General features: G+C 46.1%; 1 protein-coding gene and 2 long non-coding RNA genes across 7 annotated transcripts; 1 reads left to right on the top strand and 2 right to left on the bottom strand.

Moving 5' to 3' along the window:
• Positions 1-37,557: 37,557 nt before the first annotated feature.
• Positions 37,558-49,157, bottom strand: LOC147577347 (uncharacterized). Of its 2 annotated transcripts, XR_015240190.1 has the most exons (3): positions 48,647-49,157; positions 39,960-40,078; positions 37,558-39,496 (listed from the first exon to the last, which is right to left on the bottom strand). It is a non-coding gene; the product is annotated as an uncharacterized LOC147577347 (long non-coding RNA). The 2 variants fall into 2 exon arrangements; XR_015240189.1 differs by lacking the exon at positions 48,647-49,157 and having other exon boundaries at positions 39,960-47,487.
• Positions 49,158-70,774: 21,617 nt separating this feature from the next.
• BCL6 (BCL6 transcription repressor) lies at positions 70,775-122,990 on the top strand. Of its 4 annotated transcripts, none has more exons than XM_086674966.1 (10): positions 70,775-70,949; positions 110,084-110,122; positions 110,969-111,140; positions 113,356-113,577; positions 115,241-116,212; positions 116,751-116,935; positions 118,363-118,530; positions 119,420-119,550; positions 119,668-119,805; positions 121,766-122,990. In XM_086674966.1, the coding sequence occupies exons 3-10, from the start codon at positions 110,980-110,982 to the stop codon at positions 121,907-121,909; spliced, it is 2,121 nt and encodes a 706-aa protein (XP_086531092.1). In that variant the 5' UTR covers positions 70,775-70,949; positions 110,084-110,122; positions 110,969-110,979; the 3' UTR covers positions 121,910-122,990. The 4 variants fall into 4 exon arrangements, with proteins under 4 accessions (XP_086531092.1, XP_086531089.1, XP_086531091.1 ...); XM_086674963.1 differs by lacking the exon at positions 70,775-70,949 and adding an exon at positions 99,264-99,405; XM_086674965.1 differs by lacking the exon at positions 70,775-70,949 and adding an exon at positions 104,739-107,421.
• LOC147577346 (uncharacterized) lies at positions 71,947-100,481 on the bottom strand. The gene is made up of 2 exons (XR_015240191.1): positions 98,740-100,481; positions 71,947-74,915 (listed from the first exon to the last, which is right to left on the bottom strand). It is a non-coding gene; the product is annotated as an uncharacterized LOC147577346 (long non-coding RNA).
• Positions 122,991-144,179: the final 21,189 nt, after the last annotated feature.

Below are 144,179 nucleotides of genomic sequence, written 5' to 3'. Positions count from 1 at the left end.
GGCAAAGTCTCCTCCCAGGAAACCAAGCCCTCAAGGTCACCTTCCCTTGGCTCTTATTTGTTCATTCATTCAACACTCACCACTCATTAAGAGCCTGATCTATCTTAGAGATTGTGCTTGGAGCATGGGATGGGGGTGAAGAGAATGCAGACGTCAGTATGACGTGGCCTCTGTCACCCAGAAGCTCGCTGTCTACTGGACATACAGGCAAATATCATAGTCTGCTGTGATGATGGATGGGGCTCTGACTTAGGTCGGAATGAAGTTCCAGAGGCCTCAGAAGAGGGTGTGACCAACTTCCTGTGAGTCTCTAGGAACAAGTGACCGAGGAGGTGACATTTGACTTATAAACTGACGGATGTGTAAGGTTTCTCCAGACAAGTGAGAGGAAACAGGGCATTCTAGGCAGAGGAGTAGCACATTCAAAAACAGGCGAAGGAACACAAGAGTTCATGGAGACTGAAGTCGGCACTGTGCTGAGGGTCAGTGGGGATGGAGGGGAGATCGTTGAATAAGTTGGTTGGGCAAGACTGGGAATGTTCTTAACAAGATGCCAAGGAGTGTGGCCTGTCCAATCACGAGCTCTGGGCAGAACAGAGATGTGAGCCGGCCCATGTGTTGGTGGTAGCAACTCTGGCCCAAGCACCTTCCTGCCCGGGATCCACACTCTCAGATTTCATCTCAGCAGCCTTCAGTTCTCTCCTCAGCCGGGAAGTAAGGCAGTTTCGGCCCCAAGCTCTTGACTTCCACTTGGATGACCGACTCCAGGGAGCCAAGATTCTCCCTCCCACATCTCGGCGGGCCATCCACATCAGGAGGGACAGTGGAGGGGTTAGGCAAAGAGCATTGCCTTCAGTCCTGGTTTTGAACCTTGGCTCTACCCCTTATCAGCTCTTTTATCTTGAGCAAGTGACTTCCCTCTCCCAAAGCCTCAGTTTGCCCTTTGTAAAATGGGCTTGAAGGGTAATAATGCCTCGCTCATTGGGCTTCCTCACAGTAGCACCTGGAAGTGCTTCACCACTTGTGTCCACTGTGGCCCCGCCCCGCTGGCGTTTCCTAGCCCTGTCACCTAATACACCCACGGGACTCTCAACAGCACCGCCCCGAGGCCCAGGCAAGAGGGCGCCTGGCTTTTCCTTTCAGGATGGACACCCATGCATACCATAAACATGAGAACAAAGAAGTCTGAAAAAGAAAACATGGGCCCTTCCATCATTCAGGATCTGGTACTCAGACAGGCACGGCAAGACCTGTCACCCAAAACAGCCACTCTCGTGACAAACGCCATTTAGGCCCCTAGGTCTTCCAATCTTCTGCCCTATGTCCTTGAAACAGAAGGCAACTGTGTCTGGATGCCATACAGGTTTGGGGATGTTCCTCCACCGACAGCGCAGTTGGGTCCTGCTTTGGAGAGCAGGGAGGACTTAGGTTAAGAGAAATGAAACAATTAATTACCTTGTAAAATCCTTCCTCGCAGATAGTGTGAGTAGAATAGATTCTTGATAAGAAAGCAGTGCTTAGTGTTCATTTGCTTGCTTCTCATTGTGGTCTAGGTCATGACTCTGTAGGTAGTGCTCAGTTAGCATGGATTTCCAACTGCTGTAATGGTGGCTGAGGCTATTTTGCAAAATTAAACCATTCATATCACTCCTCAATTTGTATATGTGTAGACTGAGATACAATCTATATGACAAGGGCGAGACAGACACATTTTCAACTAAGTAGGCATTAAAAGCTGGTGTAAAATAGTTTAATTTTTCAAAGAAATAAGATTTAATTAATGTTTTCAAAAGTAAATTAAAAAATCAGCTTTAGGGGAGCCTGGGTGGCTCAGTCGGTTGAGCGGCCAACTTCGGCTCAGGTCATGACCTCGCAGTCTGTGAGTTCGAGCCCCGCCTAGGGATCTGTGCTGACAGCTCAGAGCCTGGAGCCTGCTTCGGATTCTGTGTCTCCCTCTCTCTCTGCCCTTCCCCCGCTCATGCTCCTTCTCTCTCTCTCTGTCAAAAATAAATAAACATAAATAAATAAATAAATAAATAATCAGCTTTACTTAAATAATTTTTTATCTAAAGTGTTGGTACCTTACAACTTATTTGTAGCTTCTTTTTACATTTTAATTAATAATTTTTGACATTTAAGATATTTTGTAAGACATATTTTTGAATATGTATATAGAAAGTATTTTTAATTGTTAAATTTTTTACATTTACTTTTATTTATATTTTTAATGAAAATATATTCAAATTTTATACACTTTGAATGCAAACGAACAGTTTGTTTTATAATTCCTTAGATCAGCACTCTCCAGTGGAACTTCCTGCTATGATGGAAATATTCCACGTATGCTGTGTAAATGGTAGTCACTAGATGCATGTGGCTATTGAGCATGTGAAATGTGGCTCGTGCAACTGAGGAATTTTAACACTAATTTTATTTTTATTAAATTTTCATTGATTTAATGTTTTTATTTATTTTTGAGACAGAGAGAGACAGAGCATGAATGGGGGAGGGGCAGAGAGAGAGGGAGACACAGAATCGGAAGCAGGCTCCAGGCTCTGAGCCATCAGCCCAGAGCTCGACGCGGAGCTCGAACCCAGGGACCGCGAGATCGTGACCTGAGCTGAAGTTGGACGCTTAACCGACTGAGCCACCCAGGCGCCCCAAATTTTCATTGATTTAAATTTAAATATCCACATGTGGCTGGTGGCTTTTAATTTGGACAGCACATTTTTAGGTCATTGAAAATGAAAATAAATCTAGGTGATAAAAGAAAAAAAAGGCACAGGAAGATCTAAGAAAATAAGAAAGTTTGAAGAGAAAGAGAAATTAAGAGTGGTCTGCCTAATTCTTTAAGACAGAAACAGTAAAAGTGAACAAATTGACTCGCACACAGAAATGCCTGTGTATGATTATGTGAATTGCAAAGAAAAGCTGGAAAAACAACGATAAGGTACAACAAAGACTAAACAAATGCTTGAATGTTAGTATGAAGTTTTGAGAACTGTATTATTTTGCCAATTTTTAGCCAAACGTAATGATGCTTTTCATGGCACAAAATGGAGCAAAGTTTTCGGTAAAATTTCTAGATCTCATACAAATGATCTGGAATAGGTATTGTAATGTTCTGAACACGGAGACAGATAAAAAGTAACAAAATAGATTTGTATTATATGGGGTGGCAATTTCAAAATGAGACTATTAACTAAATGGGTAATAAATATGTAAAAAAACATGTGTAAAGTTTTAAAAAACAAATAATTTCCGGTAAGACTAGATTACTCCAGAGACATATTGAACAACTAACAATTATTATGTATGTCGCTGAACTACAACTAGATGGGAAAGTAAGGATGTTGAAATTAACGTCATTGGTTTTACGTGTCTCATGAAAAAGAACAGGTTCGGATTTAAGCAAAAAACTAAGAAAGTAATTTTCAGCACTTGGCATTTATTTAAAAGACTGTCACTTGTATGACTTCTTTAGACATATATAAATAAAATTAATTTGGAGGAAATAAAGTTAATTTTGAATTTAGCCCATCTCCTGTTATTTGGTGTGAATTATTCCTTGCTGTGAATACTGTTAGCAAACTATTACAACAAAACGGATCAACGTTTGACTTTTTTACCTTTAAAGGTGTATTTATCTAAAGAAAATGGCTTTTCTAAATTGAAAACTACTATGCCAATATGCAATATGAGTTATATTCCAATAAAATGTAGTAAAACCAGAGGAAGAAATTATGGGAGAGGATACATATATAAATAATCCCAAAAATATAAAATCCATTCTCTGTCTATAATAGATCAAGGTATGGTTTCTATTAAATAAAACTCACAATAAATTGAGCAACATAGTGCTATTTTCATTTTTTGCTATCATGTTCCAGCATTAAAAAAACACTGGAGAAAAACTTAAATACTGTGGGCACTAGAACTTTAAAGACCTGTGAAAATCGTGATGTGGATAAGAGAGATGTATAACAATTTTCTGTATAATATATGATCCATAACAATGCTTAAAAGCAGTATATAAAACTTACTGGTTCATTTCTAATCTAAGTATTGCTTTAATAATTTTATTAACTGTGCCAGTTGCTACCGTCTGAGGCAGGTGGGTGAATCGGATAATCTGGTGTTAAGTCCCCCAGGAAAGACCTGGAATTTCTTTCTGAGAACTAAAAAAACAGGATTCCTGAAAGATACGCATCCAAGTCTTTAAGGATGAGGAAGAAGAATTTTTGGTTTCATCATGGTGATTTGCCCCTTCTTGTTGACTTTGATGCTAAGAACCCAGACTGCTGATCATCTGTGAGCTCAAAGATGTCTGGGTCTTCCATTTGCTGAGATTCTTGGCAAGACTAACTCCCAGAACGAACTGACAAGGAGACCTACCTGGGAAAGACAGGTGGTGTCTGGGGTCTGGCAAACATCTGAAAACAAGACTAGAACTTTTCCTCACTTGGATTCCTTAAACACGGTCTCCCTGATTTGTAAGCTCTTACTCATTTTGAAGGGCATCAAATCTGCACATCGGAATCTTTCCACTCTTCAAACGCACGCATGAGGCATGTGATATGTGAGGGGCCTCGTGAGGTCTACCTCTCAGGGGAAAATTAGATCTATATCCATATCTGTCTCCGTCGCCATCTCCATATTCATATCCATAGCTACGTGTCCAACGTCTTTCTGATTTTTAAGTACGCAATTTCAAACTTGTTACCAGTGAAAGGCGTCTAAGCTGGACCCGTGTTTGACGACAAGGGAATGAAAAGGAGCAGTGTCTCATGTTTGGCTTCTCTGAAATGACTGCTGGGTCCGACACACCTTTTGTTAAGGTGTTTTTCTTTTAAGTATCTGATTAACATGATTTTTTTTTATATCATACAAAAACATAATACCATGATTATAGAAATAAAAAGCCACCCACAAGCTTACTATCTTTAAAATTGCCTATTTTCATTCTTTCCTTTCTTTTCCAAAAAAAAGCGTATTTTTTCACAGTGTTGGACACGCAGCACAAATATAATTTTGTGTTCTAGTCTTTTCCGTAAGCATCCCACAATGAACAATACCGGTGCAGTCTTTAGATTGACCTCTTTGGATGGCTTCAAAGTGTTACTTTAGTGAATGTATTGTCATTTATATCAGCATTCCAAAATTATTTTGGGACACTGACATTACTTTCAATTCACTTCTATTATTAATAATACCTCTTGGGCCACTTTTCTACTATCCCTTTTCCTAGTCTTGGATTATTTTCTTAAAATAAATCTCCAATAGTTGAGTTGTTGGGTCAAAAGGAATGGGAACTTGATGGAATTGTTGATTGCTACCCTCCTTTAATTTATTTATAATCACAATCTCCCTCCCTCATTTAAGCAAACTAACTTACTAGTTCACCAACTCACTAATTATCTAGTTCAGTGTCCCAGTTTCCTGGTTTGTTTCTGTTCACATGCAACTGGTTCACAGAGTCCCTTATATTTGTTCCTTCCTGACAATGAACCTCTGGTTCACACATCTTCTTTACACAAATAAGTTGCAGTGATAACTTTTTGCCCTGAAGCTTGATCGCTTCAGCCATCTATTGTCTGGCTTCAAGGAATTCCCCATCTGCAAAAGCGTCCATGAGACACAGTTTCAGTGATTGCGAAAGAAGCCTACTGATAAGTCAGGTAAAGACTGGGCTCCTGGCCATCTGTTCTTTCTATCTCTTAACAATTAGGTCTCTGCCAAGGCACCGTGGGCTCCACCACCAACTTGTCCCACCAGCTCTTGCCAAAGTGCAGGCAACCACGTGAACGTGGGCATGGGCACTTACCATACACCCACTCTGCCTTGAACTGGCCTAGATCCCACAAGGGACCCATTGGATACTCAGATGTAATCTTTACCCCCAAGAACTCTGTAGGCTGAGGAGATAAGATACATACGCTCTAAGAATATAGCTGAGAGTCTATGATTCTGTAGAGGTTCAGAAGCTATGGGTAACATCATAGGCTCTAAGCTGGGGCTGGAAGGACAGACAGACAGGAAGAGAAGAGGCAGAAAGGAGTAGAGAGGAGATTCAGTTTGGAGGCATTCATTTTTTCATCATTCGGTCAATAAAGCATCTACCTCATTCCAGGCTCTCGGCTAGGTTCTGGGCATCCACATTGGAGTTAGGCAGCATCCCAGTTCTTTAGGAGATCTCAGTCCTGTGGGAGAGACACTCACAAGAAGATCACCACAGTATGGTATAACGCATGCTATCACGGAGGAATTGACAAAGCGATTCAGTGGTCAGATCGGCCTGTAAAAGACAAAACGCCCCACAGAACAGAAAACTTCCCTCCAGACCAAAGGGATCTGGACTATTTTGTGAAGGTCACATGAGCAAAATGGGGAGGCAGCAGTGTAGAGTAGGAAGAAGACTGCTTTAGCCTAAAGACCTGGGTTTTTACCTGACTCTACTCCTACTTGGGATCTATGTGATTGTTATGATCAGGGTCCTCAAAGTCTCTGGGCCTCAGTTTTGTCACGTGTAAAATGAGGATCCGAATCCTTCCGCGGGAACTGCCAGGTGATTGAAAGAGAGAGGAGGTGATAAAGGGCCAAGTAAAAGAATTTATTATTACTGCTATCATCATCATCACCCTCATTGATATCATCGCATATGAAAGCGCTTTGGGAATTCTCTGGCCCAGCACACAGAGGCAAAGTTATTGGTGTGGTAACTAAATTATTCCCACAATTACCTGTTCCTGTCTCTGGGCTCTTGCTTACATCTGGAAACAAAAGGGCGTGGCTATGAATGAGCAGGCTTTATTCCTGCCACCCACCCCACTGTTTTTCTTCCTGTAGACCCCACCCTGCAAGGTCTCAGAATATTCACTTGCAAATGATTATTAGCATTTTTTTTTTCTTTAAGGAAGTTAAATCACGTAGCATACATGAAACCTCAGGATGTTTAAAGTGCACGGAGAGCTGGCCACAGGCCTAGGCTTCACCCATTCACCTAGGCATTACTGCGCGGGCCATTTATTTCACAATTTCTCCCAAGAAAGTGTGGCAATAGCTCGAGATGACAGAAGTGACAGATGAGTCAAGGAGAGAGGTTGACTCAAAGGGAACCATCTCAGCACCCCCTTAACTGGCATCCCTGAGCTCGCTGGCTTCCACAGAGATTTATACTTTTGTTTGGATATTGCTTTAAGGAGATTAAAGGATCTGTATTCCTGGAAGCCTCCTTCCCTGTTTCTTCCCTGGGGGCCCTTCAGACCATGCTCCAGTTCATTCCTTTGTAATGAGAACTCACATTCCTTGGGAATTTATCCTACGCCAGGAATTGTATTGTCTTTGACACTCATTTTCTTATTTATTCCTCATCACTACTGCACAGGTAGGGTGGTTAACCCTGCTCCACAGATGAGGAAACTGGGGCATAAAGAAAGTAAGATGAGCGATGGTGAGTCCAGGAATACCTAGCAGGACTGGACATAGGTTGTCGAACTCCAGAGCTCGTGCCTCTGACCATTCTGGAATTCTGCCTCCTTCAGGTAGGAAAGCCTGGAACCTGCATGTCACGTAGCAAGCTCAGTCACCTCAATTGTGAGTCAAAGCTGAGGCCTGGCTGAGGATAGGCTTCTGGTAAAGCAGGAGCTAGGAAGGAGTGGAAATTGGCTGATGGGTGTTCTAGGCAGACTTCTTTCTGTGCAGGCAGCCAGGCAAAGCCTGGCTCGGGGAACACGTCCTACATAGCTCCTGCTGGTGCTTTGGGGTGGTCCCTGGTGTACCTTAGCAGGGAAGAGAGAACAACATTTTTGGAAGAGGAAGAACCAAGTTGTTTAGTGACTCTCTTCAGATTCCACCTCCCCATATTCCTTGTGCAACACTTTTTTCCTTGAGCAAGTGTGATGAAGTTTATCATCCCAAACACAGCTCTGATCATACTTTCTACCATTATCAGAGAGCCTCCGATAATGGCCACAATCAGCAAACCTCCTAACTTTTTTTAAGTCCCACTTGTAAAAAAAGACTTGTTTGTGCATCCAAATGAATTTATAATATGTGTGCATGCATGTGTGTAAAACCATGCCAATATATTACGCACGTTACAAAAATAAAGCAAAACAGAAATTATAAAAGAGATAAATATAAAATAAAGAATACAATGTATGCTAATCTTTATAGCATCATCCTATCTTTTCTACCATCACAAGACATAATCAACACTCTAGGCAGAGTTCATCGTTAATAACAGTGACTGTGAACCCATATTTCAAGCACCCTTCCTGAGAATTTTCTTTCTTTCTTTTCTTTTTTTTTTTTTTTTTTGCCAACTGCCTGCTATATCTGATTAGGTCATCATTGGCTTTAACCCCTGAAATGTGGCCAGTGGGAAGCCAGAAATAGGACAAAAGTCAGCTTTGCCATTTTCTTGTCGTTTGCTTCATGCTTTGCAGGAATTTTTAAAAACCAGTTGTCCATTTTTTGTCAGGTTTTATTTAGTTACATCCAGGTAAGGAATCCATAAATGTCAGAAATCAGCTAAATGAAAACGGCAGTACTAACATCGTATGGACCCTCTGGGACACACAGAACGTGCTCCCATCCTTCGCAGTAACCCTAGTTAGAGATGTGACATGACTCAGATGATGTAGAGATTCAACAAGGGTCCCATAGTCAGTCTACATAGAAAATAGTAGGATTTTTGCACTTAGTTTATGCAAATAAAAGTAAATATAAATCCAGATTTCAGTATGATTTGCATATTCCCCTGAGAGCACACGCTCCTCTTTGGAAACCCCTCATCTTACCAAGATCAGATTTGTTGGCCTTCCAAAATTGGTGACCTACTCCAACCGTCACCCATCCGACCCATTCCTATGATTGCCCGCTCACTGGTCCGACCGCTGGCACTGGTCATCTTCCTCTGAAAACCTTCTTCCCCTGGGCATTTGTTCTGACTGTTCCCTCTGTTTGGAACGCCTTGCTTTCCACTACTATCTTTCAAATTTTACTCATCTATAGAGGCTCACCTTGACCTCCCTCTTCTGTGTGAAATAATAATGATATCAACTAACATTTCTTGACCTCCTACTCCATGCTGGACAATGTATTATCTCATTAACCTTCCCGGCAATCCCAGGAGATGAGTACTATTATGAGAAAGTTCAGAGACAGAGAACTGCTCGAGGCCACACAGCTAGGAAAGGAGGGAGCCAGAAGCCAGACCCATGAGGACTCCAGATTCCCACATTCTTTCACTGCATATATGTTTTAATTTCATTTTACTCGTTCAAACAGGTAAACCTTACATTACACCCTCACCTTCTTTTGACTCACGGGGAGATGGAATTAGCTGCTGCCTCTCCAAGTTTCCACAGCAGCTTGTTTACAAATATCATGCCATATATCACTGTTAAGTGGGCACACCTCTCATATCCCCTCGTATACTGTGAGCTCTTTGGACAAGAGCCACACTGGATCCTTCCCAGCACATAGCAGAGACAGTAAAAGTGGTCATTGAATGAATGGATGAATGGAAGAAAAAATGCATGGGTGGAAAACAAGCAAACAAAGGTCCTATGTTGGGTATGATTTCTTTAGACTGTAACTTGATATTCTCCTGAGGTACAAACTATAAAGGTATGTGAGTGTGGGTCTATAACACGATTACAAATATTTCAAAATGGAAGCCAAGACTCCTGTTTCCTAACATTTATAACAGCAGGTAAGAATTATGTTTTATTCTTTAATGCATGTTGACTGGAAGACAAAGACTTAAACTTGTCTTTAAGTAATCTAACTTTCCAAACCACTGAGTGTAGTGAAAGCTGTCACCTTACAAACTAGCACTTGATATCTTGGACAACTGGAAAAAAGACTTTTGAGCAGATCATTTTTAAAAATGTTTATTTGGGGCGCCTGGGTGGTGCAGTCGGTTAAGCGTCCGACTTCAGCCAGGTCACGATCTCGCAGTCCGTGAGTTCGAGCCCCGCGTCAGGCTCTGGGCTGATGGCTCAGAGCCTGGAGCCTGTTTCCGATTCTGTGTCTCCCTCTCTCTCTGCCCCTCCCCCGTTCATGCTCTGTCTCTCTCTGTCCTGAAAATAAATAAACGTTGAAAAAAAATTAAAATTAAATAAAAATGTTTATTTATTTATTTGGGAAGGGGGAGCAGGGGAGAGAAAGGGCAAGGAAGGAGCAGAGAGAGAAAGAGCGAGAGAATCCCAAGCAGGCTCCACACTGTCAGCGCAGAGCCCAACACGGGGCTTGATCTCACAAACTGTGAGATGATGACCTGAGCCGAGATTGAGATCAGACAACCGACCAAGCCACCCAGGAGCCCCTTGAACAGACCATTCTAAAGTTGACAATAGTTAATGAAGTTTACAGAAGGAACTTTAGCTCATTTAATCCTGAAAATAACATGTGCATGCACACACACGTACACACACATACACACTCCCCACAGTTTAGGAATTTTTCTTTCTCCCTTTTACTGAGTCCAAAGCTGAGACTTATAATGGTGAAGTGACATAGCCAAGCAGTGATAGAGCCCATACCCAAACGTAGGCTTTTGGACTCAAATCCCTTAATCTTTCCCTACTCTGCTCCTAAAACACAAAGCGAACCCTAGAATGTCAGACATTTGAGCTCTCAGAAACTCTTTGCCATGGGCATAGAATAAATCATCTCCTTTTCAGTGTTTTTTTGAAATGCTGTTCTGTGTAAGCCTCGGTCTTAGGACTGTGCATAGCAGGGAGGGACTAGTGGCTTCTAATCCCTAGATGACTAAACAGAAGCCCAGTCCATCTGTGATAAATATCGCTTCCAAGGGCCACAGGTGCACACGACAGAGCAAGCGCCTTTCTTTTCCGCCTCAGTGCAGAAATCATCATAGAAGCATTTCATCCTTCACTCGCTCAATTAATCCATCCTTCCTCTTTGAATTTTCTTATTAATGTTTGACTGTGTCCTTATGCAGAGAGGCAAGAAACGGCATTCTGACTGATAAGGTGCATAGCAAAATGGACCGGCTGCCACGTTCCCACTGGAGTCACGGATGTGAGGCTGGTTCCTGGTCCTGAAGGGGCTAGAAGAGGCAAAGGCAGACCCCAACACCTCAGTGCCACCTTTTCCACCTCCCCCGAACGCGGCGTCCACACGGCAACCGTGGGCTCCCTTAAAGGAAAGGCCGCTGAAGCCATCCTCAAGTACATCACGTATATGAAAAAGGTAGAAGGGGAGGTAGAAACTAGATTTCATTTGGGGCATCCCTAGAGGACAGGACTAGAGGGAAGGAGTGAAATAGAAAGCAACCGGCTTTCTGCTCGTCTTCCTAGCAGAGGTGGACAACAGAGAAATGGAATAGTATGCTTGGTGTTATAAGAAGCATTCAAGCAGAGGCTGCAGCATCCTTCCTTGAGAGTGGTGTAAACAGTGTATATTTAGAGAGTCAATGGTTTGGCTAGATCACTGCTAAAATACCCTCCAGCAACGGCATTTCGTGTTCCTCCAGATATTCCACACTTGAATGCCTTGGGAGATAGGTTCAGACAGAGCTCATCTGTTCCTTAATACTTGGCCACAGCACAACGCCTGCTGCCTGGTCACAAAGCATTTCATAGACAGCTGTTACCACCCCTATTTCAGAAGTGTGGTGAAAGGGGAATTCAGAGACAGGTGAGGGGCCTGCCCCCATGTGAGCAGGTCGGAAGAGGCCCCTAGCACCAAAGCTGCCCAGCGCCTGAGCCTACACACTTCTCAACTGCATCTTAACTCGGTGATTTGCAGCCACGTGCAATAATCCCACCACCCCTGGGAACACCTTTGTTTTTCCCTCCTAGGTTATAAAGTCAGACAGTCTCGATGTTTAAATCATCTTTGAAATTATGGCGTTTACAGGAAAGTAATGCTTCCTGCTGACTCTAATTGAAAACTAGAAAATGGAATGAGCCCCATGGAATCCTAGGGAATTCTGTCTGGACACAGGGGCAAATAGGGCAAAAGTCACAGCCACGTCCTCTGCCAGCTCGTCCCAAGGAAGCATGGGGCTGGTCTTTATAGAGGGAAAAGGTTGAGTTCCAGGATTGGGAAATGTAATACAGTTTGTGAAGGTTGCAGAGATTTAGGGCAACCAAAAACAGTGATGGTACAACTAGGAGTAATCCTTCCCTTGAAAGGTCTTTGCATTTCACAGAGGGGGAAACAGCTTGCCTTAGGAGAAAGCGCGGACCTAGCAGAAAGCCTGTGCCACCGCTGACTTGCTGTGTGATCTCGGGAGAATAAGCAACCTCTCTGAGTCTCACTTTCCTCACAAGGGTGACATTTTTGCCCAGGATGGATGGGAAGGACCAGATGAGATCATGGACACAAAGCACGTTGTATCTGGTAATACCGCACAAGCGGGAGATGCTAGGACGATCAGGCGCGTTTTCAGAAGCGAGTGGATGTTAGATTTATTCTCTATTTCCAGAAGCGGAAACCAAAGCACAGTGATGTGAAAGGGACAAGGGTCCTGTTCCATAGTGCTGGGACCAAGAGAAGAGGGCTCCCTGCGTTGAGAGGACTTCGGTGCCTGCCCACAGCGTGGTACTTTCTCTCCTCCTGAGAACAGCACCATTAGATAACAGCGCAGGGCAATGCCTCAGGCCACAGAGATTTCCTTCTGCCCGGCTACTCCAGGCACACACATCCTGGGATGGACCCAGGGAGACGGTCACTTTCATGTCAACTGGGGAACTCCAACGCGTACCTTTCTTCTCTCCACCTCTGCTGCGCATCCCCACTCCTCACTCCCTGCTGCTGGCATGATCTCCGCTACTGGGCAAAGCTCACGACCTTGGGTGGTACCTTACATCACAGGAATCATCTCTGGCCTCTCTCCAGTTCTCTGTCCTTAAAGACTGTCCCAGCCATCACCTACCCTTTACAACAGTCCATTCTCCCTTCTGCTTCTCTCCCAGTGCCGCCTCTTCGGTGAAGTTCTCTAATTCTGGGCCTCCTCCACAACCCCCCCAACCCCCCCCCACCCCCGCCGACCATCATCTTTACCCCAGAAAATGAAATAAAGAAATTCGAGTGACTCGTCTAGCCACATAGCAGGAGCGGAGAAGCAGAAAGTGCAGAAGCCGTCATAGAATGATGAGTATTTCTGCGGACTTCTTGACTGCTTCATGTGATCTGCTGAGCTTCATGAGAGGGAAGATAGAAACATCTGAGTGGTGCCGTATCGTCTCCGAAAGCAACCAGCGTGAAAATGGGGGATGACTTCTGCCCCCCCCCCCCCCCCCCCGCCACCCAAAACTCAGGGTGGATCCTGCCTCAGGTGCTCAAATGTGACTCTGCAGCTGGCTGGGCAGCCTTGGGACAGACGCCTATATTGTCAGGACCAGTGAGCTTCAGCCGTCCCTCCCGCACCTCAGTGCCACCCTCCCCAAGGCCTGGGTCCCCACTCCGCATCAGCCCCCTGGATACACGGCAGTGTTTACTGGAGGCACTGAGCAGGGAGCCAACGGGGCGCCTTCTCGGGACGCACAGCCCCCTGGCAGCACTGAGCTTAACAAACCCCAAATTCTGTACTCTTCAGCGGGCCACAGGCCTGCTAGACCAGTGTGCGTGATGAGGGAGAGTCAGGGGGAGAGTCAGAGGGAGGCTCTGATTTAATCCACTTTACATATTAGGTATCTGCCTGAGATTTCATTAGGAAAAACAAACAAACAAAACCAGGATCCGCTATAACTACAAACAAAAAATAGTGGACAACCTTGAAAGCCCCCACCGGTCTCACCCAGTGTTTCTCAGGCTGGAACGCACCTCAGATCTCCCGGAGGGCTGGATGAAACACATATGGCTGGGCCCCTCCGCAGGGTTGCTGACTCAGAATTTTGGGGTGAGGCTAATATTCTTTTGTATTTCTTTCTTTCTTTTTTTTTCTTTTACATTTATTTCTTTTTGAGAGACAGAGAGACAGAGCGTGAGCAGGGGAGGGGCAGAGAGAGAGGGAGACACAGAATCGGAAGCAGGCTCCAGGCTCCGAGCTCTCAGCACAGAGCCCGATGCGGGGCTCGAACCCATGAACTGTGAGATCATGACCTGAGCCAAAGTCGGATGCTTAACCGACTGAGCCACCCAGGTGCCCCTCTTTTGTATTTCTAATAAGCTCCCAGGGGACCCCAATTTTGCCATTATAGGGGATGAACCTTAAGAACCAGGGTCTAGCCCAAATCTCCCCTCAGAGCCAGGAAAGGAGATCCCTCCAAGGTGGCTTAGCAAGTTAGAGATGAGCTACAGTACAGCCTCTGTCTCTGACAGCGCCTTCCCCGCTGCTCACCCCCACACTGCCTCTTCCAGGGCTTGTCCAACACACCTGCTCTCACACAACAGGGCCCTGGGTAGAGAAGGCCGCTCTGACATGGGCTCTCAAGCAGCTTTACCCCTGGGACAGTGATCAAAGGGGAGCATTTCGAACTCAGAGCCCGTGCCCAGCCAGCCTGTGTCCCCAGTTTGGAAGTTGTATCATACCCCCAGCTCATCAGGATGCGAGCTCCCCCAGACTTCACCCGTTCGTGCCTTCAGTCTTCAGTGAGCCTTCCATGATCGCATTCCTTTATTCTTTCACCCAACGTAACCTTACTGAGAGCTTCTAGATGCTGGGCACTGTCTGAAATCCTGAGATCCAGAGACTTCTGAGAGACAGGCTCTTCCCTGCCCTCAAGGACTTCCCAGGGAGGAAAACTAAGCCTAATCGAGTCGTTACCTTGTGAAAGGCAAGAGGAGGGTGCCTCAGGTGAGTGAAGAAGAGGAATGGGGAGGGTTTCGTCAGGCAGGCAGGAAGATGTTAACAGACAAGGGACGTGGGGTAGAGAAGCCATGTTCAGGGTAAGAATAAAATAATAAGAAACACTTATTGAATATCCACTATACATCAATTGCTCGCCATACTTCTTTTATCCCCACAACCATGCCTACAAGAGGTGCCATTATTAAATTCTCACTTCCAGATCAGAAAGCTGAAGGCCTGAGAGGTTCTACAACTCATCCAAGGTCACAACTCCTTAAACTTAGGTTTTCTGACCCCAGAACCCAATCTCTTCGCTAGGGTGGAGACAGCTCAGGATCAAGAAATCGCGATAGTCTCCGACCTATTTATTCTCTCCATTTTACAGCCAGGGAAGCTGAGGCCTGGAGAGGACCATGACCCTGTCCCCTCTAGGAAGCAACAGAAGCTAGACCAGAAGGAGGAAGTCTTCCCCAGACCTCCATCATGCTCCTGTAGTCCTGCTTCCTGGGGCCAGAGCAGAGGCCTCGCAGCTGTGTTGGGTGCCAGATGGCATCTCAGTCACCAGGCTGGAGGGCGCCTGAGGACCCCGCGGTCAGCGCCAGGCTGGCAGCCCAACCCCCACATGGGCACGGTGGGCACAGGGCAGAGGGACTGAGTGAAGGCAGCACGTGCGGTGGAGAGGACAAGAATGCAGTGACTCACGCTCCCATTGTGGCATTGTTCTCAGCTGTCTGGGGGGTATCCCAGCCTGGAGGAGGCAGCTGCTGTCTTCACTTCAGGAGAGTCACTCTTGACCAGCAGCCGGCACAGTAAGCGCAGAGGAGAGTGAGATGTGGTATCTCCGGGAGGCACTGGGCACAAGAGATGCTGCCCGCTAGGGAGATAGAAAACGGCTCTCCTCTGGGCTCTGCTGTTGCCCTGTCCACCTCTGTGACTTTGAGCATGATCTCACCTGAACCTGATGAGCCTCACTCTTCTCATCTGTTTATGGGCTCCAGGTCTTGGAGATGGGCAGTTTGGCCAGTAGGCCAATGCATTAAAAAAAGAAAAAAAAAAAGAAAAAAGAAAGAGTTTTGCAGACCTGGAGAATTCTACACATGTGATTTAGTCTGTTTGGGCTTCCATAACGAAATACCACAGACTGGGTGACTTAAAAGGGACAAAATTGCATTTCTCACAGTTCTGGCAGCTGGGAAGTCCAAGACCAAGGCACCAGCATGGCTGCGTTCTGGTGAGAGCCCACTTTCTGGTCGACAGCTAATGGCCTTCTTGCTGTGTCCCCACATAGTGGAAGGCCCAGTGGATCTCTCTGGAGCCTCTTTTTTTTTTTTTTTTTTTTTTTTTTTCAACGTTTATTTATTTTTGGGACAGAGAGAGACAGAGCATGAACGGGGGAGGGGCAGAGAGAGAGGGAGACACAGAATCGGAAACAGGCTCCAGGCTCCGAGCCATCAGCCCAGAGCCTGACGCGGGGCTCGAACTCACGGACCGCGAGATCGTGACCTGGCTGAAGTCGGACGCTTAACCGACTGCGCCACCCAGGCGCCCCATCTGGAGCCTCTTTTGCAAGACCACTAAGCCAGTCATTGATGGGAGCTTCTCTCTCATGACCTAACCCCCTCCCAAAGGCCCCGCCTCCCAATGGCCTCACCTTGGGGGGTATGATTGCAACATATGAATTTTGGTACTGTTACCATTATTAATGGTAATATTGATATCATTGGGCGTTCTTACAGAAAACATGGTGGTAAAATGTTAACCTGTCTCCCTGAAGCGGATGTTTGAATCCTTTGCAAGATTGTGGTCGCCCTTTTATAAATTAGAAATGACTGCCAAATAAGATATTTTAAAAGAAAAGTCGCATCTTTGATTCAGCCAGGTTCGCCATGAGGCAGACATACTTCAGTGAACGAGAGAGGAAGATTTCTGCCTTCGCAGAGCTCATGTCCTTCCAGGAAGAAACAGATATTAAAGAATGCAAGAAACGTGAAGAGTGTCTTTGGAGTTAGAAGGTGTTATAAATCTAATGCGGAACCACATAGAGCGGCAGAAAGGAGGTAGATGTTTCAGGTTTGGGGTGAGGAAGAGGGACTTGAAGGTTGACATATCAGTGGTCGAAGAAGGGCTTCTTGAGAAGGTGAGCAGACCCGAAGCAGAGCCGGGGGTAAGGGAGCAGCTAGGTGAGAACAGTGTGCCAGAGAAGAGCAAGCGAGTTACTCTAGGAACAGCCTGGAGGCCAGGCACGGTGACCGGCAGGGGCCGGGGAGAGGGATAGGAGCAAGATCAGAGCCAGGTCCTGCCGGGCCTTGGACGCTATTTTGAGGACTGGAATTTCTCCCTGAGAGAAATGGACACCAAGGCAGGGATTTCAGCAGAGGAATAAAATGATTCCATGCACATTTCAAAAAGGTCATTCTCACCTTGGAGTTTCGAATATACTGAGAAGTTCAAGGGAAGAAGCTGAGGAGGCCAGGTAGAAGGCGATTGCAACAATTCAGGAAGGGATCGCGGCAAAGGGATTAGATCCTGGATATGTATTTTAACAGTGGAGCCAACACAGTTTCCGTAACCCAGATTCACGCTCCAAGTCTCCTTCCAGCCCTAAGATCCTCTGACTGCACTTGAATCCCAGCGTCACCTTCACAAACCACCGGGGTACTTTTTGATAGAAATGGAAATTCTCTGAATGGCTCTATTTCTTGACATGAATGTTAAGCCCACGTGGAAGCTGTGACTTCCATTCCGTGGCCCAAGGTTTCTGGCGGTGATGTTGACTCAGCCCTGTTCCATGCCCAAGTATAAATACAGCATGAAAGAAATGAGAAAGAAAAAGCTATCTTTCCCTCCATCAGTCCTGCCAAGCCCAGAGGCCATCTCACAGGGACAGTAGAGAGGCTAGAAGTATGGACAAAAGAGAAGAGGGTATACTCAGGGATACCTGAGGAAGAAGGTATACTCCCATATGAAGTGTTCCCCTGAGAACAAACTCCATTCGTGTCACTGTTTCTGACTAAGGCAAGTGTGTATGATCTATCCCCTGGACAATCCCTGTAACTGGCTACCTGGGCCCCCTGACCCAGCGATCCTCCCCTCAGCCTTCCCTCCACATTGCCACCAGAAATGCAGTTTCCTTGGGTGGCCCAGTCGGTGAGGCATTGGACTCTTGATTTCAGCTCAGATCATGATCTCAGGGTCCTAAGTTCCAGCCCCACACTGGGCCCTGGGCTGGGTGTGAAGTCTACGTAAACAACTGAACAAACAACCAAACAAAAACTCTTCCAAAAACAGACATGCAGTCCCCAAGCACAGCGAGGATGGCACTGTCTTGCTCTTGACCTGTTCTGGCACACAGGCCACAGCTTTCCGAAGGACTCTCCTCCTTAGAAAACCACCCCTGCTCTCCCAGATGCCCCAGTCAGTGATAGAGGACATCCGGTTGGGGCAGGAGACTGAATTCAATTTTGAGCCATGGCATTCTCTTGACCTCAATTCCACCTCGGCGGTGCAGCCTTCTTCACTTCCTGCCCTGATTGCTGTGCAGTGTTACCGTGGGCTGTTAAACAGCTGCCACCTTCCACCCCAGACCTGGATGCCATCCAAGGGCAGGTAAAAATATTCCTCCCTTCCCATAACTTGTCAGAGGAGCCTTCTGAAAGAAACATGGCCAGGAAGTAGACAGCACCACCATGGCCCATCACCAGATGGCCTGCCCCCCTCCCATCTCCCCCCCATCAGTGCCTTATTCTTTGAAACTGGGCACCCTGTTGGTTCTTCTCCCCTTAACTGCCCCTTTCAACACTTCTGTTTCAAAATCTGGGGCTGAGAGTTTTGGTCTGGAAGCATGGAGGGGCACAAAACATTTCAACGGGAGGGAACTCAAAAGTCACCTCTTTTTTCTAAGCCGTAAAACTCTCCCCCCTTTACCTGCCAAACACACCTGATCTCGATCCCCAACATATACAGTATATAAAGTCAAAGTGCCTTTGGTTGAAGAGGGGTGCGGGGGCCTAGTTTACTTGCCCCCCTGTCCCCCAACACTGTAAGCCCCTAATTTGTTCATTTTCATTTGAGAAATGATAGCTATTGAGGCCTAGAGGCTTATCCCAAATCCTCCAGTGACTCAAAAGAAGATTAGGACCTTGGTTCCTGGTGTTCAGCTCAGGAGGTTTACAAGGCTCAGACATTAGGTCATAGGTACAACGGGCTCCGTGCCTTGACTGCAGCGGTGGGAGAGCTGTGGCAGTGGCATGTGGGAGTCCCCCTACCAGCACCCAAGGCCAAGGGCACACACCTCTCAGCTCTGCTTTCAGTGAGTCCACGTTGAAAGCTTGAAACTGGCCATGGTGGGAAACTGGCAAATACTACAAATTAGGGTTTCCCCTTTCCCCGTGAGAACGGATTATTAGATACCACAGGCTGGGGCATACGTAGGCAGACTGGTCTACCAGGTACTGAAATAGGAGCTTCTTGTGGAATGTGACCCTTGCTTTTGAGTCTTTAAAGATTTCAGGCAATAGTCATGAAATGTGAACCCTCAAAGAGAACTTTGGGATGGTCTCATCCAGGGAAGTCGGACCTAAATGCCTAAACAACCAGTTGATAAAGTGAATGGGCCAAGCAGCTGGGTGAGAGGACACAGAGAATGATGAGGAATATGTAGCAAACAACCCAAAGGCATCCCAGTAACAACACCACCACCAACAACAAGAACAACATGTTAGTTTGCCAGACCTGCCATACCAACAGCTTGGACAACCTGTCCTGGCAGAGGTGCTTGTTTTGAGGGCTGTGAGGGAGGGATCTGCCCCAGGCCTCCCTCTTTGGCTTAGAGATGGTGATCTTCAAACTCACGCGGTGTTCTCCCCGTGTGGGTGTCTGTTTTATACAGACACCAGGCATATCGCATTGGAACCCACCCTAATGATATCATTTTAACTCGATTGTCTTCGTAAAGACCCCATCTCCAGATAAAGTCACGTCCTGAGATATAAAGGATTAGGACTTCAACATACAAGTTTGGGGGGAGGACACCATTCAGTCCTTAACACGCAAGCAGGACAAAAACAAACCTGAGAATCACATCTGACCTGCTAACCTCTCTGATTCTGGTCCATTTGCTAAATTTTGCAGATGTGGCAACTAAAATTCTAAGAGGGAAATAGGTGACTCTCCGAAGGTCATGGGGAGAGAATGGCAGAGGTAGGCCTTGCGATTCCTGCCGGGGCCAGTCTCTTCCACTTACCTGCCTCCTCTGACGGGAGGTTATTTTACCCGTGTGTGTGTGTGTGTGTGTGTGTGTGTGTGTGTGTGTGTAATTTCAGCACCCTTGGAGAGCTGGTAAGCAGCCTGAGGGTCTGGATGTATCTGGTGCCCCACTTCCAAATTCCCCATAGCCTAGAACATGGGTGAAACCCACAGCAGACACTCAGAGAATCCATGCTGAATGTTCTCCACCTCATACTCTGTCCTTAGCAGAGGTTCTAGGTGCTCCTGGGCTCAAGGCTAATTTCTAATCCTTGAACCATGGCTTGGCCTTACCCACTTGAAGGCCTTTGTCTTTCAGTAGTGCTTTCTTGCGACAGACCAACACAGTAAGCCTAGAGAGACCTGGACCAAGACTTTAGGGTCTTCCCACTCTGGTTGATAAGAACCGTGAGAGCAAGTCAGATAACGTGGTTCAAATCCTGGACCTGCTGGATCAAACATCTGCTACAGTGTGAGCACTTACCCTCTCCGAGCCTCATGTTTCTTCCCTGACAACTAGGGGCTAGTAACACTTAGCGCACTCAATTACTCATTCATTTGTCTTTCAACCAGGCAGTCTGTGTGGTAGGAAGCTCCCTATGCACTCACCTCATTGCAGTGAAAAAGTCATGGCCCCGGTCCTCTTACAGCTTACCCTTGAACGAGGAAAGCAGATCGCAGTCACTGTTGCAGTCTGTGGTCATGCATGAGAGAGCAAGTACTGGAGACTGAGGAAACGTGCCATGGGAAAACCTAGGCAGACTGGGGCCCAAGCTGAATCTCAAAGGGGAAGATGCATCCAGGTGAAGAGTGGGGTGAGAGGTAAGTGACACTGAGGGAGCAACAGGGATCCAGAAAAATGTGCGGGGCGTGGGGATTCCCATGTCCAAAGGCCTAGATGGGAGAGAGTATGTGGGTGAGAATTAAGGGGATAATGAGACCGTGTATATGGAAAATGCATCATGTAGCACCTGGCCCATAGTATATACTCAATAAATGTCACTTGCTTTTTTCTTTTAATAACACACCTATATATTTTCTTTCCTGAAATTCGAGACCAGAGATGTAAGCACATCGAGTTATAGGACTCTAAAGTTGCTGACGCCCGTGTTCTCTAGATCTAAAGTATTCTAAACAAGGCATAGTTATTTATTGGAAAAGCATGCATTTTATTTTTCAGATGCATGGGGGAAAATTGTTGTCAGTATATCCATGAGTGTGTGGGTTTTTTTGTTGCCACATGAAACAATCACTCTTCCTTTTCCGCGTGAGGAATTTACTACCTGCTGACTTGAGTGAACTCAAATGTTACTGTAGTTTCCGTAGTGTAGTGGTTATTGCGCTCGCCTCACACAAATGTTATTGTTTGTTCTATACCTTCTAATTATCTTCACACACCTCTCACTCTTTGATCCTTCTAGGCTGTTCACATCAGAATTCTCAGCCCTGGTGACTGGGCTGCAGAAGCTTTCTAAAGCATCAGACTGCAGGAAACCCACTCAGGTACTCTGTTAATGAAAACAAGAATGAGAACAACAACTTCCAGTGCCTCTGTGTTGTTCTTTGTCTTGGAATTTTTTTCGTAATGTATGTGCCTGCAGAAAATACATCCCTTCTTTTTTCATGGCAATGTTGGCTTATATTACACAAAACAATATTACCATCTTCCCTGCTTCACCATCTGGTAACAGGATACCAGTGTGAATAGAGAGGGGGTAGAGAAACCAAGAAAGAATTTGATAGGCATTTAGTATTTTTCCAAGATATTCACGTCCGCATTGAATGAATTCCTTCTTTCCTCCCTTCCTTCCTCCTTGCACCCCTTCTTTCTTTCCTTCTTTCCCTCCTTCCTTCCTTTCTTCCTTCCCTCCTTTTGCCTTCTTTCTTCCTTCCTTTCTTTGTAAGTAAACCATCTCAATGATCATTTCTATTTGCGCGGTACTTCGCCAATTATAATATGCATTGCCATTTTTTCCGCTCTACACTATTCTATCAAGAAAGTAGTTCTTATTTTTATCACCATTTTCACCTTGCAGTGACATAAACTTGTCCAAGGTTGCACAGGTTGTGTGTGACTGACTGAATCATCACTCCAAATTCTGGCTTCTATTTGCCAGCCTGGCTTTCTTCTCCCCTTATATCCACCCAGACGATCTCTGAGATCTCTTCTAGCTCTGACACTTGGTAGAAGAAAAGCTTTAGGAAGGTGAGACCTTGCCTGTGTGGTTCAACATTCTATCTCCATCACTTAGCACAGGGCCTGGAAAGTCCAAGGAGCTCAATAAACAATTTTTTGTAATTAAATTGAAGTCCATGCCCTATATCCCTTTTATAGCTTCAAGAGTTAATGCTGAAGTGATTACTTATTGAGTGATGCTAAGCTAAGCAGCTGGTGCCCAAGAAGGTGACAAACTAAACCCCGTGGGAGATGTAAGGGTATACAGAGTTACATATAGCTGGTGATGTGGGGGTTGGGAAGAGAAGAATGGTGGGACATCCCCTGGCTTCCAGTCCAGTGTCTTCCTTTCCCTAAAGACATCACTATAAGATACTGGAGCTCTGATGATTTCCTATAATTTGGTCTGAAAAATTCACTGGGTTTTTCCAGCCTGGTAGTACTTCCTCCTTAACTTTTTAGCTTCTCAAATTGGTAAGCATTGAATTTCGGTTACAAAATTAGTTGCTTATTGGTATGACACATTAAACTGATAATGTACCAATGAATAGTCTCATAATTTACACGGCGTTTTCACCAAACCACCCTTTTGGAGAGAAGGAAGGAAGATCGGTAGAGGTAAGTGCTTTTCCCAGTTCACACAACTAATAATTTGTAACACCAGATTCAGGCCTTCTAGCTCAATATGCTCATGGCATTCCATTATGGCACTTCCATTGTGACATTGGTACTGTCTACCAAACAATCCGTGAAAATGATGGGCTGTAGGGAATCAGGGAAACCTACCTGCTTCTACTCAGGATCTTTCCTGTATTCGCGATGAATTCCATGAACATAGCTCACTCTATACCAGGCCCCTCTTTTAATTCCTCCTTATTAGATCTGCAGTGGCCAGTGTTGGTTGTAGCAATGTCTGTGAATTCGTAGGGTAGAGTCACAGGACCTCTCTCCTGAGCACCATCCCTTCTTGTCACCTTTATGAGAATGTTCTCCAGACATGTACCCTCAGCATATAACAAATGAGCTCATCATATTTCCCCCAAAGTTTCTCCTTCTTCTATGGTCCTCAGCCCTGTTCATAACATGCTTTCCTGCCTAGATGCCCAAATTAGTAACCCAGAAGTCATCCTACACTCCTCTCCTTCACTTTCCTTTCTCCACCATCTAGTCCTTAAGACTAGAGGTTAATTCCTCCTCTGAAGACTTTCTTCAATCTGTATCTACTTCCTGATGGTAGTGCCACTTTTAAGTCCCCATCAGGTCCCGCTGGGTTTCTGCAACAGTCTCCCAACTGTTCCCTTCTACCCCTGTCTCTATAAAAGGAAGTGTGTGATGTCTGACTGTGCTCTATACTTCGTGAAAGGAAAAGGCCAGAGCCAATGTAAAACTCCCTATAACACTTTCCAGGAACAGACAGTGGACAATGCCATTGTGTGTTTGTCCTCCCGAGCCAACTTCCTCCCCATCTTGCTCTATTCACATTTCCTTCAAAGAAGGAACCACACTGCTGAACAACAGTTGGGCATTCTAAAGTAGGACTCTATGCCTGGTCAATAGAAAGTGGCATCTTGGCCTGGATCAGAGGAAAGATCACAGGCAACAGCCCCTAAAAGGAGGCAGACTTGACCTCAAAATATATTACACCTGCCTGCTGGGCTCCCCCCGGGGCGGCTCTCCACAAATGTGCCCCAAACATTTGCCTGCAACCTTCCAAGGGAGCTCACAGTCTGCTCTGAATCTGTGCTTTTGCTGCTCTGTCCACAATCTCCTGCCCTCCACGGAGCTACTCCACAGCAAGGGCCACATGAGGAGAGAGCACCCGACATGAAGCCAGAAGTCTCCTAGTGACCACGGCTAACTGCCTTCACTGCTTAGAGCCTATTTCCTCACCTGGTAAAGAAGGATAGAGAGCCTCACCAAACTGATGTCCTGAGTCACAGAGAGAATTAAGAATCACGTAACAAATTGAGGTCAATGTCTGAATGATGTGGGGGAGACACGGGTTGTGGAGTCAGAAGAACCAGGGTTTAGGTCCAAGCTATGCTGCTTAGTGTCTAATCTGGCCCTGGCCAGTATCTTCACCTGTTGAATGTAATCAATGATACATCCTTCATGCAGGGCTCATGCAGGGGAGACAACCCAGGAATCACAAAGCACAATACATATATATAGTGTGTTAATATTATTCTAGTGTATGTGGAATGCTTTCTAGAGTGTTATAGCAACCCAGGGTTGTCTTCGCAGCCTAGCTCTCGATCCTGTTCTTCAGAGGTGCTCGTTGGGAGTCTGCTGTCTGGGACTCCCTCACCTGCTGGGGAGAACACGCCACTGCAGGGTGTGTGTGTGTGTGTGTGTGTGTGTGTGTGTGAGACGCAGGGCTGGAAACTCCCAGTGGAAGAGATCCTGGCTTGTCTGGAGATGGCCTTTTGCTGTGGGTGGTCTGGTCAAAACAATAGTTAAGTATGAATCAGGCTCCAGCAATGGTGCGAGGACCACAAGACAAGGCAGATCCTTCCAGGGTGGGAGCACTTACAGAATGCCCAGGAGCATTTTGGTTGGGATTGCCTGTTTTTATGTGTGTTCAGCTGTGTGTCTCAGTGGTGTGTGTGTGTGTGTGTGTGCGTGCGTGCGTGCGTGTGTTTGAGATGAACAGACAATAGCAGCCTATCTATGACTTGTTCATTTTTCAGCCAAGTCAGCCATGCCTTCAATAGACGTAGGGAAGAGTAAGTCGTAGGAGCACTGTGCTGGCATCACAAAGCCCGGGCTTCACCTTGGCCCTGCTCTGTCTCTGGTAGGCGGGGCCTCAGTCACATCACTCTCTGAGCCTCAGCTTCCCTCCCTGGAGAGCGCCACCCACCTCACAGAAGTCTGCGCATGTCATGGCACAAGGAGCAGAAAGCCCTGTGTGAACGCAAGAGAGTCCCTGTCTTGCTCCCGGGGTGCTGCGAAAAAAACAGTTCCATTTCTTCTTCTTCTTTTTAATGTTTATTTTTGAGAGCAAGAGAGAGAAAGAGAGGGAGAGACAGAGACAGAGCATGAGTGAGGAAGGGGCAGAGAGAGAGAGGGAGACACAGAATCTGAAGCAGGTTCCAGGCTCCGAGCTGTCAGCACAGGCCCTGACGTGGGGCTTGAACTCAGGGACCCTGAGATCATGGCCTGAGCTGAAGTCAGACGCTTAACCCACTGAGCCACCTGGCGCCCCAAAAGGCTTCATTTCTGCTGTCATCGTGCTGACGGCACCTGCCACGAAAGACTTGTTTCCACAACTTCTGGGAACTGTGGTCTTCCGGGTCCTACTGGGGCTCACTGAGTATAAAAGGCATCATGACCAGGACTTTTCATTGTGTAGGGGGTCAAAAGTAAACAAGTAAGACACTGTGACCTAAAGGTAATTTAAAGAAAACTGTGATTTAAAATTGCTAGGATTATTAAAAAAAAAAAAAAAAAAGTAAAGAAATAAAAGAGTGCTAAGCTGGCAAGCTTAACCTAGCAATGAGAATAAACCAGAAGAAAGGGTGCTAGATTGAGCTCAGGAAGCCTATGTTTTTCCCCACTCTCCCCAATTTGGCCTGTAAGCTCCCTGACGACCCGATCGTATTTTGCTTATACTTGAATCTCACTGTGTCTGTCACATACTAGGAAGTTGTCTAAAAGTATGTACCGGTTGGCAGATTGGCATGATAATACATTCACAATATATATTGTGGGTTACCAAAGCAAGTAATATGAACAATGTATATATATGTTCAAAGGAAAAAAGCTGGAAAGATATTAACATTCTTATACTAACAGCATTATCTTTGCATGATGTGATTACAAGTTCCTTTAATTTTCTTTTTTTCTTTTTATATGATCCTTGCATGATGTGATTACAAGTTCCTTTAATTTTTTTTAATTTTTATTCCATAACTTGCTGCATATAACATGTACTGTTTGTATAATTTAAGAAGTTTAAAATGTGCATACAAATACATAACTATATTTTCAATATCTCCTTATGTTTTTTTTTTTTTTTTTTTTTAATCTCCTTTTAGGTAATCACAGTAAACTGCCAAACAGAGCTGGGGGACTAAAATGTTAATTCACATACAAAGAAAAATTTTGCAAAAATTGGCATCCAGAAGCAATAATGGAGGCTGGTTTTGTTCCCAGTGATGCGCAAAGCACAGTTCAGTGTGAAACACTAACACACTGCAGGAAGGAGGAAAGTCTTCATACCCCCTACCTGCTAATTCTGATCAAGTTGAAAACAACTCAAATACTCAAAATAGAGTCCCTGCTCACCGAACCACAGGATATATACACTTTGAATCATTACGGCGCTTTAAGGATATTTTATAGCTTTAAAATGTCAAGTAGGCACATTATAACATTTTATAGAAACATTTATATGAAAGGATGCTAAGTTGCCTATATATACTTACAATTCTGTGAAAACTCATTTTTGGAAGAAAGACCAAATTCAAACAATGTAACATAGAACTAGGTCAGTCCCTTATTTTATAGTGTTGCTTAGTTTCGTGATTTTTGTAAGAAATGAGTGGAAAACAGTGAATGACTACACACTAGTAATTAAAATAATTTCTAAATTTCCTTGGAATTCCAGAAAATTATAAGCAAAAAATAAGAGAGAGACAAATGTTCATATACTATGCTGTTGTTAGGAGTATAAATAGAACTGGGCGCCTGGGTGGCTCAGTCGGTTGAGCGTATGACTTTGGCTCAGGTCATGAGCTCACGGTTCACGAGTTCGAGCCCTGTGTTGGGCTCTGTGCTGACAGCTCAGAGCCTGGAGCCTGCTTCGTATTATGTGTCTCCCTCTCTCTCTGCCCCTCCCTGAATCATGCTCTGTCCCTCTCTCTCTCTCAAAAATAAATAAACATCTTAAGAACGGAATGTAAATAGTCCTGAGTTTCTTGAAGCATGAATTGGAAATATATATGTTAATACTTTTAAATTTTTTTCTAATGTTTATTTTTGAGAGAAAGAGAGAGTGCGAGCAGGGGAGGGCAGAGAGAGAGGAAAACACAGAATCCGAAGCAGGCTCCAGCCTCTGAGCTGTCAGCAAAGAGCCCTGACTCGGGGTCGAACCCACAAACCATGAGATCATGACCTGAACCCAAGTCCGATGCTTAACCGACTGAGCCACCTAGGAGCCCCATAAATTTTTAAAATGTCATTATCTTGGTTCTACCAATTCTATTTTAAGAATTTCATCTAGAAATAACAAGAGACCCGGAGACATTTACTCACCATTATTTGTGACGTGAAAGAAAAGAAGTTACAAAAATGTCCAACAGTAAGAAATGAGTTGAAGGGATATACCAGTAGAATGGAATAGTCAGGCAGCCATTCGAAACATCCCATGGAATTGTATTTAGTATTAAGCGAGGAAAAGCTTCACTAGAACACACAATTATTAGATTACCAAATAGAACATGCCATATAATTACATTGATCTTAAAAAGACCTTGAAGAATAAAAATCGAAACATTGACAAAGGTTGTTGGAATTATGGGTAGTTTTAATTCTCTTACATTTCTCTTAATGTCTAAATTTTCTATAATAAACATCTATTGATTTTAAGCTAATGACGGTTCAAAACACATAGCAGGCAAAATTGTGAGGCCAACTGTTCCTTTTCAGTTCAGTTGATGATACACATTTCAGCCACCATATGCAAATTGCTTTGACTCTGTCTGCAAACATAGTCTCTCCTCTCCTCCACCCCATACCCTACCATGATATATAGAAAAATTTCTCAGTGCGTTCCCAGTTCCTGGCACCAAATGCATGTGCACATGTGTGAGCTCACATACACGTACACACACCTGCGCATGCGCACACACACCAGGCCGGTAACACCTGGCGGGAGGAGCAGCACCCAGCCACCAGGAGGCCTCCTCCAGCCCCAGCCAGCCTCACTCTGTGCGGCCTTAGGCAGGGTACGCCCCTTCTTTGGGCCTCAGTTGCATCCAATAACGCAGTGAAATTGGCCTAGAATGTCGCTAGTGGCCCTCTATGTTGGTGGTATTTTATTATAGGGAAAACCGTTCCTGGAGGGGAAGATTTGTAAGGAAAAGGAAAATAAGTCTCCTTAGCAATCCTGTTCCCAACCTTTGGGCCTCTTTTCCTTTTTGGATTTGAAATGAAAAAGGAACTCTTGTGAGGCTCTGGTCTGAGGACTTGGGGATGTGGCAGCGGCTGTTTTGGAAGGCTAGCTCTCAGAAGAAATAGGGAGAATGAAGGGACTGTATGAGCATGTGCTAAAATGTCAGGAAGTTTAGGACATGACATGGGCTGGGCCTCAGGATCTGAGATCTAGCACGGCCTCAGGTTTGCACACTCTGAGTCTCTCGCTTTGGAATCCCACAGAGGACACACGGGGATGCTGTGGGGCTTCCGGGAGGAGGCGAAAGTCTGTGCAAGGACAGTGGGTGCTGTGCTGGGGTGGGAGCAGTGGGTCCCAGCGGACTCCCCTGCTTCCCTGCAGGGAAACATTGCTCTGGGTCTCTTCCGTGGTTGGCAAGTATTAGTTGAGAGGTAGAGACTCTATATTTTCAGAGCCTCAGTTTCCTCATCTGTGAAGTGAAAGTTTGGACTAGATACATTCAGAGGTCCTCTCCAAGTCTGGTCCTGACTAAAAGCCTGCATATCACAGACCCTTCTTGGGGTTTGGTTTATGCAGAATATGTACCCAGTGTTGACACTGGAACTAACGGTGCACTGATTGTCCTGTTTGCTCTTCTTGTGTGGACAGTGGGAGACTTCAAGTGGCACAAAGCTTCTAGACCCTTACCTGCCTTCCTTCTGTGTCCCAGAAGGGCAATATAGGCATTTGACAGAACTATTGTAGCAACCGGTTTTTGTTTCTTACCATTTCCCCACATATTTCAATTTATGTTCTCTTTCTTTCGTTCTTTCTTTATTTCTTCTTTTTCTCCTCCTCCCCCTCCTCCTCCTCCTTCTCCTTCTCCTTCTTCTCTTTTTAACTTTTTGGCGTGTCATACAGAAGATAGAGGCCCTAAGTTTCCCTGTATCTCTTCTGCACAGGGCACCAGGCAACACTCAATTTCATATTGAACGACGGAGGCTCCAAACCTGAGTTCTTATTCTAGTTTTATATCTGGAAATTGACAACCACCTTAAAAATCAAATATGAGCCCCAGTCCATGTTCACTACATATGAAAGGAGAGTTTTGAGGCCACATTTTATCGTTACATATAAAAAGTGAAGGGCTCAACACTCATTGTGTGCCTGGCATCTGTGGGGCAATTCTTCCCTGCTGCCGGGCTCAGCCCTCCGCTCAGGGAAACTCAGAGAGTAGAGGCGACTCCACCCTGGGCGAGGCATCTGTCCGGACGGGGGAGAAAAGCAGGCTTATCTGGTGGTGTAGTCCACTGCCGGGATTTACCGCTCCCAGAGAGCATGCCGGTGGCTTTCGGGTGATACGTACTTGGTATGTAATTAGGTCTCTTGTCCACTAACAAGACCTTGACTGTGGACCATTCATAATCTCATCTTCCAGTCCCAGAAGGATGGCATCCAAGGTACCGTAGGATCCTGGACGCCAAAGCTTCCATTTCCATCATCCTTCCGGCGACTTTGTAGCAAAGTCGTTTTCTCCTCAGATGAAGTAGGTAGATCATTCTTTCGTGTGTTTATTCTGGGGCCAGGGTTTGGTTTAGGATGGGAAATGTTTCTTGAAGAGCTTCCCGGGGTGGGGGGGACGGTAGGAGAGCTAGCTCTGGCCCAGACAGCCTGGTTTGGAGTCGTGGGTTTTCCTCTCCCTAGTTGGGAAAGCATAGGCAGCTCACTTCACTTTTCTGTCCCAGTCGTCTCGTCTATAAGATGGAAACAATGATAGCAACACTTACCTCCTTAGGTTGTTGTAGGGATTAAATGAGGGCTCGAAATAGTGCAAGGCACAAAGTAAGCACGTGATACATGTCAACTCTCCCCGTTAATGAGAGACAGACTTGTCAATCATTAAAGCACAGCCAAGTGTGTTGTATGCTTTAATAGAAGTGCCCAGCTGGGAAATGATTGATTCTGGGAGATTCACAGAAGAATCTTCATCAGTTAGGGCTCCATCAGAGAAGCAGAACCACTCCATGTGATACAGAATCGGGGATTTGTTTTCAGGGCTCCATCCTGCCAACTGGGGGGACTGGTTAGGCTAATCCGTCAATGTGAGGCTGTTGCTTCCCAGTTGATGCTGGACTTGGGGTCAGCAGGGCAGGCAGTAGGGAAAGAGAAATGGTCACGGAGTGGGGAAGGCAAGGACAGACTGCGACCTGCAAAGACAGACCAGAGCTCGTTTCTGCCTCTCACTGCTTCCGGGTGATGATGCTGACGGGCGGCAAGACAGACACACCAGCTGTCCCCATGTTGCCCCAGAGGTTGGGCCAGGGCTCAGAGGAGCTCCAGGGGGAGGTCTGGTGAGACCTGGAGATGCTGAGGGCGTAGCCGCTGCCCCGTCACAACAGGTGAGCCGGCAGATCAAGGACGACACGTGTGAGAATGCAGGGAACGGTGCCTCGTACCAACCCACCGAATATTAAAGCATGGTAGTTCCGCTTCTGTATTCCAAATGCTGTGCAAACGTCATCTGTGGCCGATGCCGCTATCGAACTATGCAGGGAAAGGAGGTCTGGGAAACACAGTCCCAGCTTACCTAAGTTGGCCCAGAGCAAATCCACCACAGCTCCACGGAGAAAGGGATGGAAGTGGGTCTGAAAGCGTTAGCGTCCGCAATGAAGGGAAAGGAGAAGGATATTCCAGAACCAAGAAATGATGTGCAGGTCAGGAAAAGGTCCCGCGTATAGGAGGTTCAGAGTGGCCGCAGCATAAGGTGCTCTTCTTATGGGGCCACAGAATCAACCCAACATCACCATAAGCCGTGGTAGCTGAGGAAGTGCAGATTTATCTATCCATTGGGCCATAATCCTTCTTTTAAACAAAGACCAACTTCTGTTGCTTCCAGGCTGACGTCTTTCCCACCACCAAGGCACTTAGCGGCAGTGAAAGGGGCATTAAGCCCGGAGCCAGGAGACTGTTAGTGCCCCAGCCCCCAGTACCCCACTCTCAATGCGGGGGCCTTGGGCAGTACTTTTTACCCTCTGGAAGTTCTTCTCTAAAAGCAGGGATTTGAACTGAAGTCATAACCAAATCTCTAGAGTCACATCAGACTTGAACGTTTTCTAGCCATTAGCAGGAGACAAAAGGGGAATGGCAGTTTTCATCCCTGTGAAAGCCAAAACAGAAAACACCAGGGCCCTGTGTCACATCACTTGGCTTTGATCTCTGGATCCTGGAAGCAGCCACAGGAAAATGCAGCCTCCCGTGGATATTCTTGAGGTCTAGACCTGGGCTGAGTTAGGTGTCCCGGGCCACGTTAAGGCTCAATTGCCTTTGTCTTGGTAGCACTGCCCTTGCACTGTGTCAGAAACATCCGCAGCTATCAATAAATAGTGGGTGAATGAATTTGTGACATCCGGTTCTGGTGGCTCCATAGGTTTCGCACTGGCCTATGGGCCACTTTCGGGAGACACTATATGGGCTCCCTCTCAGGGAAGGCTGAATCAGAAACGGGTTCCTCAAATCCACTCCATTTGTGCCCTGTATCCCTGGGAGGATCTGATTACAGGATTGAATAATGAGGGAGAGTGTCAGGACACTGCCTGTCTGAGGTAATGTGAATTCTAAGCAAAGAAACAGCTGCCCAGTCTTTAATTCTGTGAGTGTATTAATAAATACTTCTGACCGGACCATTTCTAGTCATAGGTATCCACTCTTTCCAAAATTTTTGAGGGACGTCAGATGAACGCCTCACAGTTTTGGCCTGTTCTCAAAGATGTTCAGAAGGTGGAGCCCAGGGAAGCTATGAGGTTGTTGAATATGTTGACTATGGTGAATATGTTCTTCGTGAAACGCGATAAAATCTTGGTATAGTTGGGGCGCCTGGGTGGCGCAGTCGGTTAAGCGTCCGACTTCAGCCAGGTCGCGATCTCGCGGTCCGTGAGTTCGAGCCCCGCATCGGGCTCTGGGCTGATGGCTCAGAGCCTGGAGCCTGTTTCTGATTCTGTGTCTCCCTCTCTCTCTGCCCCTTGCCCGTTCATGCTCTGTCTCTCTCTGTCCCAAAAATAAATAAACGTTGAAAAAAAAAAATTAAAAAAAAAAAAAAAAAAAAATCTTGGTATAGTTAATTCCCCTCTCTAATGGAAAACCAATTTTGCTAACAAATAACATGGCTGGGTTTTATGTTCACAACTTGGGAATTTGGGAAAATGCGGACTTTGGAATCGTCAAATCTGGGTTCTACTTCTTAACAGGTGTATATCAGGCAAGTTATTTCTTGCCCGAGCCTCAGCACCTTCTTCTGTAAAAGGGGCATGATAATACTGATTGCTTAAAGATCTTAAATAAGGCGGCATGCATAAATCATGGTAAGTGTTCAATAAATATTATTTATTTTCCTTACCAGGCCTCGCAAAATAAAATGATAAGTACATATTTCTGAGTTTTCCTTATGCTGTTTGTCTGCCATTAGTTTCTTTGTTGTGTTACGTGCTTGCCCTTGAAATCAGATAAGCGATGACGGGCATGAAGGGCTTGAGAAAAAAAACAAGTCATGGGAAAAAAAATAAAACCGAACTTATTATTATTATTTTTTTTTTTTTTTGCATACAAGTTGCAAAAAGATGCTATAATTCTGTTTCGGAGGCAGAACCCATGTATCCCTTACAGTTTGAGAATCCTGGGAATATGTCATTGTGACAGTCAGTTTCTGGCTTTCACAGGCATGAAATAGCTCCGAGCCTTGTTTTCTAGACCCATAGACCAGGAGAGATAAATGTTCTTAGAGGTCGTCCAGCAAAGCCCTTCCATGAATGGAGAAACTAAGACTCAGAAAGGGAAATGAGTTGCCCAAGATCTCTCACGTGGGTAGAGATAGTGTGAGGACTGGAATTTATGTCTTCTGATTCCTCATCCTGTAACAGCATGTTGCCTCAGAGCCTTTGCCGATTCACCCTGCAATCTTGGAAAATTCCCTTGTTTTCTGTGTACCAGTCTTTCCATGAAACAAAGATGGCAAGGATAACTCATGATCCATACCTTATAGGGATGCATATGAATTAGTCGGACCCAGGCTGCAATGAACGTTCAACTCCCTGGAGTTAGCACAACCCACCACTGGTTCACAAAAGACATGTGAGTGTTACAAAGGAAGTTGCTTTGTAGTTGTCGGACGGAGGGACGGTTGTAGTCCATTAATGTGCTGAGTGACCCCGGATAAGTCCTTTGCCTTCCCTCAGCTCCAGCCTACTCATCAGGTTCGGAGTGTCACCTCTTGCCCTCACAGTGTGACATTCCATCAGTTATTTCAATGTAGGACCCAATCGGAGGCTGACTGACTCTACTTTCGAATGACAGGGACCCACACCAACTTAGAATCACTAGCTAGAAAGTCAAAAGCAAAACAGCAATGAGAATGAAACTAAAGTAGAGAAGGCACATGGATTTCCTTTTAAGCATTGTGTTTCTGGTCTATAATCACAACTGTGCAAGGATACACTAAGTTCTCTTAACCTTGAATAAGATTGCCAATCAATGTTTCAGAAGTATCCGAGGTTTCCTGACTCCCTTCTTTCTCGGGGTAATCATCTTTCCACGGACTCAATCTATGGACATATATCATATATCGCCTATTGACAAGCAGTGATGAAAAGTCAGGGGAAGTAGACCCAGGCCAGGAGGAGGACCAGGTTCTTGTCTTTATTTCATCTCACTCGCTGTCAGGATGAAATACAGCATGGCGGAGAGCTCTGAGCCCTGGCAAGAGCTGGGGGCCTGTCACTTGCTGGCTTTGCAAGCCTCGGCCTTGTCCCACTCTGAGCCTCCGTGTTCTCCTCTGGAAGAGAAAGAGGTTGGGTCAGATGCTCTTTAAAGCTCATTTTAGGGCTAACATTCTACTGCTTGGCTTACTTGAGTCTTCAGAGAAGAGTCCTGGAACCAAGCATCCTTAACCAGGCTTTGCCTCACAGCCCAGAGACGCCCATGTCATCTTCTTCCAGGGCTCCAGCACAGAGACTGTGTTTAGTCCATTCATAACTGAAATCAGTTTCTTTGCAATGAGTATTTGCATTCCAATAATTTTTTAAAAGCTTACAATAAAGAAAGCCAAAGGCATTCCTTGAGAAGCTGCCATTAAAAATGCATTAATGGTGGGGGCGCCTGGGTGGCTCAGTTGGCTAAACGTCTGACTTCGGCTCAGGTCATGATCTCACAGTTCATGAGTTCAAGCCCCGAGTTGGACTCTGTGCTGACCGCTCAGAGCCTGGAGCCTGTTTCAGATTCTGCGTCTCCCCCTCTGTCTGCCAACTGGTGCTCTCTTGCTCTCTCTCTCTTTCTCAAAATAAATAAACATTAAGAAATTTTTTTTAATGCATTAATGGTAGGGTGAGAGTGGAGGGGGGTTGGAAGAAGAGGAGGGCTGGGCTTTCCCTTGAAATTCTGCTACGCACAAGAGGCCATAACTCTGATCCCCCGGAACTGCTGAATTCACAATACCTTGTGAATGACATTGCCTTTCTGTAACCTCAGTTGAATATGTTCCCGCAAGGAATCCTTCATGTGTGAAGACAGGCACAAGTTGATACATTCACATGGACTTCTTGTAAAAATAAGCCTAATGAGTTCACCCTGATTTTAGAAGGCTTGGGGATTCATCTATGGATGAAAGAGTTAACATTTCGCTGGCTTGAGCTTTGCAACAGGCAAGCCCCAGCGGAACCGTTTTGAGCAGCGGACATGCAAACAAAGATGGGCAAAGTTCTTCAGGCTCCGAAGCTTGTTTTGGAAAAGAACCGCAAAAGTTCGGATGGCTCTGCTGAATTTTATCTGATTAGTCAAGCTGAGGATGGGAGAACGCAGAGACACTTGTGGAACCAACCGAATGTGAGGTGCGTTCTTGCTTTGCCGTCGCTTCCTTTGCTTTTAGGCTTATGTGTGTTTTGAGGAGCAATCTAGTCCACATGTTATGTGTCCCTTACACTTGAATGCATGGAGGTACTGGTTGGTAAGAGAGTGGTCCAGATGGCCAGGTGGCTGCTACATAGCAGGGAAATCCTCGAAGCAGAAATGCATCCAAAAGTGGAGATCAGTCGTTGCCCCAAGTACGGGCAGAGAATGAGGCAGGAAAACAGGGGCTGTGGGGAGGACAGGCCAGGCGACAGGACAGGACGTAGTCCTATGACCCCCATATCGAGATTAGAGGGCGGTACAGAAAGCCCTGAGTTTGAAATTAGGAGACTGGGGCTTGAATCTCTTTAGCAACTGTAGCCTTAGTTTTCTCACATGTAAAATGGACATTTTGACCCAGAATTCCTATTCCCGGTGGTTGTGTTTACAAACGTTTATGGTTCTTTCTGTGTTTGGCACAAAATAGGCGCAAATAAATATTTACTATTTTTTTTATTGTTTAAGGGCAATGCAAATCCTAGTTCCTTTGTGTGTTCCCAAAACTGGTTCTCCCTGTCTGCCACCCACAAACCCTAATTGTCACCATCAGGGCAGCAAGAAGCACACGCTCTCTGGGAAACAATATAAACTGGCTCACGTATTTTTTTCACACCAAACAGCATGATTTCAAAACGCTCAAAAAAAAAAAAAAACAAAACACCCAGAGCCAAAGTAAATTCTCTCTCCGCACCTCCCCCCTGCTCCCCCCCCCACACACACACATGAACTTTTAAACCTTGGAAATCAGACAAGAGAGAGAGGGAAAAAAGAGAGAGGGAGAGAAAGCCCAGCCTCCCATTGCTTCACATTGTATATATATCGAGTTCACAAACACAAGGTGCACCGTCAGAAGGGCCTGGGGCAAAGTTTGTACTCTGCTTGAATTCTAACTTTTGTTTACCAAGGTAATAAACCGGTCCTCTGCTGCCCCAGGTGTAAAGCTATTATGAAAAGGCATATTTGTATTTCGCCCCACCTCAGATGTGCGGTATGTGGGGCATCCTGCGCCATAAGAGCAGCCTGGATTTATTTACGGAGAGAGGCGCCCAAGCACAGGAGGAGCGACGTCAGACTGGGCAAGGCCGCGTCCCAGCCAAGCCCCGGCCACCTAGCCTTCCTCCTTCTGGTCACCCACCCGCCCCTTCCTGCACCCGCGCTGGCACATAACCCAACCCGCAGGCGACCCTCCAGGGGCCTCTGCCATCTCTGGTTGGACAAGTTTTGTCTCTTCGGCATCTTGTCCTAGATTTTTCCGAGCAAACCTCTCCTGACACATTTTGTAGAGCCCAGCCAGATCGGAGTGGATGAACACAGCAGCTGCAGAAACTTCTTCCCCTTCCTTCGCCCTGGCTGTCACACCCCGATGGGTTATCTGTGGCCTGGGATGGCTGGGAGGAAACTTTCACCCAAATTTTCGACGGAGCTAAATGGCCTGGAACCCGCTGTAAATCGTCTACTGAAATCTTGGCACGGAAGGAGGAAAGGATGTATGGAAAAGGGCAGACTTAGAACGCCAAGGCCATTAGCCTGGGCAAGTGGGAGAGCTGCTGAGGGCTTGCTGGGGTGCCGTTGCCTCCAGGCACGTCTGGCCGACCACCCAGAAATTTGCAGGAAGACACAGAGCAGTGGCAGTGGCCCCCACTAAACGCAAGCTGTAGGGCACAGGCAATTCTCTTGGTCCTCGGTCCTTGGCTGGAACTGAGGGCCTCCCTTTTATCTTCCGGGACCTAACTCCACTTTCTTTGGACCTTTGGGCTCCTATATGTATCTCCTGAGCCCCTACTAAGTGCAGAGGATGCAGCCAGGGTCTAGCACCTGGAGTCAGGACTCCGTAACTATTTTGGAACAGTGAATTAATTCCAGCCTCCTCTCTTGAAAAAGCAAGATCTGGAGTAAGATAACGAACCCCTGTGAGCTCAGAGCGATTCATCTTCTGGAAAACGGGAATCATAAGTGTAATTTTTTTTTTTTTTGAGCTGGTATAAGGACCAAGTGGAGAGCCCTTTGTAAATGCTCAAGAGCTACATGAACGTTGGTAGCTACAGCAATGTTGAACTCCTCCTATGAGTCAAACTTCTAGACTGCGCTGTGCCAGTCATGTCTGCCTCACGTTGCCTAGAAACTCAAAGCAACACATAGCCATCTTGAGCATCTACTAAGGTTTAGGTCCAATGGAAGTCTTCAAAGGTATGGAGATAACATAAGACTTCCTTGTCCTCAGGGAACTTGGTGGGGAAGGAGTGAGGATAAGAAAAAGACACTGCACCCCTGAACCCAAAATTACCGAGTGTCTAAAATCCAGTCACTTAATAATAACTCTTGAGAACTATCGAGGGCCAATTATGGACCAGGCATTGAGAATTCTTATCACTGGAAATTGTTTCAGCTCAGGCAGGTTAATGTAATGACTCAGCCCCAAACACATTTATTTCTTGTTCTCTAACAGCGGCTACAACCCACAAGCGCAAGGTCCCAAGGTGAGACTTTCTGGCATGTGGAGAACAGAGCAAAGGCCAGTGCGGTGGGGATGCTGTGAGTGAAGGGGGGAACTGTAGAGAGTGAGAGCAGAGAAGTTAGGGAAGGGCCAGCTTATGGAGGGTCTCAGGAGCCAGGTAAAGAATTTGCATTTTAAACGATAATTATGCTTCGAGATTCGTGATGATCAATGCAGAAAGGAGGTGTCTTGGGCTTATTCATCTTCAAATCCATTAATTCACGGACTGCTCTTCCCCAGCTCCCCTCTGTACTACAGGAGGGCTGACCTCTGCATATCCCAAGGCCCTTCGCCGGCTAGCTTCTCTCTGGAAGCAGCCAACAGGAGGCCTGGACAGGAAATCAGAGGGCAGGAGAAAGGGAGAAAGCAAGGTATCTCTCTCTCTCCCTTTCTGCCTCAGGAGCATCTAAAGCAGGGCTCTATCCCGTCCAGCTCCTGCTGGATAGGTGCACGGTGATCCAGCTTCCACCTGGCAACCTTGACCTCTGCGCTCTGGTAATATGGCTTCTTCTCTATATCCCTCTAGCCCAGCCTAGTAGCAACCTCTGCTATTGCTAACAGCCGGACTGACTTTTTCACTTCTGCTATCACCTACATAGCCAGTGATCTGCATTGGATTCTCTGTGTTTAGAGTCTTACAGTGGCTTCAGTTTCCCTGCAGGACTCTGATGACGGATACACGGTACAAACCACATGCTGTGGGAATGTTCCTTTGGCATCTGGTACCAGGCCTGGCACATGGCAAGTCCACAGTGACTGTCTTGGTTTCCTATTGCTACGTAACAACACAAATATTACAGTTCTAGAGGTCGGAAGTCCGAATAGACCTCCCTGGGTTAACACCAAGGAAGTTCTAGGGAAGAATCCAGTTTCTTGTCATTTCCAGATTTTTCTGCCTGTATTCCTTGGTTCATGGCCCCTTACTGCATCTTCATAGGTGGCAGTTGGAAAATCGAGTCTTTCTCCTGATGTCACTCTTCTGGGTCTGACACGTCTGCCTCCCTCCTCCCCATTTGGAGACCTTTGCGATAATATGGTGGCCACCATATTGTGGATAGTCTATTTTTGAGACTACTGTGGAGAGTCTATTTTTTAAGGTCTGCTGATCAGCAAGATGTATTCCATCTGCGACTTTAGCCACCCCTCCCCACCCCCACCCCCCACCCCTTGCCATGTAATATAGCATAGTCACAGGGTCTGGGTATTAGGGTGATGGTGTCTTTGGGGAGTCATTACTCTGCCTGCTGCAGCGATTAAGCAAAGTCAGAGCATGGGGAGGGAGGTTATGGAGGCTCGCTAAAGGGGACAGAAGCTGGGTGCCTTAGACCTCACGCAGTGAGAACTTAAGGCCCACGCACTGAATTAAACACAGAGACCGCAGGGCTCCGGGGAGAACATTTGGGTCCTCTGGTTCAGAGGGCATCTCCAGAGATGCTTGAAGCGTGGCTCGTTGTTGGAAACCCCTCAGTGTGCTCTTGCCTGTCACGCTTGGGATGCGATGCTGGGACGCAGCCATTGTTCGTCTCTCACCCAGGATGGCACGTAGGTTTCTTGTTTTCCCAGAGAAAGGTTCATTTCGGAGAGGGGAGTGGGTGAAGGCAAACTGTTGGCTGCAGCACGTGAGGCCCAGCAGTTCCAATTCGGGGACAACTGGAGTTGATGCAGGCGTTCCATCCAAATGTAATCAAACGCCTCCTGTTGCCAGACGACGTGTTATTCAGTGGGGGGTTGGCGGGGGGCGTGTTGTGAATCGGAGATGCCTTCTGTAACTTTCTCAGATGGGTTCTGGGAGGAGAGGAAGGAGAGCAGAGAGAAATTCACTTCACTGGTAAATAAACTTCCAAACTGTAGCCCGATTCCTGAAAAACTCTGGAAACTGCCTACGGGGAAGAAGATCCACAATGAGGTGGTGGGCGTGCTTGCTCAGAGTGGGAGGATTTGTGACAACGTAAGCCCATGGGGCAGCACACAGCACCAGATCTCAAGGAAAATCCGGGGAGCCACTGCCCCACTCCCCTGCGTGTGGGGTGGGGAGGTGAGCTTGCAGGGGACAAAGTTTGGGTAAGTATAGAACGGCTTCCTCTATTTTGAGCTAGATTTTGTGGAAATGACTTTCTTTCAACTGCTTCACTGGAACTAGAATTCCCCCACCCACTCTTCCCACACCTCGAAGCCCAGCACCCTCGGGCAGAACAAAGTGTGAGGGAAGTCCTTGCCAGGTCTGGTCTGGGGAGGAGGAGAGGCCTACCTTTTGGGACGCGGGCCTGGCGTTCAACCCAACACACACAGACTCTGATTTCAAGTTCTCCGTTTTTTAGGCCACTGTGGGCTCCTGGCAACATCTCAGGAAATCTTTGGGACAGGGGCCTGTTGAAGGATCGTATCTCGGTTGAGTACCTCCAACCACATTTGTCAGCTAAGAATAGTCTTTGGGAAGAGTGGCACTATCTGCTTCCGGTTGTGTAACTGACATAGAGGCGGTAACATTTTATCATTTAGCAGCACAGACACGCTACATTAGGGGCATACTTCGTACTTACAGACAATTTTTGGTTTCTGAGGACCTCGAAGGATTGAGGACCGACTATTAACCCACCCAAAACAACTGTTCAGAGGTAGGCAGAGGACTCCTCGGGAAGGATCTATGAGGGACCTGGAAGAAAACGGTGGGCAGAAGGCAGGAGTAGGAGAGAGCCTTTTCACTCCCGGCTCTTTGTGACTTTTGAGCTTTGTACTTTCTGCGTGTGTTATTTATTCAAATAGAATAAATAAAACATACTGTGAGACACACAGGATCAGCCTGATCTCAGCTGTGTCAAATCAGACAGGTGCGAGAGAACTGTCATGAAATTTCATAGTACTGTGACTGTTTCTCTTCCCTGTACCTTTGGATCTTTTCTACATCTTCCTCAATGAACAGTAACAACAGGGTTTTTCAATGATTTCCACATGCCACCGCTACGCCACATTAATCTATGGATGGGCTCAAGCTGATAAGATAGGCGCCGCCCATATGCCTTTGCCATTTTCCATTGCTTTCCAGTTGGCCAGCGAGTGGGCTACGTTTCTAGGTCTGATTCGTGGATCCCTTGTTGTTCACTCGGTCGTAGCGAAACATCGTGAGCACATCACCCTTCGTGACGGCTGGGTTTCGGTTCAGGTAACCTCTCTGTTATCACTGTCATCTCTGCCGCCATTCAGCACCATCACCACTATCAGCCAGCTCTTCTCAGATCAGTGGAACAGGCATGCTTCAGCACTTGCAACCCTCGGCCATGTGCCATGGCGGGTGCGGAGGTGACACTGAGCTGTTTCCTCCCCCTAAGGTAGTCCGCCTGGGAAGAGAGAGTGTGTGTGGAGTTAGCTTTGATTGGAACCAGAACGTGGTGACGGCTTTGAGAGGCCCCGCGGTGCGTCCGACTGTGGGGCAGGAGAAGGAGGGAACGCGTTGCTGCAGGGGCGAAACGTGCCTTCGTTGTGTCCGTCCCTCTCTGGTCTTTACTGCAGTCTGCAGTGTGTCAGGTCCTCGCCTCGGTCCTTTTTCTTGCCTAGTGTGGCCCAGTGAGCTCCACAGTGCGATAGAGTTTTGAACAAAGTGCTATGCAGCTCGGAGGAAGCTGAGATGAACTCCGCTCTGGAGGCAGAATTTATAGAACAGCTAGCATTTGAGCAGACTCGAGGGACCGATGTCATTTAGGTAGCAGAGACACAAGGAGGAGCGACTTAATAGAAAGAATAGGGCAAAGGGGTGTGGGAATGCTGTGTGGGGGTGCACTTGTCCGAACCTTAGATTCCACATCTGCAACGGGAGATTGCAGCACGTCATGTAGCACGTCGAATGTACCGCTAGCATTTGCCCAGCACCCACTGGGTGCCCCCAGCCATGCAGCTAGCGGAGAGCAGAGGAGGAACACACACTCGGGGCTCAACAGGGAATGCCCTTAGCTGCTATTCTGCACCACCCTCAAAGGATGAAGAAGTGGTCCGTAAACCAAAGCGTTTACAAGCAGAGTTGTATCATCCCTTCCAACTTGGACCCTAGAGGTCTCTGATCCGAAATTCGAGATCATTTCTGAGGCAATTAGGCATCCTGGACAGCCATCGGCCTGTTGACCTGGCACTCTGGGTGCTTTGGGAGGATGCTGCTCTAGGCGTGAGCTTTCCCACAGCTGGAGAGGACCGTCAAACCCTGGACCAGGCGTGATCTGGCTTTGGCGAGACGCATTGGGAGGGCTGTCCGCTCTTGGCCTGATTGTGACCGGAGCTCCCGTTCTGAGGAACCAGCTACCGCTCAGAGGGCCCTCTTGGTCCTGAAGTTCTTAGTTGCTGAAGACACAAGTCACCTGGGCAAGATGCCTGGTAGCCTGGTTGAAGAAAGAACAAGCGTAGGCCCAGTTACTTCTGGGTATGTGAACGGCCAGATGGCGCATTCTCACCTGGGCCTGATAGCATGCTATCTTTTTTGAGAAGGTCTTTCATTTTTACCAGACAAATGCTAACTCATGGCCCGGTAGAAATCAAGCCTGGAAGCTCTGGCAGTATTCCTTGAGAATTGCTCTCCATTATTCGTTTTCACTACCGCTGTGGTGGTGCCTGCAAGGTTACCATTACTGCTTTGGACAGAAAAGTTACCCAGGAAGAAAGTGATTTTTCGGTGCTTCCTCAGTTAAAAAAACATCTTTAGAACGACATACATACTGGTCTTGTGCTTTTAGCCCACAGAGCTTTCACGTGCATTACGTTTAGTCCTCTGAGCCCCCTTTTCCGTGGTGTGGAGAGGTGGGGAGGTTAGTGGAAGATTCATAGAGGAGAGGTATCATTTCCTTGGAACCCATTAGGACACTGAGGCTCAGAGAAGTTAAGCAGTTTGTTGGAAGTCACACAGGCAGTCAGTGATAATGCAGAAACACAGATGCCAAGGTCCTGCTTCCAGACTACGCGCGCTTTTGACTTTCCTTAGGTCCCAGGGACACCCCATCCCTAGGTTCTTAGGAGCGAAGGGGCTCCTGGGTGGCTCAATCAGTTGAGCATCCACCTTGGGCTCAGGTCATGATCTCAGGGCTCGTGAGTTCGAGCCCCGCGTCGGGATCTGTGCTGACAGCTCAGAGCCTGGAGCCTGCACTCTGTTTCTCTCTCTTTCTCTCTCTCAAAATAATAAATAAACACTAATTTTTTTTTTTTTTTTAAGAAGTGGAGGGAGGCTCTGTGTCTGCTCTCCACACCCTCCCACTCCATCCCCAGCTACATTATTCTAAGGACTCCATCAGTTTGAGTTGGGAATGCAACTCAGGGGCTACGGTTCCCAACAGAGGATCATTTTGCCTGCAAGGAACGGTTGGCAGTGTCTGTAGACGTTTTGGGGTTGCCACTGCTGGGGAGAGGGAAGTGCATGCTATTGGCATCAGTGAGTAGAAATCAGAGACAATGCAGACCATCCTACAATGCACAGGACAGCCTCTATAGCAAAGAAGTATTAAGCCCCAAATGCTAACTGTGCCAAGGTCGGTAAGCCTTGGGTTAGAGTAAAGGCAAAAACCCTCAATTCCCAGATTCCCGAGTACATGGAGAACTTTCCAGAAATGTCTCCTTTTTAAAAAATTTTGTTAATGTTTATTTATTTTTGAGACAGACAGAGACAGAGCATGGATGGGGGAGGGGCAGAGAGAGACGGAGACACAGAACCCGAAGCGGGCTCCAGGCTCCGAGCTGTCAGCACAGAGCCCCACGCGGGGCTCGAACTCACGGACCGTGAGATCATGACCTGAGCCAAAGTCGGATGCTTAACCGACTGAGCCACCCAGGCGCCCCGAGAAATGTCTCCTTTTAAAAAACAACTCCAGGTGTTTGCATGTTTTTTCCTCCTACGATAATGAAGATCTGCCAAATATGTCAGAACTGAAAGAGGAAACTGAGGCCCAGACGGCCCAGGATCACCCAGCTACTATGCGGCGGAGAAGAAACAGGCTCGTCCGGCCCCAAGTCGAATGCATTTTCTACTTGATCATGCTAAATTCCCCACTCAGTCGCTCCACTTTAAGCCATTTTCTGACTCACTGATTCAACAAATGTTGTGATCTGAATGTGCTCACAGACACAGACCTGCCCACAGCTTATTCTAATAGAAAACAGTACAATGTGGGAAGAACCTCATAGACTCTGCCTCAGTTCCCTTTGTGTCTTCAGACCCAGGCCCCTTGCACAGCTGTTGGGTGGAGGGGCTTTTCCTCTCTCCTTAGGAGACAGAAGGTCAAAGCTGGAAACGAAACTGACATGCCACCCCAGGCGTCAGGTTTCCCTGCAGGAGGCACATTACTGAAAATACCTAAGTTTCTTGGAACTGAAACATTTTTTTCATATTTGATTTTTCATAGCTCGTTCTGTCGCTTTAATGTTTGTTTTTTACTCAGTCAGTCAGTGAAACTGGGTTGGTCAGTGAAATTTCTAGCGCCTGGAGGTTTCACTTTCAGGGTCTGAAAGCTTGGGTTTAGACTTCTCAAGCCTTCACAAAGGCCCTTAAGGTTTGCGGCATTCTAGCCAAGAGTGAGTGTCAAATGATATGAACACAGAACGCTTGGATAGTATTTATTGATACAAAATATTTGGTTAATTGATACAAAATATTAAACTGATACAAAATATGTATTCAATGCGTGTTCTGTATGAGACTCTGCCAAGGGCAGTAGAAGTATAGCCCCAAGCACGACGACCGGGACATTTCCTTCCCTCAGTTGCCTAAGTCTGGTGGGGGAAGTGAGTCCGTATGTAGCTCACATCTTTTCCCCTCAAACACCCTTTATTCACTTTTATCAGGGAGTTAACGCAAATCTTATTCTCTTACTAGAATGCTCTTACTTTTTTTTTTTTTTCTTTGTCAACCTTCTATTCAGTCTTCAAGGGCAGTATCAGATGCCAACTCATTAAAAAAAAAAAAAAAAAAGAGAGAGAGAACTCTCAGAAATCTCCCTAGGGAATCAGGATATGCTCGTTAAGTATACCTTCCACTTCTCCTTTAAATGGCTGTAAAACCCGTGGGCACTTATTGTGGCCCCTTGTAGAGAGGCAGTGTAGGCTGGTTGTTGTGAGGTGCCTGTGTCCAAATCTAAATTGTATTACGTACCTGCTGATGCCTTGGGCAGGTTACTCAGCATCTCTCTGAGCCCAGTTTCCTGGTCTGTTGTGAGGATGAAATGTCATAGAGCCTGTGCGGTACCCGGCATGTGACGACTGCTCAGTACAGAGTGAGCCTCAGTACAGTACGGTACAGGCTGTGTGATCTGTGCTACAAAGGATCCCAACACCCATGGGACGTGGGCACCTCTTCCCAGGAGCTCATAACGTAGGAAGTACCCAGGAAGGTTCACAAAAATCTCTGCAGAAGATGGGCCACCCATGCGTTAGAGCATTTGCTGTAAGGAATATTTGAAAGGTAAAAATTAATTCTGAATGAGTAGGCCTGATTCTCTGCAGGTTCTTGGAAAAAGCAGAATTTCAACTAGGCCTTAAGCAGAGGATAGGCGAATCCCTGGAGGCAGGGAAACAAAGGAGAGAAAGGGTATTGGGTATTCTCAGAAGAGGGACTGGCTTACCCAAAGGCAGTGAATGTGAAAGTACTGGGTGTGGTCATGCTACCGTGTGTCACAGAGAATATTCTAGAAGTCGGGTAGGAGGAAGGGGGTCTGGGATTGGGATGGGACCCAATATGGGCTGATTAGCAGAGTCAATTGGAAAGATAGATCCAGACCATAAAGGGCTTTAAATACCCAACATCAAGGTTTAGACTTCCCTCTGAAGGCAAAAGAGAGCCACCTAAGGTTTGTGACTTAGAAGGACTGCTTGAGTTGATTAGATCCCTGCCATCGGGAGCTCAGTCTGGTTAAGAAGAGAGAGTAGAGAACGAATGGTAAAAGGATTTGATGACTGGGATGCTAGAAGCAAAAAAAGTGCTGTGTGATGCATGGAAGAGGGAACAACTGGGAAGGAAGCCCTTACCAGAAGAAGCAAAGAAATCTAACCCTCTGAGCACTCCTCCACCATGGCAGCCAGGCATCATATTGTCCTCAACCTTTGATTTTGTCTGCCTTCCTCTCCTGATTGTGAGCTCCTTAAGGGTTCAGATACAGTGTCTACATTCAACAAACTTTCAAAAGATGTTGATTAAAATGAAAGATTGGAGATAACTATAAGCACAGAATGTAGAGTGGATTGGGAAGGAAGAGTCTGACGGCTGGGAAATCACTTAGGAAGTCTTGGAGAAGCTCAAGTGAGAGCTGGGGAGGCTGGAAGAGGATCAACGGAGCGGGCATGGAAAGAATGGGATGGTCCAGAGAGACACAGAGAAAGAATAAACACTTGGGACTGGTTGGAGGTGAAGTGGATGAGAGAGTAAGACGGTCAGAATTTATACAAGATATTGACTCCGGGTGCTTGGAAGGGGGATGATGCCACCAGTCTACCAACCCAAAGCAGAAGACTTGAATTTCATGGCCATAGCACAAGTAGGAATCAAGTAGGTATTTATGGAAAGGATGGATGGATGGATGGATGGATGGATGGATGGATGGATTGATGGGCCTTCAACACTAATTAGGGAATTATGGACTCCTTTATTACTGGAGCTAAAGGGGAGCTTACATATCATTCTATATATGAGTGAAATGAGGTAAGATGGGGGAAGTGACTGCTTTTGATCACATAGCTACTAGGTGATAAATTTAGGGCATGGAATTAAATCTCTGGATGCCTAGGCTAGTGTTCTTTCCAGTATGTTATATGGTTATTTTCTTCAATTCTTAAAAAGAATTTCAGAGGAAATGGTATGCATGAATATCATATACCACTTGTAATTTTTTTTTTAAACTAAAAGCTACATTGGAATTTCATTTCCGTTTCGCTGATTAAAATAGGAATTCTGAAAGTCATACATATTGATTGAAGAGTCCTCAGCTTTGGGGCCAAATCCTCCCAGTGGCTGTTACCTTCTATAATCCCATTTCCCCAGACATTGGTCTCTGGCCCATCCCAGATGCACAACTTGTAGCTTAAGAATGGGGAACATGCCTTGGTGAATGTCTGCAGCAGAGGGGCCATTTGGAGGGAAGGCTTGAGAATACCGTTATCTCTATGCAAAGGTGAAATGGACTTTTAGATAAATAGCCACATGGTGATTTAATCAACCAACATGAAGCATTGGCTCTAAAGCAAAGGGACTGGCTTCCTCAAACCACGCCCAAAACCAGTTCCGTTACTTTTCCCCACTTTGTATGTATTGAGTGCCTCATGCGTGCCTCCTTAGCCCACTAGCTGTCATGGTGGAAGAGATGATCGAAGAAGTTTAAGATATGATTCCTCCTTAAAGGGGCCGCATCCTAATTGAGGAGAGGAGACTCACATGGGAAAAAAAAAATCACATGGTAATTTATGGTGTAACAGTAAGTGCCTCTTTCTTGGTAACTTGCAGGCATTAAGCAACTAATAGAGTCTCAAACTCAGAAGTTTATCCCTTCAAATTCCCTTTAGGTATTTAAGTGTGACCACCGCATCCCGGCCCATAGGTGGTCACCATCTGACGTCAGAGAACGTACCTCTTGTCCTCCAGGGACAGTGTTATGGTGGACAATGAATCAGCTAATCACATTTCGTGTGAAGAGGTAGGCACAGTGCTGGGGACACAGAAGGAAGGGGCATTTCACCCGGTCTGGGCAGAGCCACCTGGAGCCTCCTTGCCTCTGTTCTCTCTCCTCTCCGGTTCTCTTCCACACCGAACCTGCTGTTAAAGCTTCTGAAAGGGGCGCCTGGGTGGCGCAGTCGGTTAAGCGTCCGACTTCAGCCAGGTCACGATCTCGCGGTCCGTGAGTTCGAGCCCCGCCTCGGGCTCTGGGCTGATGGCTCAGAGCCTGGAGCCTGTTTCCGATTCTGTGTCTCCCTCTCTCTCTCTGCCCCTCCCCTGTTCACGCTCTGTCTCTCTCTGTCCCAAAAATAAATAAACGTTGAAAAAAAAAATTAAAAAAAAAAAAAGCTTCTGATAAACCGCCATCGTGGCAGTATGCTTCAATGATAGCAACAACCGGCATTTGGTGAGCACCTACACTGTGCCGGGCACTGTTCCTTAATATTTCACACGCATTTCCTTGCATGGTGACGTCAGAGCCGAAATCTCGGCGCCAGCATTGCCGATACCTATGCGTGTATTATTAGACAGCTGCCAGTTCTCCCTGTGGTATCTCTTCACCCACCAAGCGACGAGGCAGCTCCAGGGCAGGAGAGCGAGGGCGGAAGAGGCACTCCATTCCGCGGTTTGTTGGAGTGTCAACTTAGTACAACCTTTTTTTTTTAAGAGGAATGAGGTAATCCCTAGTAAGATGTAAAATGTGCGGGCTCTGACTTAGCAACCTGACCTCTAGGAGTCCATCCTATGGACATAACGGCAAGAGTACAGAAGGGTTCACGTGCACGGATGTTTGCAGAGGCATCACTTGTAAAGGCAAAAAGGTTGCATCATCCCAAATGTCTATGAACACGAAAAATAGTTGAAGACTTGTGGTGTATCTAGTCTGCGGACGAGACCGCGTATGAGGTATGAAGTTGGAAACTTTTTCACAATATATTTTTAAATACAAAACAGATCAATATGTAAAGCATAATTTCTCTTCTATAAATACGTGTGTGAGTATATGTATATATATATATACACACACACGTACATATATATGTAGAAGGAGATATATTTGATTTAACTGAGGAAAATATCTTGACTGATAAATGTTAACAGACGAAATGAGGAAACTTTCACTTCGTTATGTAATTTAAAAAAAAAAAAAAAAAAACTCCATGAGAGAAATTTTAACTTTTTGGTGCCTTTAGAACTTTTCAAGTTTAAACGAACACCTGCTTACCGAGGAAGCAGGATAGAAGGCTCTAATGTTCTCTGATACATACCAGTGCCTGGAGGAGGCCCAGCAGGGCCAGTGGACTAAGCCAGGGGCCATCTGGAGGGGTGGATGAGGACTTGAGATAGGAGGGAAGGCTCCGAAGAAGACAGAAGACCGGCCACCACACGAGGTAAAGCAGGCAGTATCTTAAGAGGAGAGGAACAGCGTACGTAGGTCAAAAAGATTTGAGTTGCTGTCACATCCTCTTCCTCTACTTCATACACATACACATACAAAGCTAAAAATAAAAATACAGTGAGGGGCTCCCGGCTGGCTCAGCCGGTTGAGCGTCCGACTTCGGCTCAGGTCACGATCTCACAGCTCGTGAGTTCCAGCCCCGCGAGGGGCTCTGTACTGACAGCTCGGGGCCTGGAGCCTGCTTTGGATTCTGGGTCTCCCTCTCTCTCTCTGCCCCTAACCCACTGGCATCCTGTCTCTGTCTGTCTCAAAAATAAATAAACATTAAAAAGAAATACAACGAGAAAAAGATTTGTATCACCTCCAAGCTCCCTCCTGACTAACTGCTGGCCCCCAGAGGGGCCTCAAAGTCAGTTCAGATTCCCAGTGGCCGGTTTCCCCAGGCCAAGGGGCATGGTCGACCTGGGTGCGGGGCTGGGCCTGGCAGATTGGGGATAGCTGGGCCGGTGGAGGTGACATCGGCACGGGGAGAGGGTTTTTCTGAGTACAAGGCTGATTCTTCCCTGCAGCTGACGGCCCTTTAATGGCTAGTGGTCACGTGAGAGCCCTTGGTCTGGCCTGGCTGGGCACTGAGAACTGAGAGTGCCAGGCTTGGCACGGGAGAGCCCCACCCAGGTTAATTGATCTGTCCTGTCCTCCCACAGGCCTTGGGCAAGAGTCAGCACATTTTCCTCTGTGTACAGATCGTCCCTGTGCCAGGCTCACAAAAGGAAGTCTCCTGAGCTGAGCAGGTCGGGCCTGCATTCAGCTGCCCGTACCTTGTGTGTGTACCCACACTCCCTCACTGCTTCCCCGCTTCTCTTTCCTTCCCCCAATTTGTCTCTCATTTCCAATTTAGTTCTGATTTTCTCTCTGGATGTCTGTGCCTGTCTCTTTTCCTCTTTTTCTCCTTTCCTGCCTCTCTCCCTCCTTCTTTCCTTCCTCCCTTCCTTCCTTCCTCCTTTCTTCCCTCCTTCCATTCCCTCCTTGATTTGTTCTCTTTTTTATATCTCTGTCTCTCATTCCTCCACCTTCAGGCCAGGCTCTTTCTCTCTCCCCTGTCCAACAGGACTTCCTCTCGCTCCCTATCCCCATGCCAATTCTTCTTTCAACAACTTTTGAGAAGCCTCCCCTTTGCTCTCCTGCCTGCACTGTTGGACAGAAGTCAAATAACTCTTTGTATTATCTCCCCCTCCTTCTCCTCGTCCAAGCTCTGAGCAAAGAGGCCATACAGTCTCCCACTCTATCCAAAATTGTTTCAGGTACCACGCCTGCACTGAACCCTTGCCAGCATCCCGTCCCAAAGGCCAGGTTGACCAATGTTGATGCACAGAAAACACTCGGGCTCCTGGCCAAAGCCAGTGGGGGGTTGGTTCTGGTATTCCCTCATGCTGAGACTGGCAAACCCAAGTTTAGGAGTCGACTTCTTGCTTTTTCACCCCATCCCATAAGCCTGGGCAGGATCCCTCTTGTATACTCTGATCACACATGAGTGGTCATGGCTGAGCACTGAGTTTACAACCATAGAGACATAAGGGGGGATCCAGTGCATCCAAGACAGATTTTCCCATTCTCTGACCTTTCCTTGTTCCCCGTTAAGGAGAAAATGGAGGCCACCACTAAGCCTATCATCACTCGAGGGGGCTTCTAGGACACAATCTGGATACAGAAGAAGTGCCTGTTTATTCAATAAACAACTGAGCAGAATTTCTGGGCTTGGATATCGGGATACTAAAGATGTTCCCAGTTCTCAAATAGCTATAGCTTAACAGAGGAGATGGGCCTGTACACAGGGAACTTAGACAAGCTTGAGGTAATTGCTAAGGAAAGTATGGATGAGGTGTTGGAATATAGACTGACTGGCAGATGGGAAGATACACAAGAAGGAGATATTTAAGCTCTTACATTTGGAAAAAAAAAAAAAAGTAGGTGCAAGCTGGTCAGTGGGGACTAGTATTAATCACAAGGGGAAAAAATAACTTGGGAAAAGAAAGTATGAAAAAATGAGTGAAGCCCTAGCAAAAACGAATGGTCAAAGATTTAGTCCACTCCCTGCCTTCCCTCCACTACAAAACTCTACTGATATTTGTATCTGAAGTGGATGTAAATTCGTCAACCCCTCAACCCCGATTCCAGGTCAGGCGTCCCAGAGCCAGAGGAAGAAAGGCAAGGCAGAAAGAGGATGCAGACCCAAGAGGTTGAATCGCGGTTGTCTTTACCACGCCACTCTGCACAAATGCTTTTCTCCTTTAGCCCTTAATTATTCCAAGGTCCCACCAACTTCAAGTGTGACGGTCATTTCTCAGATGGATAGCAGTTGGGTAGGTTCTGCTGTGCCCGCCAAGCGGAGCGTCTGTGTTCTCCATGGTAGTCCGGTGTTCCTAAAGCCACAGTCTTTGGGGGGAAGAAAGAATGGGGGAAGTTTCCACCCATTTTGTAAATGAGCAGCAGAAAAATACCTGCGTCCCATCCGCCATCCCCCACTCTTCCATTCACCACATCTTTCCAAGTAAGCGGATAGAAAGGGGAAGACGGAAGAGGCAGGTTAAGTCTTTAAGAGGGAGAACCGTGAGCCAGCTGCCAGTGTGCTTTACTTCACCAAACATCCTTCCACCTCTGCCTCAGTGACTCGAGGGCTCCACGGCCAGCTTGCCTCCCCATACTCACAACGGGTATTGGCAGTGAGGCACCATCCTTGACCGAGGCCTACCGTGTTCTAGAGTGCATGGCAAGGGCCACTCCTGAATATGCCCTGGTCAGTCCCTGGGAACTGCTACCTTTTCAGGATGGGACATTGAGGCTTTCTCCAACAGCTGGCTGTCCCACTAGCAAAGGTTAACTCTGCTTTGTGCAAGTGGGCTTCTGGGGGCAGATCTGCTGACAGTCTTGAGGCACAGCAAATCCCCTTCTCGTCCATGCAGAGGAGGCTGTGAGGTACGATGAAGAGGTAGGGCTGGGGAGCTGAAGCCGCACCTGTTTGTTCGCAAGCAGACACACAGCTCTCAGCTCCCACCAGGAAAACATGCACAAAGTCGCGGTTCTCGCTCCTAACCCCCCAAGAAAGAGCACTGATCCTCTAGCCGTGGAAGTCACCTGACAGAGATCAGGAAAGGTGAGTGGAAATCATGCTTGCGGACGTCTATATAAACACTAATTTTCCAGTAGGCGCTGTGAACTCTCCTTTTCTATTTTTAAATGCTAATTGCTTCTGATTTTGTTTACGTGGGCGGAGCTAATAAGAACATTGGCTTGTTAACCATTGATCTTAATGTATCTGTTTTTGGACACTTGTGATTTATTTTTGCACCCATGCTCCAAATTGGTGCTAATTACTTTAAAGGATCAGGGTTTCTATTCCAAGAGGGATGACGACAGAATGTCAATTTGCAGCCTCTGAGCATAATGTCCCAATTATCAATGCATTCCAGACCAGAATGGACTTGGCATCTTCTTGAAGGGGTTGGCTGCACTTTTATCAGCCAGTGCCTGGACATAGCTTCATTGAAACTTGCTTTCTAGTAACTTGTCGGTATGCCTATACTATCCTCTGTCTTGAAGGCCCTTTAGTGCCATATGAGTACCCAGATACTTGCCTTCCCATGTCCAGGTTGCATATTTCTCCCTCAGAGCCTTCTCTGATCTCTGGCTGAAAATAAATGTCACCTCCTATGCAAGTTCCAGAGCTTTGCTGATCCCTTTCTCAAAAAACTTAACACTTTGACATTGAACCAACATTATTTAGTCACCTTGTTATATCCTCTCTGCAATATAAGCCTCTTAGTGTTATCTGAGTTATCTTTGTCCCCACTGCATGCAGAAGCCTCTGCTAGGCACAATAGATGCTCTGTGCATAGATGTAATTAAATCTTTCCTAATATTTTACCTTCTTCAGAAAAGTTTTGTTTTAAGTTTATTTATTTATTGAGAGAGAGAGGCGGGGAGGAGGGGGAGGAGAGGGAAAGAGAGAGAGGGAAAGAGAAAATCCAAAGCAGGCCCCATGCTGTCAGCACAGAGCCTGACACGGGGCCCGATCCCACATGAGAGCATGACCTCAATCAAAATCAAGTGTCAGATGCTCAACCGACTTAGTCACCCAGGTGCCCCTCCAGCAAAGTTTTAAAGTAGGTTTAGATCAATATGTGTAAAACAGAGGGATGAATACATCTGCGCACACACAAACAAAATGACTAAAGTCTATAAGGAATTATATGAAGCATATCCGGATATTCCAATATTTAGCTATCGTATCTAGAAAAAACAAACAAACAAACAAACCAGGGTGCTATGGCCAATAGTAGGGGGGTAGTGACAAAGGACTCAAAACTTGACCACTACCATCAAAGGAACTGAAACTTCTGACATGATATTTGCACAACACAAGGGTTGAGCTGAGCACAATAGACGAAAGCCATCTCACTGAGGGTTCACTGACTACATAGAGTGAATGTGGAGCAAAATGTGACCAAGGAGATACGGCCACATGAGAAAGAGTAAACAGGTCTGTCCTAATTTGTTCATTTACCGCCATTCACTTATTCACCCAACACGCTTTTGTAGGGAAGCCTCTATGTCAAGCCCCATGCCGGCACTGTGAATCCAAAGGGGAATAAGAACATCCTAGCTGAGGGTAGCCTGGGTGGCTCAGTCAGTTAAGCCTCTGACTTCAGCTCAGGTCACGATCACACAGTTCATGGGTTTGAGCCCCGCATGGGGTTCCATGCTGACAGCCCAGAGTCCGGACTCTGCTTCAGATTCCATGTCTCCCTCTCTCTCTCTGCCCCTCCCCTGCTCACGCTCTGGTCTCTCCCTCTCAAAAATAAAATAAACATCAAAAAAAAAATTTTTTTTTTAAGAGAGCATCCTAGTTTAGCTCTTTAGATGAGCGCTCAATTTACTATACCCAATGGTCAGAGCTGGTTCACTATGCGCTTTTGTAAATAAAATCATGGAGCACAGTCATGCCCATTCATTTACGTATTATCTATGGCTGCTTTCCCTCTACAACTGCAGGGTTGAGTAGTTCTGACAGATACTGGATTCCCTGCAAAGCCTAATATAGTTATTATCTGTCATCTCTCCCTCTACAGAAAAGTTTGTTGATCTAGTTTATACCCTGGTTTAAAAGGCATTAAAATACCCTGCAGAGAGTGGCATGTGGGGTGAGGACAGGGTTCTACAGGAGACTTACACAGTCTTGGAAAATCAAGGAAAGCCTCTTGGACTAGGATTATAGGGGCAGAAGCCACATGTGCCTTGTTTGCTGCTATATTACAAGTGCCTGTATGGTGCCTGGCACACAGTTCGTTGCTCAGCAAGTATTTACTGAAGGCCTGAAAGAATAAAAGTCATTTGGTCTAAGCTGTGAGTAAATGGGTGATTGCAGTAATCCGGGACACGTGTGGAGGAATGGGTAGGGAAGGCAGCAGCATGTGCAATGGCCTTGAGGCAAGAGAGAGCCAGGTGCCATGGAGAGCACTTGCTGTTAAGCTTGCGGGGGTGAGGGGGCTGGGGCTTGGGAATAAGAAAAAGAAAAGTCTGGAAGGTAAGAAGGGGTCAGACCAGGCATATTTAAGCCTCATTATGGAGTTGGGACTTTATCCTGGAGGTCCTGGAGAGCCACTGATAAGTCTGAGGCAAGGCAGGTACAAGTTCCAAGTGTTGCTTCAGAAAGACCACTTTGGAGGGCAGGCCCCGGGCATAGCTGGTTAAGTAAGAGTTGTGGCAGAAACCCAGGGGCCTACACTAAGGGAGCGACTCTCATGATAGCAATCAGTGGAGTTAGGCTGATAGCACTTGGTGGTTGACAATGGGTGGGGGGGGGGGATGAGGGGTCGGAGAGAGGGAGGAGTTAAGGATGATGACAAGATTTCTGTCTTGAGAAGCTGGGTGGAAGGCAGGGCCCCTCACTGAGATGGGGAACACACGAGGAATAAAGTTAGAGAGGAGGGAAAATCTTGGCTCCATTCGGGGCCTGCTGGGTTTGAGGGGCCTACAAGGTATCCACAAGGAAGTTAAAGACGTGGGTTTGAAGCTCAGGTCAGTAATCCCATCTGATCCCATCTAAAATTGGGAGTCATTTTGGGGCGCCTGGGTGGCTCAGTCGGTTAAGCGGCCGACTTCGGCTCAGGTCATGATCTCACGGTCCATGAGTTGGAGCCCCACGTCGGGCTCTGTGCTGACCGCTCAGAGCCTGGAGCCTGTTTCAGATTCTGTGTCTCCCTCTCTCTGTGACCCTCCCCCGTTCATGCTCTGTCTCTCCCTGTCTCAAAAATAAATAAACGTTAAAAAAAATTTTTTTAAATAAAATAAAATAAAATAAAATAAAATTGGGAGTCATCAGAATCTAGACAGTAACTAAAGCCATGAGAGCAGATAACATTTGCCTTGGAGAGTATGTGGAGGGAAGAATGCATGGGGTCAAAGAGAAAAACTTTGAAAACCTGAGGAATGCCAACCTTAATAGAGGAACAGACCTACAAAGGGACTGAGAATGAGCACTTAGGATGACAGGAAGAAAACCAGTATAGTTTGCTGTCACACAACCAAGGGACATGATCTAGTGAGGACAAGAGTTTCAAATAATTAAGAAATGTCTACTGCAGTAAAGATGGGAGCTTTAGACAGACCGGGACAGCTTTGCTGTTGCCTTTCATGACATGATGGCAGCTCAGGTACAAGGGGAGGGGGCGGGGGCAGAAACGAGGTACAATCCACCAATGGTGCAATCCACCAATGGGTGGTGAAGAAGACAAGCCAGCGTAGACTGGGTAGGAAGGAAAGGGGGGGGGGTAGGACAGCTGCTAAGGGGGGTGAAGGGAGCTTTTGTTTCCTTTCTCTGTCTTTTTGGAGCCAGGAAAGGTTTGATCACGCTTACACATTAACTGGGAGCAAAGAGTAGTCTCATTTTAATCAATCACTGGGAAAACTTGCCTTCTGCAGAGGATTTCATGTGTTTTGCCCTGTTAGAAAAAGAAAATTCAGTAACCCAGCGTGTTCTCTTTTTATACTTTGTTTCCAGGAAGCTTGGAATCAAATTCAGTTCCCCTCAATGTCTGGTAGTATTTTATACCACTTCCTTCACTTGCTTTCTGTTCTGTTTTATACCTAAGTACCTTGTTTTTAAATTTTTTTAACATTTATTTATTATATTATTGAGAGAGAGAGAGAGACAGAGCATGAGTGAGGGAGGGGCAGAGAAAGAGGGAGACACAGAATTCGAAGCAGGCTCCAGGCTGTCAGCACAGAGCCTGACACAGGGCTCAAACTCACGAACCAGGAGATCATGACCTGAGCCAAAGTCAGACGCTCAACCCACTGAGCCACCCAGGAGCCCCTAAGTACCTCGTTTTTAAAGAATAATCATCGTGAGCGGTTTGCAAGGTGCTTTCACAGCATCCGTCCTCCATTCCCGCGCCTTTCACCAGTGCCCACTGTGGCCATGGCCTCTGCCCCACACAGCAGATACAGTGTGGGGGGGACAACATAGTTCCTGCTCCTACAATCCCATTGAGGAGACGGACATGAACCCAATAATGGTGCTCATAGTTACAACTGTGGTGAGCGGAGCAAAGGAAACTCCTGGAAGCCCTAAGAATCTGAGGGGTCAGGAGAAGCATCCTTGAGGTTGAAGGATGCACTTGGAGATGGGTGGGGCACCCTCCACCCCAAATGAACTCTTCTCTTTGGAGACTTTGTAAAATGATGGTTCAGCTCTTGCCTGGGACACTTACGGTGGTGGGAGCCAATGCTGCGTTTTTGGACAGTGACAGCAGTCAAACTGGAGTAGAATTTGACTCATGGAACCTGCACCCTGATGTCTATACTTGAGTCCACACATATAAGCTGAACTTCTGTCTCACCTGGCACTCCAAGACTGGAGATGGCAGTGATAAGCCCCACCTACACACTCTTACAGGTATATCTGTTCTCTCACGGTTAAAAACAGGTTTCCCAATTTTCATTTTCCTGTTTCCAGATGATGTCATGTTGATAGAGACTTCTGATTGTTTCCAAATATCCATTTGTCGCTTCTATAGAAATACAACTCCTAGTTACCGGATACAGAATTGTTAGTTGAAAGTGTGACTGTCTGGGGGGGGGGGGGGGGGGGGGGGGAGAAAAAGAAACTAACAAACAAACAAAAAGACCACATTTTCCAGCTTCTCTTGCAGCTAGGTGCAGTGGATTACTGGTAAATTTTTATCAGTTCTTCTGGAAGAAAAGGAAAGTCCCAATTACTATCTGTAGTGTTAATTCTCCCATAGCTAATTTGAAGCTACTACACATGACTCGCCAAACAGGGAGTTAGGAGGAAATGTTCACAACGTGTTTTCACGTGCCCTACGAGTGGGTCCTGGCACACCATTGGCTAGCTGGGACCCTAAGATGAGGTTCTCAATGGGATATAAGTGGAAGTAAAGTGTATAACGTCCCAGTCGTGCCTCAAATGGAAGTGGGGGACCTCTGCTTCCCCTTTTTCTTTTTCCGATGGTCTGGACAGAAACATGGTGGATAATCTAGATTATACTCCACAGGTAAGGGCAACGTTCTAGAGACGGCAGAGCAGCAAGATGGGAGGAGCCTGGATTCCAAATATTTTAAGTGCCACCTGGTAGACGTAGTTTCCTCGTGGGCGATTTTTTTTTTTTTTTAATGCAAACAACTAAGAAATTTCTAACTTATTTCAGCCATTATCATTTTGGGTCTCTGCTACAAACAGCGGAACCCGAGGCACCTGGGTGGTTCAGTCAGTTAGGCGTCCAACTTCGGCTCAGGTCATGATGTCACAGTTTGTGGGTTCGAGTCCCGCGTCAGGCTCTGTGCTGACAGCTCGCAGCCAGAAGCCTGCTTCAGATTCTGTGTCTCCCTCTCTCTCTGCCCCTCCCCCATTCATACTCTGTCTCTCTCTCTCTCTCACGCACAAATAAATAAACATTAAAAAAAATAAAAGAAAAAAAAAAGCTGAACCTATATCTTAACTAATAGAGTCATTCATCATAGAATGGCAACGAGACTACTCCTCTAACATCATCCCCAAACCCACTACTTATGACACATAATATGAGCAGATGAATTACACATTCTCCCTGCTCCCGGGAGCCCAGCCCAGGACCAAAGATGTCATGTACCCGACTCACTGTGAAGCGAGGTACAGGTCATGAGTACTTGAAGGCAGTTCAGAAAGTCAACCGCATGGATCGAAAGAAGGGAATGACTGTTACTCTGAATGAGGCCATATTTGAACTCAACTTTCAAAGATGGTTAGACTTTTGACAAGTAGAAATGAGCAACAATGCATTCCAGGCAGAGGGATTGTACTTCTCATTCAGATTTTAGATTCCAATCATTCTGAAAATGTGATCCCTTAAGAAATCTCTAGACTGTTATTTTTCCCCTTGTAACACAACAAATTAATATTGTAAAACTATGACAAAAATGTTTAAAATATTGAAGAGAATCAATTGTTTTCTCAGTCTCTGATCTCCCCATTTACAAAGAAGCCCTTGATTTGTTCATTTTAAAGCATTTTGGTGGATTAATTAAAGCATTCCTTTAAGTGCTTTCCTAGGCAGCACTTTCTGGGCTTATTTTGAATTACTCAAGGTGCATAAAGACACTTTAAAAAAGTGTCATTCCTTTAAAAAAAAATCTATAATGCAAACTTTTCACTAACGCAAACAGGCCTCCTTTCTAGTTAGTTTTTCTTAAGGGAAGAAATGATATCTTGTGTTTCTTTCTCATTGCTTCCTGGGGGCCAATATGGTAGTAAGCACTGGAGAAGCTATAAATATTTATCAGTGTGAACAGGAGTCCTGGAATTTGAGACTATGAGGGAGGATGCTTGGATTGTGGATGAGGATAGGACTGCATAAAGGGCCTGGGTGGGAAGAAAAAGTCTGGCAGGTGCATGGTAGTCTTAGGAATGAGCTCCCGAGATACCCCCCTCCCCCCCCCCCCCCCCCCAGATCCTGCCAGCAAATCCCCAGTCTCCTCTTCCCTTCAGGGCACAGGTCAGAAAACAGAGGCCCTGGGGGCAAATGGCATTGATAAAGGTTTCAAAGCTACTGCGTCCTAGAGCTGGCTAGCTTTCTCCCGCCTTTCCAAGTTAGCTGATGCTTATCCTCAATTTGCTTTTCAAAGTTGTGGTATCGAAAAACATAATAAAAAGAATCCTATGCGGTGTTTGACATTCAAATTCACATTGTATTCTTTCCTCAGAAAATTAATGCGCACATAACTATGGGAGTGGGAGCAAAGTCACACGTTGAAACTCTGAAACTTGAAGATGTAAATCCTTTTTATGATGGAACAAAACGAATAAAGTTGGGGGGGGGGGTTCTCCCAACTCAACAGAACATCCAGGTATTATCTCCTTAGCTTCTCCCTTTCCGTAGAGTGACAGGGAAAAAAGCAGGTAGGTAGATTCCCCAAGGAAAAGCAGACGAGAGCAGAAACACTTGAATTCCCACAGGGCTACGTGAGGCTAAGAGTATGAGTCAGAGAAAGAGGAAATCAAAATGGCGCAGTCAGGAGAGCACGGATGGGAGCCAGTTCCTGTTAGGTGGTGAAGAAACGGAGAAGACGGGGGGTTTTAATCAGAGCAGCCATAAACAATCTACTTGAACCCTTCTAACATATTAGCAACAAGGTATATTCATGAGGATGACTTTCTATGGAGGAGGCAACCTGTGGGGCATGTTGGCTCAGATTCTGGTCCAAATTTAGTAACTTTGTGTCACCTGGACAGTTTATCTCCCTTCAGAGCCTCAGTTTCTTTATCAACAGAATGGGATCTCTTCCACAGCTAGTGACCTTTGCCTCTTTCAGATGTATAAGATAATAATATTTACATTCCTGAGAGAAATTCAGCTTCTCTGACTACAGTTAACTCCACTTTATCATTAGCTTCTGTAGAGTCCTGAGAATTATTTCCTTTTGCTTCTTTATCACTTAACAACTGGCTAAATTACTCAGTTCACAACCCATTTAATGCTGCAAGTCATATAAGAACGGAGAGAAATGATACACAATGTTACTTTATTTTTCACAGTTGAAAGAGAAAATTGCCCATATACTTAACAAAGAAAATATTTACTTTCATGACTCTAGAGAGGTAGAAATAGTCACATACTTGTTAAATTGAGTTTAAATTTTCCTGAACTCTCTTCCATAGTTCAAGCCTTTGAAGATAAATTATCCCTAAATTTAGGCCAGAGATTTCTCTTTACTTTGGGTCAACAGCATAGACTCTTATGGTCCAAGCCACAATCATTTGAAGCTTAAACTCTTGGAATAGTCTATTGATTCAAATCCCTTCTCTTCCCCCACCCCCACCCCCACCTTCCTTCCCTGCCCACCCCTCCAAGCCTACTCCCCACATAGCAGCTAGAGGATCCATTTGAAACCTAAGTCAGGTCATGTGACGCCTCTGCCCAGAGTGCTCCAGTGACTTCCTGTCTCACTCAGAGTCAGAGCCCTAATTCCCTTCAGGCCCTGAGAGGCCCTGCAGGCCCCCTGCTGCCTCTCAGACCTCATCTCCGACCCTTTCCCCTCCCAGACTCTGCTCCAGTCACACTGGCCTGCCTGCTGTTCCCAGGACACTCAAGCACACCCCCACCAAGAGACCCTTTCAAGTGATGTTCCCTCCATCCGGAACACTTCCCCACCAGGTGGCAATAAGGTGTGCTCTTCCCTTTACCTATTCTATTTACCTATTCTAGATAGTGACCCTCCCTGTTGGTATGAGCACTGGGTGTTGTATGGAAACCAATATGACAAAAAATTTCATAAAAAAAAAAAAAAAAATAGTGACCCTCTGCCTCCATGGCTTTGCACCCCCTGTTGTATTTCCTATTTGTGTCTTTCCTGTCCATTGTATCCCACTAGAATATAAAATCTACGGGCTCCGAGGTTTTGTCTGTTTGATTCATTCTTTTTCATATCTCTAATGCTTAGAAGTGTGTGTGACATATAGTAGGCATTCAACAAATATTCATTTAAAAATATGCATAACTCTTTTTCATCACAGGCCATTTTATTTTACTGGACAATGTACAGTCTCTCTGACTCAATAATTTGTATAAGGAAAAATTTGTTTTTTCTCAGCTATAGACATGATGACCACAAAAGATATCTGAAGTCCTCCTGAGATCATTACTGAAAATGGCCAAATTCGGGGCCCTGTGGAAGGGTTGAGCGAGCAGTTGAATGGATGAAGTCCAGGAGACTCGAAGGGCCAGAAGTCCTATACCGTCACCAATTATGGGGCCATTTCCACGAAGGTGTAGAGCACCTACAAATAACCAACATCTACCTGTCCTCCTGGGAAACTTAGGCAATTTTCCAGACAGAGGTGCTAACTGTGTGATCCATGAAAGTGATTATACTGATGTGAAGATCTTTCTATAGCAAGGCGGTCACGTTATCTTGATTCCATGAGTGTTCCCGTTATCAGATATCTTGGGCTCTGGCAGGCTGCATCCCTGTTCAGTTGGCTGAGACATCGGGTGGTGTCAGAAGTACACACAGAGAGGGGCGCCTGGGTGGCTCAGTCGGTTAAGTGTCCGACTTCAACTCAGGTCACGATCTCGAGGTCTGTGAGTTCGAGCCCCGCGTCGGGCTCTGGGCTGATGGCTCAGAGCCTGGAGCCTGCTTTGGATTCTGTGTCTCCCTCTCTCTCTGACCCTCCCCCGTTCATGCTCTGTCTTCCTTTGTCTCAAAATAAATAAACGTTAAAAAAAAAAAAAAAAAAGTACACACAGAGAAAGAACCCTGAGAACAGGGCCCAGAGCCTCTGTGGAAGATTTCAAATGTGGGCTTTGCCACTCCACACTGGGTGAGCCCAGGCAAGCCACTTCACTTCCCCAGACCGCAGTCTTTTCTTCAGCAAGATATGAGTCACAAACAATTCCTGCTTTGCCACCTCATGGCCTGAAATAACCAGTGTGAGAATTTCTCTAAGTATATAGGACTCCATGCTAACTGCTCCATAAATGACTAAATGGCATTACTTGAGTCCTCAGGCTGATTCCTGAAAAGACAAGTGGGCATGTCTAGGTAAACAGTCCCACCTTGTCCTGCCCATCCCCAAGAGAATGGAACTCAGGAAGGGAGAAGGCCAGCTTTATGGCGTCAGATTTTCAGTGCCGTACTTGGGGATTTATTCATTCACCCACGACCCATCTACTGAGTGCCTACCATGGGCAAGGTGTTGAACCTAAGCTCCTGTAGGGAGAACAGACTTGAATATAATCCAGTCTTCTCCTAAAGGCACTCACATAGAATAGTGGGGAAGACCACACACAAACCCCCCAAATCTGTACTATAACATAGAAAGAGGTTTGTCAAAAGAAAGACCCCTGGAGTGAAATCAATTCTCACGGGCTTGCCAGTCACTTCGTTCTCTGGGCTTCAGTTTCCTCTTCAGCAAAAGTAGAATAATCACAAGCTGATTACGAAGATCGAGATAGGATATTATTTTGTGTAGGTGCTTTGTAAACTGTGAATTGCCATCCAAGAATCAGTTCTTCTGTCTCTCCTTCCTCTCCTCCTCCTCCTCTTTCTTTTCCTTCCTTCTGCCCCCTCTGCTTCTCTCCCTCTTGCTCTTTATCTCTGTTCTCTCTTTGCTTTGATAGGGGCCCCACTGTGCATCACTGAGACAGTCTCACAATTAGCTGGATCTAGTCTGATCATTAAAATGACAGCCCAGTTGGATATCTTTGATCCAACATGTTTCCTTATTGTATCACATGGTAGCTATGAGTTGCTAATGGATCTGACCCCCGCCTGACTTAGATGACATTTCCCCCCCGCCCCAGTCTGTTGCTATACATAGGGTATAGAATTGAATCCAGGTGCATAATGACCTTTATTCCCAAGGGGTTGACTATAACTGAGGGTGGGGGAGGGGTTTAGATACAAAATGTAAAGTGCTCAATATTTCAAATCAGTTAGCATGTAGGAACAAAACAGGCACACCCACAACTTCTGGGTTCAACCCTTTCCTTTATCCAGCAAAAACTTCAGTTCCTTAGAATTTATGGCAGAATATCAACTTGGAAATAAATCTTAGAGATCAGATTACTCGAATGTCTGTTTGTTTTTCAAATGGTAAACTGAGGCCCAGAAAGGAGATCTACCTGACCAAGGTCATACAGTTGAATTAGCAACAAAAAGCCTAGAACTCAGATCTTCTGATTCTCATTCCATTTTGTCCCCGTACCCCTCGGGCCAGCCTCTAGGTCCCATGACATGTGAAGACGCAGGTTCTTATTCTTTCTATACGCTCCCCCTCTTTCTCTTTCCCTAGGTTTGGGACATTCCTCCCACTTCCCCTGCCCTAACCACCTCCACCACACACACACACACACACACCCCTTCTTCTTGAGTCATGCTTCTGACAGCTAAGACTCTCAAGTCTCAAAGTTGGGCTCGTGTATAGCCGGGCTTCATGTACCCTGTGCTCCACATTTCCATCCCCACAGTAAGCACGGTCTCATTTAATCTTCACAAAAAATTGGTGTAGTGTCATTATTCTGATCTTATAGACTAGCCAACTGGAGCTCAGAGAACTGTCTTACTTACCCCAGGTCACACAGCTAGAAAGGAGTAGGACCAGGATTTACATCAGATCTAGTACCAAAATTGGTTATTGCCTTATTGCCCCTTTAGCACAGCCCTGACCTTGGGAAAGAAATACCAAGGGGTACTTGGCTTCCAGCTCTTCTGGTGTGGGAAAATGGCACAAGTCTCCTGGACTCCTGAACATTTCTGAATCTTTTAACTATACACTAAGCAAAGAGAAGTAGAGTGAGTCACTTCACTCCCCCTCAAAGAGGGTAAGTAATAATGCTTCCTTAACAAGAGTTGTGAAAACTGAGGATTAGAATGGATAATGTTTGAGAAAGCACCGGGTAGTTTGTAAAGGACTATATAACTATTTGGTTTCAATAAATGACTCATGATTTTCTTAATCCAAATGTTAATGATGATATTGTTTACACTAGTTTATTATAAGCCTTCTCAAATAGTTTGATTAAGTGGGTAGTCTAAGATAATAAGTGTATGAATAATTAAAGTATTTTATCGGATTTTTTTCATCTCACCTCTTGCCAAAAAAGAAGTTGGTTTATAGCTTGTAAATGCATACATACCATGGTGCCATTCCATTTTCTTAGAATTAAAAAAACAAAAACAAAAACAAAACGATCACTGTTGTCACCTTAACAAACATTGACTGAACACATGCTTTGTGCCCCAAGATTGGACCAAATACTCTATTCTTCTTTACCTCATTTAATTATAGAGAGAGAGGTACCATTATGATCTGTATTTTATAGATGAGGAAACTGAAGCTCAAAGCATCTAAGTGCCTTAACTAAGGTCACACGACTGTGAAGTGAAAATGACAAGTTTTTAGAGGCTACGCAATATATTTGACGTTACTTATACCACATCTGTCAAAACAAAACTTGTCAAAAACTTCAGTGGCTTGCCGTTATGGTATCTAGAAAAATGGATCATAAGGAAAATGTTAAAAACTGACTAGTAATTCATGTGTGTGTGTGTGTGAGAGAGAGAGAGGCAGAGACATGGGAAACAGGGGGAAAAAGCATACAAAAACTTAAGCTAAAGAAGACTGCTGTGGGGGCGCCTGGGTTGCTCACTTGGTTAAGCATCGAGCTCTTGATTTCGACTCAGTTTGTAATCTCACGGTTCATGAGTTCGAGCCCACATCAGGCTCTTCGCTGACAGTGTGGAGCCTGCTTAGGACTCTCTCTCTCTCTCTCTCTCTCTCTCTCTCTCTCTCTCCCCCCCCCCTTTCTCTGTTCTCTCCCCCTGACTTCTATATCTCAAAAACAAACAAACAAACAAACAAACATTAAAAAAAAAGAAAAGAAAACCACTGTGAAATGAAAGTCTAGGTCTGCACTCTTTCACATAGAGAGATATCGCACACTACTGATCCATTGACCCCCAAATGATTGAGCACTTACTATGTACAAGGACAAGTGTTCAAGTCTACAGGTTAAGAACACGAACTCAGAGAACCTCCTCCTCGGACCTCATAAACTCCTAGATAAATTGCCAGATAAATGCACTTAAATCATTGTGTGTAACACTTAAGTAAATTGCCTCTGGGGTGTGCTCAAAAGTTGGTCCTCATCTGAAGTGCTCTTTTATACAATTGCTTAAGGAAAGGGATAAAGGAGAATGTCCAACATGTGGAAATAAAAAAATAGGATTAGGAGAAGAAGGTGAGTTACTTAAATTGGTGAAGACGTTGGGGCATAGATACTTTTATTTTCAGTAGAACTTGGAGCTCTTTGCAAAAAAAAAAAAAAAAAAAAATCCAATGTCCCTAAAGCTAAATAAGGCAAACTGGGCCTCTGATTCCCCAAGGTTCAGATTAAGAGCCCAACTCTTCCGTGGAGGACAGGAGGAATGAGAGACCAAGTTTCCATTATAAATAACCCCAGAGTTCAGTCAATAGCAATTTCTTTTGAAGCCTTTTAAGAAACCTGGGATGAAGCCAGCAGAGAGGTACTCACTAGGCCAATCCAGGAGAACAGGGAAATATCTAGAGCTGATTTCACTTTGCATAGCATTTACTGCTGCAGATCACAGTAAGACAAAGCAGCCAATGGCGGCAGAAGTATCCCCTGGCTGGTGGACCCTGTCGTCAAAATGTCTCTTCACCACTCAGGCAACATAGCGTTGGCTTCCCTCTTGTAGTATCTTTGCACTCCCCCTCCTCAGGAAGCAGAAAGTCTTGGAATTAGAAGCCTTGACATTCACATCCCTGTCTATCCAAGCAGCAGCTCTTGCCACAGGCAGGTTAACTCACCTGTGAATTTCCTCATCTTGCCCAGTGGCCTGCTTCACAGGGCTACTTGGTCACTCAGGTGACACGACAAAATGCCAAACACATTGGGAAGTGACCAAATGTCCAAACATGAAGGAATAAATAGCTTAAAATATAAAGGATTTGAATACAGATGTCCATGCCCATCCACAGTTGAAAACAAAAATGAAGCTAGTGAATAAGGCCTACGAACTCACAGATAGACACCTGGTCTACTTAGAATGGAACCTGAACTCCTTGACTGGTTTTCAAAGTCCTCCCCAAGATATCCCCAACCCTTTTCTCTATAATTGTCTCTCTATGTACCCTTTATGTCTCTCACAGTCCTATCATAGTAACCACCCAGTGATTCAAGAGCCCAGTTCTTTATTTGTTGTGTTCATTTATTTGTTGTGTTGTGTTCATTTATTTGTTGTGTTGCTTCCACCTCCTGGAACACCTTTCTCCTAAATGGCTATACATCCAAACCTGCTTGAATGCAACCTCCTCCAGGAAAGAAGTTATCTCTGATATTCTCTGTTGTAAGTCATGCCTACTTAATCCAAACACCCCCGGCATTTTAATTTGCACCTCATATTCTAATGATTTATATGCTTGTGATTTGTCAATTTCCTTGAGAAGAAGGATTATGTCTAATTCTTCTTTGTTTCACTTACCAAGAAAATAATACTAGCTAGTGGCTGAGACTGGTCAAGCACTTAACGTGTGTGACCTCCCTTAACCCTCACAGCTAACTGAGGATGTTGATACTTGTATCTACCCTCGGCCTGCAAATGAGAAAATGGGAGATCAGAGAGGTTAAGAAAGCTGCCCAAGCACACAGCATTAAGTGGTAAAGTCACGTTAGAAAATGGGGATTTCCAGTCTAAATCTATTTTTCATATCCATGCCTTCAATGACTGCCTGTTCTTAGCATAGGAAAGACTCAATAGATGCCTATTCATGAAGTAAATGAACAAACAAAGAAAGCACGAATCTTCAAGCATACACATTCCCATTCCACGCACAGAACTTCACCTTCTCTTTCAGGTAGTGGCCACTCAGTGAACATTTGCTGAATTAATGACTGGAGGAAGCGGTTCTAGAACAGATGTCTGGGGGGCTGCTGAGTCCAGAAAGATCTCAAAGGGGAGTCACTCACCCATTCCTTCAGCACTGACTCATCATTCATTCATTCTTTCAACATTTATTAAAAGGCTGCTATGTACTGAGCCGATGGTATAGGAATGAACAATAAGTCAGCCATGAGTCCCGGTCTTTGGGTGTTTACATTTTGATAAGATGAGAATCGACTGGTGCTTTCCAAGTCTAAAAACAGGCATTGGCAGAGTAAAGACAACTGAAGGGAATGACCAACATAACGTTCAGAGGTGACTGGTGAGGATAAGTCTGATGCTGAATATGAAGAAGTCTTCTTTTAAAGAGGAAATTCAGCTGAAGATCATGAAGATAACTGGATGACTCACCCATCAAAATAGGAAGCTGTGTCTGTCTGGTAAGGAAGATGGTCGCATCGAGGTGGCAGAAACCACGAAGATCCTGCTCCAACACTTACCACAGTAGACTTCACCCTTGCTACTTGGGCTACTGTGTGTGGAGTGGAGGACCTGTTCACTGGCCAGGGCTGGAGGGAGGCAGTGCAGCCTTGTGGCAGGAGAGCCCAGGATCTCAGGGTCACTGGCTCACTCCGAACGAACGCACATTCGAAAGAAACTCTGCACATTTGGGCACATGTAAGAGCGGGGAAACTGACAATTCCTCTTTCACCGAGTTGTAAAGTGCATAGAACAATGCCAGGCTCATAGAAAGCCCTCACAAAAGGTTAGCTATTTTTACTGTGCTTCCATCATTGGCTCTAAATACATCTTGCATCTCGTGAAAACTTTGTTTGTAAGATAATAGTTCCCTCATCAACCCAGGGCCTGGCTTCTCTAAACTGCCATATCGTTGTCTCCTGCAACAGAAGTCCAAATGGATCATGATTTTTCAGATTTGTGTACTTTATCACAAGACGTTAAGAGGAGCATCGAGTGATTCTGCTACAGCCACACAGTTACATTTTCTTTTACTTTACCAGACTTTTGCTCCTATCAGAATTCATGTCTTATTTTTGGTATATAAATGTTACTCTACCCTACAAAGTAGGCATTTCTTTATTAAAGCAAACGTTAGCTTAATACATGTATTTCTTTCCTATTAAAAAATCCAAAAATACGTTTAAAAATATATGTGTTACAATTGTTTATTTATGCAAAGAATTATAAACAGATCGAGCTTTACTGCAAAAAAAAGTTCTGATGTTAAATCTCGCAGCTGGTCTTTTTGGGTTTTTTTTCCAACCATTGGTTCTATCGTACCCCAAAAATGGATCTCTCATTTTACATGGGCTTTGATCAGGGAAGCAATGGCCCTCCCACCGGCAACTCTCAAATAGCCAAGATTAATTACAAAAACATAAATTCAAAAGTAGCAAGACAACTCTTTTGACTTCTTCGAAGTGTTGCCAAAGAAAGTATAAGATTTTCATCCTATACATTTTTTTTCCTTCATTGATAATAAGGTGTTTCCTTTTTTGTTAATTCAATACTTCTGTTGTAAAGAATAAGACTCATATACTAGACAACTCAGAGGTTATCACTTAAAAGATTTCCAGACTTTCTCTTAATAGAAACATGTTTTAGGACAACAGTTTTAAAAATTATGACTAATGAATAAATACGTTCAGAATGTTATTTATTTCTATTTATTTACTTATGTTTACATATCAAACATCACAACTTACTGCCAAATGCTGGTGTCCTCCTTTGCCATGTTTTTGATAAGATGCGTTACATAGGAAGAACACAGTAGTAAATGCAGGAGATACTTCCCAAATTGCCTGATGAGATAACTAAGTTGAATAATCAAGGAACTCAAAAAAAACAAACAAACAAACAAACAAACAAAAAAAAACCCATCTCAACTTTGTTCCACACCTGAGGCAGCCACATCAAATGGGGCTTGTCAGTGCATGGGGCACAGGAGTGGGTTTGAGATAAGCTACAGAAGGTGGTGGCTGTGGTGAAAATGGTACAGGATATGGAGCCAGGAAGACTGGGCTCCAAATCTTGACTCTACCTCACTGGCCATCTGCCTTCTGAGCCTCAGTTTACTCACCTGGAAAACCATCATCTTAACCCCAATGTCACAGAGTCCCAGGGAGCATTCTAATATATAGTAGATGCTCCGTAACTAGCGGTCTTATGATGGGGATAAGTTTGGTATATTTGCATACAGATATAATTAGACAGTGCTTGTAGTGTACGGATATTTAAAAGGCATGTTAGCAATCCTTCACAAGGTTGCTACATGGGTTGAGGGAAGGCTGACACATTCTCCTGTTCCATAAAACTTTCTGTGGTACCTACTCCAAATCACACTGGAGAGACCATCACTCTCTGGGCATACTCAACAGATTATCATTGCTAATGAAGAGTCAAGCACTCGACTTAGTTGTAGGGAGACCTGTGATTTAGTCCTGACTCCATCTTGGAAGGGCTCTATGACCTTGGCTCAGTTGCCTCCTCTCTCAGGACCTCAGTTTCCTAGTTTTAAGATGAGGAAGTCATCTGGAAATCTTTTAGTTCTAAAACTGTATTAGGTATTCAGATCTCTGATTTTCTGACTCAGGCAGAGGTTCAAAGGGAAGAAAACCTGTAGACGTGACTAAGGTGCTGGGAGAGATTGACCCTTCATCTTGTGTCTGAAAAGGTGTGATAGTGACCTGATTTTTACATGCTCTCTTAACAGCTAAAGTTAAAGTAGATCAGGTCAAGTTCCTTTCCTTGTGACCAAGAATGACAGGGAAATGTTGAAAACGTTTCTCTAGTCTTAGCAATAGAGGTATACTACATGCAGTGTACAATTTTGTCTGTTCACAGTCCTAACCAAGGCCTTACATACGGGTTGGGATTTGGGGTATAGTCTGTGGTCATGGATCCACAGAGGTCACCAATCACACACAGCCCCAAATATCTTTGGTAAGTGCATTCTTGCTGTGGTGGATCCTTTCCTATAACTGGACCAGAAAATAAATCCAAGTTTAAACTATTCCTCTTTTCTTTTTTAAAATTTTTTTTTTAACGTTTATTTATTTTTGAGACAGAGAGAGACAGAGCATGAACGGGGGAGGGGCAGAGAGAGAGGGAGACACAGAATCGGAAGCAGGCTCCAGGCTCTGAGCCATCAGCCCAGAGCCCGACGCGGGGCTTGAACTCACGGACCGAGAGATCGTGACCTGGCTGAAGTCGGACGCTTAACCGACTGCGCCACCCAGGCGCCCCTAAACTATTCCACTTTTCAAGCTAACCAACCATGGAATTGTCTACCTTGGGAGTCAGAGAGATCCCAGCCTAGAGCTATCAAAGAAGGAGTTCAACAAAGAAGGAGTTCAATGGACACTTTGTTAGGTGTGTTATGTTGGAGACTCAAGTATGGAGTGATCTCTGAAGAACCTGAACTCCAGACTTTATGACTCTTCTGGTGCTGTTCCCTCTTACCAGGCTGATTCTGAGCTGATTCTGGGTTTTACCTTTATATCAAAAAAGAGAGAGAAATGAGTTGTTCAGACCTGTTGAGGAAGAGGAAAAAACCAACTCCGCACATGAGCTAGTTGAGTCTTTTAATGCTAAAGGCACCAGTATTCCAGGATTCTGAGCCATGGGGTTCTGGGTAATAAAGGTCAACTAAATATGGATGACAGCATTGTGAAAAAAAAAGTTCAGCTGAGGTGACTGACATGCCCAAACCTGGACCTGGCAAACAGGAGGGGGCAAGATCACCTTGCCAGTATTTGTTATGGTACCTGACAATTACCTGCCTGCTTACTTCTCACTGGATCCTCTGAGAATTCAGAGACCCAGTTTGTACCTAGCTCAGTGCCCATCGCTCGAAGCATTGTTCTATAATTTAATCCGGTCCTTCTCATTTTGGCATACCGCCTGCTCCAGCTCAGAAGTTAAAAGGTTGCACTTCCTTAAAATTTAGTATTTCCCAACTGACCCTGCATCAATCAACCGATTAGTACAATTATACATGTACTGCTCAAGACTAAACAGCAGCTAATGATCGCTAGCTTTGTCTTACACCAGGATGGTCTCTCTTGATCCAGCTGGGAACTGACCGCTTGAAAGGAGGCACATGGGAAGATCTGAAATGCAACTGGGAGAACACCGTGTCAAGCTGTCATAGTCGTTCGAGGGGCAACCTTGGCAGCGTCTGGCCAGATCTGGTAAGTTGGAGGAATTTTGAACTGCGGGGTATGCATAGTGACTCAAGATTTAAAGAATGGCATAGTAAAGGAGCTAGTGAGGAGGTTTCCCACCTTAACTCTCTTGCTGGGCACCCGCACCCCCTCAGTTCTCTGATTCCCACCACTCACCGGGGGTTTGTGTTGATTTGCTGACTGGGTTAAGGAATAGTGCTATCCAACGCTGGTAGGCATAGCAGCTTGGTGTGTGTGGATCCGAAGGGTTAAGAATGTTTTCAGGACTCACCCTGGCTTCAGAGAGAAGAACCCAAGGCTCCGGGGGAGGTAGGCCCATCCCTAGAAGGATTGTACCTGAAAGGCCGGGTCCATGCTTTTGTTATTGCAGGGCAGGGTGTTAAGGCCTGGCTCATCCCAGCATTCTCTCTAAAGAACCACAAATGGGTGGTTACGCCATTAGTTGGAAAGCAAGGCTCATGTTTCTCCTCCTGTCTGCTCCTGTCTGAGATTGCTGTGACCTTCTTTGTTTGAAGAAAACTATTTGGCTCTACACTAAAATATAAGTCTCGTTAACCATGCTCCTTCCAAAGAGTACAGTCCTAACTTTCTCTTTCTGCCCTCTCTCCTCTTCCTTCGCCTCTGTCTTCCTTGCGGTTGTTTAGGTAATGGTACGTGTTCAAGCAGGGGATTTGAATGTTTAACGTGGTCACCAGAGAAGCCCACACATAAGGGTTTTGAGTCTGCTCGTGAAAGAAGGGGAAGTGATCCTGGCCATTGGGTGGGTGGTGACATCAAAGAGAAGCCTGTGCTGTTCCCTACAGGGTGGCTGGGATTTTTCACTCCAAGAAGAGGATTCAACAAGAGAGCTTTCCAGGAAAAGAGTGATGTTTCTTTTTTTGCTTCTTCTCCCTTCTTTTCCAAATCCATTCAGAAATATAAGCGTTTGATACCCAGAGACCAATTTCATTACGTAGAGAGGTCTAATGCTATTATTGAAAGCTAACACGAAAACCACGCTTAATGAAAATAGCAATATCCAAATATTTTTTTAATGTTTGTTTGTCTGCTTGTTTGTTTGGAGTGAGCATGTACACAAGGGATGTGGGGACAAGCAGAGACGGAAGGAAAAAGTCTCAAGCAGACTCCTTGCCATCAGTGCAGAGCCCAACCTGGGGCTCAATCCCACGAAACCATGAGATCATGACCTGAGCTGAAGTCAAGAGTCGGATGCTTAACTGACTGAGCCCCCGGGTGCCCCAATATCCAAACATTTTCATATCCACTGTGTTGATCCTATGAACAACACGGTAGGATTTAAGAGGACAAGTATGGACAATATCCCAGTTTTTCATGGAGAAAATCAAGGTCAGAAACGGAAATTCCTTCCTTGCCCAGGGTCATACACCTGATAGACAGAAGCACCCAAACAGAATCATTTTTCTGACTTCAGGCTCATCATGGTTTTTTTCCTTTTTTTTTTTTTTTGTACACCTTGCTGCCTCTTCCCACACAAGAATCTTTTAAGATTAAGTCTTTAGACTCGAGAGTTGGGTTTATGGTGTTACTCAAAGGACTAAGAAAATGAAACTTTGAGAAGATTATACTCTCATCTTTCTTTCTCTGCACAGTGTCTGAATATCAAGGAAAAGGATTATTTGTTAAGGCTGCTTTGAAAAATCGCTGGCCCACGATTACTTGACTAGTGCCAGTAGTAAAATCCTGTATATCAAAACCACACTCTTTTTTTGTTTTTTCTTGGCTCATTACTTGTCTTAGCTGAATGGCCAGCTATGTGTGAGTTGACTGGTAGGAAGGTTTTCTGGGAGCAATGACTGGCTAGGAGGTTTCTGTTGAGATCCAGGTAGTAACTTTAGACAAGTGCATATCTGTTATCAATGAGAAGGTGAGATATGGAACACACAATAAGCCTGTTGGCTCTGCCCATAAGCTTTGTCCAGCAGAGTCTAGACTGATGACCACCTGGATCGCCTCTGGAATCCTGGGAGAAGAAATAGTGACCGCTGATCAGAAGCTAGGTCTACTACTGTTGAAAGTCCAGGATCTTAAAGAAAACCAACCAATTTGTTGTTTTCTAGTTCCTACCAAAAAGACTGAGATTTGAGGACCCCCTCTTCCCCTCTCTCCTCCTCTCTCACTCATTATTAGCATCATAAAATCAACCATGGATGAGACCTCAGAGAGATCAAGATATGGTGGAAGGCATACTTGTCTGGGATTGTGAAGTCTCTGCTTCTCTCCAGGCTCTGTGTGGTCTCAGATGAGTGATTTGACTTTGTGAGTGTCAGCACCTCCATCTCTCAAAAGGGCAGTTGAACTGCATGGTCTGTGACACTTCCAGGCCTGACGTTCTAGGATTCTCTCTAGACTATCAGATTCTGGTCTAAACCTGCTTAACCAAGAATGTCAAAGGATGCCCAAGCTTCTCGTCTTTAATTTGCCTCTCTCTCGGCAGGATGGTGCAAGCAGGGGAGTTGCCCCTCTTTCCCATGGTATTTAGGGGTCTCACTGTGATCACCTAGCATCCAACCCAATCCTTCCCTCTGCCAATGACCTTGAGCAATGGCAAATGAAACACGCAGACACAACAGGGAACCCTTGATATGGAGGGCTCTTATTTTAGAGAGGAGAAAAGCGAGATGAGGAGTATAAGACCCAGTCAGTCCCTGAGATGGGCCAGGACTCCAGCCCAGTTGAGTGCCTGTTCCATAGCACAACCATGCTGGAGATGGAGATGATAGATAGATAGATAGATAGATAGATAGATAGATAGATAGATATTCAAGCTCTCACTTGGTAATACCTTTTGTTCATGACTCTCAGAGTCCAGAGTCCAGAGGACTGAGTTTACTAACTCAAATCCGGTGATTATCTACCTTGTGTTCTTATTCTATGTCTATTCTAACTCCTTCCACCTGGTTTTTTAGTGGGCGGGGGGGGGGGGGGGGGAGGGAGGGGGGCAGGGAAAGCTGTCAGGTAAAGTAAGAAAGAAATGAGCAATAGACATTAACAAATAATTTCTGATTTGAATATCAGTGTAGTGTACAAAATCAGAAAGCAAATAAGTGAAGGTAAAAATAAAACCTCTCGTGATCCCCTCGTTCAGCAATATCCACTGTGAACATTTTGGTGAGTTTCCTTCCAGTCCTTTTTTGTATACATATGCGAGTATATTCACTATCAATATTTTTTCATTGGTATTTCAAAGGGGTTTTAGGACTTACCACTTTACACCTTTGGTCTTCTATCAGTTGTATACAATCTCATTCCTATAATTCCATATCATTGTGGTGGTTATCCTTCCTAGCTGAAGCCTGATTGATAGAGTATGTTGTTGAAACTCCTAACACATGTCAGGCCTGAATTTTGGAACTGGCTTCCCCACCTGGACATACTCCAAAAAGGAATTTTGAGGCATTTGACAGTATGTTCCAAAACAGCTCCAGGGTTTTTTAAAAGTCACCCATTGACTATCACATTTAACATTGATTAAACATCAGTTATGCATGTCACGCATTGTGCTAAGTGATTTACAGATATTATGTTACTTAATCCTAACTCTCCGGGGATAAGTAGATTATTGTTTCCATATTACAGATGAGGAACGTGGGGCTGAGGGAAGGTACATCGCTCAAAGTTGCAGAGCTAATAAATGGTAGAGTCATGCTTCAAACCCAGGCAGTTGGTTCCAGAGTCCATACTCTGGGCTCAACGTTAAATTACTCACTAACACACCAAGCTGGAGAGGACTCACCTGTTGGCAGGGGGGCAGGGTCTTGGGGCAGCCACTTACACTGTGCGTAAACATAATCTGGCGAGATGAGCTCCGCTGAGGAAGGCAGCAGATGTGCTGGAGTGAGCACTGGACTCGGAGTCAAACAGACATGGGCTCCAATCCTACTCTTCCAACATGCCAGCTATGTGACCCTGGACACGTCACTGTCCTGTCTGAGCATCAGTGTTCTTTCTCCTCTACAAAAGGGAGGTAATAGTATTAGTCGTAAAGGTTGTGTCGAGGATTAAGAATGGCAACACGGAAAAGCGCCTGGTGTGTTTCCAGGCAAATAGCAAACGCTAGTAGAATTTAAGAGAGTCTGAATCTGAGCAGAAAGTTTCAAGTTGAGACCTGGTTCTTAGTCTCGGAGCAAACACACTTGCCGTGTGATTTTGAGCAAAGATCGTGGGGCCTTTCTAGGCCCAAGTTCCTCATCTAAGAGGTGGCTGGACTAGATGATCTCTATGACCATGTCTAGGAGCTGGGCCTTCACTGGTCTTTAGAGGAAGGAATGTGGCACACGGTGTCTTCCTTTCTCGTATCAGTCGGAAATGAGGCCGAGGTTCTCTGAGTACAATGGGCTTCTCGGCCCCTCTGCCCTGTTCTCGACCAGAGCCAGGCACTTGGAGCTTTCTGACATGTCTGAGACCTGACGAAAGTCACAAATATTTCTTAGAAAGAAGGGGTGGGGTGGCGACTGCTTTTACTAGCCCTTCTAGGGAAGGAGGGCCACAGCTTTATAATGTTCTGAATGACGAGAGAAAATAACTCCTTGACTTGCTCCAAGGTATACAGCTGGGAAATCACAATGCCGGACGATTCCTTGGGTTTCTTACACTGAATCATACAACAATTCAGTGTAAGACAACCACTTGGGTTTTCACTGGCGGGCTCCTAGAACCTAAGCCCTGTGGGGAGTAGAGAACTGACAGTCTCACGCTAAAGATGCCTCTCGTCGGCCTCCATCAAGGAAACATAAACCAAGAGTTGAAGAGCGGTAGACAAGTCTTGTTAGGATCCCACAGAAAGGATAACTGAGGGTTTTTTCCCCCATTTCCCTGACCATGCCTCATTCATCTCTCCTCCTCTCCCAGATCTCTAACTGAGGAGGGTCCCAAGGCTCAGCCATCGGACTTCTTGTTCTGCGCTCACTTCCCTGGGGTTCTTATTCAGTTCCACAGTTTTAATAAAATCTTACCACTGACAACTCGTGGATTTCTATCTCTGGCTTAGATTTCTCTCTGGGACTCCAGACTCAGGAATCCAGCTCCTGACCAGACCCCATCTTCTGACTGTCTATTTGGCTGCTCTAACTGAACCATCCAAATTCGAGTTCCTCATGTGCCCCGAACTCCTTCAAATCTGCTCCACCTGCAGTCTTTCCCTTTTCGGTAAATAACGATTGCATCTGTTATAGTTGTTCAGACCAAAAAAAAAAAAAAAAAAAAAAAAATGAAGCCGGGCTTGCTTCCTTTTTCTCCACAACCCACAAACTACCAGAAAATTATATACAGACTATTACATACAGAATATTCCTCACCATTTCCTAGTCCAAGCCGTCATCACCTCCCTCCAAGATTATTATAATAGCTCCCTAAATGGTCTCTATGTTCCTACCTTGCCCGTCGGCACAGAGAGGCTAGAGGGATTCTGTGACAATAAACTCGGGATCCTGCCCAAGCCGTCAATGGTTTTCCATCTCCTCCAGAGGAATAGAAAGAGCTTCCAGTGCCCAATGGGGTGTATATGACATATTCCCCTTTCCTCTCTGTCCTCTGTCAGTGCCCTGCCCTCCTTCACTCTGTTCTAGTGGCATCTTCAGGGGCAGCCTCCTTGCTGTTCCTCACACAACGGGCATGCACTTGCTCGTGGCCTTGGTGCCTACAGTTCCCACTGCCGGGTACCTCTTACCCCAGATAGCCAAATAGTTCTCTCCTTCACCTCTCGTCAGTCTTTGGTGTAAGCTATCTGGTGGCACCTTCCCCAGCACCCCATCTCACACTGCACCCTGCTGCCTCTCTGCCCTGCTTTCCCCCCTTTGTAGTATTTATTATCGCCAAAGCCATTTCGTACTTACTATCCAGGGTATTGTCTGTTTCTCCCTGCTAGAAGGAAACTCCAAAGGACAGTGGAGCACACTGATGGGCGTTCAGTAAATATTGGTTGAAGAAATGGGTGGGGTGGTTGGCCAAAGGCTTTATGGAGAAGCCCAAGTTTGAGTGACCCTCTGAATCACAGGAGGATCTGAGTGACCAGAGGCTGAGAAAGGAGTGCTCAGGATAGAGGGACACTGGGCAGAGGCCAAGTGGGGTCTTCATGGGATGGATAGGGTCGGACTGACTTACTCTTCATCAGCCTTTACTTACCTGGTTTTATTTCTTCCAGAGCACCTAGCGTCTCTCTTTAAGTATGTAGCAAAAATCCCATGGCTGCTTGATATAATAGAAAGCTCATGGATGGAATTCAGAGCCATAGCCCTAAGTCTAGAAGTGTGACCCGGGACTAGGTGCTTGACCTCTCTAACCCTCTGCTTGTTCATCTGTCAAAGAAGGAAAACAACACGGACTTGGGTTTTCATGGGGCCGTTGTAAAGATCAAATGAGGTAACGGGTGAGAAAGTGCTTCACACTTCGAAAGCTGGACCGTGCAGTGGGGATTAGTGAAATGCAAGTGTGTGTCACTGAAATAGCCACTCTGACTCTCATATAGATTGTCTAACTCAGTGGCAAGGAAAGGAGGGGAGGGAGTTCCAAACTGGTGACTAATTCAAGATACACTTCATCTGGGCTTTTGAATACAGGAGGGGCATGGGAGGAGGGATTGGAAGATGTGCCTTCCTGAGGACATGGCTAGTATCCAAATGAAGTGTTATTTGTTCCCCGTGCACCAGGTTCTGGAGATTACTTCTCCTTTCATCCTTACGTACATTTGTGAGTCGGGTGTTATTACCGCCTTCTTTAGACATAAGAAAGCCGAGGTTCCGAGAGGTTAAGTAACTTGCCCAGGGTCACACAGGTATTTGTGTTAGGGTCCAAAGAAACCAGCTTTGTTTTAAGAGTCTTTGTGTCCTTTCCATAAACTGCCTTTTCAGAGACCTTGTTGCAATGAATTGAGCAGCTGACAGTGCTGCCTGAGGGGCCCGAATTTGGGCAAGTAAATAAATAAAACATTCGGGAGCCCACACAGATTAACAGGCTCTAAGCTATTAAACATAAAAAAGGTGAAAAGGAAGGTCCATGTGCCAAGCAAGCGTGAATCCAACCCTTTTTTAGGGCACTACCTTGTGCTGTGAGTGGTTTTGTCACAGCAGCACATGGTAACAATTTAGGAGAAACCTGGATTTTGAGCTAAACTTCCAGTAAGAGCGTAAGAATAATATAGCTGGGGAACAATGCCTACTGGTCTTCCTAAACATCAGATTTTTTTTTTAATGGGGTGGGGCGCCTGGGTGGCTCAATCCCTTAGGAATCAGATTTTGGCTTCGGTCATGAGCTCTAGGCTCATGAATTCAAGCCCCACGTCGGGTTCTGTGCTGACAGCTCAGAGCCTGGAACCTGCTTCTGATTCTGTCTCCATCTCTCTCCGCTCCTCACCCACTTGTGTTCTGTCTGTCTGTCTCTCTCTCTCTCAAGAATGAATGAATAAATAAATAAATAAATAAAAATGTAAAAACATAAAAGTAAATTAAAAACATTAAAAAAAAAACAGTGGCATAAGCAATGGCATGACTTTGGGGATGATTAGCATCCTAGTCTAGGTTTTATTTAGTTGTTTGCTTGTTTGTTCGTTAGAGTATAGGGGACACATAGAGTATAGTATTGCGTAACTAATGTTACATTCGTTTCAGGTGTAGGACACAGCGATTGGACAAGTCTACACTACAAGTGTGCTATGCTCACTACACGTGTGGCTACCATCTGTCACCAGACAGGGTTCTTATAGTACTACTGGCTGTATTCCCTATGCTGCATTTTTCATCCCCATGACTTATTTCGTAACTGGAAGTCTGTATCTCCATTCCCCTTCACCCATTTTGCCCATCCCCCTACCCCCTCCCGTCTGGCAGCCATCAGTTTCTTCTCTGTATTTATGGGTCTGTTCCTGTGTTTTGTTTGCTTCTTCGTGTGTTTTGATTTTAGGTTTCACATATAAGTGAAGTCATAGGGTATTGGATTTTCTCTGTCTGACTTAGCATAATGCCCTCTAGGTCTGTACCCATGTTGCAAATGGCAAGATCTCAGCCTTTTATGGCTGAGAGTTATTCCGTTGTGTGTGTGTGTGTGTGTGTGTGTGTACATACACACACACACACACACACACACACATATATATATATATATATCACATCTCCTTTATCTAGTCATCTATCAGTGGATACTTGGGCTGCTTCCGTATCTTGATTATTGTAAATAATGCTGCAATAAACATAGGGGTGCCCGTATCTTTTCAAGTTGGTGTTTTCATTTTCATGACATGTTTGTTTGTTTGTTTCATTTTTAAACATGCAATGTAATTAACAAACAGTGTCATATATTAGTTTCAGGTGTGCAAAAGAATGATTCAACAATTCTGTACAGTACAAAGTGCTCATCATGATAAGTCTATTCTTAATCCCCTTCTCCTATTTTACCCACCCCCCCCTCTGGTAACCATCAGTTTGTTCTCTAGAGGTAAGAGTCTGGTTTTTTTCTGTTTGTCTCTTTTTTTCTTGGTTTATTTGTTTTGTTTCTTAAATTCCAAATATGAGTGAGATCATATGGTATTTGTCTTTCTCTCGCTGACTTATTTCACTTAGCATTATGTCTTCTAGATCCATCCATGTTATTGCAAATGGCAAGATTTCATTCTTTTTATGGCTGAGTAATATCCCATTATGTATCTATCTATCTATCTATCTATAAATCTTTAGAATTAAGTTTTGAGGAACCTCCGTACTGTTTTCTTCCATCATGGCTGCACCACTTTTTATTCCCACCAATAGTGCATGAGTGTTCTTTTTTCTCCACATCCTTGCCAACACCTATTATGTTTTGTCTTTTTGACTCTAGCCGTCCTGACAGATGCGATTTCATTGTAGTTTTGAATTACATTTCCCTGAATATGAATGGTGTTGAGCATCTTTTCATGCGCCTGTGGCCATCTGTATGTCTTCTTTGGAAAGATGTCTATACAAATCCTCTGCCCATTTTTTAATTGGATTCTTTGCGTCTGGGGTTGTTGAATTGTATAGGTTCTTCATATATTTTGGATATTAATCCCATATCAGATATATCATTTGCAAATACCTTCTCTCATTCAATAGGTTGTATTTCCATTTTGTTGATGATTTCCTTCGCTGTTCAAAAGCTTTTTTAGTTTTCCTGTAATCCCAATAGTTTATTTCTGCTTTTGTTCCCCTGCTTAAGGAGACGTCTGAAAAATGTTGCCAAAAACGGATGTCAAAGTGATTACGGCCTATGTTTTTTTTCTAGGAGTTTTATGGTCTCCTTCTCACATAGGTCTTTAATTCCTTTTGAGTTTATTTTGGTTATGGTGTAAGAAAGTGGTCCATTTTCATTCTTTTGCATGTAGCTCTTCAGTTTTCCCAACACCATTTATTGAAGAGACTCTTCTCCATTGTGTATTCTTGCCTCCTTTATTGTAGATTAATTGACCATACAAGCATGGGTTGATTTCTCCCAGACTAGATTCTAACTGGTGACATTTTGCAGCAACTCACTTGTTGTCTGTCACATAGTGGGGTTTAATCAACATTCACTGAAGATATGCAGGTATCTCTATATATACGTATGTATAACGTGTGTGGTAACAGGTATGGTTTTTGGTAATTATGTATGTAAATTTATTGGGATCAATGGTGGTATACAGGTGGATGGATACTGGGCCGATACGTCGGAGTAATGCAAAAAAAAGAAAAAAGAAAAAGAAAAAAAACCCACCTATAACGGTGTATAGGATGCTGACAGAATACTTTCTTTAAAAATTTGTGTACCAGAGGGGCGCCTGGGTGGTTCAGTTGGTTAAGCGTCCACTCTTGGTCTTGACTCAGGTCATGGTCTCATGGTTCTTGAGTTCGAGCTTTACGTCAGACTGTCATCCAGTGCACTTAGCCATTGTAGACTGCAAGATCGAGCTGCATAAAGGAGGCTTACACTGTGATTCATAGACCTACTTAAACAACAAAAACAAAACCAAAAACAACTCCTTCTCTAGCCACCACTGTTCTTGGTAGGTGCTACAGAAACCCTGAAAAGCGGGTCTTTGCAAAGAAGCAGAAAACTTGGTGAGATGGTGTCAGGTCAAGAGCATGGGCTTTGGATTTAACTCAACCAGGACTTGAATCCCCCTCATCTGTGTATTAGCTCTATGATCTCAGGGAGGCTATTTCCATTCAGGACCTCTGGCTCTTGATTTAAGAGATGAAGGCACCTGCCCATATCTCCTGTCAGTAGGAAATAAAATTACATTTAGGGGGCTCAGCAGAGTAGCTAGCTCACAGCGGTTGTCAGTAACTCCCTCCTTCCCGCACCGGCAAACTCTCCATCAGCCTCGAACCTGACACCCTTGGGCAAAGACACTTACTGCCTTCTCCCTTCCTGGCCTCTACCCCACCTAGGTGTTGGGTCAGATGATCTCTAAGGTTCTGTTAAACGATATTAACTGTTTAGTTCTATTTTTTACCGTACAGCTGGGATAGCAGGAGAGTGCATGATACACAGCCTACATTCTACACATTTTATATTAATGAGCCACTCACTGAGCTTTATTACATGGAATCCTCAAGAGAATACCTGGAGGGGACGGTTGCTCTCCCTTTTTACAAGTGAGCACACCAAGGCAAGAGGCATGGAGAGAAATCGTACTAGGACTCCGGTAGCCACTTGCAGAGAAGACTCTTTGGAAAGGTTTGACAACAGCAAAACGACAAAGCCCTTTATTATAACCCCAGCCTTGAAAGTGGAAATTTCCCAATTTTCACTCCATCCATTCTCCTTCTTCTTGCACTGAAAGCGTCAGTCATCTTCCCTCTCTTCTTTGCTGTCCCTTTTAAATACTGCCATTCTAGGCTGAGATCATGACCCTCCTAAGAGCCTTCATCAAACCCCGGGAGGCAACAGGGCTGAACACAGAGACTTCCATACCTGGTGCTCGGACAGCACATGCACAAACAAAGCTGATGCCGGGGAATCCAGCCTCTGCTGCCTCAGGCTGTGGCGCTGGCTATGAATTTTTACTGGCTTTCAACTAAGTGTCTTTCTTTGGCATTTGACATACTTGTCAATGGATCCCTGGTAAAGCCGGTCTCTTTCTCTAGCCACTGATTTATATTCCCCCCAGAGGGGCTAGATTATGCCCAATACGGTGGGCACGCAGCGAGCTGGAGACGGCCAGTCCAGTCCCAGATTACATCGAGCCTGTCAGGAATTGCACCGAATTGCTGACCAGCCTGGAGTGTCTGGTCAGCCTTGTTCCCAGCCTTTCCCTCCTAGACGCACAAAGCCCAGTTTCAACCAATTCTTAATAATGCAATTAAATTTTTGGAAACCAAAGCTGAGTTTCATATTTAAATGTTGACTTTCAGCACGCAAGAAAGGTTGGCCAAATGCAGGAGTGACTGGAAGGTTTTGGCAAAGAGATTAATTGGGATTTTCCATTCTCAGCGAAGCTGCGTGTGTTAATGCACAGGTAATACTCTGTCCTCAGGGGTTCCCAGGGACCAAAGAGTAGGCAAAGCATGAAACTGAAAACCAACATGCCTCATAGGAAATCACTAGTGTTCTCAAAAAGAAAAAAAAAAAAAAGTCAAGTAGAGGCTGCATTGAACTGTTTCCTCTTTTGAAATGTAACAACACCTACCTCTCAGGGCTGTTGTGGGAATGAAATTAGCACATATATGAACAGGCTAGCACAGGGCCTTGCTCAGAGTAGGAGCAATGAACATATTTACTTGCTAATAATTCAACCCGGGAAAAGGCACTCGTCTGAGGTTAAATGACCAGGTTTTGAACCTTAAGCTCCAGCTAACTAGCCCAGCTGGTGTCTTCCCACTCTGGGTTCCAATTGACTCGTCTTTCTAATTAGAATAATAATCGTGGCTTCACAGGGTCATGACTAAAAGCACATTAAGGAATGGCGGAAAAAGTTCTTTGCAAACTAGACAGCTTTCTAGACAGAGCATACGGCTAAGGTCAAAGACTTAAATCGCTGGGGTTGAAATCCCAACTCTGTTGTTTGTGAGCTGTTCGAGCTGCGGTAAGTTACCTAACTTTTCTGTGCTTCAGCATCCTGTCCGTAAAGTGGGGATGAAAATACCACTCATTTCGTATGGTTGTTGTAAGGATTAAATACATTCACAAGTGTAAAGTACTTAAAAGAGCACGTACTAAGTACCATATATATGTTAGCTGTTAATTATTTCAAAGCTATGCTTATTAATTTGATGTTCATTTCAAGAATACGTTCATTCTTTTACATTCTTCTGTTACTGTGTTCAAAGTCAACCCCTCCAAGAAACTTTCCTAGATCTCTTGGCTTGAAGCAATCACCCGAAATATTCCCATATTCACCCAAAATATACCAGTTGTAGCTCGGTGATAGCCATTGTCTTTGCTTATGTGTTCGTTGATATCTCTCGCCTGCACTAGCCCTAGAGCCCTGAGTGACAGAGGTTTCCTCTTGTACCTCTGTACGCATGGTCGATGCCCATTAAATATTCACTGAATCGGGTGGAAGGAATGCAAATACATACACATGAATGAACCTACATATACTGGACAATGGCTAATATCAACCGCTGCGTAACTGCATTTTAAAGACTGAACACAACGGCAACCTTTAGCACCATACCTGATACAGAGTATGTGCTCAGTAAATATCTTTACTTGGAAGGATGGAAAGGTAACTAAAGGTATGTTGAGTCCAATGAAAGGCTTCAATTTATTGAGTCCCTCTTACTGAAAACATGTATCAGATGGGTAAGCCGCTTGTCCTAGGTGCCAGGGCCGGCTCAAGAGAGCGAGGAGAAGAAAAGTAGCTCCTGACTTTAGGTACTCATATTCCAGAGGAGATACAGGCAGTACAGTTGCCAAATAATTACAGGGGCCATAAGTGGTAAGCTGAGAAGGATGGAGTTTTACAGGAACGTGCCTTCAGCCCCTCCGTCACTGCTCTGAGGCTTGCACTGCCTCGATATTAAAATGCACAGATATGTTCATTTGGGATGGCTACACCTTATCTCAAGAAGTAGGGCATGAGGAGAGAAGGTCCTACATCGAATAAAGGAAGAGGGGAGCAAATCACTAACCGGGGTGTGGCCGATTACATGCAGCAGGTGAGACCCTAAGCTAAGGGAGGTGGCGCCATGAGCCACATCTATAGAGTGACCTAGATTTCTTAGCCTCAACCATTTTTATGTCAAATGTTGACAAAACAGTATATAAAACAACCAACCAACCTGAAGACCTGATCTCTCACCAACTCTCCTTCATGAGGAGAGTTCACTTCATGAGGTCCCAGTTTTGCTATCAGTTAAGAAATGAGTTCGGACTGGACTAGTTCCAAGGATTATTCTGCCTTTACTATTTTTTTTTTAATTCTATTTTTTAATGCCTGGCTTGATGGGAAAACCAATCCTTTCTCCTAGCTTCAAATACTATGTCTATTTTGCTGAAGCCCAATTTATATCTCCAAACCAGACCTATCTTTCGGGTTCAGGTCTTGCAGAGTCAACTATCTACTTTGACATCGGAGACATCTCAGACACATCGTGCGCAAAGCCAAGTTCTTGACTGCCGGCATCTGCCCCTCCCACAAACTTCTACTTTGAAGTGTTTTTAACTCAGTAAACGGAAATACATCTTCCCAATTGCCCAAATCAGAAACTTGGGATTCATTCTTAATATCCTTCTCTCTTTCACCACCCACTCCCATCAATCCAATCTTGCTTTCAATCTTGTCAATTCTACCATCAAAGTATGCCTCAAATCTTTGCACACCTCCCCACCTGCACTGCCAGCTCCCTTCTTCTCTCACCAGGACTCCTACCAGAGCCTCTTAAAGAATTTACTCTTGGGGCGCCTGGGTGGCGCAGTCGGTTAAGCGTCCCACTTCAGCCAGGTCACGATCTCGCGGTCCGTGAGTTCGAGCCCCGCGTCAGGCTCTGGGCTGATGGCTCAGAGCCTGGAGCCTGTTTCCGATTCTGTGTCTCCGTCTCTCTCTGCCCCTCCCCCGTTCATGCTCTGTCTCTCTCTGTCCCAAAAATAAATAAACGTTGAAAAAAAAAATTAAAAAAAAAAAAAGAATTTACTCTTGCCCATTTCTAATTATCTTCCACGTGATAGCTGGGGTGCTTTTCTTAAAGCAAAAATCAGATCATGTCATCACCCAGCCTAAAATATCCTAGATGATTTCTCAGTAAACTTAGAACAAACTCTAAATTCCTGCCCATAGGCTACAAAGGCCTCCATCGTCTGGCTCCTGATTCTCCCCCCAAATTCATCTACCACCAGTCTCTGCTTGTGCCATACCGACCTCTTTCAGGTCTCTGACCATGCCATGGGTTTACAGGGTTGTCTGGCCTCTGGTCCCTCTGCCCCGCACACTTCACCCCTCACCCTTGGCCTGGCTAATCCATTCTCCATTTTCACATCTCAGCTTAAAGCTTACTTTCATGGAGGGGCCTGTATCCTAAGTACACATTACATCCTTCCCCCATTTCACAGTACCTTACTTATTTTCTGCAGCTCCGTTAACATAATTTATAATAAATACTCCTCTGTGGGTGTACTTGTGTAATGTTTGTGTCCTCAACTAGACAATGGGCTCCTCCAGGGACAAGTCTGTAATTGTTCTTTGTATATGCAAAGTCTAGCCCAGTGCTTAGCATATAGTAGGTGCTTAATAGATCATTTTTGTGGCTGCAAAGTAGTCAGACCTGAAGATATCAACATATGTGTATCCCATACTAAAAAAGTCTAACCCAGTGGGCGATAAAATAATGAAATACAGTCAACTGTGCCGTTTCTCCAAACTTTTTCGTTCCTGACCTCTAGAATCTTCCAGCACTCCTCCATTTTCTTACTGACACTTCCCAGTTTTCAGAGTTGAGAAGGGACATATCTTGGTGTTATGTTCCTTCGCTCTGCTCCCCTTGGACACATTTAGCTTTGTGCAGGAATGTGGCTTCCACAGGTGTGGTTGGGTGAGAGGTGTTGGGAACAGGAGGGGTGGAGAGGGAAAAAAAAAAAAGGAACCATATGGGGGAGGTGGCTGCCCTTGCACAGCTTGGACATCGTCCCAGCTCACCCACGTCGGAGTTTTTTTTTACTGCCGTATACATCCAGTATTCTCTCCTTCCCACCTCTAGGAATCTAAAAATAAGTGAGCTGTTGATCAAGGGCTTGGTGATGGCAAACCTGGCAAGTATGGGCAGACAGGCTCCCAATTCTAGAAGTTTCCTCTTGCCACTACCACCTGCTGTCCCTGGCCCCTGTTGAGACTGTTATGCACCCATCTACTAAGTTTGCTGGGTACTTTGTCCCATTTAGGTCCCTACTGTGATAGATTGCAGGAAGTAGGATACGGACTCTTGGGTTGTTTTTAATGTCAACAAAGCTCTGTTGCTTCATCTGCTGAATTATCGCTTTGTCCTGTTATTAAAGATCTTCCCTCTAGCACCCGTACTCCTATTTTCTCTCTTCCTCCCTGTCGAGAACGACTTGCCCTAAATCCCTTTTATATTTACCTCAATATTCATGGGGTCCACTCGGCTCTGGTTGCAGAGACAGAAGGGATAAATGCAGGAATTCTCTTAGGAGGACAGCACTGGCCCATGGCTTTTCCTGTCACTCAGGTCAAGCCTTTGGTAGAAAGTTATCCAACCTCATTTTAGTAACTCACCCAGCAACTCAGTTCCTGGAAAAATTTGTAGAAATCCACCTTGCTGATCCTAGAAAACAGCCCTGATAAATTTGGACTTTGTTTATACCATTTGCTAAGACTGAAGTTAATTCAAAACAAATGATTTTTTTTTTTCGTTTTGGGTGCAGGGGAGGGTTAGGGAGGGGCTAAGGTAGAAAGAGGAGGAAGAAAGAGGAAGAAGGTACCAAAAAGGAGGATCTAACACTGGATTTCAGTTCCCACTACTGGGAAAAGGTTCATTTCCAATTCTGCATTTCAAGAACAAAAAGACTTTCTGATGATCTTTTTTATTCTCTTTGGATCAGTATGAATCCTTAGCAGTTAATTTATGTCTTCCTGTATTTAAAAGGTTAAAATATTTCAGGAAGTGAAATTAATATATTTAAGGATGGTTACAAAGTCAAGACAGGGCACTCTACATCACCGTTCCCCAGATACAACCTGAGTCACAGAATCTGTCAGGGAATAACCTGGAAGCTTTCCTTAACTATGATAGTTCACTCATTAGTTTGTGTGTTCATCTGGCATTCAACAACTACTTTGAGCTGCATATTATAATACCCAAAGTGCTTTCTCTTGCACTGTCCTTGATTCTCCTGAGAACACTGAGAGGTAGTCTTTTAACAGAAATTACCATTTTAGAGAACAAGAAACTGAGACCCACAGAAGTTAGTCAGTTGTGGAACTTTAACTGGAACCCAGATCATCAGATTTCACATCAAACTCTCTTTCAGTTCTACCTAACTTTAATTTCACCAACATTTCCTAAGTGAGCAATGTGTTGGGCACAAGTCTAAGAAGACAAAAATGAAGCACTCTTCTCCTTGAGAAACATCTAGCCTATGGAAGAAAGACAGAACTTGAGGCAGGGCTGTGGGGCGGAGGTAAGTGCATGGTTTCCTCGGAGTCTGGTGTAGAAAACTGTTGTCGAGAGTCAAGACTGAAAAGAGCGGGAGGGCCTTGTTTCTCCGATCGCCACTCCGTTCGCCACTTTTTTCTCCATTCTCGCTGCCACCAAGTCTTAATATGCCTTCCCAAAGGATGGCTTTTATTAATGTCAGAATTCATCTTTCTCCGTCTCATTTTCTTCTGAGCATTTTGCTGGCATTTTAGCATCAGGGCCTCCAAAGAATGAGGCTGTTCTTGGCAACTTAATGTTTACACATTGAAAGCTGCCGGACTAAGTAATTGTTAAGATTTCGGAAATCTTGTCTGGTGGTATTGAGCACGCATCGTTATCTCCAGTCCACCCTCTTGGCCGCAGAGAGGAAATGGTTATAACTGCTGGCAGATAAGCCCAACGCTAGGTAGGCTGGGCCTTGCTGACTACGGTGCTATGGAAACTGGTCCGGATACAGGGCTGGCACCTGGAGATATCATCTGCCAGTTTATTACCCAAAGGTCCAGGATGCCCAGAGGGTTGAGGTGAACTTGGGCTTAGTTAAGTAGGCATCAAGCTCTATTAGGTGTGCAGTTCCTGCCAGGGATGGTCTTAGGTTCTGACATCCAGAGTGCGGATGTTACTGGAGGCTGTGTGCTCTCGGAGAGCATGAGGCTGGGTGACCTGATTGTTCCCGGTAGAACCTGTCAGGTACAAGAAGGTGCAAAACCCAGGTCCAGGCAAAGCCCCGGCCTGCAGACTGAGCTAGCCTGGTGATCGTGGCTGGGAAGAGAGCCGAGACTCGTGGGGACCTTCCTGCACTGGATGTTGGGTATTACTGGATGGTACTGGGTTATATCTTGTTCTAATCGAGACTGGATGAAAAATTCGGAGACTGAACCTGCCCAAGGAGGGTGCCAATGCCTCAGAGTGACGTCAGAGTGGGAGGTAGGACACAGCATCTGAGAAGAAGCCATGTAGTTTTGCTTGGCTCGGAATCAGGATATTTGGGGCCCAGTCCTGACTCAGGGACTCTCTTCTGCCTGACCTAAAGCTAGTTTTAGCACCTTTCTGGGCCTTTGTTTCCTCAGTAGTTTGTGTGCTACCTGGGATCAGGGTCCCCTATCGTATTCATATTTGTTTCCCGTCATCTAGCATGATGGCATCTCTTTCATAAAAGACTTTCATTGAGCTGTGTGCTGTGTGAATGAGTGAATAGAGTGAGCTGAGTGTGAAGAATTACATTAGTGGTTTCAGGGAAAAGGGGCCTATCAGAACCATGGTCCTCACCCCGGCTGCCTAGATTCTGATGTCTACCCCCAGGCCATTTTTCAAAATCCAGTGGTTCAAATAATAGTATACTCCCCAAAGTTCCTAACAGCCTGTGATTCTCAGAAGAAAAAAAAAATTTGAGGTTTATTCTTTTTTTCCTTAACATTCACTAGCCAAACATGTTATAAGAAACAAAAAATTGGGGCGCCTGGGTGACTCAGTCGGTTAAGCGTCCGACTTCGGCTCAGGTCATGATCTCGCGGTCCGTGGGTTCGAGCCCCGCCTCGGGCTCTGTGCTGACAGCTCAGAGCCTGGAGCCTGTTTCAGATTCTGTGTCTCCCTCTTTCTCTGACCCTCCCCTGTTCATGCTCTCTCTCTCTCTGTCTCAAAAATAAATGAATGTTAAAAAAAAAAAAGAAACAAAACATTAATGTCTTCTAGTTCCAGAAGAATCCCAAAGGCAGTCCATCTACCAGGAAAGCTCCTGGGTGGCCTCACAGAGACAGCAAAGTAACAAGGAAACCCTTGACGTTTGCAAATGCTATAAAACACCAACAAACAAGATAAGCACACTAAGACCAAGGGGGCAGAGGTAGATTAAAGATTTACAGATCTACCTAATTTGGGTCAATGTGCTCAGAAACGGTGATGTTTTGTTATTGTGAAAACGAGTGTCTCCCAGAATGAAAAGTCTTCTCCAAGAGCGAGTGGGCCACTCTCACTTTTGCTAGAAAGTCCTAAAGATGAGGGCAGCATAAATTTTAGGCCAAACATTCAGAATTGTGAATTAGGGGACTGGCTGCACTTAAAAGACTTCACCTAGGGCTTTTCAGTGTCTTCAGCTGTGCTTGTGAGACAGATATAGACAGATAGATAGATACATAGATAGATAAACAGATATCAAACTAATATATACACATTTATATAATTTGGAAGATAAAGAAAAAAAATCAAGGGAGGAAAAAAGCATCTGTAATCCTATTACCCAAAGCAGCCAAAATGTTTTCTGCGTATTGTATACTCTTGTTTATATCTAGTCTATTTTTTTTTAATTTTTTTAAACATTTATTTATTTTTGAGACAGATAGAGACAGAGCATGAGCAGGTGAGGGTCAGAGAGAGAGGGAGACACAGAATCCGAAACAGGCTCCAGGCTCTGAGCCGTCAGCCCAGAGCCCGATGCGGGGCTCGAACTCACGGACCGCGAGATCATGACCTGAGCCGAAGTTGGACGCCCAACCGACTGAGCCACCCAGGCGCCCCTATATCTAGTCTATTTTTTATGAAGAGTATTTTTAAACATAGTTGTTAATCTACCATATATGTATATAAAACTTCTTTTCACTTTACCTGTTACCATAGGTGTTTTTCAATTCTATTTTTTTTTTAATTAGTCATATTATACTTGAGCATTCTCCATCCAACACCTTTTCCCTCAACCCAGTGATGATGGAACCTCACTTTTTTTGTTGTTAGCTATAACACTTAGACACACATATTCATTCAAAGATTTTTTTGCCCTATATGTTTGAGTTTTTTCCCTGTACATTGTATGCGCCTCAAAGATAGGTTCCTAGAAGTAGAAGTACTGACTCAAAGGGCATGACTGTGTTTGTGATTCTTGAGACATGTGACCAAATAGATCACTGAAAGAGTCATGCTCACCAAAATGTAGTATGACAGGAGTCAATTATTTAAATGTCAGCCTCCATAGTGAACATAAGTATTGGTTCAAAGATTTTACAAGCACTTGGCAGAGACGTTGATAGATGTGGGAAAAGACAGAAAAAAGGAAGAGACACTTAAGATTCAAGTACAGCATGGGAACTAGACATCGTTGGTAACTGACAATTGGTTAGAAATTAATGAGGCCTTCCTGAATACACATCAAAGTAATAGCGGCTTTTGGTTTACCAAAGTGGATACTGCAGCAAAGTAAGTGATTCAGGGTGGCCTGGGTTGATGGGAAGCAACTCTACCGCTAATTTTGGGGGGTGGTCTTTGCAAACCATTCCCCTCTCTGGATCTTTCTCAACTGTAGAACTAATAGGTTGAAGGCTGAGGAGAGTTTAGATTATAGTGTCAAATCCAGACGATGAAGACAAATTCACAGAGTCATGGGGTCCAGTAAACTATTTGTCTCTAGACACCCAGAGTTACAACTCTGACGAGACCCACGGTTCCATCAGAGTTGTACAATGAAATAGCAGACATTCTAGGAAGCTCTCGGGACTCCCCCAACCTCAATTATGAAGCCTCAAGATCTGTATGTCCCATATGGACTGATGGCAAAGATTTTTCTGGGCCTTGTTTCCACAGAGAATCTCCTCAGAGAAATGTTGAATCAGCAGCTTGATGAGGTGGCTTGAATCATCTACTGCTATAATGACATTAGGCCCTTTGGTGCCTCCTTAGTGTTCTCCTAACCATTCTCTATCTAAATGATGGCATATAGAAATTAGCTAAATTGCTTTCAATTTAGGAAACTAAAAGAATAAATGCAGGTTCTCTCATTTTCTGGACTCTATTTTGGGGGCATTGTTGAGTGAAAGGCAGGATCTCTTCAGATTTCAAGAGAAGCCTGGGTCACCTTTTGGAGGATCCTAGTATGGGAAAATGAGATAGAGAGATGGTGTATATATATATATATATATATATATATATATGTGTGTGTGTGTGTGTGTGTGTGTGTGTGTGTGTGTGTGTGTATAATTTGTGTTTTTTAACAGAAAAATTGAGAATATAATATGGAGAACAGCCCTGTACCCAATTTCACCCATTATTAACATTTCATCTTAGTATGGTACACTTGTAACAATGGAGGAAACAATATTCACACAATATTATTAACTAACATCCACCATGTGCTCAGATTTGTTTAGATTTACCTTCTCTCCTCTTCCGTTAAATACGTGTTGACATGAAGTTATCATGTCTCCTTAGGCTTCTCCTGGCTGTGGCAACTTGTCAGACCTTGTTTTTGATAACCTTGACGGTTTTGAGGAGTACTGGTCGAGCATTTTGTAGGATGCCCTTCTACTGGAATGTGTCTGATGTTTTCCTCATAAATAGACTGGGAAATGGGAGTGAGACCACAGGGGTAAAGAACCATTTCCCCACCTTCTGTCAAAGGTTCATACAGTCAACATGGTTTATCATTGTTGATGCTGACCTTGATGTCCTGGCTGATGTAGTGTTTGTCTGCTTTCTCCATGTAAAATCACCTCCCCCACCCCCTTCCCATACCACATTCTTTGGAAGGAAGTCACTATGCCCAGCTTATACTTAAGGAGACAGGAATTATATTCTCCCTCCTTGAGGATAGAGTATCTACATAAATTATTTGGAATCCTGCCAGGGAAGTTGGGCTCTTCTCTTCCACTTATTAATTTTCCCCATAATTTATTTATATCTGTGTGAACTTTGGGTACTTATTTTATACTTCGGGTTATAATCTGACTCTACCTTGTTGCTCAAATTTGCCAGCTTTGGCCACTGGGAGCACTTCAGTAGCTCCAGTGGCTCTGAAATATCCCCCATCAATGTAGAGGCTTTTTGTTTATCTTGATTTCCCTCCTTCTCCTTCCCCTTCTTCTTCTTCTTTTAGTGAATCTTTATTTTATGGTACAATCTGAGCACTAGGGGTGATCATGGCTACTGTGGCATCATTGCTTCTAGGCCAAATATATTTAACATTTGATACTGTAAATACCAACATGCATACAATCACGATACAACTGCACTATCCTTAAGACAATTCTAGACTTAGTAACAATATGAAGTCACGGCACTGTGGGAGATTATGAGGCTCCTATCCTGCGTCCTGCAGTGAGACCTGCACACAAAACTTGCGCAGGACAGTCTTCTTTCCATCCTGTCAGTGTGCCCCTAAGACTGAACAGAACCTCCGTGGAGAGCACATCAAATGTCCAAATCTTCAGCGTTCTCTCAAAGTAAGGCCACAGCAAATGGCTCTTTTGCAGGGCTGCCCACCCTATATTCGCTTTCCATGATAAGCTATGGAAAAACAACAACAACAACAACAACAACAACAACAGTGGATTTAGAACCAGGGCATCAAGGTTCAAGATCTGGCTCTGTCAGCCATTCAGTGTATGTGGAAAATGCCTTCTGTCTGGGCCTCAGTTTCCATTTATGTAACACCGGTAGCATTGGATTAATTTGTTGCTAAGGACCCTTTCAGTTCTAGCATATTGTAACCCAGTAGTTTGACATTGAGAGACTCTAATGGGCTCCATGTCTGCTCATCCATGGGCAATAATATTGCAGAAAGTCTAAGCCAAAGGAGAAATGGTGGTAATGGGGAGCTCACTGCTAATAAGTAGGAGCTGCTTTATCACTTCCTGAGGATGCTGAAGTCTGTTAAAGACCCTATTTCGTCTAGACAATCAGGCCTGAGAAACTTTAGACCTTTCTTTTTAAAGAATGGAGATCAAAAAAGTATAGGAAATACAGAGTGAAAGTATGTCTTTTATTGCCTTCAAGTTTGTTCTGGAAGATCAAGGCTTTTTTTTTTTTTTTTTTTTTTTTTTGTAAGGGCAAACTCCTCATCTGTTATTTCCTCTCACTTCAAATAATTACCTTTAAGGCAGTGATAGCTGAGCTACCTCTAAGTTTCTTACCAGGAATCTCTCTCTAGGTTTTTTTTTTCCTTCCTTCTTGTGTGGGGTGTGTGTGTGTGTGTGTGTGTGTGAATGTTATGACATATTTTTCACATCCACATGGGGCCCAGTGGCTTAAAGACTGCCCAGTTTACAAGTGTCATCTCCTTCCTATCATTGACTGGGACAGTTTCCAAAAACAAACAGAAGGAAAAAAAAAAAAAAGAACTACAGTACTGAAAATACACTTGAGAATTGTCACAGCTGATTATGAATGCCGGAGATCAAAGGTACAAGGTCTCAGAACCTGTCTCCTCCAACTCAACTTTAAAAATCTTCAATTGGTTTTTGAACCCACTCAGCATAACCCCAGACTTTGGTCTACAATTGGTTAAAAATTGATAGAGGGGAGGATTCTAGGACTGCCTTCTTTACTTAGAAGTTTAAATTTTAACCCCTTCCCCCACGCCAGGTACACACATAGATATAGCTCCTTTTCCGTTCCCCCATCTTAAAGTCATGTAAATATGTATCTGGATATAAAGGTATAGAATTTAGAACAGATAGATACCATGCAAATCACCCGGGTTATTTCTTCACACGGTTGAGGAAACTGAGTCCTGACAAGTGGTTTTGCTCCAGGTTCTAGAACAGAGTTCCGGGCAGCACTGTAATTAGAAACCCAGGGTTTTTTGGCAACGAATCCAGGTTGTTGTTGTTTTTTTCTTCCTACCTCGCACCATGCCCCTGAGGAAGTAACGTGTTTTTGTGTGTGTGTCTGTATGTACATATGTTACACAGTCATGGACATGTAGAAAACATGCACCAAGCATCTGTAGTCTGACCTCAGGGAACAGTTTAATGACTCGAATTTCAGGCAGCTGAAAGGTTTCTGCGGGTGGAGGTTGAAATAAACAAGAAAAGCCACTGTGGAGATGTGAATGGAAAAGTACCGAAAGCACTCCCTCCCTCCGCACATTCTTCCGCTCTCCAGCTCTGCCTGCCATCAAGCTGGGCTTCAGATAGGCTTCTGCATAGCCAGGTGTACAGAGGGTGGTGTGGAGAAGAAGGAGAAAAAAAAAAAAATGCAGGCACAACACGCAAATCAAGTTTTTCCACTTCTGGCCTTAGGTAGTAAAGACAGCTCAGCCGGCCGCAGGCAGGGTGGGCCAGCTACCCAGAGTTTACAAACACTCAAGTGCTTTCCTCTCTTCATCCCTTCCTGGTCCAGCTGCTGCTTTCCTTCATGCTAAAGTTTCATAGGAAGTGAAAACCCTGCTATTCAAAACAGTGATCCAGTGCAATCCAGTGCAATAAACAAATGATTAGGTGCCCCGCCCCCCCATCACTTCTCTATTTTAAGCGCCCGATATTTATTTCCATTTTAAATAAGTGAGAAAAGTGTGGAAAATCAGTGTTGTTGGGGGTGGGGGGGGGACTCTGAGCTAGGCTGAAAAGGTTTCTAAAGAAAAAAAAAAATCTCAGAATAAAACAGGCTGAAAGCAGGCAGCATATGGATCAAAATTAAACGTTGACACTTCTTTTTCAGAAGGTAGTAGCTGGAAATCATCTTCTGGGTTTGTTTTTTTTTTTTTTAATGTCTCAAAACTTTCTGCTCAATTTCTCTAAAATATACCAAGAAAACTCCTTTCTTTCTCCAAGAATACGCGGAGCTCGTTTACAATAGGTCTAAATGAAGAATGTGAAAGAAAAGGAATAGGTAAAATTTTATGCATCAGCTGGACAGTGTCTCCCACACCCACCAGAAGTCACGTAGAATAGCACAGCGCCAGAGACAAACGTAACCAAACCCAATGCCCATCAAAATGCAGTATCGTCAGGACTTGGATTTCGTTCTGAGAAACAATTTACAGATTATAAGGAGCCCAAAGCAGTCTTGCTTTCCTCAATTCTGCCAGAAAACAGGATACTCTCCTCCAAAGCCAGGTAGGCAGACCACCCTCATTCTCCTGAAATGATGCAGGCCCCTCAAAGGAATACCCATTTTCAGTTCTGTCCTGGCGTCACGCATGCCTCTGGTGAGGGCCACCTCCCCTCTTCAAAGAGTGAAACCTGGGGGGAGGTGAGTGATTGATCTGCAACGTTCCCTCCAGTTCTAAAATCTCTAATTCTGAGATGTGAAGCCTTAGAGACCTACCAAGGTGTCAGAAGTTCCTGACAGGTGAAATCAACTTCCTGTTTGGAGCCTCCTTAAAAAGAGGACAAGAAGGTGTTTATTCCAAGGATAGCTTTCTTTTCAGCTATGACTGGATTGTGGGGAACTGGATGCAAAATCTGTTCCTTAGTTAAATGTAATATTAGGACCAGGCTATTTGATTTGTAACAAACCTTATATTTACGCAGCAGTTGTGTTTAGGAACCTATTACTATGCCCATCCCCTGGGCAAAGGGCCTGACCTGGTCTTCTGAGGATTAACAGCCAGGAACAATTAAATGATAAGACTGATGGATACCTAGTCCCTCCAAGGCGACAGGAATCACTCATAAGACCCCAGACATGGAATCTCTCCTTAGAGCTTCTTAAAGATGATTTAAAAGAATTTGCATACATTCTTTCTTTAATCCTATATAACATAGCACTGCTGGAGTGAGGGAGCCCACACAGTGATGCCAACTGGCTACTGATGGGGAGAGATCAAGAATGCGGGAAAGAAGGCCATTCTGGAAGACATTCAACTGGTATAAAATCTGACAGTTACGCTCCCAGGAACTGAAAAGAGATTGAGGAGTGGGTGCACAATTTTCCTCATTGTTCACTCAGTAGAGAGAAAGGGAGCTATCCCAACATAGTCTCTATCTTTAGAATATTTTCAATATTTTTTTTTCTTTTAATGGTGTCCTTCCGATCAATTTCTTTCAGTGTAAACACTGATTTGGCAAAAAAAAAAAAAAAACAAAGCCAGAAACAAACCAAAACAAACAAACAGAAAAACAAAACAGTCGTAGAAATGTGGGACTCTGGCACTTGGTCCCAGAAATAATGTGCTGAAAAGGTTCGAGGTCCCTTGTGGTGGGGTTAACTATCTATAAACCAGGCCTGGTAAGTTTTCCCTGTAAGGGCTCCCTGCAAAGAATTAAAAAGGGCTGAGGTACAAGAAGGGTGAATTCCTTCCCAGCCCCCATTTTGGCTGGTTCTATAGCCAGTGGGAGCAGATTTCCCTCTGCTCTGCAGCGCCCCCATGGGGCTAAGATTGGAGTGGCAAAGAGAACGCAGGAGGGACAAACGGTGTTTAAGGTTTAAGGTTGGTCAGGGGCGCTGGCAGGGGACCAGTGACACAGGATGGCAACTTTGATTAGAAAAGCCATGAAAAATCATACAAGTAATGTCCATCATAGGATCAGTAATAGGGCAGAGGCGTACATCTCACATTCCAAACCATACAGATATACCCGAGAAACCCTGAAACTCTTGCTGCTCGTAAAGATAGAAAAAATATAACACATATAAATGCACAGAGAAAATCACTTCAGCAAAATCGGGGTATCATTTTGAATCCAGTGGAATTCATTGAAAACTCTGAAAAGGAAGGGGAAGGAGACAATAAAAAAGCAGATAGTCCGCCTTCTGGCAGAATGAATCTGCACTTGACAGTCTTTGGGGGTAAAATGTTCATTTCAACAACAGTGACAGGATTAGGCCTATGTATATTTTTCAAAAATCCTTTACAAGACAGGCTCTTCTGCAGAGGCTGCAGTAATCCATCTGTCAATAAGTATTAAAATATTCAGATTTCATAGAAACAGATACTTACGCATAGGTCCTAAGCCTCAGACCTTGTGGAAAATAATCAACCCCTTTGGACCTCTCCTGGTTCTAAAATTCCCAACACAGCCTTTTAAAGGTGGTGGTGGGGCGGGGGTGCATTGACAACAGCATTTTCAGCAATAGATCTGAACTTCCCGTGGACTTTTCCTGGTAAAAGGAACCCAAATATCCCAGGAAACAGCCCGCAATCTTTCAGAGCTCTGCTCACTGCTCCATTATAAACTCACATTTGAGGTTGGGAGAGGTAGATTATTTTGGGACATATCTTTTTTGGAAATTAACATGTGCAGAAATTTTGTGGAACCTTTAAGAACTCATCTGTAATTTAATGAGTCGCCTGAAGGACTCTCCTAGCCAAGGCTCAGAACAGCCTGACCTTTGAAAGCTGCTTCTGGTCCAAACATTTTGGGTTAATTCTTGAGGAATCTGAAATATTATTTTCCCCTCACACCCTTCTTTTAAGAGAGAGACATAAAAGAAACAAGAGTCTCCCTCATTCGGGGATGAGTAGGAGGGGAAAAAACCCCAACCAACATTTAAATAGGGAAACTGGCAGTTCTGAATAAACAAACCAAGGCCCACAGTGAAATGATTCTGCACTGCATTTGCCTTTAAAAAGAGAGGAAAAAAGAAAGAAAGAAAGAAAGATTTCCCCCTTCTCCTCCTCCTCCCAACTAGGCTCGAAAGCTAAGACTGTGCTGCGTGCAGAGCGCTGTAGTTGTAGCACAGTCTGTTCTAAATACACGCAGTATCTGTGATACTGGCACCGCAGGCCTTTAGAATTCCCTCCGGCTGATCTCTTAAACACAGACAGAAGAGATTTTTTACAATGACCTTGAAACGAGCCGGGGCGGGGGGGGGGGGGGGGGGGGGTTGGGGGGGTTGCGGGGGATCAAGACCTTAAGAAAAAGGAAAACACAAACCTGTATTTGGTTCACATAATTTTGTAGGACACATGCATACACATACCCAAATACACACACGTTCCTTTCAACAAGACATTTCCTAACAGTCAACAATAACAGAAAGAGTAAACCCACCACTTGCTGTCCTGGAAAGAAACAAACCAAACCAAAACAAATCCTTTGAACATGTCCCTCAAGCGCTGGAGTGCCTCCTCTCAGTAAAAGTCCAAGGGAAAGAAGAAAATTGCAGCCTCCCCCCCACCCCGCCCCGCGCCCGCCCCCCAAAAAGTGGGGGTTGGGTTGTTACATGCGATCAAATATTTAAGCTGCTTTCAATAGTATCAATATTAAAATAACACATCTTCTTTAAAACGCATGAGAGATTAGATGGGGAAAAAAATCACACACACACACACACACACACACACACACACACACCAAAATCCAACCGATGCGGGATCCTACTATTTACGTAACACCACAAACTTGAAAAAGGCAAAAATCAGAAGCAAAAAAATCCGAAAATCGTCAAAACACAACAACCAAAAAATCCCAAGCCACCACATCAACAAGGAAACAAAACAAAACAAAACCAAAAAAAATCCGACCCAAATAAAATAAAGCAAATGAACCCACCGAAAACTGCTTGGCAAATATTTTTCTCGTGGTGCCTAATATTCTAGCTGGAAAGAGCTGTGGTGTTTATTGTTTTTTTCTCTTACTCGCCTCTAAAGCTACTATACAGAACAGACTTTTTCCAACGGGTCGAACCTCTCGCTCCCTTTTGTGTATTTAGCTCGAGGAGCCGAGTTTAAGGGTAAGAGACGAGGAATTAGCCCCAGACCCCGGGAAAGCAAAGCGCACTCCCCCTCTTATGTCACCGAATAGCAAATTAGTTCTCAGAATTCCAGAGGCCGAGCTTTGCTACAGCGAAGACGCCGACGTCACAGAGGGGGCGCCCACGTGACGCTGGCGGAGCAGGCTGTACCAACGCGCAGGGTCCGGGGAGGGAGGGACGCCGTCTGGCCCCTCCAGCCTCCAACAGGAACCCCCAAATCTGAGACGTCCAGACGCTGAAGAATTCGAAATCTTCCTGGAACTGGAAAAATACTGTGGCTTTGAGGGCTTTCCATGGGCCAGGAGAGGCAAAAGTCCCGGAGAGCTGACACCGAGTCCTCCCCTGCCACGTAGCAGTGGTAAAGTCCGCAGCTCAAATTCCGAGAATTGAGCTCTGTTGATTCTTAGAACTGGGGTTCTTAGAAGTGGTGATGCAAGAAGTTTCTAGGAAAGGCCGGACACCAGGTGATTATTGCTGTTGCTGCTGCCGCTGCTGCTGCTGCCGCCGCCGCCGCTGGTGCCGCTGGTGCCGCTGCCGCCGCCGCTGCTCATGATCATTATTTTACCTTTTAATTCTTTTTTTTTCCGCTCTTGCCAAATGCTTTGGCTCCAAGTTTCCTATGTGTATCTATTGATATAAATGTATATATTTATTTATTCTAGCTGTCAGGTGTTAAAATAAATGCCGAAGATTAGTCCCACGTCTCTCCCACTCTAGGATATAGATTTTTATATATTTATTATTTTATTCTTGTTGTCTTTGAGTGAATCGGCCGGTTTGGGGAGGCTTTTGCCACCCTCCCTGGTGTTGTTTTGGTTTTGGAAAAGGAGGTGGAGGAGAGGAAGGAGGGGAATTAGGGGGCGGCCGGAGCCGAGAGGACGAGACAGTGTTTTGGGGGGGTGCTCCGGGCAAGTCTGGGGGCTGTCTGGCCCCAGACGACGGAGAGGACGCGCGCTCGCGCTCTCGCTCTTTCTGCTGCTGCTTGCGTACGGCTTGTGATCTCGCTGGATTCGGGCGGCTGTGTTTTTTCCCTCTTTTCTCGCTTGCAAACTGCCTTCCTCGCTCCCTCGCTCCTGCCTCCCCTTCCCTCCCTCCCTCCTCCTCTCCCTCGCCTCTCCTTCCTTCTCCGCTCCCGTCCTTCTGGGTGACTCCGGGAGACGGGGAGGGAGGCTGCCCGCTCGCTCGCCCCGCTGGCTCCCTTCCATCGGCCTCGCTCCTCTAGATTCCCTGCCTCCGAGCCGAGATTTGGGAGGAAAAATGCAAGCGAACTCCTCGGGTTTTGTTTTTCTCTCCCCCCACCTCCCCATAAACCCAGTTGAAGTATCGTTTCTACTATTTCCTTTTAGAGCCGCGATCTTCCTAACGAGATCCGAGTGTTTTGGTGTCCCCTTACCCTGTGTTTTGGGGGAGGTTTAGCTTGCCTGGGGGCGGGGATGTTGAATACTTTGAAAATTATTCTTTCATGTTGCAGTCGAGGGAGTCAGGAACCCCGCTCACTCCCTCTCCCCATCCCGAGGAGAGCGGCTGGTGGCGGGACAGGGATTTGGGGGGTGGGTGGCAAAGGGGTGCGCGTTTGCACCTGCGGTGCCGTTTAGCGTGCGGGGACTGCGGGAACCTTCACCGGACGGCCCAGACGAGCGGGAAGGTGGCGGGATTTCTGGCGGTCGCGGTGTTTGTGTTTTGGGCGCTGCGTGACTCGGTGTTAGCTCCCAATGGCTGTTCCCCGCCTCTCCTAAATTTTGTCTTATTTTTTCCCATCGTGCGAGCTTTGTAAAAAGACAACTGCCAGCCGGAGAGTAGCCGACATCAGGCTTCAGATTCTCGAGGTCCTTGCACTGGGCGAGGGGAAAAACAAACAGTCCCAGCCCGCGTTCCTACGTGCAAGACCCGGGAGGAGAGAAGGGCACTCTGTGGCCCTGGGTGGGGGGCCTGGCGCGGGAGAAGGGGGCGCGGGCGCGAAAGGGAGATCTTTGTGAGTGATTTTGCAAAAACCGATTGCGAGGTTGGTTGGATTTGCAACCTGTGGCTCTCCTGGAGGGAGTAGGAATGGGGGAAGGCGGCGGCGGCGGCGGCGGCCCGGGGCGGGAGCGGGTGGGGAGTTGGAGCCTCGGAAATCGGCTGGGCTCTTGGGCAGCGGGAGCTAGGGGCCACCCCGCTGCGGGATGTAGTGACCGTGGTCAGTGTCTTGAGAACTGTGGATTGCGTTGCCTTTATGATGCTGTGTTATTGGAACTCTGGCGAAAAATGAGCTAGTGTTACAATAATGAGTTTTAAAACTCTCCCATGGAAAACAAAAACACAACCCAATAGATTTTAAAAAGAAAGGAAGAAAGAAAGAAAGAAAGAAAGAAAGAAAGAAAGAAAGAAAGAAAGAAAGAAAGAAAGAAAAGAGAAGAAAAGACCTTTCTATAGGGTGCCCTTTTTTGCAATGGTTAAGACTTGGTGGTGAGGGTCCAGACTGCTGAACAGGGAGAAGAACCCCAAACAGGATACCGAAAGTCCAGAGCTGTTACTGGGTCCCTCACTGATGATCACAGAAAGCTGGACATCCCCATCACCACCACCACCAGCTACAGGAAACTAATTTAATTTTTTAATGGATTTTTTTTTTCCATTCAGGTTATAGTTTCCAGGAGGAAAATCTTGTCACTCTTTACTTTTTCTAAGTGTCAATACATGCATTTTTTTTTCTGTCAAAAAAAAAAAAAAAAAAAAAAGTGGGGCAGGACAGAGGGAACCAGGGAAAGGGCTGTTTAGAAATACAGTTTGTGGCTCTGAGCGATGCCACCGGCTTCCTCTACAGAGACTGTCAGTTTCCCTTTTTCTTTGCAAGGTGTGTGTGGTTTTAATAAATAACTTTAAAAAATAAGAGGGGGGCCGGCAAGATCTGTCAGGAGACAGGTATCTATTTTGTTCACTATTTACTACCAAGAGCCTTTGGCACTGGAACAGAACCTCGTAAATCTGCAGCCCAAGTTGAAGTTCATCTGGCCCTAGTCCACACGCTATTCCTGGAGGTAGCAAACATGAGCTCAAAGGAATGAGGTGAAATCACATTCTTGCTTTAAAATATATACCTTTTTTTTCTTTTTAAGGAGAAAGGATATTGTCTCAGAGGGGAGGAGGAAATGGAAAGAGTGTGCCAGAAGATGGGCATTCCCTTGCTAAATGGCTGCAGTTGAGTCCTCAGGCTGAAATAGAAACCTGTAGATGGGAAATATTTCCCCCTCCCCCCACTTATAAATAGAAGTTTCCAATATCCTATTTGGAAGACTCTCCAATACTGCAGGCCCAAGCGCTGGCTGGTTTTAAGGGTCTGTTGATAGTGACAATAAGGCCAGAAGCTGTTGGTAAACGGGGCAGCTTGAAGGAGAAGGAAGCCAGAAGAGGGAATTCTCCAATTGGCCTTTTCGTCTGTGCTGTTCTGAAGGATTTTACCCCATGCTTTCTTGAAAAGACTCTCCAATTTATTCTGGGTTTGGTGGACAGGAATGGGACTCAAAACTCTTAAGCTGTCGTTTGCTGAGCCCTGAAGAGTTCCAGTTATTGGTTGAGTAAAAGGGTAGCCAGGACTAGATGTCAAAATCCTTCCTTCCCTCTCTCCCCTGCCCGGTAGCCACACTCACAACCCACTTTATTGTGAAAAACTTAGAGATTCGGAGGTGGTGGTGCGGCAGCGCCACCCCTCGGTGGGTGAAACTCTATTTGCGAAAGTCAAATATTTGGAAAACATTGTGAAATGACCTTATGAGGATTTTTTTTTTCTTTAGAAAAAGGAGATAAAACTACCTTTAAAAACAAAAAGGACTTTGTAGTAGATCTCTCAAATGGGGAGGAAAAGAGTTGCTTTCCAGCTAGGATACTGTCATAACAGGCAAAGAAGTTCCGAGAGTGTGTGTGTGTGTGTGTGTGTGTGTGTGTGTGTGTACGCGCGCCCGCGGAGGGTCGCCTAGTTGGCTTTTAGGTGAGTTCTCCAGACGGAGGTAGCCTCCTTCCCCCTTGGACTTGACTTCTCAGAGCACCTGAATTCTGTTGCCAGTCTGACACTGACAGAAGGAGGAATGTGTTGGTGTAAAAACAAACCAGTGATTGGAAGTCCTGCAGTTTTGCTGGCGGTGATGGTGGTGGTGTCTATGGGGGCTGGGCTGGGGACGCAGGTTTGTGGACGGCGTGGGGGCAATGGTAGGCCAGTCGAGCAGGGTTTGGAGCTCTCTGGGAGTTGAAATAGTGTGGCGCGTGCCGGTTTCCTGCACTGCGCAACAAGTGGGAATGCCGCCGCAGTGATCCGGCCGAGGTGCTGTGTTGTGGTGAAGCTGGCCCTTTTCTCTTCTTCCCACTCACTGGAAGCCAGGAATGGCTCTTCCCCGTCCTCCCAGCCTCCCAGCCTGTGACCAGCAGCCCCACCAAAAGACCATAATTCGGTGGCGTCTTTGGCCGAGAGCTGTAAGTCTGGGTGGAACCCTGTCCTTGGCCTCCAGGGCCCCTTTTCTCCGTGGGGATCAGGAGTTGATTCCCGGGTCGACCAGTATTTGGCAAGAAACTCTGCTAATACCTTCGAGTTCCACTCTGCTTTTTGAAGACAAGCGCTCCCTTTCCTCCCTTCTAATATATTCAGCCCTTCCGGCTGGAAAAAAAATCACCGTATAATTTGTGAACGCAGCTCCAGCTACCGTGTTGTGGCTGCTAGAGGAGTGCGCATCGGGAAGAACGGAATTACATCCAGTAAATTAAACGTTTTGCAGAGTTGCTTGTAGAGGCAACCTCCTCCCCCTAACAGATCAAAAAAGAAAGAAAGAAGGAAAAGGAAAGAAAGAAAGAAAAAGAAAAGCCGGGGGGGGGGGGGGGCAGTCGGTTGTGGAAGGCTGTGGAGGCGCGGTAATTTTCGAACGTACTGAGTCTGCCACCTAGTGGTAGATCGTAGCCGAGTTCCCCGTCTGGGGCGGTGGGCAGCCCCTGTCACCTTCGGGTCTCCCAAGTATCCCCATCAGGTACTAGGACTGACAGAGGAGGAGACCATCCAGTGAGGATGACATCCGGCCTCCAAAGTTTTGGTAAGATGGATGGAGATTAGGAATCCTCCAGATGCTTGTCCTGTCCACGGTCCCCCAGCGAGGCGCATCAGCCTCCACTAAGAGAACCTTAAGATAACCCGTATTGAATACACTATCTCTCTGTCTCCGTGGCTTCTCCCTGGGTGAAGTGTGGGGGGTGGCGGGAAGCCTTGGGGGCTCTAGGACATAAAGCTCTTGACAACTGAGGAAACAGGCCTCATGAGGGTGGTCTGTTACCGGTGAGTTAGTACCCTAACTGGGACAGATTTTTTTACTTTCTGAATTCCAGGTCAGTGACTTAAATAAAGTCAAAGGCGAGTTTATCTCTGCTCCTTTGGAGTACCTAAGAGAAAGCAGCAGCAGTGAGATCCATGATTTTAATGTCTCAGGTCAGCGTAGCTGGAAACAGTTACCCAGGTGCCTTGGAGGAGTTTCAGAAAGTATGGCATAAGATTTTCAGTGACAGGTACGGACAGCCTAATGTACTGATGAGGGCGGCGGTCTCAGATCTTGAGGAGGGTGCTTGTGTTAGCGGGTGATTAGGTCCCAGTCCCTAGACTTGCAGAGATGTACCTCCCTGCGCCCCAGGCTCGCATTTGGATACTGAAATAACTCTCTTCCCCTTCCTTCCACGCTGCTTAGTGACTTGACCAGAAATCAGTTGTGGAGGGGGGTGAGGAAGATGGCAGGGGGGGTCATATGGACAAGCAGGGCGGTAATCCCAGTAGAATTTTGGCCACAATAGTTTCTTCTTAAGCAAAGTTTTAATTTCTTGGAGCTGAAAACTTAAGATGGCAAAGCGCGCGTACGGGTGCCGGCGACCCCTAGCGACGGCCGCCGGCGACGCACACCCGCGGGAGGTGCTGCCGTCTCCACCTCCCTGGTCCTAGGAAATCGAGTTCAGCCTCTCCCACTGCGGGAACTGTCGGAGGCCGCGTCGGAGAAACGCGCCTCTGTTCGGGTTGGAAACGAATCTGGGGATGTGTTTGAAGAGCGGTCAAGTTTGACTCATCGCTTTCCAAGGACAGTTAGTGCCTTCCATCTTCATTAAGGTGAATAAAGACCTTGGCTGACTTCTGTCCAGATCGGATTTTTAAAGGCATTGTTTGCTTGGGGACATCATGCCGCTCCCCTCCCCCGGCAGCCTTTTTGCAAAGGCAGAGCCCAGTCCAGCCTGGATGACCGAGATATCTCTGCTTAGGGACGTAGTTTGTTGGCATTGTCTGCCGGCTCTTTCTGGAAGGCTGTCGCGAGCTGGGCGCATGGGGAGCGTCCCTTCTGCAGCTCCTCTTCAGATCTTGATGATAAAACACATCCCTCTATTTTATTGCATTTCCTAGAAGCTTGCAGGCTTCAAAGAGCGCTGTTGGCAGGAAACGTGATAGAAATAAAGTCAGGACATAATGTCCCCGAACACCTCGGTCATCCAAAGCGCCTGCCGAGGCTACCGCGTTATCAAATTCGCTTTCATTTATTGTCTACTCCACTCTCCCGCCCCCCAGTCAAGAGAGCGAACAGTGTTTCTCCCTTAAAACGAAAACAAGCGCGCGGTTTAACCCCACCCCCTATCGCTGGACCACTGTGGCTAAACTGGAGCAGCCAGTTAGCTGAGAAGCTGCGCGGAAAGGGAGCGCTTGGGCAAGAGCCCTGATGCAGGTTTCACTACGTCCGCTCCAGCTTTAATTAAAATTACCCGTCCCCCCCCCCCCCCCCGCCCCAAACAGTGCGTTGCACTTCCAGATTCTCCTTTGGATTTCTCAGAGAGTTATTGGTGTTATTAGATTACCAATAATCCAAAGGCCGGCCGGGATAGAGAAAGGTGGGGGTGGGGTGGGGATGTGAAAGGCATTCTCCAAATCTGGAGCCTGTGTCTAAAGTAGGTCAATGGGAAGGAGAGGCGGGGCTACATGGATATTGTCGGTTTCTAGCCTTGATGGAGGGCTCTCTCTAGTGTCAGGCAGCGGTAAAACATGATTAGATTTTAGCTCCCGAAACCACGGGACTCCTAATTTCCAATAAGTGCATGTACTTAATTTTAACTTCCCTTCCTAGATACTCACCCCATTCCATATTAAATTTCAACCTTCGCTTTCACCTTTATTCCACCGGGCGAAGGGATGAGAAAGCCTCAAAGTAAGATTTTATGAGGCGGACGAGGCCCAGTCTTTACCTACCGCCCAGACCCCGCCTCCGCCGCTGATGGGATGCGCGACGCAGTGAGAGACCACCCGCGGGTTTTAGGAGAGGACTATGGCCTCAGGGGCTACGTCTTTCGTGCCCCTCGCCCCGGAAAATTACTCTTGGAGCCCACTACTAGGACCAATTAGGAGAGGGCGCCCAGGGGTTATAATTCCGAGGAAGGCCATGAGAAAGCTAGGCAATCCAGGAGCGCGCCCATGCGCGCGCTGGGGTCAGCACCCCGGTCCCTGCGCAATCCTAACCGCGTCTCTACCTGTTTCGGAGAAATCGGATTCCGAAATCCCGAAACCTAGCCAGGTTTGGCCTGGCAGCTCCTATTCTAAAGACTTTGGGCGGAAATCGAGCTGAGCAGGGTTCCCCTACTTGCCAACGTAGGCGGAAGGGGCTTTCGGTTTGGTTTTGCTCCAGGTCGGCTGGTGCGCACTGGCTGGAGACCCTCAGTCCTAGGGACTCCCATCTTTCTACTTTGACGCCTGGCCTATAACCAGCCCCTTAAGGGGGTGGGGGGGGTGGGGGGGGGTGGAGCAAGCAATAAGAGAGAAAGGGGAAAAAAAAAAGAGAAAAATAAATAAATAAATGACGCACCAGGCAAACAAACACCAGAATTAGGCAATTCTAAGTCCTGAAATGAGTTTCGGATTGGACCCAAATTCCTGGGTTCTGGACCGGCTCTGCTACTCACTTGCGCGACTTTCCCCATGTATAAAATTTTTGTGGGGGAAGGGTTGGACCGCGTGAACTCAGAATCCTGGATCGGGCGCCGGCGAGGGATTTAGGGGAAAGTGTGCCTATTCCCCGCGAGCCTCCCTGGGCGGCCCCCCCTCCCCGGGTGAATCCCCGGCGGCCCTCGCGCCGCAGGCAGCGATCCTGGCGGCCGTCGGGGGCCGGCAGCTTCCTGGAAAGTTACTTCTCGTTGGAAACGGCGATAGGCAGAGAGTGTTCTGTGAAATCCGCTGAGCTGAGATCGACTACGTTCCGGGAATGAGAGGGCTGTGCCATTCCCCTCACTGCCCACTGCCTTGACGGCGTAACAGGAAAAAAAAAAAAAAAAAAAAAAAGGCACACACAATGTTAGCTACCGAAGTGTACGAAACGTTTTATTTGAATGTAACCAAATTAAAGGTTGCCACGATCTCACCACGGGGCCTCCGACGCGCCTGCGGGGGCTTCGAGGCAGATGGGCCGCGGCGCCCGCAGAACGCCCGGGGGTGGGAGGTCCCTGGCGGGCAGGTACGGTAAGGTCGGGGTGGGCGCATCTGCCCGGGCTTGCTGTGGCGCTCAGGGCTCCGGTTTGTGTCCGTGTGAGCCTGTGAGAGGAAGCGCAGTGCCCGCCGAGCGGGAGAGACAGGGAAAGGGTGGATGGGGGCTTTCGTGTTGGCTCACTCTCTCTCTCTTAACCTGGCTCTCGTTCTTTTCTGCCCTCCTCTCTTGTCTCTCCGCCTTCTCCTTTGGCTGCCTTCTCTTCCCTCTCTGCCTTTTGTACAGGGAGAGGGTCCCTCGTTTTTCTTCTCCAGCTCCTCTGAAAGATCTGCCTTCTCCTCAAGGTGCCGAATTGAAAATCCCGAGGGAAAAGGCAGAGGAGAGAAAGTGTGTGGGTGGAAAGACAATATTTAGGTCTCACTTCGTGGTTACTGCGGCTGGGGCGGGGTAGGGGTGGGGGGAGCCCACGTCTGGGCCCTTGCAGTTGTCAGTTTCTCTTTGACAGCCCTGTTCTTTTGGCGGTTGTTTCTGTGTAATGAGTATTGTGTGTGGCGTCCATGGGATTCCGGCTGAAGGTTAGTAAAACAGAGTTTGTCCAGGACTTTGCTGGAGATTAGCTTTCAGTCTTGGGCAAGGCTTATCCCATGAAGCGTCAGTGGCCTCCCCAGTAAATCAGGGCTGTTATAAAGATCACAGACGATGATGGATGGGGAAGGCCTGAGTGGTCTGTAGGAAACAAAGCAGCTGCTAGGGGTCCTTCCACACTTGCGGCAAATAGAGGGAGGCATGGCTTCCCACATCCACCTTAACACGCACTCACTAGCTGTGAGGTCCCCTAAGATAGACCCAGCTGAAGAAGAGGTGGGCTTAATAAGGATGAGCCTCAGTGTATGTGCGTTTGTTTTTGACCAAGCCAGGCAGGGGTTTAGGATGAAAAGTGCCCAGCCCCAGGGCCTGGCTGGCAGACCCACCCCCACCCCCACCCCACCCGCAGGGGGCAGGAGGTGGGAACGTGTTGTTTGTTTGCTTCGATCTGCATATGGAGTGAGTCATTGCCACTTGTCAAGGTGAAATGGCAGATCTGGGCTTCCTGTGGTTCCAAAAATCTGTGAGTGGAAATCCACAAGCGAGCTGGTGGTTGAAGCTGGCTAAAGGAGAGCCTTAGATATTCCAGAAGTGTTCAGGGATGTTTTGCACCCGGGGAAGAGAAGCCGGTTTGTAAATGAACCTCTCACGCGTGTCCAGTGTTCTTTTTCAACAGAGACAATCATTGAACTTTGGTTAGGACAGTTCAGTGTATTTCTCTTTGCCTGTCTTGAGTTAGGATGGGGAGAGGAGGAAATAGGTTCTTTCCTCTCCTTCTTTTCCTCTCCCTTCCCCCACTCCCTTCCCTTATCCTCACTCACTCACATGCACACACTAACCTTGAAGCCTATAGGATTGAGTGACTGGCACTTGGGACCACAGAGAAATGTCAGAGTGTTTGGTTACAGACTCAAGAAAACCTCTCATTTTAGAGTGCTCATTTGGTAAGATTCAGCAGCCTGGAATGGGGGCAAAGTGTTTGTGTGGGGGAAGGAACTTAAGAATGAGATTCACCCACATTAGGGTGCTGTCTTGCATGTTCTACAGCACGTAGGCTGATTTGGAAAAGGGACAGGAACTTGAGCCAGAAGACCTAGGGCCGGGCCACTAACCATCTACGTGGCCCAACATGACCTCCCTGGCCTCAGGCCCCTTTACCCGGAAAATAGCTCTAAAGGGTTATGATTTTGAACGGGGTGGGGGGGGGGAGCTGAAAAGGATTCAGATACTGTTTTATGTTGCAGCCCACATGTGATCATAAATAAGAGTCCTACACCTGTGCTTTAAAATTATTTTGTTTCAGAGAAACCAATTTGGAGCGGGTACATATTCCATGAGTCCTCCCTGGCCTGTTCTCAGTCAAAGCACACAATTAAATCTTTCCCCAGCAGAGGGAGCACAAGCTTGGAAGTTTGTAGTACTATGGTCTCAGACCCAGGAGGGAAAGAAGAAGAAACTTTGAAAAAGACAAAGATTCTCAAGGAAAGCATAGCTAAGCCATCTCGGGGTGTGTTCTGCAGATCCTGTGGTTATTAAGTGTTTCTTAATACCTTTTTTGTCCTAAGCAAACCACTTGAACTCCTGGGCCTCAGTTTTGTCAGCAGCGAAATGGGGATAAACGATATCGACCCAGTAGACGTTGAGAAATCATTGTAAGACTTGAAAGATAATATTTTAGCAGGTTTTGAAAACCGTCCACATCTTTAAGGCCCCCCCTGAAGGATCATTCTCATTGATATTGAAAGAACCACTTTTCTTGTATTTTTCTTTCCCATAAACTTGGGCGGGGGGCGGGGGCGGGCTTTGGTTGGTATACATTTTTTACCTTGAGACAGGAACAATGTGTGTATACGTACGTGTATTTAATGTGTGCCATTGCGTTCCCGGTAGTCAGGATAAAAACGTTATTACTGCGTAGCTTTGGGTGCCTTTGTTTCCGCAAGCGCAGACCTGGAAAAATGTTTGCTGGCTTGTGGTAAAACCGCTCCAGCTGGCAGGCTGCAGCTATCAAAGTAGAACCAAATACGTGTGTCCTAAAATAAGACTGTAGTGGACAATCTAACATTCATGAAATCAATTTCTCTTTGCTTTTTTCTCTTCCCTGCAGATTTTAAGCAACATTTTGGACTGTGAATCAAGGCATTGGGTAAGTAAATCTAATTATATGCTTTCAAACTTTGTGGACAAACTGTTTCTTTTGAAATTTGCCAATGCATGTGTTGCTGTGAACTTGGCCACTTTTCATTAGATGAGATAAAGAATAGCCAGTTCCCTTCTGCATCGTTCCCAGGCCTCACCCACTCACCCCTGTGTTAGACTATCTTCACCGTCGTGTGATCATTCACACCCTCTCTCATTTCTTGGTTCGGATCCAATGTAGCCACCTACTATGCTCCAGCAGCACGCTGGGTGCTTGAAGTACATTCAGACAATTCTAAAGCCTAAAAGAGGAGAGAACAGATGGTGGCTGGGATAAGGAAATGAGATTCGGACAAGAATAGCTGTGATTTTTGAGAACCCACTATAGCCCGGGCACATATCTCTAAATTTTACAAACACATAGGTATTACTTCCCCCCCGTTTGGGGAAACCAAAGCCCAGAAACAATAAACAGTCTGCCCCATGTCACACAGCTAGCAAAAGGTAAAGCTGGCTTGCTAACCTTCCAAGTGTGGTTTCTCTCCCCTGTAACACACTTACTGCCTCTCAGTGCCCGGCCGAGTATTTGGTATGTGGGAAAAGCGCTCCACAGATATTCATTCACGTCTGCTTTCCCCGAAAGGCTTTTTTCTAGTCCCACTTGTTAGATAAACATTATTTTTCCCATCTTACAGATGCCCAGAGATGGGCCACAAATTGGTCCAAGACCAAACCCGAGGGACCTCGGTTTACATCCCACATGTTAGCAGGCCGAGGCTCCTGTTCTCACACTCCTGGCAAACAGGAGTCGGGTGCTGGGGAACCAACAAGATTCTGACCCTTTGCTTTCCAGGTGAAGACAAAATGGCCTCGCCGGCTGACAGCTGTATCCAGTTTACTCGCCATGCCAGCGACGTGCTTCTCAACCTTAACCGCCTGCGGAGCCGTGACATCTTGACCGATGTTGTCATCGTGGTGAGCCGCGAGCAGTTCAGAGCCCATAAGACAGTCCTCATGGCCTGCAGGTGAGGGGTCTGGAGGGGAAAGACGGATGTATAAAGGCGAGCCGACAGGGTGGGCGGGCAGCGAGGCAGAACAGGCGGGCCTTTTGCTGTGTTCGGAATTACATGGCACTTGTCTCCAGACCTCAGCCCGTGGCCTGGCAGAGTAGGTTCCCAGGGAGCGAATGAATGCACGCGCTTCTGGGGAAGAAAGAGTTTCTGTTCTGTGGGAATAGAGGGAGAAGAAATCGTATACTGTCCCAAGAAAGGATGTGTTTGGACAATAACATGGAGAATAACTCCAGTTAGAAGAAGTCAGAGGGGGGTTGACAATATTGTAAGCAAGTGAATTTGATATCTTTTGCCCTTTTATTCTGTAACTATGTGCGATTAATCCTGTGGCTGTATTTCCATGGGTGTTTCAGGGTATATATGTGTAAGTTAGGAAGAGTGAGCCGGCCGATTCTTCGTATTTGCCAAGCATTTCACGTACACAGAGCTGTGTTTTTTAAGTTTATTTATTTATTTTGAGAGAGAGAGAGAGAGGAGGGCCCGAGAGAGAGGGAGACAGAGAATCCCAGGCAGGTTCCATCCACACTGTCAGCACAGAGCCCGACGTAGGGCTTGAACTCACAAACCGTGAAATTATGACCTGAGCCAAAATCAAGAGTCAGACGCTTAACTGACCAAGCCACCCAGTGGCCCCCCAGAGCGATTCTATATTACATCTTCTCCCTGGATCTTTGCAGTGGCCTTCTGTGGTATGGAGGCATTACCTCCATTTTATAGACAGTGAAACAAAGACGCAGATAGGTGAGCCGATATAAAGTCAGGGATCTCTATCACTAGCCGAGAGCTCACTCAACATCTACAGCAAGCACCTGTTTTTTGGTTTTTGTTGTTGTTGTTATTTTTTTTTAATTTTCTTTTTTTTTGAACGTTTATTTATTTTTGGGACAGAGAGAGACAGAGCATGAACGGGGGAGGGGCAGAGAGAGAGAGGGAGACACAGAATCGGAAACAGACTCCAGGCTCTGAGCCATCAGCCCAGAGCCTGACGCGGGGCTCGAACTCACGGACCGCGAGATCGTGACCTGAGCTGAAGTCAGACGCTTAACCGGCTGCGCCACCCAGGCGCCCCAGTTGTTGTTATTTTTAATGTTTAATTTTTGAGAGAGAGGGAGGGGCAGAGAGAAGGAGACAGAGGATCTGAAGCGGGCTCCGCGCTGACAGCAGAGAGCCCGACGCGGGGCTCGAACCCACGAACCGTGAGGTCATGCCCTGAGCCGAAGGCAGACGCTTAACCGACTGAGCCACGCAGGCGTCCCCAGCACGTATTTTTTAACAGTGGCAAAAACAGAGATTTATAGAGAAAGGAAAGTAATAGAAAATACTCACCAAGTGCTTACTGTGTGCCAGGCATCATTCTATGTACCCTTTATGTTTTCGTCCTTGCCGCAACCCTGTCGGGTGGACACCGTGGCTCCTGGTTTGCAGATAAGGAAAGCAGGGTGCAGAGAAGTTAAGTATCTCACCCAAGGTTGCACAGCTACTTCCTAGTAAAAGTCTGGCTCGCTTCCAGCAACCCATTAAGAAAGAGCAGAATCCAGACGACAGCCCAGAATCCTGACTTGTGATTGAGTGCTCTTTCCTCCATCAGACAGCATGGTAGCCAGAGTCATGGCCTGAAGTTTCACCTGTGTCTTCGAGGAATATTGACCTTACGGAAGTCTATAGACTTTTAGCAGATCAGTAGACTGTACACGTAGGCATCATTCTATTTATTTCTCATCAACACGCAACTTGTTTCTAAAAACATACAATGGCATTTTAAAAATAAGGATCATAGGAAGAGAAATGTTTATCTCAAAGCTAGAGACTAAAAATGGTAACGGCAAATGAGTGCCGAATTTCACTCTGATGATCCATGCACTTAAGACCATAAGGAAAATAGCTTCTGTGACTTTGAGAAAATCATTTAACTTCTGATCTTTGTCCCCCCATTCGTAAAGGGGAGAATGATAATATCTACCTTGCAAGGTTGTGAGGAATACAGGATAATGTATGTAAAGTGCTTAATGACTGTCTGGCATTTAGTTAGCTCTCCATAAATGGCAGTTATTATTAATTGCCACAGAAATTCTGGAGCAAGGCCCAGGGGAGAGAGCGGAGCCCTGACACTGACTGTAACTGATGGCAAATTCTGTCTGTGATAGTGAGACATTTGTTTGTTTTATAGCGGCCTGTTCTATAGCATCTTCACAGACCAGTTGAAATGTAACCTGAGCGTGATCAACCTGGATCCTGAGATCAACCCCGAGGGGTTCTGCATCCTCCTGGACTTCATGTACACGTCTCGGCTCAATCTGCGGGAGGGCAACATCATGGCCGTGATGGCTACGGCTATGTACCTGCAGATGGAGCACGTTGTGGACACTTGCCGGAAGTTTATCAAGGCCAGGTGAGCTGGCGCGGGGTTGAAGGCCTTCAGAGAGCCTTGGTAACGCTTGCATACAGGATCCTCTGTGATATGCACAACCTACGTTTCCACAATTCTTGGCACACTTCCGCCTTCTTAATTCTTGGGCTCCAGGCAGGTGGTGCTCTCCAGAGAAGCCCTGTGCTTTCCCTCTTGCCTTCTTCTATTCGTTTGACGTGTCCTCTCCTCCCGCCCGTCCTGTCAGGCCTAGCTTGGATGCCAGCCCCCACCCACGGATGTTTTTGCAATGGCCCCTCTTCCTCCCCCAGCTCTTCCTCTGTGTCCCTAAGCCTTTGGCCTGTCCTTCAGACCTTCCTTCTGTTTTAACCATTTGCATATGTAGTTGAGTTCTCCTTTAGACTTCCGTCACAATGATTTACATAGGCGCCTTAGTTCCCCTACCAGACCGCGGGCTGCTTTACTCACCTTTTACCTTGCCGTTGCCGGGCTCCTACTGGAGAGGACCATTTACTGAATCACCCTGAGTTCACTGGGTCTAATCCCCTACCTGAGGGCCGGTCAGACATGACCGTCCTTTAAAGGTGAGGAACCTGAGAGCCAATCAAGTGAAGGGCTTGGCTAAGTGGAGCAGGGACTCAGGGCTTGACTTTTTTAGAAGCATTTGATTCAGCTGTTCTAGGGTGATTGCACCCCTTATCGCACAGAAGCGTTGCTAGCCTCTGTTTGAACACCTCCAGGAGCCAGGAACCCAGTGTTCTCAGAGCCACACGGTCTCCCCTGGCCAGTTAGAAAGCTCTGCTTTATGGCGAGCCGGAATGTGGCTCCCTTAACCTTTGCTCATTGGTTCTAGCTCTGTTAACTATGAGCATGTTGAGCTGGCCTATTTTTCGCCCACATAATGTCCCTTCAAGTACGGGCAGTGAGAGCTCATTGTCTCCTGTGGGTAATCGTGGTCGCAGGAGCATCATTGCTGTCCTTTGCCAGTGCTTTCACTGGGTCAGGCCTCGTGCTCCGAGTGGTTAAGTAACTCGCTCCAGCTCACGGAGCTGCTGAGTGGCACGGCAGAATTGGAAAGCAGGTCTGGCCGCTTCAGAGCCACGGCTTCCAGGACGGGCGTCTGCCACCCGTCCTCCAAAGTCAACTTGCCCAGGACTCTAGGCAGCACAGAGGCTGAGGCCTGTCTTCAACAGGGCACCAGTTTTTTCCGGACCCTCGGAACACGTGGCACCAGGATTGCGTGAATCCTTCCCTCCCTGAGCCTCGGTTTCTGTGTGTGTAAAATGGACACGATAATACCTCTCTCCCTTTGCAGGATTTTGCCCGGGTGAGACGAGATAAGGGCTGGCAAAGCTGCTTTCCCTTCTAGGATATCTGAGGACTTACAGATGCACACGCATGTATACTGGTGTGACTAGACATGAGATGTCACGTCTAAACAGGCACAGACTGTGTGGCTAACTCGCTGCCCTTCTGTGGGTCTCGTCGCCCCCGCTGCGGGCTAGATTGCTGGGTTCCTAGCATAAAGGCCTTGTAACTGAAGTCCTTCCCCCCTCCAGAGCCACATCCCTTACATCTAAGCTGCCCAAGCACAAATGTGGTTACGGACGCCGGGGTCACTGGGAAAGCCCTCTGTTCAACAGCTCTGATTTGGAGGCCCATGTCCCCTCTCTGTTTTCCCCTGCAGTGAAGCCGAGATGGTTCCTGCCATCAAGCCTCCCCGTGACGAGTTTCTGAATAGCCGGATGCTGATGCCCCAAGACATCATGGCCTATCGGGGTCGTGAGGTGATGGAGAATAACCTGCCGCTGAGGAACGCCCCTGGGTGTGAGAGCAGGGCGTTTGCCCCCAGCCTGTACAGCGGCCTGTCCACCCCGCCAGCCTCTTACCCCGTGTACAGCCACCTCCCGGTCAGCAGCTTCCTCTTCTCCGATGAGGAGCTGCGGGATGCCCGGATGCCCGTGGCCAACCCCTTCCCCAAGGAGCGGGCCCTCCCCTGTGATAGTGCCAGGCCCGTACCCGGTGAGTACAGCCGGCCGGCCATGGAGATGCCCCCCAGTGTGTGCCACAGCAGCATCTACTCACCCAAGGAGGCCGCCCCGGAGGAGGCACGCAGTGACATGCACTATGGCGTGGCCGAGGGCCCCAAGCCGGCCGCCCCCTCGGCCCGGAATGCCCCATACTTCCCCTGTGACAAGGCCGGCAAGGAGGAAGAGAGGCCCTCCTCCGAGGATGAGATCGCCCTGCATTTCGAGCCCCCCAGCGCACCCCTGAACCGGAAGGGTCTGGTGAGTCCGCAGAGCCCGCAGAAGTCTGACTGCCAGCCCAACTCGCCCACGGAGTCCTGCAGCAGCAAGAACGCCTGCATTCTCCAGACCTCCGGTTCACCGCCGGCCAAGAGCCCCACCGACCCCAAAGCCTGCAACTGGAAGAAGTACAAGTTCATTGTGCTCAACAGCCTCAACCAGAATGCCAAACCAGAGGGGCCCGAGCAGGCGGAGCTGGGCCGCCTTTCCCCTCGAGCCTACACCGCCCCGCCGGCATGCCAGCCGCCCATGGAGCCCGAGAGCCTTGACCTCCAGTCCCCAACCAAGCTTAGCGCCAGCGGGGAGGACTCCACCATCCCACAGGCCAGCCGGCTCAATAACATCGTCAACAGGTGCTTTCCCAGGCAGTCCGGGCCTGGGGTCAGGGCTTCCCACGCGGTCACTTCTTCTGATGGAGGCGGGGCTGTGTTCTTTTCTTGCCTGAATACTGAGTATGTTAGAGGTGTGCAGTGAGCACCCACTGATTGAATTCGCCTAAGTAAGGAAGCATATTAAGCTTTGATCTATTTTGTCAGAGCAAGAGCGGGAAAATCCCCTCGGCGGCAGAAGAGCATTTCATGAATCCCCAGGGCAGCTTCTATGGTCTTGGCAGGGCAGGGCGATCTCGCCCCCGCTTTGGACTGAGCTAGCCTGCAGACTGGGACTGGCCTGGCCTGGGTCGGGGTGTTGGCCCAGTGTGACCCTGTCAGGGGTCTCAGGGCGTACGTTGTTTAGAGGTAGGCTTGAGGATAACTCTGTGGCCCCACATCCAGAGCGAGGCAGCCCAGCTCTGGGCTCACCTGAGCACAGGACGGGAGGGGGCAGCGTCCAGGCCAAGTGGGGTGCTTTACGCTGCCCAGCTGCTGAGGCTCTCTTTCCTCCTGCTCACAGGTCCCTGACCGGCTCCCCCCGCAGCAGCAGCGAGAGCCACTCGCCTCTCTACCTGCACCCCCCCAAGTGCACATCCTGCGGCTCTCAGTCCCCGCAGCACGCGGAGATGTGCCTCCACACCGCCGGCCCCACATTCCCCGAGGAGATGGGCGAGACCCAGTCTGAGTACTCGGATTCTAGCTGTGGTGAGTCCCCTTCCCTCCTTCCCTTCCCTTGCCGGGGAGAAGGAAGGCCCCTGCCTCTGCCCGTGGGGTTCGCGTTTCCATTTCACGTATGCTGTTGTTACCGATTGGGAGAAGTCCCCGATTGGAAGGTCACTGGCACTTGACAATCACCAGTCCATCACCCCACTCTTGGCCTCTTGAACCAGGCAGACCGGAGCGATGGATAGGGTGTTTGAGTTCATCTGGGCTAGTAGAGAATGACCAAATAGCCTTTTCAGCTGCATTCCAGCTAAGGTAACCTGTGGGGCTGGCTATAACTCCCAGAGCTTTCTCGGCTGCTGGGGACCCAACAGCCTGACCTGTGTTAGTTCCCCCCAGCTGGGCCGTGCATTCCGTAAGGACAAGCAGCCGACTGTAATCATTCCTGCGTCTCCCACAGATCCCAGAGAATTTCTAGCATGGAGTAGGCAACTCGGCTAATGTTAGCGGAATTAGATTAGTGGAACTGAATTATTAAATTGAAGTGTTGGATACTTTGTGATTGGCATCCCCAGTTTTTATCAGATAAAAGCCCATCTTTTCCCTCAAGCTCTGGCTGGAGTAGGATAGCCCAGTAATACCTACTCGGGGGTGAACCGCCTGCCATGACACGTCATTTTCAAAACGTTAGCACAAAAGGAAAAGAAATCAGTCCCTCACACTGAGGGATTTGGCACAGGGTCATGGATGTATAGCTGGGAGAGCAGGGACTGTCCCCATCTGTCCCCCTGGCCACTTGCCTTTTCTCTGCATCCCGTCCCTTCTCTCTAGGCCGCTGTTTCTACTTCCCGTCCTTGTTGGCTCTCCCAATCTCACAGAAGTGTTTGGGGGACATGAAATCCAGAGAGAGATACAGGGTGACCCTGTTCACCATTACTTCCTCATTTAATGACCTCCAAGTGTCATTGGATTTTATATCTTACATTCCTAGAATGCTTTGCGTGATACAGTATGCTCCTGTGAGATAGGCCGTGGGGGGTTGCTCTCCTGACTTTGGAGATGGAGACACAGACAGGCTCAGAGAGGTGAAGGGTTTTGCTCGAGGGCTCCCGTGTATGAATGTCAAGAAAACTATGCAGTGATAGGAAAAGTCAGTTGTCAGAGCTCTCTAGACAGGAAGAGCCGGCTGAGCTTTCCTGAAGCTGGCACAGGCCGTGTAGATACCCATTGGTTTGTTTCCCTCCTGTACCTTAATACTCAAATCTGTCTCCTTTGTCCTCCACGACTGGGACTCTAAATGCTAAGAAAAAGAAAACGCCACAGGCCCCTGGCTCTGGGTTCTCGGGAGCGTCAGGTGAATGGAGGTTGGGGATCAATTTGAGTGCAGCCGCAGAGGGAAGAAGTGGCCTCGGAGCCCTGCCTCCCTTCCTCATTGTGACTTTGGTGTCCCCGTCCCCGCCTCCCAACAGAGAACGGGGCCTTCTTCTGTAACGAGTGTGACTGCCGCTTCTCTGAGGAGGCCTCGCTCAAGAGACACACGCTGCAGACCCACAGCGACAAACCCTACAAGTGTGACCGCTGCCAGGCCTCTTTCCGCTACAAGGGCAACCTCGCCAGCCACAAGACCGTGCATACGGGTATGGCCCTGCCCCCCCCCCCCAACCCCACCTCGGCTGGTCAGGGTTACTGGGACCAGGATGGGGAGAGAACCGTAGAGAAAGCAGAGTGGGGCCCTGGCCCCCGGCGGGCTGAGGCAGGGAGCAGGCCCCGTCCTGACCCGAATGTGGGCCTAGCCCTGTCACGTCTTTGCTTGGTGACTCATTCCACTCCCTGTATTGTTTGTCTTTTCTCTGAGAAGCTCTGTCCTGTGTCTCTCCCTTCGCTGGAGTCAGAAAAGTTAATCCCAATGCTCAGCCCTTCTGTCAGCTTCCTCCACCTGAGCATCTACTCTGACTCAGGCCCCAGCCCTCTCGCACATGGAATCCCGCTGCCATGAGCGGAAAAGCATGTCTTCTCCAAAAGAGAAACTTGAACAGTCTGATTGTATCTTCCTGGCGAATGGTTCGGTTCCTGTATCGGTCTTGGCCAAGGCGAGAGCGAGAAGAGCCTTCCTACGGCGTCTAAATTCACCCCTCAGGTTCCAGAGAGGGAAACTGAGGTCCAGAGGAGGAGAGTGACTTCTCTGAGTCGGCAGTTAGATAATCCTGATGACATGGCCGGTTTCAAGGCCTCCCGGGAGGAACCCCCTCCCTCCCTCCCTCCCTCTCCCACCGCCTGTGTTGTTTCTGCTCTGTCCCCGCCTGCTTCTTGACCCTGGCCGCCTGCAGCCTGTGCCGGTGTGTGTGCGCGCGTGTTGGGGGTGGTGGCCAGGAAGCAGGCCCCTGGATCCTCTCTCAGACATCTTCCAAGTGAGATAACGCTGAGGGTGGCCCCCGGAAGGGCAGTTTGCTTTGAGATCCAGGGATGCGGGTCTGCAGGGACCTCTGTCAAATATGGCTTTCTTTATCCCCTTCCTTTCGGTAATAGGTGAGAAACCCTATCGCTGTAACATCTGTGGAGCCCAGTTCAACCGACCAGCCAATCTGAAAACCCATACTCGAATCCACTCTGGAGAGAAGCCCTACAAATGCGAAACCTGTGGAGCCAGATTCGTACAAGTGAGCAGGGCCATGGGGAAAGGACCCCTCAGCCTCCGCGTGCTGACGAGGGGCTCCCGGGGGCGGGGGCCGCGGCCCGCCCCAGCGGAGCCTCTCATGCTTTGCCCTTCCGTTCAGGTGGCCCACCTCCGTGCCCACGTGCTCATCCACACTGGAGAGAAGCCCTATCCCTGTGAAATCTGTGGCACCCGTTTCCGGCACCTTCAGACTCTGAAGAGCCACTTGCGAATCCACACGGGAGAGAAACCGTACCATGTATGTGAGCCTCTTGTCACCCCCGTGGGCTGGCCTGGGAGGGGTTGAGGGTAGAGGTGCAGCCAGCAGAGCTGTTTGTGTCAATCTCGGGCACACGGTGGGATGACCACTGAACTAAAGGTCACAAGACCTGGTTTGGGCCTAACTGTCAAAGACACCCTGCTTGACATTGGCTATGTCTCAGTTTGCTCGTCTTCAAAGTGAGGGTATGGGGCTAGGTGATCTGGGCCTTAGGACAGAGGTCCAGACTATAGATCCATTGGTTTTGGAGTCATTCATTCATTCCACACTAACTGGCTTCTTACAATTTGCGTCTATGTTGGGCTGGCTACCTGTCTACCTAAGAGGACCTAAGGTGTTTGAGAAACAACAGCCATAGGAGTGGGAAGAGAATCAGAAAAATGTGGTGATGGGGCCCCTGGGTGGCTCAGTCGGTTACGCATCCGACTCTTGATTTCGGCTCCGGTCATGATCTCACTCACGGTTTGTGGGTTTGAGCCCCGCTTCAGGCTCTGTGCTGACAGTGTGGAGCCTGCTGGGGATTCCCTCTCTCTCTCTCTCTCTCTCTCTCTCTCTGCCCCTCCTCTGTTTGCGCTGTCCCTCTCTCAAAAGAAACAAATAAACAACAACAACAAAAAAATGTGGTGACAGAAGGGAAAAAAAGAGAAAAGTCCACTTTAAGAAACAGCAGGTGGCCAGCTGGAATGCCATGAATGGGCCACTGGAATCATAGTGTTCCGGAGCAAGGTTTCAGCCAACCATGGCTTGCGGGCTTATTACTGAACATTTCGTGAGCTAAAAATGGTTTTAATATTTTCAAATGGCTAAAAAATTAAGAAATAATATTTTGTGGCCCGTGCAAATTATATAAAATTTAATTTTCAACGTCCATAAAGAAAGTGTTACTGGGACACGGCCGTGCTCCTTTGTTTACGTACTGTCCTTGGGTACTTTCCTACTACAGGGGCAGTCTTGTCATCACGATGTATTTACCATCTGGCTCTTCACCAGTTAGAAATCATTTGCCAATCTCTGCCACCGACGGGGGAGATACTGGCTGGGCAGCTGGGGTGTCTGGTTCTTAGTCTGACTTTGACACCAACCTTTTTGGGGCCATAGGCAAGCCCAGACCCTCGCTGTGGACCACAATTTTCTTTCCTGAGAACTGCTATAGATGAGCAGTTTCCAAACCATGCTCTTTTAACACTGAAGTTCTTTAATCCTGCCGTCCCTTTTGCCTTTTGAGTTTCTATTTAATTTGAAGAGAGTCCCACGGCTTACAAGTGTGGAAACTACTCTGATAGGTGACTTTGGTGGCTTTATGGCATCACTATAGGTAGGGCTGGGCACAAGAACGAACCAATGAGTGCTTAACCCGTGTCACAAATGTGAGCCGGCAACATGTGGTTATTTTGACCCACTGTTTATCAGTCCCAGGGTGAGAATCTTCTTACTTGCATTTTGTCCTTGGGCAAATTAGTTCATCCTCTCGGTGCCTCTGGTTCCTCATCTGCAAAATGAGCCTGGACGTAGCTGTGTTCCTGGGGCTGTTGTGCTCAGTTACCAGATCCACTCAAGGGTCGGGATGGTGCTGGGCACACAGGAAGAATACAATAAATATGTGCTAGCAGTTTAGATGCACAGATGTCGAGGTAACGGTGACCTTCAGAGTGCACTGCCTCAGTCCTTTACAGAAAGGAAAACCAAGGCACACGGAGGAAACGATGTGCTTGGGCGGGGAAAAGCGCGAGCGGCATCGGAACACGTTAGAAGACAGGGAAGGGCCATTTGCACAAAGCTTATGTGTCCCTTAGCTGGAGCCAGAATTCTCCACCCGGCCTTGGAGGGGGATGAGCTACCCAGATCTCTCAGAGGGAGACCCTCCTTCTCTGGGTCTCTGAGCAATGACACGTTCCCTGGGTTGGTGACAGCTAACAGTCTGCCTCCGGTTTTCCTTCAGTGCGAGAAGTGTAACCTGCATTTCCGTCACAAAAGCCAGCTGCGTCTTCACTTGCGCCAGAAGCACGGCGCCATCACCAACACCAAGGTGCAGTACCGTGTGTCCGCCACTGACCTGCCCCCGGAGCTCCCCAAGGCCTGCTGAAGCATGGAGTGTTGATGCTTTCCATTCGAGTCCCTTCTCAGAAATCTACCCAAAGGTTACTGTAACACTTTACGATGTTCATCCCATGACGTAGTGCCTCTTTCATCCACTAGTGCAAATCATAGCTGGGCTGGGGTGGGGGGGGAGGGGCGGGGGGACTGGGAGCCAAGGCAGCTCCCCTTCCCCTACTGCCATAAAACATTAAGAAAATAATATTGCTTCTTCTCCTATGTGTAAGGCAAACCACGTCAGCAAACGGCAAAATCATTTTATATATCAGAGCGGGGGGAGTATGCAAAAGTTCTGACTTGACTTGGTCTGCAAAATGAGGAATGTATATGTTTTGTGGGAACAGATGTTTCTTTTGTATGTAAATGTGCATTCTTTTAAAAGAAGAGACTTCGGTATGTTATCAAAGAGAGGGCTTTAATTTTTTTAACCAAAGGTGAAGGAATATATGGCAGAGTTGTAAATATATAAATATATATATATATAAAATAAATATATATAAACCTAAAAAAGATATATTAAAAATATAAAACTGTGTTAAAGGCTCGATTTTGTATCTGCAGGCAGACACGGATCTGAGAATCTTTATTGAGAAAGAGCACTTAAGAGAATATTTTAAGTATTGCATCTGTATAAGTAAGAAAATATTTTGTCTAAAATGCCTCAGTGTATTTGTATTTTTTTGCAAGTGAAGGTTTACAATTTACAAAGTGTGTATTAAAAAAAAAAAAAAAAAACAACAAAAAGAACAAAAAAAGCTACCGAAGGAAAAATGTGTAGTTTTGTTCTAGTTCTCGGTTTGTATATACCTGTACAACGTGTCCTACGGTGCCTTTTTTCATGGAAGTTTTCAGTGATGGACGAGCACGCCATCCCTTCTGAAGTGTAGGCAGACACAGGGACTTGAAGTCGTCGCTAACTAAGCTCTCTTTGGGAATGTTTGTCTCATCACATTCTGCGTCATGCTTGTGTTAGAACTACTCCGGAGACAGGGTTTGGCTGTGTCTAAACTGCATTACCGCGTTGTAAAATATAGCTGTACAAATACAAGAATAAAACGTTGAAAAGTCAAGTTGGCTCCGTTCCGGAGGTCTTTCCTTGTGTTGGAATCAGGACTCAGGACTCAAATGGGTCTGGTCTCAAATGGGTCTCCCACTAGACCCATAACCTAGTGGGAGATGCTCAAGGACAGGAGTGGCTGCTGGCCATGGGGGACCTCAGAGGGGCCAAGGCTGGGGCTGGTTCCTGGAAGCTGGGCCCAGAGCCGCTGTTGGCCCCCAGACCAGGATGGACTGAGGACCGCAGGCTCCAGACCCAGGCCGTGAGGAGCTCAGGCAGGGGAGGTGAGATGGGTCTCTCACCTCTCTTTCTGACTGGTTCTCTTCTGTTTCTTCACTCAGCCCTCTAGGCCGAGTTCTAATGACTTCAGTTCTAGCCCTGCTGACGCAAAGGTACGGGCGTCCCTGCCTTCCCTGTGTCTTGGAGAATTTGCCCATCCTGTGAAGGCTCATCTTGCCTCCTGGCTTCATAAGCAATTTCTCTCTGCTGGGGTCCAGGGGAAGTATGAAGGCAGGTCTGACCCCATCATACATTTCTCAGCCTTGGTGCCTTTAGAGTCTTTCTGGTACCTGCTGGGTGATTGACAGGTATCTACAGACTCAGAAGGTTTGTGAACGGCTTCCGGCCAAGCAAACCTCCTACCCTGAAGAAGGGCTCTTTCTCCAGAGAACTCTGGTGGAAGGCCCCCATTTCCTCCTGCGTGACCTGGGACAACCATTTCCCCTCTGGCTCCCTTTCCCAACCTGTCCGTGCGAGGATTAGATTAACTAGATCATTTATGATTCCGTGATTCAGACATAAGTTCACCCTGGCTTGCTTTGGCACCTAGTTTTATTTCACCTCAAAAACCCCCAAGGATCAAGTTCGATGGATGAGGTCTAAGAACAGTGAGGACAAGTGCGGTCCTGGCCCCTGGCCCAGAGGAGAAAGGCCGTCCTTGCCCCCTTCCAGGTCCTGGGTGGCCGTGGGGCGGGGCTGTGGAGTGGAGCCCCTCCCCGGGTTCTCAGGCCATGGGTTGGACAGAAGCGGCCTCTGGCAGGGTCTTACAGCAGGCCCTGGGCACGTGTTGAGAAGCGTGTGGGGGCTGACCACCCAAAGCCCCAGAGAGAGCCTCACAAAGTGACACCACCCTCTGCCAGCCACATGGCCTTTTGGTTCAGGTTTCCTTTGAAAATGACTTTAGAGGACTTGCCAGCTCGAGGCCTCAGCTCACCCTGCTCTTTGAAAAGGGAGAAAATGATCCCTCTGCTCCCATAGAAACTTGGCAAAAGAACTTACAAAACAGACAGCTTCAGAAATGAGAATTCACAGGCCCGAGGGAGGCTGGCCCAGGGCCCCTCTGCTCCCCGAGGGCCTCCGAGTTTGTTTATGTGTCATTACTGTTTAATAGAGAGACCATGGGCCGAGGGCAGGCAGTGTGGGTGGCGTTCAAGTTCAAACAACATGGAAGATCAAAGAGTAACCGGAGCCAATTGACAATCAATAATGAGTAAAAAGCAAACATCTCTAAACGGATAAGCCAGGACAAAGGGAATGCAGAATTTTTATTACAAAAACAAGTATGCCGTGAATGCCAATTTTTAGAAACACGTAACTTGCAAGACAGGGGGCTCACGATGTCCTTTTCTCTACTGTTGGAACTTTAGAGGAAATGCTTCTGGGGACCAGGTTGGTGGTTGGGGGATAAATCCGTAGAGGCAGGGAACTGAGAATCAAGAACCACTAAGGATCTGGAAGGGATGAGATGGTAAGGATCACCCACCTCAAATCTGTCACCAACTGCTGAAGGGACAGAGGCAGGAGAGATGAGCAAAGTTGCCTACTGTCACTTCTTTTTGTGCCGACGGTGGTTTTCTTTCTTTTTTTTTTTTTTTTTAATTTTTTTTTTCAATGTTTATTTATTTTTGGGACAGAGAGAGACAGAGCATGAATGGGGGAGGGGCAGAGAGAGAGGGAGACACAGAATTGGAAACAGGCTCCAGGCTCTGAGCCATCAGCCCAGAGCCCGACGCGGGGCTTGAACTCACGGACCGCGAGATCGTGACCTGGCTGAAGTCGGACGCTTAACCGACTGCGCCACCCAGGCGCCCCTGCCGACGGTGGTTTTCAAGGCACCTTCGTAACAAAGATCCCATTCAGTTCCCGCAACCACCGCCCCGAGGAGAGTTTACAGGGAGACGGAAACCACACACCCACCTTGGAAACTCCCCGACAGTGGCCGTGCCCCCCAGAGCTACAGCTGAACCAGAGGTCCATAATAACACATCAGGCTGCACCTGCCCCCAGAATTTTCCCAAAGAAACTGCATTATCCTCAGCCCCCGCTGAAGAGCCAGAACTTGGGCAGCCAAATCCCACATCATGCAACCCTACCTCCCTGACCACAGATTTGTCTAAGGGTGGACACTGGATCCAAGGGCAGCCCACTTGCATAGGGCCCGTGGCCCATTACAAAGTGTTAGTTATGTAAATTGGGGCTGCTAATGAGTTGAGACACTCAAGTGCTGTGTCCTGGGAATTTATAGTGAAATGTGGACACAGGCAGCCAATCCAGTGTTTCTCAGACTTCAGTCATTTGTGGTCCACCTCCATGACTTTTGCCATAGCATCATGCCCTGATTGTTTATGTGCTCTTTTTCTTTACTGTTTATTTATTTTTGAGGGAGACGATGCCTTCTGAGCAGAGAGATGCCTATAAGAAGCGGATCCGGGAGAGTAGCGGGGTCGCATTAATGGCAGAGCCTTGGAGTGAGGTCCCCAGAAGAAGCTTGGAAGCAAAATAACCTTCTAGTAGCTGGTTCTACGAAGCTTGTCATTGAGTAGTCGTTTCTCGTCTTAGATTTCTAAAAGACTCCATCCCTCTTAAAACCACTTTTTAATAAGGTCCCTGCTTCTACTGCTACACTACCCATCATTACTTGGGCTGGTCTGTGTGCATCCCTGTTTCCCAGAACCAAAAGAGGACAATTTACCCAGGTTCCCAGGCATCTGGGGTATCTGCCATTAGGAAGATCCTTAAATACTCGTAGATGGGGTGCAGGCTTCTCACAAGTGGAGGCTGAGGCAGGCTGTGATCCCTCAGAAGGAAGTCAAAATACTGGAACCGCTTGGAAAGACAGTGTTGTTCCTCCAAGCCCCCAAAGAGGAGGAAGCATCAGCAATCGCTAAGAAAGAGGCCTTATAGACAGGCAGGTGCCGAAGCAAGAGGCCCTGGGGTCTAGGAAGGGAACCTGGTGGGGCCGGGAGTCCCTGCACTATAATATTGGCCCCCTAAGCGCTTGGGGTCTAGCCCTCTCATTAAATGAATCTGACACATGTAACCCCCAAATGCTTGGCTTCTCAGCACATCTCAAGATGAGTTTCCTGAGTCTCCCTTCCTTCTGCATCCCAAGCAAGCAGGTTGGTTAAAGAACTAGGATGCTTCCTTAGAGTGAGAATCGTAGAATAGTGGGGCTAGATGGAGCCTTGGAGATGGCGTTCCTATTTGACAGGTGAAGGAGCTAGGCGCAGAGGGGGAAAGGGACAACCCCTAAGGTCACACCAAGAATTTTTATCAAAGATGGCTCCTGACTCCCACTTGGGTTTATAACATCATCCCAGCCTTCAAGGAGTGGGCGGTCGAGTTGGGAAAACAAAACGTGGACAAATATGCAGGTAAGATCACAAAGAAACACAAAGAGATAGAACACGATGGCTAATGAGTGACAGTCCTGTCACTCAGGGGCTTGAGGGGAGTTACGTTCAGAACGGCACGTTGCTCCTTCAGGGCCATAGGAGGCAGGCAGCCTGCTGAGCTGGAGGCCAAGCAGGAGCCTTTTCTGGGCTTCCTCTCTCCTTTCTGTAGGACTGCAGTGCCTCCTTCTGTCTGGAAAGAGCTATCCTCCCTGATGTCACCAATAGGAGCCATCTCTGGAGGTGGCTTGGTTTCTTAAGGAGCGCCACAAACCGAGTGGCCCAGACACCACAAGGGTGTTGTCTCACAGATCTGGAGGATGGAAGTCTGAGATCAGGATGTTGTGTGGATGGGTTTCTTCTGAGGGCTGGGTGGGGGAATCTTACTCCAGTGTTTCCTCCTAGCTCCTGGCATTTGCTGGCACTCCTTGGCACTCCTTTGCTGGGGGAAGCACCACCTTCACATGGCCTTCTCCCTGCGTGCATGCCCCTGTGTCCCACTTTCCCGTTTTTATATGGACGTCAATCAAATTGCTGTAAGACCCACCCTAATGACCTCATCTTCACTAATTATATGTGCAATGACCCCATTTCCAACTGAGGTCGCATTCTGAGGCTCTGGGGGTTAGAATTTCAACATAGGAATTCTGAGGGGGCACGATTCTTTTTCTTTTAATACAACTTATTGTCAAATTGGCTTATATGCAACACCCAGGGCTCATCCCAACCAGGACCCTCCTCAATGCCCATCGCCCATTTACCTTCTCTCCCCACTCCCCACATCCACCCCCCAGTTTGCTCTCTGTATTTAAGGGTTTCTCATGGTTGGCCTCCCTCCTTCTCTGTTCGTAACTTTTTTTCCCCCTTCCCTTCTCTTGAGGGCACACCACTGAACCCATGGCAGCAAAAGGTCACTTGGCTGAGGTCAGGCCATGCTTCTCCTCTTTCTCGGCCACCCAACTGTGTCCTTCATATCACTGATGTGTCTCACCTTAGGGGAGCATGAGGGGACAAAGCAACCACATTTTGGCTAAACAGAAGGGAGAAGAATCTAGGTCCACGCAGGTCCCTATGGAATAGAGATCACCAAGAATGTGGATACCAGGCCATTACAGGTTTGATAGAAGCCTCTTAACAAGAACTGGAGACTATTCTAGTTAACGGTATTTTCAAAACTCGTGGAGTTTTGGAGCTTACCCCGGAGGTAGTCTAACCCAGCAGCTCTCGCCATGGAGGACATTTAAATGGCTGCTGACTGCTCCCCAGGTGACACTCGCATGCAGCCAGGGGTGGGAACCTCGAATCCTATCCAGTCCAATCCTCCAGTATGGAGGTTCCTCAAAAAACTAAAAATAGAACTGTCCTGTGACCCAGCAATGGCACTACTAGGCATTTATCCACAGGATACAGGTGTGCTGTTTCGAAGGGACACATATACCCCCATGCTTATAGCAGCACTATCAAGAATAGCCAAAATATGGAAAGAGCCCAAATGTCCATCGATGGATGAATGGATAAAGAAGATGTGGTATATATATACAATGGAGCATTACTCGGCAATCAAAAAGAATGAAATCTTGTTATTTGCAACTACGTGGATGGAACTGGAAGGTATTATGCTAAGCGAAATGAGTCAGAGAAAGACAAATATCATATGACTTCACTCATATGAGGATTTTAAGACACAAAACCGATGAGCACAAGGGAAGGGGAGCAAAAATAATATAAAAACAGGGAGGGACAAAAACATAAGACACTCTTAAATATGGAGAACAAACAGAGGGCCACTGGAGGGATTGTGGGAAGGGGGATGGACTAAATGGGTAAGGGGCACTAAGGAATCTACTCTTGAAATCATTGTTGCACTGTATGCTAACTAACTTGGCTATAAATTAAAAAAATAGGGGCGCCTGGGTGGCGCAGTCGGTTAAACGTCCGACTTCAGCCAGGTCACGATCTCGCAGTCCGGGAGTTCGAGCCCCGCGTCGGGCTCTGGGCTGATGGCTCAGAGCCTGGAGCCTGTTTCCAATTCTGTGTCTCCCTCTCTCTCTGCCCCTCCCCCGTTCATGCTCTGTCTCTCTCTGTCCCAAAAATAAATAAACGTTGAAAAAAAAATTAAAAAAATAAATAAAGTAAAATAAATAAAAATAAAAAACTAAAATATTGAGTGTCACAGAAATAAAAAAAAATGCAGGACAAGTTAACAGTGATGTCAATGTGGGGAAAGGGCTCCCCTTTCAAGCTTGAGATTCTCTCAGGTCCTATCCCGTTTAGAAACTGGTTTGGGGGTGCCTGGGTGGTTCAGTTGGTGGAGCATCCGACTTTGGCTCAGGTCATGTTCTTGCAGATCATGAGTTCGAGACCCACATCAGGCTTGCTGCTCTCAGTGCATAGCCCGCTGCAGATCTTCTGTCCCCCCCCTCTCTCTGTCCCTCCCCAGCTTGCACTCTGTCTCTCAAAAATAAATAAAGCATTAAGAAAATTAGATTAAATTAAAAAACTAAACTGATTCTGACCATGGGAAGATATTGGAAGTATGGGTCTGCTATGACTCTCAAGAAAGAAGGGCATAATTACACAAGTCTGGGACCACTTTGTGCATGTAGGTGGGACAGCTCGTGTAGCCCTGAACTGAGCCACATTCCAGGGGGGGCTTCGGCACACCCTGGCTTGGGGTGTCACACACATCATTTCCTGATAGTGGAACTGTGCCTCATCTGTCACTATTCCGCCCTCTCTTTCAGTCACATGGAGAAACGTGTCATTTCCCAGACCAGACATACCAGGCTTCGGTTTTTGTATGCACCATGCCCTTCATTGAGCAAGTCTTTTTCCTAACTTCTATTCTCGCCACCCCCACCCCCCACCCAGGGAATTCCTTCAGGACCAGCCACCCATGAATTTCCTCAGCCTAAAAAAAAGCCACGTGCACCTGTCCGGGTTTGTTAAATGATGGAGTGGGAGAGTGAGGTGTGATTAAGGGTTCCCGTTGGCTTTATAGCTCTTCCAGGGCCTGCATTTCTGAAGCAGTCTAGCGGACAGCCACCAGGTGGCAGAGTATGCCAAGCAGTGACGGCCACAGGTGCCACTTTCTCCGGCTCCCAGGGAGGTGGGAGAGTGTAAACGGGGTTAGTGCTATTTTTTCTACTTAGCTTCCTGTGCTTTGTACCTGCTCCCTTCCTATAACCCTCTTCTTCATCTCTGCAAAGCCATCCAATGGAATTGGCTCGTGGTCCGGGGGATGTGATTTGAGGTCCTCTGGCCCCCAGATCTCTTTCAGAGACCTATTTGGGGGTGTGAATTTCCACTCTGAGAGCCATTCCTTTGTTTCGGGTTTGCAGCTCTCCTTGGACGGAAAGAGGTCATGTCTCAGTCCTCAGGCAAAAGCAGGCCATCCCTTACAGAACCCTGGAGGGAGGCAGAGGCTCATGAGATGACACTAACAACACATATAATTGAATTGGCAGGTCCCCGGGGGCTTTCATTTCCAAGAGCTCACTGAACCCTTACCACAATCTTGTCACTTAAGGAAGAAAAAAATCCCCATCTGGAGGATGAAGAAACTGAGGTTCAGGGAGGATGGCGAGTAAGTGGCAAGGCAGGGGATGGAACATTCGCCTTCTGACTAGCGCCGATGGAACTAGTGTGTCGGCTGTTGAATTAACGAAAAGGTGCCCCTTTCTTCATGCACCCTAGTGTGTGGCTTTTCCAACTGCACAACATAGTCTAAGGAGAGGGTGTAGATGCTTAGAACTGGAAACTCTGAATGTTAGAGAGGAGGCCACCAGGGCATGTCATGTAGCTCAATATCTGTGTCACAGTGTTGTGACAGTGTCCTGGGCTCTGGATGCCTGATACTGATACGGATTGGCCATACCCTGAGCACCTGGTCACTGCCCTTTAGTGCCGAGGGGCTGGGGCTTACCTCTTCAGCTTTCCTCTCCCCATCATACTCAGTGACCTTCCGTACATAAGAGGGGAAGGGCATCGTCCAATCCCTGCTGGCCTGGGCCCCCAGCAGTGAGATCTGAGGCAAGCAGCTCTGGCCTTGATTCAAGGTCACTTGCTTGGTCAGTCAGCCCCTTCTCCCTGGCCCTTGGTTCCTGACGGTAAATGAAAACACTGCACAGGATAATCTCCAAGGCTCCTTCTGGAAACCCTGACCCTGACTTGTCCAGCCTAAGGTACACCGGGAGATAGACATTGCTCTTGCTGGGGGTGGCCTGGGAATAGAAATCACTCATGGAGATCATAGAGTTCTAGTTGCCGGAGGCCAGCCCTTTCTCATCCATTGTTCCCAGTGTTTCTGCATTCACTAGACCCAAATTCACAGATCCTGGATTTGGGGCTTCCCTATACGTGCCTTCTGGCATTTTCACAATTCAAAAGGGGCTTTTGAAGGTTGGGGTTGTCATAAAGGCCAACCTACTTAACACTTCACAAGGGGCTCAAAGTTCCTCTGTACTTAACAATTTATCCCTTTGCCAAGGCAAAAATGTTTTCTTTGTAAAAATCGCATTTAATTTCAAAATCAGTGTACGTTAAATGCATAAAAACTTGAAAAACTGCTATGACAGAATTAATAACACGAAATAGCATTTCTTGAACATCACGATGTTCCAGGATGTTTAAAGAATATATTTTTTTATTTTTACATTATAAATTCACAAGAAGTTACAAAAGTAGTACAGAGAAGTCTTATGGACCCTTCTCCCAGTCTCCCCCAGTGGTAACACCTTACATAACCACAACACAGTATCAAAGCCGACAAGTTGATGTAGTGGGTACAATCTACAGATCTTAATCAGATTTCACCGGTTTTACATGGACTCGTGTGTATATGTGTAGTTCTATGTGATTTTATCTCGTGTGTACATTCATGGATCCGTGCTACCCTTTCACCTCCGTTCTCTTCCCCTCCACGCACCCCCTACCCCTTGGCAACCACTGTGCTTCATCTGTATAATTTTGTCATTTAAGAATGTTCTGGGGCGCCTGAGTGGCTCAGTCAGTTAAGCGTCCGACTTCAGCTCAGGTCATGATCTCGTGGTTTGTGAGTTTGAGCCCCGCGTCGGGCTCTGTGCCGACAGCTTGGAGCCTGGAGCCTGTTTCAGATTCTGTGACTCTCTCTCTCTTTCTCTCTTTCTCACTCTCTCTTCCTCCCCTGCTCACACTCTGTCTCTCTCTTTCTCAAAAATAAAGATTAAAAAAGTTTTTTCAAAGAAAGTTGTATACATGGCATATGATAATAGCAATATAATATGGTGGCATAATAATAACAAACAACATGTATTGAGTGTCCAGTATATGTTGGGAATTATTTCTAGCTCTGTACGACTGGGAGCTCATTGGTTCCCCTCAAAAACCCATTACAATGATCTCTATTATTACCCCCCTTCACAGATGTGGAGACTGAGATAATCGCCTAATTTTATTCAGATAGTAACTGGCAGAGCTGAGATTAAAATCCGTATCTTGCTCACGAGTACGAACCTTTATTTATAATATTATGCTATCCTTCTAAATAAGTTCAATATGTTTTTTTCAAAACTAAACGCAGAAAACCATCATTCAACGGTAGCTTCAGAAAATGTCCCATGATTCCTACCATATACACTCCATTTTCTCAAGACAATGCAATTAAGGGAAAAATTAATAATAAAAAGGAGCTGGAAAATGTGATTTGTCTGTGAATTACAAACACGATTTTACCTCTAAACAACTTGCGGGTCAGGGAAGAAGAGGACAGGAGTTGACTCTAGCAAGGGAGCAAGGGTTCACGGTCAGGATGTTGGGAGATGCAGGGGCAAATGTCTCAGGGCTGTGAACAAAGGAGATACTGTGCTGCCCCGGACTGAGCCCAGAAGGGCAGGCACCGTGTTTCCGTCATCCCACTAGCCTCAGAGCCTCACCTGACACTCTGTGCTAACAGAGTCAATAACTGTTTAGTAATGGACTAAGAGATAGACCCCATAGTGGATACTGCGTCCCTTTTCCCAGATCCCAAGTCAAAAACTCGGCAATGTTTACAAAGGCTTTCTGGTTTTTACTGGAGTCACACTGAGAGATCATGACGGGTTGCCGAGCTATGGCCTCGCATCACAAATTAACTGCTTTTCCCATTTTTAACAGTTTCCGCCTTCTCCTGATGAAGGATGGCTTTCCTGCAGAGGCCGTATCGTGGCGGTGTCATCAGGCACTGTCTTGCAGGAGCGCAGGTGAGCCCGGATGTGAGGCAGCTGGTGACGTGTGGTGCTGGCCTCAGCTCGGTGCCCAGTACTCACACAGGCTCGCAGTAAGGCTCTGGGGCCCATTCGTCACCATGTACTGAACTGGAAAAGATAGCGATGCGAGGTAGCACTTAAAATGATGCACACCAGGGGTGCCTGAGTGGCTCAGTGGGTTAAGCGACCAACTTCGGCTCAGGTCAGTATCTCGCGGTTTGTGAGTTCGAGCCCTGCATCGGGCGGGCTCTGTGCCCAACAGCTCAAAGCCTGGAGCTGCTTCGGATTCTGCGTCTCCCTATCTCTCTGCCCCTCGCCTGTTCTGTCTTTTAATAACAAATAAACGTTAAAAATTAAAAAAAAAAAATCAAAATGATACACACCAAAACATTATGATCCATTTTTAATGAAATATGTTCTGTAATCAAACCGATTCTAACTTTTTATCCATAATAACTTGACACAAAAATGAAAGGCAGGGAGAAGTGGGGAAAAGAGAATGTGGAACTTTTGTTTGTTAATATATTTTTTTATCACTTGGAATTTTACAATGAGTTTATTACTTTAAATTTTTTAAAATGTTTGTTTATTTTTGAGAGAGAGAGAGAGAGAGAGAGAGAGAGAGAGATTGTGAGTGGGGGAGGGGCAGAAAGAGAGGGAGACACAGAATCCGAAGCAGGCTCCAGGCTCTGAGCTGTCAGCACAGAGCCTGATGCGGGGCTCGAACCCACAAACCTTGAGATCATGACCTGAGCTGAAGTCGGATGCTTAACCGACTGAGTCACCCAGGAGTCCCTCTACTGGGTAACTTTGAACAATATACCTTCTGTGCCTTAGTTTCCTCATCCATAAATTGGGGATTTTATTACTTTTAAAACTGGATATAAGGAAAAGCTTAATGGGTAAATGCATGTAGTCAGTGAGCGACATTGTTTGGGTCCAAATCCAGGCACTGTCACTTAGTAACTATGTGACCACCATAAATGACTTAGCCTTTCTGTGTCTCAGTTTCCTGTGAAGGGATAGGAATTACAGTATGGACCTCATAGAGTTCTTGTGTGCATTAATATAGGTAAAGTACTTAGAAATATTTACGAGGCAAAGGCAGCATTCTATCACTATTCACTTTGATTATAAGAAAGCTTTACTACGATTTTCTTCCCAGTTAATTTTTAGGATGAGGAAGTAATCTGCTGTTTCTTTGCCCAGTTTCTGCGGCCTCAAGAAGTGGGTTGTAGCTTCTGCTATTTCTTGCATCATATCGCCTCTGGGAAGAATGGCCTGCACTCCCATGTGGAAACTGCAGCTACCCGTGAGCTTCGTGTTGGACTCTGATCAGTTTCCATCAGTAAGTCCTCTTGGACATTGAAACCACTCTGGACTGAATCTCAGAGTTCCATTGCCCTCTTGGATTTTGCTTAATTGCCTTTGCAAAGAGCAACACAGATTAAGTAACTGTTATGTCTCTTGCAACTGCATTTTCTACTGTATCATAGAATGTACTCTCCAGTATATCATGTAGTAAGTTCTTTTTAAACTTCCTCTTTCTCCCATCTACCGGCATAAATTCACAGGAAGAGTTTCCTGTCCCTCTGTATCATCTTTTTAAAACTAGGTAGGAGATTTAAGACAATTTGATGGTTATATCCTGAGGGTGTCCCGTGTCCATTTGACAAATACAGACTATTCATTGCTTGTTCACATCAACTTCATTGGGGGAAAATGGTCCATAGAAGCTTTACTGATAATATAAACTCATTAAAAAAACATTTAATATTCAAATTCTGAGTATTAGTTGCTTTCTAATATAAGCACTATAAACTATTTATTTCTCCATTTGCTCAACACTTAATCCAGTAGGTCTCAATTAGTTGTACACAACAGAACGCTCTATGGACTTGTTTTGTGTGATAGAATGAAGGTTCTTCCCACCCTCCTGCAGAGAGGTCTGGGTTTGCAAGAAGCTTAGTAGATCAGAACCACCCAGGGCTAGAATGTTAAGAGAACAGCATTGGAAACACTAGCCAGTTTATGGCAAAAAGGGAGAGAGAACATTGGCTTTAAATGGCCCATTACCAATATGCAAATCTGATCACATACCTCAGTCTTAAAACAATTCAGTGATTCCACATCTCCTCTAAGACAAAATCTCAAGTCTTGAATGGTGTTTAAGGATCTTTCCACTAACTGGAAAAGATATCTGCATCCCTATGTTTATAGCAACATTACTTACAATAGCTAAGGCATGGAAATAACCTGTGTTTATCAATGGATGAATGGATAAAGAAGTTGTGAGATATAGATATAGATATAGATATATATGTATGCATGTGTATATATACACATATGTGTATGTATATGTATATACATGTATATATGTATATATGTATATGTACATATGTATATGTATATGTACATGTGTACATGTATGTGTATATGTACATACACATATGTACATATGTGTGTATGTACATGTGTATATATACATGTATATATATACATATGTGTATATACATACACATATATATGTGTGTATATATATATATATATATATATATGGAAATTGTCCCATTTGCAACAACTTGGATGGACCTTGAGAGGATTATGCTGAGGTAAGTCAGACAGAGAAAGACAAATATTGTACTATCTCGCTTATATGTGGATCCCCCAAAAATAAAACAAAAAATCCCCCAACAAATACAACTAATACAGAAAAACAAAGTCATAGAAAAAGGTATCAGATTTGTGGCTACCAGAGGCAGGGGGTCGGGGGAGGGGGAACTAGGAGGAAAAGGGTCAACAGGTACAAATTTGCAGTGAGAAGATAAACAAGGACTAAGGAGGGAATGTAAAACTTGACGACTATGGCTAACGCTGCTGTATGATATATAGAAAAGTTGTTAGGAGTGAATCTTAAGGGTTCTCATCACAAGGAAAAAAATGGTCTTTTCTTTTTTTGCTCTCTTTTTTTGTGGTGTCTCCATGAGATGATGGCTGCCAAGTGCAATGACACCAGTAATCATTTCACAATATATGTGAGCCAGATGGTCACACTGCACACCTGGACTTAAACCTGAAAAAAAAACTGAGAAAGAAATAAAAATAATAAAAATAATAAAATAATAAAAAAAAATCCTTCATAATCCAGCTCCCACATATCTCTCTGGCCTCTTTATCACTGCTCCCTGTGATGCTGATATACTAAATGATACAGAGTTTCCAAAATGATGCTAGATTATTTTGTCCTTGAAATATTTGTTGCTGGTTCCCCCTGCTTACAATACACTTATCCCCCTGATTTGGTTAGCCAGTCAATTGCTGACTCATCAAGGGTCATGCATGCGTCACCCCTTCTGGAAGCCTCTTTTAAATATGTGTGGTACACATATTCATCCAAATACACTCTGTGCTCAGAGGGAAAACTTGGTAGTGCCGCAAAGGAGAAGAGATCAATGTAAAAGCTTTCATATTAAGGCAAGATGAGAAAGGATTTCATAAATCTGAGGTTGAGTTGGATACATCCAAAAAGGGGTGTTTCGAGAACATATATGTCTTGCATTTTAACATTGAGGTCAGTGGGTAGTTTGCCCCAAATTTAAAACCAAGAGCTCTGAGTGCTACATCTACAAGATTCTCTTTCTTTTTTTTTTTAATTTTTTTTTTTAACGTTTATTTAGTTTTGAGACAGAGAGAGACAAAGCATGAATGAGGGAGGGTCAGACAGAAAGGGAGACACAGAATCTGAAACAGGCTCCAGGCTCTGAGCTGTCAGCACAGAGCCCGACGCGGGGCTTGAACTCCCGGACCGTGAGATCATGACCTGAGCCGAAGTCGGACGCCCAACCGACTGAGCCACCCAGGTGCCCCCATCTGCAAGATTTTCAATGGCAAAACCCGAAATTCTAGGTCCACTGTGTACAATGAACCAGGTGGGGTTTATCTAGTAAGGACTCCCATAGATAAAGCTTGAACATGTCAACGTACATCGAGTCACTGCAGACAAGGAGTGTAAAAGGCTCGTACATCACTATGCGGATGGACTGCCTGTATTTTCTAAACATCTTTCCTTACCCTCCAGTAACCGAATGCTGAATTCTTACTGAGTGAGAAGCAATAACTGGAAGCTGTTGCCATGTAAGAATTACAAGTTAAAATTGTGCAGCTTTTATAGTACAATAACTTAGACAATTAAACTACATGTGGATATCAACTTGACATTTCAGCTTGGATTTCTCAGATTTTAACATCTTCCACACTGTGCTGCTGATCTCCCCACCAGCCTCCTCCTCCTTTTTCGTACCTCTCTGATGGCCACCCAGGTGCTCAGGTCAAACACCCAGGGGGCGCTTTCTACTTTTCTGTCTCACACATACTCCACATTCAACCTTTTGGTACATCCTGTCAAAATATGTCTAGCATGGGGGCGCCCGGATGGCTCAGTGTGTTAAGTGTTAGACTTTCTCTCAGGTCAGGATCTCGTGGTTCGTGGGTTCGAGCCCCACGTCGGGCTCTGACAGCATGGAGCCTGCTTGGGATTCTATCTCTCCCTGTCTGCCCCTCCCCAACTTGCATTGTCTCTCTCTCTCTCTCTCTCTCTCTCTGTCTCTCTCTCTCTCAAAATAAACTTTTTAAAAAAATGTATGTATAGAATCTCTGGCCACATCACCAGAGTCTGACCCCATCTCTCTGTCACCCTGCAGTGACACAATCTTCTCTTATGTTGGCAAAGCATCCTAACTTCTCCCCCTGCATCCTTGCTTGTCTCCCACAGTGTACTCCTAAATTGGCACGCGGGTGATTCTATTCGAATTTAAGTTACAGCATGATGCTCTGCTGATCGAAATCTTCTTACCAGCTCACGTGAATGGCCGAGCAGACCGTGTGCAGTCTGGCTCTCGTGCAGTGTTCCATCTCCTCTAGTCCTACGCTGGCTTGGGAGAAGCCACTCTGCCACGCTAGCCAGCTCACTATTCCCTGGACACGCAGGTGCACTCCCACTGGAGGGGCTGGGCTGGGCTGAATCATGGCCCCCAAAGATAGCCACATCCTATCCTTGGAACCTGGGAATGTTACCACGCATAGCAAAAAGGTCTTTGCAGATGTGCTTAAGAGCCTTGAAATGGGGAGGTTTTCCTGGATTATCTGGGTGGGCCCTAAATGCAATCACATATATAAGAGGGAGGCAGAAAGAAATTCTACCACACGCAGAGAAGACAATGAATGGGAAGACAGACCAGAGGGAGACCCCAGGATGCTGGCCTTGAAGATCGGAATGATGAGGTCACAGGCCAAGGATTGATTCTTGTCTAGGGCTTCCGGACAGAGTGTGGCCCTGCACCTTGGTTTTGGCCCAGTGATACTGATTGTAGACTTTTGGCCTCCAGAACTGTGTGAAAATACATCTCTGTTATTTTCAGCCACCAAGTCTGCAGTAATTTGTTCCGGTGACCTCAGGAAATGAGCACAGGGACTTTGCACTTGCTGTTTGCCCCACCTGGAATGCTGGTGCTCCCATTGGCAGGACGCCCCTCCTCGTCTCTTTCATGCTTTTCTCAAATATCACTTTCATTTGAGAACTCTTCTCCCCACACTGTCTAAACTGTGACCCTCCCTAACCCTTTCCATCCATCCATTCTCTTTCTCCCTCTTCTGTTGATTTAAAACAAAACAATACAAAACAAAACTAAACAAAAACCTATGTCCTATTAGCATCCACCACAGCATTATTTTGTTGTTTATCTCTCTCAGTAGAATGTAGCACCATGAAGGAAGGGATTTTTAACTTATTTGCACTATGCTATTCCCAGCACCTCGAAAAGAACATAACAAGAACTCGAGACATATTTATTGAATGTTGAATGAATAAATACAACTAAAGCAGACATAACAAGAACTCGAGACATATTTATTGAATGTTGAATGAATAAATACAACTAAAGCATACAATATGTCATATAGGTGATTAAGTCATCAAGGCATCAGTAACGTATTACTCTTCACTTGAAATAAACTAATTTGAGTGTGCATATCCAATGGGACGTACAAAAAATTAATGATTTAATCTAATTATTAATTGTCTAGTGCTTTGACAGGGCTAACAGTAGTATTGTCATTTTGAACTTTGGGATGACAGACAAAACAATTATTGATATTAGTTTAATTCATTTATAACATCATTTTATATGAAGAAAGGCTGAAATTACTGGAGTAAAAATACAGTTGCAATAATGTTAAAGCTCCATTGGAAATTATCAGCATGGACTTATGATTTAATGAAATATGTCTCTTCAGGCTCATCTGCTTAAGCGGTTTACGAATAGCATCACCCCCAGCACACGACTGGTCTGCAGCCCTAGCATACAGATTATGGTCTCTGATATTTCTTAAAATGGTGACCAACGTGTCTGATATGTCCGAGTGAAGTAAGAAGTCTATTTAAAAATTAGGTATCCTCCTTGAGGGTAGGTAGATTTAGGGCCCCCCCCTACTTTTGGATAAATGGCATTAAGATTATAGTGCCAGGAAAAATGATATTCTAGACCTATAACTATAAAAGTCATTCCAAGAAGCTGAGTATTCGAATTCCCCTTCAATCCCAGCGTTTGAGGGGTACCTTCACGGGCAGGTCATGTATGTGCGTGTCCCTCTCTGCACTACTGTTCATCCGAGCACGTCTTGGATATTACATGAGTCTTTGTTGCTATGAACTGAATGAAATTCACACCTATTGTACTTCTATAATGGGCAAATCTATACACGATGGGGTCTGTGGAGATTTATTATATGGTTCTTGTCTTACTGGAATCCACAGTAAGTCTAAATTGTAAAGGATACACACAGTAAAGCCTCGCCGCTATTCATTCATTGAACAAGATAATACTCAGCGCCTACTATGAGTTTGAGGTTTTGTTACTCACTGGAGAAAACATAAAAGATGAAGAAGACAGTCTTGCGGAGGGAATGTAATGACAGCATGGCAGGTGCTATAGAAGATGTGTGTCCAAGGTCCTAGAACATTTACCGACAGCTTACTATTGCTAGATGCTGTCTCTCATAATTTTCTTCTTTCACCTTCTTTGCTCATCTGCCTAATACCTTTCTCAGGGTAGGGGCATGATGGTTTCTCTAGGCCTCTTTCAGTTTATGATCTATGACCATCTTAATGAAAATGTTCAGAAGGCCTATTGCTAGATTTGGTACTTTGGGACAATCTAAGCAATGGGGAAAGGCAGGGATTATACCCATTTTGTTTTACATTGTGTAATAGATCACACATACAGAAGAGTACAGAAAACATACATATACAATTTAAAGAATTATGCAATGCAATGGAAACCTGCATAACACATACCCAGTCAGAAAAATCTTTGCCAGCCCTCCTATCCATAATATGTAATAATCTCCTATCACCTCTCCCCCCTCCCCACAGAGATAACTACTATCTTGACATTAGGACAATCATTTTCTTGGTTTTTAAAAAATATATGTCATGGAGCGCCTGGGTGGTTCAGTCAGTTGGGCAGCCGAGACTCTTGATTTCGGCTCAGGTCGTGATCTCAAGGTCGTGAGATTGAGCCCCACAGGGGGCTCTGCACTGACAGCAGAGAGCCTGCTTGGGATTTTCTCTCCCTCTGTCTCTGCCTCTCCTCCCCCACTCGCTCTTTCTCTCTATAAACAAACAAAATATATGTCATATATATAACTACCCTGTACCATAGAAGCTGTTCAGCTCCATTGTTCCAGGCAGTGCCCATTCATTGTCCAGGTGGGTGCTGTGATGGATTTTATTGTTGTTTATAAGAGTCAGTTGTGGGGGATAAGCTTAGGAATCCCCCAGGCTTACACCAGTGGGTTAACAAGGCATAAAGAAACACAAAGTCATAAAATGCTCACACCCGAGTTTGGGTAACCAGATTGGCACTCCAAGAATAAGAAGGCACAAAGGTGCCAAGAATAGGGAGGTGCAAAGGCACCCCAAAATAGGGAGGGGGTGCTGAAACCCCCAAAATAGAGAGAGGCAAAGGCCTGAAATCGAATTGGCACAAAGGTGCCATATACATAGGAATAACAAGATTAGATATTCAGGGTGAAAGCACCCCAAGTTTAGTACTACAGCAGAAAGCTGCTCTCATAGGAGAATAGGGCCAGGTCAGGTAAATTGGTGAATTGGACTTTAGACTGCTGAGCTGCAGGCAAAGCAGCCCGGAGAGGAGATGGTTAACAAAAGAAAAGGTGTCCTGTCAACACTGTGGTTATTCCCCCATCTGTCTCATCCCCTAGGCTGGCAAAGATAAACAGGCACAGCACCTCCTGTCTGCCGTTAACGACCATCTACCCATCTGCCCAGTGCCTGGATTTTGTTTTATATTGACCCAAACCCCAAACACTGTATATCTTCAAAACCCCCTCTTCCCCTCTCACATCCACAAGGGGATGTCGCTAGTTTCTTTGTCTCTTTGTACACGCCCATCACGTTTACAAGCCTTCTGATCTGAATAAATACGGGGCAAGGACCCTTATTCGGGGCTCTTGTCTTTTTCCTGGACAGTAACCATCTCTCTTTTTAATCCTGCATCCGTTCTTTTGCTAGACAAAAGAGAACTTTAGACTTAGAGTCTACGACAGTCAGTGCCACTCCCTAAAATGCCCTCCACACTCCACCTTTGCCAAGATATATTTCCCTGCGCCATTGCAGACTTGGCTGTATGATTTGCTTTGGCCAATGGAACGTGAAGGAAAGTGGTGAATGTCATTTTAGAATGGAAGCTTTAAGAGCTGGCATGAGCTCCTCATGCTTCCTTATCACTATGTCATGATGCATGGGATTGTCCCAGAGAGGAGCTATGGCTGTGTGTGTGTGTGTGTGTGTGTGTGTGTGTGTGTGTGTTGAGCCTCAGCTCATCAGAAACTGCCAGGTTCTCTGAGTATAGCTAAGGAACATTGACGGAGGCCCTCATCTTAGACAGAAGTCAGCATAGGCTTCATCTGCTGAAAGTTATCTCCAGAGGCTCTGAATTTGACTGTCTCCTTTCAGCAGAGAATTCTATAGTCTTTCTTCCTGAGCCACTAACTTGCTTACTCAACCCCTATTATCTTTTCTTTTCCTAGCAGGGAGCACTCTCTGCTCCCACCCTACTCTTTTTATGTATGTACTTGACATACATAGTGTGACAATTGTGCATGAAATTCTTGCCTCGGAGAATAAGGCCCTGAAAACAGTGACCGTAGATATGGCCGTCCTTAATACAGACTTCGGGGTGCCTGAAGCTTAGAAGCTGGACCCTTGAATTCCAGCAGGAAAAGGAGCTGGCCTTCCTGCAGTTGTTCTGCATATAAAAGCAGCACGAAATAGTCCCTGGAAGTAGCTTCACTGTATCCCCTGAGAGCTGTGTACCATCCTGACCATGGGAACACCCCCAGACTCAGAGTCAGCCCCCACTCAGAGCGTGGAGTTCGGGCTGTGCTGCCTCCAAGTGCTGCATCCTGGGGATGGGGAGACCTTGCTAACCACTCTTGAAGAAGATTCCCTGGGAACCTTGGATTTGTTCTCTAGCACCTTCCATGGATCTTTGAATTGTGGAGGGATAGGGGAAGACAGGACATAGCTTGCATTTCCTCTGGATTTGTTGCTTAGTTAAGACATATCCTGAACCGCAAACTCGGTTTTATTTAACCTTCTTTTTTTTTTCTTTGGCCCTTAAACGCCTCTGGAACATTTTCCCATCAGTAATAATGTCTGGCAATGACAAGGGCTTTTCCTGGGCCTTGAGTGGGTAGAGGGGGTATATCCCCCCCTCAAAACTGTATTGAAATCTCTGGGATAAGGGTTACTTATAGTTAGTTTCCAAAAACCCGCGAGTGATGTCTACTCCAGGGCAAGCTGAGGGCAAGCTGAGGGCAAGCTGAGGGCAAGCTGAGGGCAGGCCCAAGCTAGCACAGCCCCCTCCCCCAAGGTGGGGTATGTGTGACATTCCTCAGGCACTCCTGGCTGCCCAAGAACAAAGGAAAGGAAAGAAAACAAATGGCTAACTGACAGAGATCACAGTCATGCAGGACAGGAGTTTCCATCAGTTTCCAAGGCTTTAGTAAATTACAAGTAAACGGCAATCTTATCAATAGCCTAATCTCCAGAAGCTCAGTTTCCTGGAGCGCCTCCTATCACCCTCTCCTCCATCCTGATGTGGGGAACAAAGGCAAGATGAAAATGGCAGGTAAAATTCAATTTCTTTACAATCTGCAGCCCGTTGACAAATATTTGAGAGTAGGACATTTCTCCAGGAACCCCCTACCGTCCTACTGTTAATGCCTTACTAGAGGGAAGACAACCTTAGCTTGACAACAGCAAGGCCTCAAGTATTTTAGGAGTCCTCTTTAGCATATCAAAGTCCTTCTGGATGCCTCCCTTTTGACTTTACCTCCCCAACTCCAAAATATATAACCTGTCAGTCTTCACAACCCCAGTGCAGCTCTTTCTGCCTAAGGGTCCTATTCCCGTGCTTAATAAAATCACCTTTTGCACCAAAGAGGTCTTCAAGAATTCTTTCTTGGCCGTTGACTCCAGACTCCCACCACTCTAAAACCCCACCATACTCACCTCCCCAACTCTTTATTACTTTTATATTTTAGACTCTGCACTGTCATCCCCTGTGTTATTCACATAAGTAACATTTCAGTAATGGACATTTTGCAAAAAGTATTTTTTTAAAGAATTTTTTAAATGTTTATTTACTCTTGAGAGTGAGAGACAGAGTGAAAGTGGGGGAGGAGCAGAGAGAGAGCAAGACACAGAATCTGAAGCAGGCTTCAGGCTCCGAGCTGTCAGCACAGAGCCCAATGCGGGGCTCGAACTCACGTACCGTGTGATCATGACCTGAGCCGAAGTCAGATGCTCAACCAACTGAGCCACCCAGGCACCTTGCAAAAAGTATTTGCTAATATGTATTGACTCACATTCCAAGTTGAAGAGGAGACTGGTTCTTCTATCCCTCTCCCCTTGGCCAATTTTGTTTGCAGAATACAGGTGCATAGTAATTTATTTTATAAAGGAATAAAAATTCCTTTATAAAAATTATTCTCTGAATTAAAAATACAGCAGTAACGTGTAATGAAACTGCCAGTGCGTGATGTGGCCACAGCTGTACACATTTTTACATTAGTGAGCTCTTAATTTGTGGCTTCTGGAGCAAACCAGAGCCATTTGCAGAAAATTGAGGTAATATCTGTGTTCATTGGTTGTATCTCAAGCATGGTTTTTTTTCTTGAGAGAAAACAGGGCTGTTGTATAGAAAGATGAATTATATTGGTCTC

Source organism: Puma concolor, chromosome C2, assembly GCF_028749965.1.
Source record: "Puma concolor isolate L17-30 chromosome C2, mPumCon1.1.hap2, whole genome shotgun sequence".
Lineage (NCBI taxonomy): Eukaryota > Metazoa > Chordata > Mammalia > Carnivora > Felidae > Puma > Puma concolor.
This window is presented reverse-complemented; position numbering and strand designations above follow the sequence as displayed.

Excerpts from the sequence above, each read along its gene's own strand:
- BCL6 (XM_086674966.1), top strand. The coding sequence starts at position 110,980 with ATGGCCTCGCCGGCTGACAGCTGTATCCAGTTTACTCGCCATGCCAGC. Across the intron at positions 119,551-119,667 it reads GTGGAGCCAGATTCGTACAA|GTGGCCCACCTCCGTGCCCA; the intron begins GTGAGCAGGGCC and ends CCTTCCGTTCAG. Across the intron at positions 119,806-121,765 it reads CGGGAGAGAAACCGTACCAT|TGCGAGAAGTGTAACCTGCA; the intron begins GTATGTGAGCCT and ends GTTTTCCTTCAG.